This window comes from Plectropomus leopardus, chromosome 18 (assembly GCF_026936395.1).
Source record: "Plectropomus leopardus strain MGB_pleo_1.0 chromosome 18, ASM2693639v1, whole genome shotgun sequence".
In the NCBI taxonomy this organism is placed as follows: domain Eukaryota; kingdom Metazoa; phylum Chordata; class Actinopteri; order Perciformes; family Serranidae; genus Plectropomus; species Plectropomus leopardus.
In genome coordinates this window covers 13821195-13965373 of record NC_142193.1, presented here as the reverse complement: position 1 = coordinate 13965373, position 144179 = coordinate 13821195, and the positions used below count along the sequence as shown (strand labels likewise).

Below are 144179 nucleotides of genomic sequence, written 5' to 3'. Positions count from 1 at the left end.
AAAAATGGCTGAAAACCACATAGAATAGCTTGTAGAAACACGTCATGGTATGCAAAGTAGGAATGAGAGCCAAAAAAAGCCCAAAAACTTCATATTTTAGTGTATCCAAAAATCGGACAAAAAGGCAATAGTATAGTATGGCGAAAAATTTCAAAATTTGACTGCTCCTAAAAATGGCTGAAAACCACATAGAATAGCTTGTAGAGACGTGTCATGGTATGCAAAGTGGGAATGAAAGCCAAGAAAATCAATAAACCTCATATTTTAGCATGTCCAAAACTTGGCCAAAAAGGCAATAGTATAGTATGGCGAAAAAAGTCAAAATTTGACCGCTCCTAAAAATGGCTGAAAACGACATAGAATAGCTTGTAGAAACACGTCATGGTATGCAAAGTAGGAATGAGAGCCAAAAAAAGCCCAAAAACTTCATATTTTGGTGTATCCAAAAATCGGACAAAAAGGCAATAGTATAGTATGGCGAAAAAATTCAAAATTTGACTGCTCCTGAAAATGGCTGAAAACCACATAGAATAGCTTGTAGAGACGTGTCATGGTATGCAAAGTAGGAATGAAAGCCAAGAAAATAAATAAACCTCATATTTTAGCATGTCCAAAAATTGGCCAAAAAGGCAATAGTATAGTATGGCGAAAAAAGTCAAAATTTCACCGCTCCTAAAAATGGCTGAAAATGACATAGAATAGCTTGTAGAAACGCGTCATGGTATGCAAAGTGGGAATAAAGGCCAAAAAAACAAATAAACCTCATATTTTAGCATGTCCAAAACTTGGCCAAAAAGGCAATAGTATAGTATGGCGAAAAAAGTCAAAATTTGACTGCTCCTAAAAATGGCTGAAAACCACATAGAATAGCTTGTAGAGACGTGTCATGGTATGAAAAGTGGGAATGAAAGCCAAGAAAATCAATAAACCTCATATTTTAGCATGTCCAAAAATTGGCCAAAAAGGCAATAGTATAGTATGGCGAAAAAAGTCAAAATTTGACCGCTCCTAAAAATGGCTGAAAACGATATAGAATAACTTGTAGAAACGCGTCATGGTATGCAAAGTGAGAATAAAGGTAAAAAAAAAAAACAATAAACCTCATATTTTAGCATGACAAAAAATGGCCAAAAGGCAATAGTATAGTATGGCGAAAAAGTCAAAATTTCACCGCTCCTAAAAATGGCTGAAAACGACATAGAATAGCTTGTAGAAACACGTCATGGTATGCAAAGTAGGAATGAGAGCCAAAAAAAGCCCAAAAACTTCATATTTTGGTGTATCCAAAAATCGGACAAAAAGGCAATAGTATAGTATGGCGAAAAAATTCAAAATTTGACTGCTCCTGAAAATGGCTGAAAACCACATAGAATAGCTTGTAGAGACGTGTCATGGTATGCAAAGTGGGAATGAAAGCCAAGAAAATCAATAAACCTCATATTTTAGCATGTCCAAAAATTGGCCAAAAAGGCAATAGTATAGTATGGCGAAAAAAGTCAAAATTTGACCGCTCCTAAAAATGGCTGAAAATGACATAGAATAGCTTGTAGAAACGCGTCATGGTATGCAAAGTGGGAATTAAGGCCAAGAAAACAAATAAACCTCATATTTTAGCATGTCCAAAACTTGGCCAAAAAGGCAATAGTATAGTATGGCGAAAAAAATCAAAATTTGACCGCTCCTAAAAATGGCTGAAAACGATATAGAATAACTTGTAGAAACGCGTCATGGTATGCAAAGTGAGAATAAAGGTAAAAAAAAAACAATAAACCTCATATTTTAGCATGACAAAAAAATGGCCAAAAAGGCAATAGTATAGTATGGCGAAAAAAGTCAAAATTTCACCGCTCCTAAAAATGGCTGAAAACGACATAGAATAGCTTGTAGAAACACGTCATGGTATGCAAAGTAGGAATGAGGGTCAAAAAAAGCCCAAAAACCTCATATTTTAGCATGTCAAAAAATTGGCCAAAAAGGCAATAGTATAGTATGGCGAAAAAAGTCAAAATTTCACCGCTCCTAAAAATGGCTGAAAACCACATAGAATAGCTTGTAGAAACACGTCATGGTATGCAAAGTAGGAATGAGAGCCAAAAAAAGCCCAAAAACTTCATATTTTAGTGTATCCAAAAATCGGACAAAAAGGCAATAGTATAGTATGGCGAAAAAAGTCAAAATTTGACCGCTCCTAAAAATGGCTGAAAACCACATAGAATAGCTTGTAGAAACACGTCATCGTATGCAATGTAGGAATGAGGGTCAAATAAAGCCCAAAAACCTCATATTTTAGCATGTCAAAAAATTGGCCAAAAAGGCAATAGTATAGTATGGTGAAAAAAATCAAAATTTGACCGCTCCTAAAAATGGCTGAAAACGATAAAGAATAATTTGTAGAAACGAATCATGGTATGCAAAGTGAGAATAAAGGCCAAAAAAAACAATAAACCTCATATTTTAGCATGACAAAAAAATGGCCAAAAAGGCAATAGTATAGTATGGCGAAAAAAGTCAAAATTTCACCGCTCCTAAAAATGGCTGAAAACCACATAGAATAGCTTGTAGAAACACGTCATGGTATGCAAAGTAGGAATGAGAGCCAAAAAAAGCCCAAAAACCTCATATTTTGGTGTATCCAAAAATCGGACAAAAAGGCAATAGTATAGTATGGCGAAAAAATTCAAAATTTGACTGCTCCTGAAAATGGCTGAAAACCACATAGAATAGCTTGTAGAGACGCGTCATGGTGTGCAAAGTGGGAATGAAAGCCAAGAAAATCAATAAACCTCATATTTTAGCATGTCCAAAAATTGGCCAAAAAGGCAATAGTATAGTATGGCGAAAAAAGTCAAAATTTGACCGCTCCTAAAAATGGCTGAAAACGACATAGAATAGCTTGTAGAGACGCGTCATGGTGTGCAAAGTGGGAATAAAGGCCAAAAAAACAAATAAACCTCATATTTTAGCATGTCCAAAAATTGGCCAAAAAGGCAATAGTATAGTATGGCGAAAAAAGTCAAAATTTGACTGCTCCTAAAAATGGCTGAAAACCACATAGAATAGCTTGTAGAGACGTGTCATGGTATGAAAAGTGGGAATGAAAGCCAAGAAAATCAATAAACCTCATATTTTAGCATGTCCAAAAATTGGCCAAAAAGGCAATAGTATAGTATGGCGAAAAAAGTCAAAATTTGACCGCTCCTAAAAATGGCTGAAAACGATATAGAATAACTTGTAGAAACGCGTCATGGTATGCAAAGTGAGAATAAAGGTAAAAAAAAAACAATAAACCTCATATTTTAGCATGACAAAAAAATGGCCAAAAAGGCAATAGTATAGTATGGCGAAAAAAGTCAAAATTTCACCGCTCCTAAAAATGGCTGAAAACGACATAGAATAGCTTGTAGAAACACGTCATGGTATGCAAAGTAGGAATGAGAGCCAAAAAAAGCCCAAAAACTTCATATTTTAGTGTATCCAAAAATCGGACAAAAAGGCAATAGTATAATATGGCGAAAAAATTCAAAATTTGACTGCTCCTAAAAATGGCTGAAAATGACATAGAATAGGTTGTAGAGACGTGTCATGGTATGCAAAGTGGGAATGAAAGCCAAGAAAATCAATAAACCTCATATTTTAGCATGTCCAAAACTTGGCCAAAAAGGCAATAGTATAGTATGGCGAAAAAAGTCAAAATTTGACCGCTCCTAAAAATGGCTGAAAACGACATAGAATAGCTTGTAGAAACACGTCATGGTATGCAAAGTAGGAATGAGAGCCAAAAAAAGCCCAAAAACTTCATATTTTGGTGTATCCAAAAATCGGACAAAAAGGCAATAGTATAGTATGGCGAAAAAATTCAAAATTTGACTGCTCCTGAAAATGGCTGAAAACCACATAGAATAGCTTGTAGAGACGTGTCATGGTATGCAAAGTGGGAATGAAAGCCAAGAAAATCAATAAACCTCATATTTTAGCATGTCCAAAAATTGGCCAAAAAGGCAATAGTATAGTATGGCGAAAAAAGTCAAAATTTGACCGCTCCCAAAAATGGCTGAAAACGACATAGAATAGCTTGTAGAGACGCGTCATGGTATGCAAAGTGGGAATAAAGGCCAAAAAAACAAATAAACCTCATATTTTAGCATGTCCAAAACTTGGCCAAAAAGGCAATAGTATAGTATGGCGAAAAAAGTCAAAATTTGACCGCTCCTAAAAATGGCTGAAAACGACATAGAATAGCTTGTAGAAACACATCATGGTATGCAAAGTGGGAATGAAGGCCAAAGAAGGCCAAAAACCTCATATTTTAGCATGTCAAAAAAGTGGCGAGTAGGGTAATAGTATAGTATGGCAAAAACTTGAAAAATTTTGACCGCTCCTAAAAAAGGCTGAAAACCACATAGAATAGCTTGTAGAGACGGGTCATGGTATGCAAAGTGGGAATAAAGGCCAAAAAAACAAATAAACCTCATATTTTAGCATGTCAAAAAATTGGCCAAAAAGGCAATAGTATAGTATGGCAAAAAAAGTCAAAATATGGCCGCTCCTAAAAATGGCTGAAAATGACATATTACAGCTTGTAGTGTCTGTCAGTGTATACAAAGCGGAAGTGAAGGCCAAATAAGGCCAAAAACGTCATAACATAGCATGTCAAAAAAATTACTGAAAACGAAAATCATCAAATTTTTACGTCCAAAAAATGGCTGAAAATGACATATTATAGCCGGCAGAGTAACGTCATAGTCTAGCCTGTCGAAAAAACGGTATAATATACGGTAAAACAGTAAAATACGGTATTTTAGGCATCAGACTTGGATTTTAACTTGTTTTATGGATCTGCCTCTCCTGACCAATCACAGAAGAGAGCGCACCCCGGAGGGAGCCTTTTGTGGCCCAGTGTCAAATAAAACTTGTTTCTTTTTAACGATCACTGGATTACTTTTATAATTTCCTTTTTAACGATGTGGTTGTTCTATGTGTTATTTTCAGCCTGTATTCAACTACAATGGCAGTCTGTCAAAAACTTCAGTTGCATTTTTTTTTTGAGCAATACATTTAATTAGCCTTTGATTATGTTCTGGCCCGCCATCTAATTGCTAAGAAAAAAACTGTCCCGAGGCCAAACTTACTTGCCGACCCCCGCTTTACGCGCTTCCACAACAGCATATTCATGCAAAATTCAGCGTGCAACTGCTTTGCACAAATGTTCACACTGAAACCAAGTTGAGAAGTTCTTCTTAAAAACTTTTTTAGACTCTACAGACACAGTAATGTATTCATTTACTTGTACTGGAATATGTGTATATAGTATTGCTACTTTTACTTGAGTAGAAGATCTGAATGCTTTGTCCACTACTGGTTGCAGATATGTATTAAATCAAACACACAGCAGTATAAACACTTATTTAAAAAAGAAGCTTTATTTTTTGTGGTGCCCATTACACTGGTAACACTATTAGATAAATGGAAAGTGAAAATGACCTATGCTGACAGATTAAAATAAGAGAATGTCAACTCAATTTATTTTAGACTCAACATATTGAAGGGTAAAGGTCATTAACATATACAAACTGCTTATGAAAAGAAATTACTTTAAGGTCAACTGTATCTGAACACGTCTCTGATCAAGGGTTACACATGCCATTTTCAGCACCGTTTTCAGATATTCTAGTGAATGGTGCATAGCAAAGCGTCAAGTGTCTTCCACTCAGTATTTGCTGTTAACGATAACACTCCTGCAGTTCAGATCAGAGTACACCGGCCACCAATCAGAGGGCCGGTCCTGAACGCCCTCTTTAAAATTATGCTGTCAGGCCGTTTCCTGTGCACCTCAGAGGCTCTCAAGGATCACCTGACTCAAGACTTTTTGAATACTGAACTCATTGCAACAGAGCATGAATATTGTCATCACATCATTATATAATGTCTTTAAGCAGAAAACTGTATTTTCCAAAGTCATTGTCATTTGGTGCTATAAGATGGTCTTTTCTGGCTTTGGCAAGTTTCATCAAAAGGAATTCCCTGCGCTCCATCCACTCTTTTAGTTCCTGCTCCCCGTGTGCCAGCTTACACAAGTCCTCCTCTGTGCACGTGCCTTTGAGGTACCTGTCAAAATACAAGATCAAAGGTCAACCATCAAAAACAGCTGGAATCAAACTGGTAACCAAAGACATACAGCAGGGGTCGGCAAGTAAGTTTGGCGTCGGGACAATTTTTTTCTAAACAATTAGATAGTGGGCCAGAACAGAATCAAAGGCTAATTCAATAAATTGATTGATTAAAAAAAAAAAAAAAAAAAAAGCAACTGAAATTTGCAACAGACTGCCTTATAGGACACACATTTGTGGGATATGTAGAGAATGGTTAAAAATAACTCAAGAAATAACATGACATGGATAGGCCCATTATGAAATTAAATCAGGAATTTCATACATAGAATCTAGTCATGAAATGCTCTTAATGAGCTTGGTTCTATTTCCCCTTTTCATATTGTGATTAATAAACATGTAGCCTGTCATTTTAATTTTGAAAATGACTGCTTCTTTTTTTTATACACACAAAACATCACCACTTGGACTGACCATGTACCAGAGCCTAACTTATTCTAATAATTATTTTATATCATTTTACTCTATTATTTCTTGGTATCGATGACCGCACTCCTCACATACAACGTAGCATTTTTTTAAATAAGGTTTGCGTGCTGGAGTTTACGTTGTGTGCAGAGTGAAGTTAGCTAAACATTTAGCCTGCTAGCTAGCAAGAGAAAATGTCACTATCAAAAAGTCTAAAGAGGAAAGTTGACAGCGAAAATAGGGCGTTCATTGAAGAATGGAAAGACAAGTATGCGTTCACCCTACCTGGTTTTTGTGAATGCAAAGCCGATGTGTCTCATCTGCAAGTGAAGCTGTCGCTACGTGCAAAGATTATAATACTGGACGGCAAGTCAAAGGATGGTATCATGGCCTCCGTGAAACAGGTGAGCCTTTCTGCGAGGTCCGCTACTCGCCGCATAGACGCGCAATTATTTTCCCAATTATTTTTCCATAGCTGGTGCATGACTCAGGGTAATCTATGTAGTTTGTATTTTTACAGTAACAGGCTATTCGTCAGATAGTTGCATCACTGTGTCATTTACCTCAGATTCTCCATTTTTTATTCGCTGCTTTTTGTGTCAGTGTTATTTCATAAATTTAAACTAAATTACCTTTGTTCCTGTTCACACGTGTGGTGCCGTGGCCCACAGTCACATAAGTAAAATAACATGTGAATGATTTACTGAACTTGTGCTATTTTTTTCATACCACCATGTCACTACTTTAGCACCGGGAGCTGTCTACTACAGTGCAGCCCACTGTGTCCGTCTCTGTCATTCACTCCCACTCTCAACATAGATATCAGCATTGTTCACACAGGGGTAGACTCTCTATTTGGACATTATAACCTATTTGTGGGACTGTCAGTCCAATATTGTAAAAAAAAAAATAAAAAAAATATGAGTTTATCAAAATAATCTGGTGGGCCAGATATTATTGTTGGAGGGCTAATGTTGGCCCGCGGGCCGGGCGTTGCCGATCACAGACATACAGTGTACTGTGGCTGGTAATCTCACCTCTCACAAACTTTGAAAGTGCCTGTGGGAAACCGATACTGCCAGCAGTTCTGATCATCCTCAGAGTTGAAAACTCTGTCTTTGTGTTTTTCTGAAGTGATATGCTGCTGCCACTGCTTCTCACTGTTGCAGTTTTTCCCACACAGCCAACAGTGATTGCCAGCCTGCGAAAAACAAACGAAGCAATCTCATTCACACAAACAACTAATTACCATCTATTTCGTTCAAATGTCTCGCTGTTTATTTCAAGAACTTAGCAAATAAATAAAACAAGATGTTATGAAAATGTTCACACAGTTTAACCATAAGGCACAAATTGCTTTTAAAGCATCAACACAATTCTGCCAACTCAATGCTTATTTAGCAAAAGGGAGCAATACAGCACCGCTGCTGGCAAGTTTGTGTGTACAGATAGACATGATAACCCCAAAATGAAAAACACATAGTTTATCTCTTACCTCTATTTTTCAATCTAGACTGTAATTCATGGAACTAGATGGTATTGGCTTGTGGTGCTTTTGAAAAACCAAAACAGAAATCTTGACTTGGTTACTCAAGATAATCCTCAGACTTTGCTGTGAGCAGTTTCATGTAGTAACTATTTTCTTTCCGCATCACTGTGCATAAGGAAGCGTGCATCTCTTGCTGGCTCGCCTAGCACCACTAAGCTGGCTAACGTTAACAGTTTCAGCCAAGCAGAACGCACACTTCCTTCCACACAGTGTTACGAAGAGAAGAGAGAAAATAGTTCCTTCATGAAACTGCTTATAGCAACATCTGTTGATTATCTTGAGTCACCGGGTCATTATTTCTGGAGAGAGACATTGTTGTTGGGTTTTCGATGTATTTTCTTGGTACTTAAAGCACCACAAGCCGAGGGCCATCTCGTTCTGTTATATTTGAGAGAAGGCAGACATCTCTGCGGCTGATCTCCAACACTCTGCAACTCACACCAAAACAATATAGATTGATAGACATCTCTACAGTTAAGAGGGAACATGTGTATTATGATTTTGGGGTGAACTGTCCCATTAAGATTCCAAATGGCAAACCAGAAAGGGAATCAACTTCTTAAAGCTGCAGGGTTTCACTAAAACTTGGCTCTTAGAGATACAGTATAAACTGAACACCACTGGCCAGTTTATACACTTCCTTAACATCAGAAGATAACAATGTGTCATATCTGCTGTGCTTTTAAACTCACCACTTCTTCAGCGTAGTCTGTTGGCATGTGGATCTGTTTGCCATTCTCCCTGACAGAGTTATTGGAGGTCTCATCACCCCAGCCAGGCTTCTGAGACTGCAGCCACTGCTCATAAAGCTGATCCATATCTGGAACTTAACAAGAGGATAAAATGAGTGATTACTTTTGGTGCATCACATACTAATTAAATTCCACTAATTAGAATTCTACCAAGTAAGAGAGCCCATCTCCTTGACATAACTCACTGTTGTTTTCCTTCATGTAGGTCCAAAGGTCTCTTTCTTCTACACTGTGCGCAAATGTGCAATTCCCAATGTACTGACACTTCTTGCCAGCTGTCACATGCATGCAAATCTAAGAAAGGGAAAATAACATTTGGTGACCATTCCAGGAGATTTGTTTTAATGAGACGCAACGAGCAAACAACCTTGGGGTTGAAAAATGTTTGGCACGCACCTCGAATTGAGATGGGATGGGTTTTTTGGTTGGAAGTGGTCTAACTGTTGTCCACTTTTTCCTTTCATGGGAACTTACAAGCACAACCCGCCTGTCTTTTGCCCACCTGAAAAAGACAGAATCTGAGTTAGTGGTGATGTATTGGATTGCTTCGCTTATCAATTCACATCCTGTCCACGAGACACGTGTTCAAGAATTTGTGATACTCACGTGTGTCTCGCCTTAGCTGAGCAATACTTCTTGTTTTTGTCAGCTTCGCTTAGTTGGCCGTTTCTCCAGCACTGGCTGCAAACAAACATCATCTTCAGATTTGGAGGCCCGAATCTTCTCTGTGGGTTGGAAAGCTGCTGATAAAATGTGAAGGACTGGTTAAATCTTTGTGACTATCACAAATCAAGAGTGATTAAGCTAAAAGATTTAGCCAAAATGTACACAAATCAAGTGACTTTACTTTACTTGGCTTTGATTTTGCTTTGAGCAAAATCAAAGCCAAGGAACAGCCATCAGAAATGGACTCATGGTTACATTTCTACAAATGACATTATAGCTAGATATACCACCACATATGCCTCTGCGCACCAGCCAAGGGGCACTTCATCCATTTCTTTACATCCATGTTGTTAAAAGCATGGATGCTTGACACACAGAAGATCGATATAATCAGCAATTTCAAGGTGGGTCTTATAGATTCTTGAGCTATGGCCAAAAACATGTTGTATGACCATGACATTTGATTTTCATCCACCAGATTTTAAACAGTTCATTCTTGAGTCCAAGTTTGTGCCGCATTTGAGAAAACTCCCTCAAGGCTATCTTTATATAGTATGTTCACTAAAATGAGACGGAGGCAGGTTATGGTGACCTTGACCTTCGACCACCAGATTCTATACTCAGTTCATTCTTGCATCCAAGTGGACGTCTGTGCCAAATCTGAGAAAACTCCCTCAAGACCATCTTTTAGAAATATTGTGTTCATGAAAATGAGACAGATGCAAGTTCATGGTGACCTTGACCTTTGACCACCAAATTCTAATCAGCTCATTGTTGAATCCAAGTAAATGTTTGTGTCAAATTTAAAGAAATTCCCTTAAGGTGTCTTGAGATATCGCTTTCACAACAATGAGAGGAATGTACAAATAAATCCATGCTGTCACAGCCCTAATTTGTAATCACATTTTCAAAACTCAAAGCACAATTAGCACCACATCTGTCTGTTGTGGTCCCTACCATTAACAATAATCATGTCATTTATACAGACTTTACAGTCAATCAACATGTTTTCTAAATTCTTAAACAAACGTATCCACTACAAAGGTTATGGCTCTCTTGTCTTATTTACAAATGTTTGAACACAGCATACCAGAAATTAAAACCTGATGCTCAAAACCTAAAATATGGTATGAAGACTCTACTTCTGAAACAACAGCAGCTCAAATGCTATTTAAATTGTTGATAAGCATTTTTTAATCAACAGATCACTGAAAAATTGAAAAATAACTGATTTCAGTTGTGTTACATAAATCAACAGCCGATTCTAATCTCATTCAGAGACACTACCAGATACAATTGGATAACAAATACAGTAAAAAGGAAAGGGGAGTTTTTGGATTGATTTTGTCCAATGTGGATACAGAGCCGAAAGAGAAAATAATGTCTGGATAAAGGAGAAGAATAGTTGGACCTACAATATTTGTGTATTTTTTCTTTTCACACATTTGGCATGGAAGGCCTGTATGTTGGATATTTGCTGATTACTGGCAGCAATTCCATGTTGCCATCTAAGCTTTATGTGCAGAAATCACAATTTTTTGTACCGTATGTTAAAGTCAAGATAACTCACTCACTTTTTGATAGCATGTTATCAAAAATGCACACACTGGATATTCCAACAAAAAGTAGTGATTTAAAATAAAAAGAAACTAAATTGTATAAGGAGACGGATATGATAGTGTCTACTTTATGCAGGTAAAACGGAAACATGAAAAGTAGGGATGCATGATAAACTGGCACAGCATCGGTATCGAGAGATATTGGCTTCAAAATGAAATATCAGTATCAGCCAACAAGCCGATTTCTGCCAATATCACAAACCTATTTTTTATTTGTTTATTTAACAAAGTAAACATGTAACATGTTTTTTTTTATCTTGCATAATTAATGGATATTACATGCATAGAAAAGCACAGTATTTATGTCTCCACTTGCTGGTTGGCCATCACAATGATAGTATGCATAATATGATGTTAATTTTGCACTACAGAAGAGACTTGATGATCACTAAAATTAGACGGAGAAAAAAGCGGACATATCAATATTGGTATGTGTTTCTCAGCAAAATTAATTGTTACATATTGGCGTATCAGATATTCCAGTATCATGTATCCTTAATAAAAAGTAACGCTTTTTTGTAATGTGATCAACTGTTTGCATTTTGACTATAGGATTACTGTTCTTCGATAGAAAACATGTCTGTGTTGTCAAATACTGCTTTGATATTGAGTTGGGTTTGCCACATTTTGAAAATATAAAATTGCTTTTTGAAAAATATAGCTGGTATGCAATGAAGAAAATGTGGTTTTGAACAGTAAACTATTTGTGTGATGTAAGTGTTTTGCTGTTTTAAGAATTTCGAAAAAAGCATTAGCAATCAGTGAAAAGAGTCCATATATTGGGCTTACCTGGGCTCCCTGCAACGAAGCTGTTGCATTCCAAAACTTCTTTGCCTCTTGGACAATACTTTCATGAGTGATACCTATATGATGCAAATATATATAACACAAAAAAATGAAATATTCACTCTAGCAGTTGGAAATAAAATAATATTTTAGAACTGTATTCGAGGTAAAACACCACATAACCCTAGGAGGAATGTTTGAAGGTTTCTTACCGAGCTCGTGCTGCATCATCCAGACCTTCAGCTCAATGAGGCTGTGAGCGTAGAAGCACTCGTCCTCTCTCACACAGCCATAGCGGACTTCATGACGACAAAGATCCAGCTGACACTGATGACTCAACGGTCTGATTTTGGAATAACGGACCGTATTCTCCTTCAAAATGTGGACCAGGCACCTAAAAGATTAAAAGGATTTTCCACAGGTTGACCTTTTGTGCTATGGTAGATTTAATTATAAATCCATAAGCTATGTGATGGTTTCAGAGCTGTAAAATATGAAATGACTTACTTATGATCCTCAAAGTCATGCTTTGTCACTGGATGAGAGCAAAGCGAAGGATCATCTTTGTTGGTTTTGCTGATTATTCTGGGTTTATGGTCAAAGCACACCTGCAAATTAAACAACATGCATTTGGAAAATTTTATTAGTCTATAAAAACGCAGCAGACTGCAGCCGCTGCACAATGAGCACAAGACAAACATCACACAGAAGCAAAAAATTAAGAAAGCGCAGCATCACATTCATTATATTAACGTTTGTATTTAATGGCCTTATTTCTTAGTTTTGCTGTTATAAGCAATATGTGTGCTGTATGTATATGGTAATGTATATGCATAAATGTACAAAATATCTTTGAGGTGAATATCCATTTATAATAAGACAAGCATATTTTCGAAATAAAAAGCAATGCTGTGAATGGGTGTCATGACCACATCGACCTCCAGCAGCACTGTACAACTGCAGTGAGTGTCTCTTAAATTCACACTCTAAGGTCATACTCATTTCTAGAAATCAAATAAACACTCACTCCACAGAGAAACATGAATATCCCATGATGCTCCTGTAAGATCTTGGGGACAGTCAACCTGACGTTGGAGTTGGGCCCATAAGGATCGAAGAGGAGCTCTCTGGAGATAAACCCTTTCCGCTCCAGAGTCCAAACATCAATCTCTTCCTGGCAGTATGCAAATGTGCAGTGGCCAGGATACAGGCAGTCTTTTCCAACAGCCACCTCTGAAACAACAGTTACCATTTAGTATTTGCTGTCACATCTCAGGCTGTACGACTCCTAACCTCATCCTCCTTACTCCACCATGATTTTTTTGTTTGTGTTCCCTTGTGTAGCATGAAGAGACTTCAACTTGTATTTCATTGTGTTGTAAAATGACAATAAATGTATGTCGACATGACTTGTCAGGAACTGCACAAAAGCTGCTACAAATGCTCCTCAAATAATGTCATTATTTATGCGAAAATACATGCCATAGGATTGGTGACACCAAATGGCAAACCTACACCAAGTGATGGTTCTATCCTGACACATGAACAATTACTGATTGTTACTAAATAATAACCCCCTCCTTTTTATAAAAGTGATGCTTTTTTTTAAATTAAAAAATCTGTCTTGTTTCATATAACTTAAATTGTGAGTTCATTGTGCTAGAAATAATTTCATTTATAGTACAGATGGCCATTTTTTTTCTGTTCAAGTGCTGTACAAGTTCAACGTCTGTATTAAAAAATTGACAATAAATAATATATAACAATATAAATATAATAATAATAATACATTTTATCTATAAAGTGCTTTTCACACACTCAAAGACACTGTACAATAGTTAAAACATTTCAAACAACAACAAAAAAAAACATAGCACAAGCATATCAATAACATGTTTAAATAAACAAACAGCATATCAACAGCATATAAAACACGCATCACAGTCACACTATTTTTGTTTTATAGATGTAGGGGAAAGTTATATGACACAATTTAGACATTCTTTGAATTTCAATTGACTACCCCTGCCTGCAACTCATTATTTATTTATTTTAACAATAATGGTAATATGAAGGTAAATGAGACAAATTTCTGAGTAAGGAAAGAAATGTTACCTTTGCAAATGTAATAGGGTCCAACATATTGTGTTTTTGTTGGTCTGGGCCGAATGAGCTTCCACGTTTTGTCTGGTGAATGTTTGATTCTGCCGAGTAAAGCATCCTTTTTGCATTTATGCTCTTCTGTATGAAGTGTGTAATCCAACACACCAGGCCCTGTGGACATCAAAATTCAAAAAATAACATTCATTAGAACAAACAGTACCTCCCTCTTTTTACAAAATCCTACCACCCAACCTTACAAACACACACACACACACACACACACACAAACACAGACTTTAACAAACAATTCCTCACCAGTTTTGACGTAGCAGATTGAGCATGCTTGTTTGAATTCATGTGTTTCAGCTAAGGGATTCTTTGCTAAATCCACAGCAGCAGGAAGACCCTTCACTTCAGGCATACCCACAGCCATTCCCATTGGGGTGTCATTATTGTTTAGCTGAAAAAAAAAAAGAAATGTAAATTCCGACTAAATATAAGCCCATATATCTAGGCTGGCAACTGTTGTAATAATAATTACCTGTGGAATGAATGGACTCGGAACATAATCTGAAATTTCAATAGAGGGGAGAAAAATAATATTGTATTCATCAGCTGATATTTTTCTATACTAATTGACATTTTCATTTGAACCAAAGTCAAACTCCATGATTAAGCAGGCCAGAAAGAGTACCTGTTTTATAGTCTGTTATGGAGAGACTATCCAGAGAGTCCAGTGGTGGGGGGAGGGCATCAAAAGTGTCCATCCCAAAATACGCACTTGACCCCGACTTGTGATACAGCGGGGGCAGAGTAACGGTGCACTGCTGGGCACTGCTGTAGGGAAATGGGCTGATGTGAGATGGCATCAGGAATGGACTCGACAAGGAACTGCCCGAGGCAATACTGGTTGGCAGAGGAAGAGGACCCTTCACTGTGGGAATAACCTGAAGGAAGAGACAAACCAGAGTCACACTTCTGCTTAGAAATCAACATGTTGTCACATTTTATTCATCAATGAGACCTTATGGTCATATTTGCTGACTAACCAAGGCTGATTCGGGGCCAGCTTGGTCCAGCAGATCATCTAGGTCGTCCCCAATGATGTCTGCGTCAAAATCTCGACTGGTTTCGAGCATCGTGCAAGGCTTACTGGTTCTGCATCCATTTACAAATGTGGGCACGGGCAGAGGGACTGACGTAGGGACAGACAGGGGGACAGACACAGGCAGGGAGACGGACTCGAAGCCCGGCGGCTCAGACAGGGTTACAGATGAGATGCTGTTGCTTGGAGGAAGTTCATCCACCGCTGCTTCATTTAGAGGCGGGTGCGCTGCCACCGGAGGCTGGATTGGAGCTGGGACTGGAGCCAAAATGCTGCTATCCTGGGTCAGCTGAGGCACTTCTAAAGCACATCAGGGGAAATCAGGGTGAGTGACTTTTGTCCTGCCCCCTTAAAATTAACTGTATAAAGCTGTATTACGTATTTTAACTTACCAATTTCTATATCTTCAACTGAAGACGAGCCATGAGAGAACTGTATAAACACAGAAGAAATTCATTCAACACGTAATTCTTGGGAGAGTATAGATATGCATTTTAGATAGTTATGTTGCTTACCTTGTCACATGATGCATCTTGATAACTTGATCCGCGCAAAACATTCAAGGCAGGCTGTTCAAACAGAAAATGACACAATTAGCTCAATTAAATTATGACTGTTCATTATACAGAAGGGCAGCATTTTGATGTCTGTGCAAACTCAATTTTTAAAAGCCACAAAGCTGCAAGTCAGATTCAAATTTATGATATTTGCTACAACATGAAGAAAAAAAGTTTACAGGGACACAAAATAAGCCAAGTGCTGTGACGTTTAAAAATAGTTCCCGACACACTTACCTTACTCCTTACATAAGCTTTACGGATTTTCAATCCCAAAATTTTGGCAAGGTCCTGAGTCAGCTGTGTGACACTGGTATCCTGAAGAAACAACATAAATTATCAATCACTGCTTTGATCTTTGTTCATTTTCATTAACCAATAATTTCATGACTCCCTTTCCTTAAAACAAATTGTATCAAAAGTGTTTTTTTTTTTTTTAATTTTTGTTAAAGTTGCTTTTATCAATCACGAAAGGTCCATATGGTATGTATTTCAGTAAATCTAAAGGTAAGACACCACTGAGATTGCCCTTAAACTTAAGTGATTTATCATACTAGAGATGAAGAGAGGTTGTCAACATCTTGTCAAAACGTTTCTGCCACAACATATCCTGATACTGATACCACATATACAGTCTTATACATCACTCACATGTGATGGAGTGAGTGTATTTGTAGGAAAAACATTGGGATGCATGTACGTATAAGCCGTACATCAGTATTGGCCAGTAATCATGTAGCTGACTGCCTTGGACCACCGGCAAATAAGCAATGCAATTGGCTGATGGTAGTGACCGATGTTTTTTTTTTTGTTTTTTTGTAATTACTAAAACTGACTTATCAAACAAGTTTGTAATTAATTAAATAGTTAACACCCAAATCAGTTAAAGGTTTAGCTCCAGAACTAACAAAATGTCCAAAGAGAACATTTGATTATTCCTTCTAAGACAACAAAACAAAACAAAAACAAAAAAAAACAGTTGAAAACAATTCAAATAGCTATTTTTGTGCATTATTTCCATAATAGGGCAAAGCAATACAATGAGAGACAAAGCTACTTGTATAGGCGGGTGAAGCTTAGCCCAGAACATGTGCTTTCGCTCCTCTATTTGTAACAGGTCCCCTTCTTTCAGTCAATTCCTTAAAAGCTACCTGACAGATCAGTGACCTCAGTCTAAGTGGTGGTAATGCACCTTAACACTGATTGTCACTGGCCTTAAAACGGAAAAACAAGAGGAAGCAAACTCTGTGGGTTCGTCAGTCACTCATGAAAGTGGGCTGGTGGCGGGCGGCAGCACGGCTCTAACCTGTGTAAAGGTAGCAACAGAGAGTTTGCTGATCCGGCGGTGAGTCGGGTCATTCCAATATCAGAACCCTCCCTCGGATTGATGTGAGAGTGAGCGAGATCAAAAGGAGTGATTCATAATTGACGTTATTTGATAACCTATTTTTTTTTATACATGTTAGGTAAAACTTATAATGGTTTGAATAAACAATCTTCCTGCCTTGCGACAGCTACTTTAGAGCTCCTTTTGTTTTAAATTATTATCATTTACCATCAAATATTAATTAATTATGATTTCTTTTTTACAATTACAAAAAATTAAATTAAATTAAACAACTGAGCAACAGGCAACACGCCTGAAACATCATGACTCCACTGGGTGTGCTGTTCCCGCAAGCAGCATGGGCAGAATTTCATTTCGCTTTATTTTTGTCATATTTGCTGAGATGAAAAAGTCAGTGGATCTCCTGCACATTTGGATAAATCAACACAAAACACGCACATGCTACATCTTACCTGAGGCACTGCTAGAGAGCATTTGGCAACAGCCTCATAGGCCTCTTGATGTCTCCCCAACTCCTTCAAGGATTTTGCTTTTCTGTACAGCGCTTTGTAGTTCCCCTCGTTCAACTGGAGAGCCTTTTCACAGTCTTCTAACGCTTGATCATACAGTCCCTAAAAAAACAGATATGTTACAGAGTTACAAAAGCTATACTTAAACATTGTGCTTTTGTGAACTCAGAACAAAGAGGCTGCTGTTTGATCATAAATTGACTTTATGTGTTCAGTGAGTTGACTCAGGTATGGGTGGGGTTTCCCTGAAGATAGTGCTTTTACTGCCATGTAACATGATTCAATAAAAATGGACACCAACATCAAAAGAGGAACTGACTGTTTCTCTGAAAGCATCAATTTTTCCCAAATGACGTCTTCTTACTGGCTCCTAAGTTTCTCAACTGATTTTCAGATTTAAGTATTTAAGCAACATGAAAAATACTTCAAAAATACTTGAATCAGAGTTTATCACTATAACATATGAGGTGGTATGATTTTTTTTGTTTGTTTGTATAGTACTTGAACATGATACTTGGTAATAAAATGTCTCAGATATTACATGTTTTGCCTGGAAAAGTCATTCAGCCAGGCTTGGAAGCTGCCACTGTGCATACTGAATGTTTTCATACTGCAAGTATTATGAATGTAGTTTATAGTATTAGTCATTTCATTGTGCATGGAGCTGACACCTTTCAGATGGATAATTATTTGACATATTTATAATAATCAATTCATAAACTTCCCACTAATAGATGCATTTCTTTATTGATCCATATTTGCATGACAGCCAAATCATTGTAATTCGTATGGAACCTCAAACTGTTTCAAGTTGTCAAACTAAGGTTAAATTTCAAATTATTAGTCCAAATGTTGTGAAAAAAGATGCTAGTAAACAAATAAGTTTAGCAACAAAGTCGTTTTATGAACTTGCCAAGAGGTAAGTGAGAAGACTGAGTGTATCTTTGACTAGGGATGTAAACTCGATTAATGTTGCTTTTGAAAGCGCGACACCCATTAACTGGTAACTAATCGCTTATTTTTTCAGAAAAAAATCCATTTCAAATATAGCACACATTTTAACAGAATTTTTCAGAGAATGTACAATTTATGTGCTTTTCTATCCTCTTCTTTCACGCAAATATTTGGGAGTCAAAACTTAGCAAGGAACTTATAATAACAGCGAAAGCACCATGTTGGACACTGAGAAGGGAAACAAGACATTTCTGAACAACTAATGTTACAGCTCTGTTCTATTGGAAGAGGTCTGGTAACAGCCCTGCATGCATACATAAGCACATTAAAACAGCCATCCAGACAGCTTACCGTGGCCTTTACAATAACAACATGTCATGACCATGCATCATCATTTATTCACTAAATCTCTTTCCATTGCACTTGATCACATTTACTTTTCCAATACATCAACTTTTCCACCTACCCGTAGTTTAAAAGCTTATTATTGTTATTGTTATTTCTGTTGGCGTTTACTTTTGGGGGGTTTTATGCGCAAACTGAAAATGTGCATGAAAACAGACAGATGAAGACGCACCTGTTGCTGAGTGAGATGAGTGTAATGAGAGGTCAACAACAAAAGATTGGCAGTCAGCAGCTGAACTGTGTAATGTACATGAATAGCAAAATATGCTGAGGACATGTACCAACAAAACCAGGTAATGGTTAACACTGCCTAATGGGCCAGATGCAGAGGTGCCTTCCTAAAAAGATGCTTACAAAACCAAGGACATTAAGGTGTTACAAAACAGGCCTTTTCTTTTGACGCTGCAGTGACATCAACAACCCACTTCCTACTGTTTTCTGGCATTCTGTGAATTTTGTTTTGATATAGGTGATATGTAGAGCAAGGAATCTCTAAACTTGTGAGAAACATTTAACCAAATGTGCAGAGTTCTATTAAACCACAATTAAAGGAACAATTTCATGAGACCAAAACAGTTTGTTGCATTTGGACTTTACATATACTATTTAAGAGAGAGGCAATTCAAAGTCATTGGGACTGAAACTGAACAGTGTGATGGTCACCACCCACTTACCGGAACAATGTTTAGGTAGGCAGCAGCTCGATTTGCATACAGCTTTTCCAGTAAACCTGTTTGAACACAGATGTCTTCCGAGTCAGCGTACTCCGCTATACTCAAGGCTTCGGTGTACATCTCAATGGATTTTGTCCAATCCCCTTCTTTAAAGACATCGTTTCCTTCTCCATAAAGATTCCACACAAGATCCTTAATGAACACCTGAAAATCACAGAGAAGCAAATCAAGATTAAAGAAACATACTGCACCTGATTTGTCCTTCCATCTTCACACTTTTATTTTGGAAAACGAAAAATTACAGGTTGCCTTTGGTGTGCCCCTGTCATCATCATGCTTGAATCGGTTTATCTCAACACAAGTGCTAATACAAGATGAAAGCTGGAAAACCCACAGTGAAATTTACATGGCTTACCTCATACTGCTCTTGACTTCCAGGAAATGGAAGGGTTGATCTGGGAAAAAAAAAGGTTACATTACAAATCTCCAAAGTGTCATCAGAAAAAAAATAAGTGACAGTATTACTAGAGTTCATTAGCTTCCAGGGCTCATAACCTTTAATTTAGTACAAAGTACAGCTGTGACTAATGCTACTATCATTTGGTCATCCTTTACATCTTATTTTTCATGTTTATCACAATAAATTGAGTGAAGCAGCTTGTATATGTATATGAACTGACACTGTAATAAATTTTACTATGATGCATCAGTTGACATCTAGGGTATATTCTGTTTTGCATTGTCCAAAAGAAAACCACATCTATACTTGAGACAGCAGAATATAAAGACAGGAAGGTGTGTTTCTGTTTGTGTCAGTAGGTTTGACAGGTTGCTGTGTTTACAGTTGATGACGACATTGACTGCTGAATGGAAACACATCAGCAAAAGCAGCAACATTCTGTAAACAAACCTTTACTTTCTTTTTTTTATTATTTCTTACACTGCAGCTGTATTTACATGGTTGCTGTTTACCCTAAAAACTGGGTAAATAGGCCATATATATTGTAGATGTCTCATCATGGTTCAAATGGGGACAAATACTAAAAACCAAGCCAAGACATACAGATCTGTTGTGATTTGGTTAAACGGTATGATAACACACATTTGCATGATAACTAATTAACTAAACTGAAGTTACGGTCAAGATTAACGTCAGCAACAGAGATTAATCACTTGGTGAATTGTGAAATTGGGCAGATTATTAATTTTTTTTGGAGACAGGCTACATGATCGAAGGCTGTATCATAACACATCAGGAAGAAAAATTGCGCAATAATTACTGTGAATTTGTTTTTTTATACTGGTTTCTTGTTCAGCGGCTGCCAGGCATTTAAAGTTTTCTTTCCTTTTTGGCACACTGAACTGTGGAGGGTAACGAGGTTTTAGATTATCATCAGTCTTCCACTGAGGCACACTGAGCTCTTTAGCAGATTCAAAGTAATGAAGAAAACAGCCACTACACAAATGTCTTAACTGTTATTAGTCCTTAGAGTTTAAGATGGTATATTGCAAATGACAAACTACTTTCTAAAATAATATGGCTCATTATAGTGCCATTACTTTTTGTGCATCAGACTTAGACAGTGTTGGAAGTAACTGAACACGTTTACCCAATACACTTTTGAGGTGCTTGTGCTTTATTGAATATTTCCATTTTATGCTACTTTCTGCTTCTACAAAACTACATTTTAAAAATGTATTTATAACATTTTTTTATTCAAAAGTTTTTGCTAATAGTTACTTTGTAGATTTAGATTATTAATAGAAAATGTGAATCAATTAATTTGTTATTATGTATTAAGCTGCCTATACAAAGTACAAGGTAGACTTATTTGTCATTTATTAAACATAGTTTAAAAAATGAAATTAAAATGTACCCATCCAAGCAATGGTTAAGTTAAAATAACTTCATTTAGGCCCACCTATACCTGCTGCATTATTAGAATGGTGCGCATATTAATGCTTCACTAGTTATAATCCAGTATTGTATTATTCTGAAATTGGCCATACTGCATAATGAGAACTTCTGTTTTTGGTACTTCAAGTATATTTTGATACTGATACTTTTGTTCATTTATTTAAGTAAAAGTCTGAATGCAGAGCTTTTGTTTGAAACAGAGTATTTTTTCAAATGTATTACAGAAAACTTCTTCCACCAGTGATCTTTGACAAGATATCACATCATTACATCAGTGAAGTTTCAAGTTGACTACACAACAATGACGTACAGAGCAGTAATTTATCTATCACTTTTGTTTTACAAATAAAGGTCCTGTCAGATGAGATGAAATCAACACTGCAGTGCCTGGCACTGCTCTAAAAAAATATGTGGACAATATGTGGCCATAGTAGTGCGTGTCTGCCTGATGCATGAATACAAAGCTCAGATCAGATCAGATGAGGAGAATATCCCACATTAAAAACAAAACATAAAGCCACTAATCAACTGAAACCTAGCTGATCTGAACAACAATGCATGATGGTATGCTGACAAATCATTCCAGCATCACGCTGTGTGGAGGTAGCCAGGCCTTTTAATTAAAAAAAAAAAAAGACAAAAAAGTGACCGGCAAACACAGACAGGCAAATACTTGTAGCCAGTAAGAGCCATCTAGTTATCCTTTGCAATATTTCCAAAACAGAATGGCAGGAAGGACTAGTGGGCATGGCAACATTATGAAATGGCAAACAGAGGATCATAACCATAAATAAGAACACTTTACATACGTCTGCTTACGTTTTAAGGCTCCAAATATGAGTTAAATTCTGTTAAGCGCCTGACTTTAACAAAAAGTGATCTCAACCATGAAACTTACTGGATGAACTGCAAGCCTTTCTGAATCTCCTGCCAGCGACTCCTTCTGTCCTGACACGCTCCGGACATGTTTGCATTAATATCCACTCCTCTGTCAGCACCTGAAATTAAGACATGTACATTACTGTATTACCCAATGACATTCCCAGAAAAAAATGTAACAATGACAGCATAAAAGCACTCCTTGCTCAGCAGGCTGCCTAACTGGTTTTCTGACAACTTTAACCCTCAGTGTTCACAGTCATTATATTACCAACAAAAAGTCCTCTTGCCTTCAGTGTTATAGCTTCCGCATTTAGCAATGACGACACACGTGTAGTTCCGGAAATTGGGGCTTAACATTTTTGATAGCGTGCGAGTCGACAACGTTAACAAAACAGTTTGGCATAGTCATAATTTAACTGAAAACCAAATTACATAAGGTTGTGGACAACAAAGGGGACACTTTATAGGCCCAGGAAAATGGTTTAAACATAGCATTTGATAGCAGGTCTGTTATCCGACATCATTTAGATGGCACTGACTAATATGCCCGCTTTTTAAGTCTAAATTGTAAGAAAATCAAGTGTATAACAAGATACAAATTTTCAGATCTACGTAGCTTTTAACGTATTTAGCGTGTAACATTATGCCATGATATCATGTCTAGATATGAAGGCTATGTCGCAGAACAGAAAACCGCCAAGTCAAACTGTCAACCCAGTTCCGTCAAAGCTAACATTTACTACCTGTTATTGTTTTTTACTTTACATTTCTTCAACATTATTTTGTAATCAAACGAGGATCTGGGTCACACGAAGAGGCAGGAAGATGGTGATAGTATTAGCTTTGAAAGGGTGTGCCTGTCTTGCCAAAATTAACTTTATTCCAGGAAGATTCCAGAGTATAGAAGGTCCAATTGCTAAACAGTCGTACCTATGTGAAAGCTACGGGCTGACTGTGGAGAAAGACAACCTTAAAGTTAAGTTTTATGAATCAGGAAGCACCTTGTACAAGAAGTGTCCGATAACGGATGCATGGCATTTAGCGCACGTGTGCTACCCGCGGCCGGGGTAACAGCCGAGAGTAACGCTACACTTCTAGTTAGCAATCATCAACTGCTAGCAAAGGTTAGCAGTCGGTAGCTCATATAGTATAACCGCTGCTGAGAGACAACACCTGTTAACCGATAAGACACAACACTGTCCTCCGGTGCTGGAAACTCAGTGGCCTAACCAGCCTCATGACGTTACCCGACTAAGTTTCTAGGAAGTACAGTGAACCTAACAAAGCATAGGCATGCCCAAGTTAAACTAGTTCCCCTACGCAAACAATAGCGAGCAGTAGATGTTTAGCTCCCGCCTGAGACCTGGTAAATAATCACGTAAAAGATCTAAAAATGGCCGATGTACATACTTACATGAATGTATCTTTATTCCAAACAACCCTTACGTCGGTTATCTAAAAGGAGGGAAAGTGATTTTTCGTTTAAGCTAAAATAACTGCTGTACCGCTGAAGGCCGCCTTTGCTTCTTCTTCTTCTTCGTTGATGTCAGGCAAACAAACTAAGACTCCAGCGCAGTGCTGCCCTCAACAGAGAGTGAGGGAGATTACAACATTTCACATATAAAATGACAATGCAACTTTAATAAGCATAGATCAATTAACAGCTGAGTCTGTAATAAATTCACCCCTCTGAAACAGCTAGTTAAACCATTAGAGGCTACCAAAGTTGGCCTCTCGCTGACCCACAATGAACTATTATTTTTTACAGTTTTGCGGCAGCAGTGACTGTAAATATCCCCCTGTAAACCCATCTACTGTGGGATATTTTTAAAGCCGGAGCATTTGCAGTTGTCTCTTTTTCTTGTGACATCGTTTCCTTTAAAAATATTTTATCTTTGATTAAATATATTACTACTACAACTACTACTACTACTACTACTACTACTAATAATAATAATAATAATAATAATAATACTAATAATAATAATAATAATAACAATACCAAGTGTATATTATATATTATTGTTGTTGTTGATGTTACATTTTTTTAATTGGATGGATGAATATGTATAGTAAAGACACTTACTACTACTACTACTTGTAAGAATTAATCACATTAATTACCCTTAATTCCTTTAACTTTGGGACTTGACTCTACACTTTTAAAAGAATAAACACCAAATAAATATGTCATGTTAGTATGTCTATGATTGAAAAGTTGCACTACAGTCATGTGTATTATTAAATACTTCATTTGTCATCACAGAGTTTTCCTTTGTGCCATGTAGCCTTGAAATTTAAGTGTGACAAGAATGTGTTTTTTCTATTTTTTCTAGGGTTAAATGTTGGCCATCCAAAGAAAATAATTATGTCTTAAGAAGCTGAAGAGCTCAAGGAAAGGCAGGTTTATAAATAGTTTTGGCAAAGATATGTATTATAATATTTGGTAACATAATAAAAAGAAAAATATTAATTTGAATAAAATTATGACTCTACCCCTATAAAATAATAAATACCCAACAAAAGACCAGTTTGTCAGTGCATGTAAATGATGGAAATAAGAGTATTTAAAGGTATGATAAAGAGGATATACCTGCAGAGAAAGTATGAGTCAAAGAAGTGAGAAAAAGGACTTAAGATCGAGGAACAGAAACACTTTTCTACATTAAACACAAATTGAAGAAATTGCTTGAAATTTCATCAGCCTCAAACCTGAATCATTTGAAGTAGGTCAATCTTCAGTTTACTTTTTTCCCAATAGTAATCAATATATTGCAAATTTAAACTAGGGATGTCAGTTTCAGTTCATTTTGCTTTCAATAGATTAACATTATTGATTATTTTCAAGAAATACAAAAAACACAAAATGACATGGACAGAAGAGGCCTTTCCTTTTAGTCTGACACTCCATGATCTCAAAGAGCTTTAGCATTGCATTTCATAGCACAATCTAGTCAGAGGTGGTGACATTTTCATGCTTTATTGAAGTGTCCGTTCAAAACATGCCTGCTCAGTGTTTCCATCCCCTCAGCCAATTCTACAAAGCACGTCACAGTTCAGACTGTTAAGCCCGAGGCAATGAAAACTCTCACAATCAACTCTCCTTCCAGCAAATCTCCCTCTGACAGTGAGTTTCCTGGTGGTTTCATCTTGAAATTAATCAACACATTAAGCCTTTCAGATCCTGCGCGCATGTAAATGTGGAACTAAGGCTCACAAAATAGAGACTAAGAACAAAACACAAGGATGGCTGATTTATGAGTGCATTGAGAAATTCACCATTACAATATTTTTTTTTTGGTTTGGAACATAATTGGTTTCTGAATGGGTTTGAGGAGCAAATGCATATCCATAGATAGTGTGGAGCCAGATAGCCAACCACTTGCCACTGCCTATTTTCTGACATAGTTTATTTCCCCAAATTAGGTCTGAGTTAATGTCTAAGTCTTAATCAGGAAGAATTCATGCACAGACTCCCAGCTGGACTGATAACTAACACTTTCTTCCTCTCAGTTTGTTCTTATATCAAAATAATTCTCTGGTTGTTCCTGAAACTCAGCTCGTTTCTCATTTAATCTGAAAAGTATATTTCTGGATCATTTGTTTGTGTTTATCTCAATCTCATACAAATATTATCTCATCCTCTGCCTCCTGGGAGGCCAATGTCAAGAAAACAAGTATCGGACACCATAAATTGTCTGGGATTTTTTTTTTGCTCATTATATATTGCACTTTTGTATCTTGTTCAGGCTTTTGCATCAGGTGCATTTGGCTCGATATGATCTAACTGTCGGCCAGATGTTTTGTGGCGATGCATAGGTTGAGCTGAAAATAATCAGATACAGGGGGATACACAGTGTCTCCTCTCATGAAGCGCAGTCATCATGACAGCTACAATAACTGCCAGGAGGAGGCGCTTATCTCACATTGTGCAGAAGCATCACAGAGGAACTGAATCACAAAAACACTGTGAATATGTCCCCTGTTATCAAAACCCCACAGCCTGTGTCTTTTATGATTTAGTTGCCCTGCTGCCCTGACATTAACACAATATGAATGACAACAGAGCCCAGTGTAACAGAGGTAAAAAAAATATACTTTCAGAGAACATAATAAAAAGATGAAACCCAAAGATATGACACAATTTATGCCATTTCCAGATCAGGTCTACAATTTGTCAAATAAACAATCTCAGCTGCTGAAATGAGACACTTGAAGTGCTGCTCAGTAAATCAAACAGACAATAATGATAGCCACAGTTTGTTTTATGGAGAGAGGGTCTGTTCTGTTCACACCACTGACAAGTTTATTTACAAGGGGAAGGAGATGAATGGAGTCTTCATGATTATAGAGGGGGGAGTATATTATTAGGGTGTAATTACCATAATCTGAAAGTCTAGGTGCATTTGTTGAGTGGAAGTGGAGCCACAAATTGTGTTGCATAGAGTAACTAAAAATGTGCAGCGTGAGCAACAGGTAAAGCTCATTGAAACCTTCTACCTTAATTCATCTAGCATTTTCCATACTCAAAGATTTTTAAAATTTGTTTAATTAAGCTTTTATAAGTCTTTCAACAGGCGGTTGCTACCAAGCGGCTAAATGAAACTATAGAATGTCATCAAGCCAAACCATGGAGAACATGGCTTTACTGCCTCATAGTGGTGACGACCAGTGTGTGGTTCGTTTATAGATTAACATTAACTTTTTACTTTTGGTAATTGCATTTGGGCTTCAAAAATCCTGACAGTGATTTTCATTTGTGGATATTAAATTGCTGTACAAAATATGTAAATATTATGAATGTTTGTTTGCCGATGATCTTATTTTCTGCAGTGATCCAAAATCCGCTGGAAAAATCCCATTGGCTTCAAGCCGATGGAAGCAGGGCAACGCTAACTACCACATTAGCCTAAAAACATCATCCCTGGGGCACTCTATGTCTTCATGTGGCCCTGGAGAAAATGGCCAAGCTCGCATTATGATATCTACCAGCTGCAGGAGCATTTATTGGTTTAGTGCTGCGCAGTTCTGATAGTTGCAGACAAAGTGAATGCCACAGCCTTTTTCCTCAGTTGTCTCAGGTCATGTAGCAGCAATTTCCAAAATATTTGTGTCCTTCTTTTGCATGGGCAGCCCTTTTTTGTGTAAACAATAAATTTCGTTAGAAATGATCACCCTGAGTGACTCCGGTCTGTGGAATTTGTTTGAACTGTGTTCTGTCTTCCTGCCTGTTATGTAACATGCTGTTCAATAAGTGAGTCAGAAACTTTATCTTCTTTAATATTGCGGTGCACGATCAGTCCAAGAATAAGACAAAAAGAATATTTCATCTAAAATGACAGACAAATATATTTCCATTTCTACCTGTATTTATTTGATTTCCATAAAGTTTCCAAATGTAGAAAAGTTTTTTAAAAAATCATCAGGTATATACATGGCGCACATTATTGAAGCATAAATTCTGGAGATGCAAACACAAACACTCCCCCGACAGAGCTCAGAGGAAGAACCTTCAGGCTGTTTCCTCTAGGGGGCGTACAGTTTGACAAACACTGGATTAGCCTTTGGCCAATGGTGATGCTCAAAGGATTATTCAAACAGCATCTAAAAAAAGCTTCCCACTCACTTCTGCACTCACAGAGTGTAAGTGAACACTTGGTGTGGAGTTCAGCTGCCTATTGCATGCCATGACTGCGTTTTACCGGATACTTCTCCTGTTATCTGGTAAGGCTATTATTTACTTTGTAGTGGAGCTCCAACTAATGATAAAATGCCATAGACTTTAAAAGTTATTTTAAGGGCACATGGGGAGTGCAGGTTCGAGGCTTGAGGGGAAACTACTTGTGTTTACATATGCAGAGTGATTCAGTGAAAGTGTTATTCTAAGGCAGCAAGAGCAGACAAACTAAACTTATTTTTCTCTCTAACATTTTCTACTTTCACATCATTTCAAGTTTAAACCCAGCTGAGGTGTTCAGGCCAAAGCTTTCTGGTGTTCATGAGGTGTGAGATGTGAGTAAGTGTAAAGTCAGTCCTGTCAGTCCTATTTACTGTCATACTGGGGCTCTGTGTGGAAACATGGGCATATGAAGAAACAGACTGAAAATGTTCATGTCGGCTGCTTTCCCAGATTTCTTAAATTATGTAGCCACTAAGAAATGGAACTTTATAGATATACTAAGTTGCCAGTTTATTAGTGAGTTTATTTAGCCTGCTTCATGGATATTAATAGGCTGGGCAAAATAATGGAAACACATGTCAATGTGTATAATGCAACAAAGGTCAACAACATCAAACTGCCTTCTAAAAGATTTCACTGCTTTCACCTGGTTATACTAACAATAAAGTAATTTATTAACCACTAAATAATTTAAACAAGTCAAACAAATAAATGGGAGGAATCCATAAAGTCAACAATGTAGGGAGTGGATGAGGGAAAGCGTGCTGCCTGGGTGTAAAATCAGGATAAAGGAACCAAAAGCCACACTGTAAACATGTTTGGTGTGAGGAGATCTGCTGACTAAGGAGTGGCTGCTGCTCTGGTTTATGCACGGGGCACGCCGGGCCTATGTGTGTCCCATACCGCTGAATAACTGAACCTAACCTCAACAGGTCTGCAGCCCTGGAAAGAGAGAGAGCATAGTTAGACTCTATTGCAGGATTTGTTATATCAGGGTGCATTATTTTCAGTGAAGTGTACATAATAAACTGGCATTGAGTATATAGAGGGCAGAGGTGTGGACTCAAGTCACATGACTTGGACTAGAGTTAGACTGGAGTCACAAATTTGATGACTTTAGACTGGACTTGTCAAATTTAGAAAAGACCTGCGACTGAGCTTTGACTTTAACTGCAGTGACTCGTGACCTTACTTCATCGTGAGCCTTTTGATTTGAAAACATGCGATACCTTCCTGAAAACCCATCGATTAAAAAGTATTTTATTTCAAAAGTATGCAACAAATCAGTTCATTTCTTTAAACCACTAAAATAAACACTACCATATCCAGCAAGTCAACTCTCAACTCCCCACTTTGTTTGAACCAATACAAAAGCATCCTGTCAAAATGCAGGAGAGAGCGATGTAGAAGTAATCCTATGTTACTGAGTGTCAGTCGGCAAAAATCATACCAAAGATATTTTTCTTCTTGCACAAAAGTGGCACAAATTGCAGAATGCAAAGAAGGAGATGCAACAACTTCCAACTTCGTTCATGATTTGAATTAACACAAAGAACAGTAAGCCAAGGCAAATGAGCTGATACTTAAAGTTAGCTTAGTTACATCTGAACTGAATTTTAACATATTTTTTCTCTGTTGAGTTCATTGTGGCCAAGCGACAAACCTCTGAGGCTGAAAATAAGTTATTTGAATTGCCACTTGAGGCTGGTCCCAGAAGCCAGTCCCCATAGACACCGTTGTTACAATGCCCAGGTATTATGTAACTTATATATATATTACTTATATAACTCACCTGCTAACACTTTATTTATGCTAAAGCTATACGTATAATTAAGGACCTGCATCTTTGAGTGACAGGCTGTCTGCCGATTGGCTTCTCAGTCACATCCACCCCTCCCTCTTCCACAGCTCCAACCTCTCACCCAAATATGGCTACTTCTGGTTTCAAAAAAACCAACATGGCAATGGCATAAATACTGACCTCTAGAGTTCAAAATGCATTCTATAAACCAGTGGGTAACTTCACCAGCTACGTATCTACGTCCATTATTTTTACAGTCTATGATTTTGACTTGTTTAGGACTCAAAACTCAAAGTTTAAGACTTGGGGCATAACTTGTGACATGTCAGTCTTGACTTGGGACTTAAGTGCAAAAATTTGAGACTTTCTTATGACGTGCAAAACTAATGGACAAAAGCAAATGAACAATCTAACACAAGACCATAAAATAAATATGGCCACCCCTGAGTGTCATCATAACAACAACAACAGGACAGTGATACTACACAATAGTATGGTTATAAAGAAACTGAGACGTGGTTACAAGATGAGAGATGAGTTTGTTTTCCCTCTTTAGTTCTTTATTTCTCTTTGCAGTGGCCGTGGCGTCTGCGGCGACACGCAGGTCCCAGCGGACAAAAAGAGGGTTACTGGAGTTGGCGGGAGCTATTAAATGCAGCACAGGGAGATCTGCCTTGGCGTACATGATGTACGGATGCTACTGTGGACTGGGTGGTCAAGGCTGGCCCAGAGACAGGGCCGACTGGTGAGGAAGCAGCTTTAATCACACTTTTCTTGAGAAAATACGACACTGCCAAGCCTGTTTTTATTTTCACAAGGATTTGGACACCTGATGATAGTGTGGGCGAAAATGTAAACATTGAGCTGACACTCTATATGGTCCACCTAAACATTATGTGATGCAAAGATATAATCTAGCATGCAATGGTGATGTTTAGCCCTCCTCCCCATGGATCATGTGCACACATTATGTCATCTCAGTCACCCTCCATCCTGCAAGTGTAGACACAGTTTCCGTTTCTGAATGAGTCGACTGAACCACAAATGCTGTGCGATGGGACGGAAGGAGGGGATGATGATTTCCAAATTCAGCAGACTCACATGCTCCAATGGGTACTTCCAAATAGGTCCAAAAATTCCACACCCAAATCCTAATTGCCGTCTCCTTCTCTTCCTTCTTCACCACAAGACATTGAACCCCCTCAAACCAGTTAACTGCTAACTATCTGTTGTGAAAACTCATGTGGCGATCCTGCCCTGCCTTTAAAATAGTCGTGGTGTGATTTAAACCACGCTGCTGGGACTGAACCCACCTAATGCTTTCTGTCTTGACCCTGCCTTGTCTAGAGTTCAGCCTTCAAAATAAAACATTTATCATGCCGTTAATCTCTCTGTATGTAGGTGTTGCCACAGACATGATTGCTGTTATGGAGATGCAGAACGCCTTGGCTGCTATACCAAAACAGCCCAGTATCATTGGACGTGTGAGGACAGGAAAGCGGAGTGTGGTACTGCATATTTTTATCACTTATGCATACATAATATTTTGTTGTACTGAATGTAAAAAAGCTGCTTCTTTCTTCTTTTACTGGTATATATTATGCTTTGTGTAGGGGAGAGCAAGGTTGATTCGAACATTTTTGTAACATTTTGTTTTTAAATGTACAAGAAGTGCATTTTCCCAAAATTCAGCCTCCCAGAGATGGTTGGGACAGCAGGTTGGGTTGGTTGAAACACATTGTTCTGGGCTAAAAAGTAAAAAATTTGAACACCTTTACAATGTCTCTTGTTCACAAGTTTCTTTCAGAAAAAAGGAAAACATTTATAAAATTATTATATTTTCATAAATGACTGAGATATGGAATTTGGCTGATTTTTTTGAGTCTGTTCAGTGAAATCTATCAACTCAATGTAGTTATCATAGGCTATATGTAGTTTATAGGTTTACTTTGACTATTGAGTTTGTTTCATTTTGCAGAATAAAATTTGGGGGATAACAACTTGAGTTAAAAAGGTTTGAACCTTTCATATTCAAAATATGTTTAGGGGTATAATTGTAGGCCTATATGTAGTTCTTACAGTAAATACTCCCACAGTGACTTCACTGTAGGTCTTATTCAATTAGGAAATGCCTCTCTGTTAATTTTGTCCAAATTTACAACACTTTCACAACCACCTAACTTTCCTAACCGTTCCAGGGATAGCATACACATATTGGACTCTTGTGCTGGCTACCAGCTAAAATTAGCATTAACTGATAGGCCAGAAAATTAGCTTTCCAAAGATATGTTTTTACAAAACAGCCCAAAAACTTACTAACATGCTGTAGACTATAAAACTCTTAGTAAAATTTGAGGAATAGTCAAAAGGTCACCAAATTAAAGTTGAGAGCGAAGAAGGTGTGGCAGAATAGTTCCTTCAAACTTGCTAAAAAGGCCCTGTGCCTACTGTCCACCCGTTCCAACCGACCCCACTCTCCCCCACTCTGTAACACATTATCATAGGAAAATAAAAAGTAAGACAGATCGGGCTGTGTGTGATTTAGAAATATCCATGAAAATAGTTAGCATGTACTTAATTGGAGGGTAAGGGTGGGATGTTTATAACATATACTTAGTGGTATTTTAAGCCCCCATAAACCACATTCATTTCTGTACAGAAATAGCAACAGACTTAAGGTGGGTCACACATTTAGGTACCAAAGAAGTGGCTTGTTTATGATATTTTTTTAATAAATCAGTGTAAAAAATATTTCATTATATCTATAACTACTGTTCAGTAGCCCAATGTCTCTCATTTGCAAAGAAACTGCACCAAATTGACCATTAGGAGGCAAAATAAATAAAAACCTTGCTAACAACCGAGAAGCAAGCAGTAGGAAAAGTAATCACGATCATTTAACATCTGACAAAAAAACATGCATATGTAAGATCCTCTTTTCAGCTTGTAACTAAAACAAGACATTTATTTTCTCCTCTTTATAGATAATTTGAAGGACAAGTGTGAAAAGCTGCTGTGCAAGTGTGACAGAGACGCTGCCAAATGTTTGCGAAAAGCACCTTTCATCCAGAAATATGCCCTATGGCCAGATTTCCTCTGTGGTCACAACCATCCAATGTGTAATATTTACTGACACGATAAATGTATGTCCTGTGCGCCTTTTGTAAATATAACATGCTGCAGTAATAATGGTGATGGCATTGCTGTAAAATAGTCAAACTATTTGGCTTATATTGGATTTTTTTTATTAATGATACAAAATGTTTATATCAAATATGCTGTTTTAATAAAAGACAAATGAACACCAACATTCTGACACATGATGATTGCCTGGAAAGTAAAAAGGATTAAAGTTGTGTGAGATTCAAAAATTTAAAACCAATTGTTGAAAGTCAGTCAAGGCTCAGGCGGAAGGTCAAATGTGAATCAGCGAGGGAAAGATCAAATGGCTGGGCTTTGTTTTTTTAAAACATGTACAGGACATTTATAACTCTGATGTTGACCCTCTGTGTTTTGGGTTTGTTTCTGACTTTTCTTTGAGGTTTAAAAAAAGCTTTTTGAAGTTTAGTGAGCTAATAGGGAAACTGACGTTTTTCTGCTTTTCCATCTTCAAGTCTACTGTGACATTTTCTTTCCTTTTCCTAGTATGAAATATTCAGCTAGCATTGTGTGTGTTTTTAGGGACATACCAGATGAAAATGTAATTGCTATTGTAGAACATATATAGAAGTTTTACGTGTTGATTTCCTTTTAAGGCCTTAATAGTATCATTACATAATTGTTTTGTTTTAAAGAACTTCCCAGTAAAATCAGCAGAATAAGATTGAAGTCAGACTTGAGCAACTGATTTGATAAGTTACACTTAAGCCCTTTGACTTGAAAATACTTGATTCCTTCCTGTACGCCCCATGATAAAAAAAAGTATTTATTTAAATATTGTGCCACAAATCAATTCATTTCCTGAATCAGCTAACATTAATGCTATCCATTCCCAGGAAGTCGACACTTATTTAATCACATCCATTTTGTTTGAACCAAACCAACTGTGTCCAAGTCAAGTTGCAGGAGAGAATTATAAAGAGTAACATTACATCACTGAGTGCCAGTGGGAAAAAAATTATACTAAAGATCATTATGTTTCCATACAGGAACTATGTTTCGGTCAACAAAAAGAACAGTAGCATGCAAAATGTGCAGGTCAAAAATAATAGATGGAGACACAACAATTTCCAACTAACTTGTTTTAACAAATAAGTCCAAATTTTAATAGAGATTTGTGATTTTTGGAAATTTTGTAGAAAGGTTAAGGGCTTGGAACTTGCCTGTCTTGACTTTAGACTTGACTTGAAACTTAGTTTGCAAAGACTTGAAACTTGCAAAAAATGACTTGCAAAAAATGTCCCACATCTGCTAAATAGCTATTAAGTGATCTAATGTACCCATAATATTATGACCATGTGTGATCTCTTTGCCAGTCTTTCCCTTTTAAACCAAGAGAAGCATTTCACATCTACAATATTTGCAATATGGGATGCTTCTACAGCAAAAGAAAATTCCATCACGCCAGCAGGATGTTCCCTTGTTTGTAATATGTGAATACTAGATATTGGCCTGCAGATGGTACCAAAGTCACAAATACTAACCTAGAAATACACTGACATTAGAGGTACCAAGCATTTATGGAAAACGCCTAAACTATGACAGTTCATGATATAGATTTGTAAAAAAAAAAATAAATAAATAATGCATTGAAGTTCCTTGCAACCTGTTATTTACTCTGGTTTATATGTTTTACATGCAGTAAAAGACTCTATTTTGTTCCACCGCAGTTGGTTTTGGGTTTGGCTTGGGAACCTCCTTTGGATCGAACTGATGAAAGTCCCACTGTTGAGCCAAAGCCTTCATTTCCTCTCTGACACCCAGTAAACAGTATCACCACCACGGCTGTAATCAGAGTAAACACTGCCCTCCCAGATGTTCACTGCTCAAGTGAGCTTTCTCGCTGCTGAGCACCGTCCGTGAGCTCACACAGGAAACACAGCTTCTTTGTTGAATGAGTGCCTCGCTCGTGAGTGTGGACTGAAATGGGAGATGATGCCGTGGTGGCGGTGCAGTGTCCAAAGTCCAGGACTGGAAATAAGTATCTGGGTCACGGCCCACAAACACTTGCCCGATTGTGTCCAACCTTCAGTGGGTATGAGCTCTGAAGTTATGGAAGTCATACGCCATCTGAGAGGAAGGCTCAAAGTTCCACTCTCCTGTTTGTTGCTCTACATCTAATCCCTTCAAAATAAAAGAAAAATGTATGGTACTGCAATAAAGGCTGTGATATGTGTGCTTGTGATATGTGTTCTTTAAAGTATTTACATGTAAACACCCAATGTTATATATGCATTAAGTATCTTGTTTTTGTGGTGCTAGTGTTAAAATTTGCTATTTATGTATTTATTTGATGTAGTACAGGATGAATCAGTACAGTGGCTGTTTGAGTTCAGGAAACTGAAAAATTGCTTCACATTTGCAGTACCCTGATCTATTTAGTATTCATGATGGTGTAACACAGGCTGTACTCTCTCTTGCACGAATATTTTGATCCTTAAAGTAGCTGTATGTGAATCAGAATATTAATGACATGGCAAACCACTATTTACTATGTAATGGTGTCCTTAACAGAGAATGAAGTTACACTACCTCTGTGTATGTCGTAATCTGAATCTTTCTGTTCTTCATTGAGGTAGACATGCCAGCCGCGCATGCATATCCTCTGAATGTTTACCAGCTCACGTCAGGCCTTTGGGACACTTGGATTACTTTGGACAAGCAGTATGGAGACATTTTGTGGTTTTATTATGTATTTTTTTAATATTTGAATCCTGGTCACCATTTGCTTCAGCTGTTTTGGGAGATGAGTGCAACACCTTTCCCTTTGAACCTCCAGTGTTTCGTGGACTGACTGAATGACTGAATTTTCATTTTTGGATGAACTATCCCTTTAAACCAACCTACACAGATGTGGCAAAAATTGCAGTGCCTTAAACAGCGTTTTGAGGCTGGCTCCAAAACACAGTCAAAGTAAATCCCTATAGACTGCCATGTTGAAATTCTTAGCTTTTCACCCCCTCATCTCTTCTGGCTCTAAAAACCAACATGGCAATGGCTGAAATGCCAAACGGCCAAATACGAGGCTTCGGGACATGAGTCCATTAACCAATGGGTAACTTCACGACTGCTACGTGCATTATTTTTGCAGTATATGCTTTAATATAACATAAGTATCATTGCAGATTTGCAGAGGAGACAGTTAGAGTCATAATTAATGAAGATGGTAAATCTCTGAATGTGTCTTTGCATCACACGGTTTGAATTTAATTTCTGCCTAGGAAGGTGCCTCATGAACCAATGAAACTCTTTATGAAAGCAGCCTGATTCCTGCTCCTTTCTTTTTTCCGCCGCCTGTGAAGGTTAATGAAGATTTTCTTCAGAGTGGCTCTCTGGCAGCAAACTTATTTCTGCTAATGGGCCCCTCAAGGATCTCAGCTCTTTTTTTGGGGGGGGATCATTCTCTTATGTACTTTTGCCAACTGCCACCATCACACAGTCTGTGTCTGCGTCTTAAGGATCTTGACTGCACGTTCATGTGACCTGACTCTCTATCATTGCATTCACACTGGCTGCAGCTGACATACAATTCCTGCTTAAAATCTGACCATATATTAACATTTGTAATTGTAAGTGAAGGAACGTCTGTCCCACGTATGCATGACAGCGTGGTCGTCACAATGAATGAGTGCATTCTTTAATCCCCGCCGAGTGAGCTGACAGAGCCTGTTCCATGCTAATTGCATTCTTTAATCAACTGTTTGGCTCCCCAGCCGAGGGCCAGATGGCCTACAATGAAGTCTTGGCTTAAACAGCTCACAACATAAACAATAACAACCATGTGCAGAACAAAGTATGACTTCTTACCAGCAGAAGATCTGTGTGCCTGTTTTGACTGTTGTTCGAGCAAATTTGAGTATGGTGTCGGAGTCTGTTTCACATTTCAGATTCATAAATAACAACCTGAATGTTTGTGCATACATGAGTTTGTTTTGCCACAATCCCTTACACTTACTGTGTAAAAATCTATCTTGAGTTCAGAGTACCACTGCCCACACAAACAAGGAAATCAATGTGTGCAGCCAACAGCAGACTCGGACATGCTGCCAATTTATACTGCATGTTACAGAATCTTTTGTCCTCCTCCTCCTCCTATTTTAGTCTCCTTTATGTATTTTTCTTTGAAGGCTCTTTTCATTTCCAGGTGGCAGAGGAGACATTGCAAAAGAAATAACAAGGAAAGACAATCCCAAAGGTAGAAATATGTGTATAAATGCTCAGGACTGAAGGTCATTAAATGTGCATAGTTTTAAAAGTTCTGTACAAATAAATGATGGTGTAATTTTATCTATAAATATTCTATGAACATGTAATAACAGAGTGATTTTTGAAAGCATACTAATACTTGATCAAGTTTAAGAAGGGTATGCTGCACAAACTTACCTATATACAGGTCATGATCTTATCATTAAGGCAATTACTCTGCTATATTTCAATTCACACCACTTGTATTTCACGTACAACAGTGCAGGTACAAAGTAATTATGGTGTACCCTGTCAAAGGTTATTGCTTTAGCGAGTGAAAAAACTTCACCTCTATTTCAGAAAGCTGGCCTCAATGAAAAGTAACACCCAACTCATTTATGGGGTGAACCACGAACTAACACAAATATAACATTAACCAGCATAAACCACCATGTTCAGAACAAACACATTACAAATATTGATATTCTCCACGACCTGTGCCGTGAGAATGAACATAAAATTCGGACATAGGACATCTTGCAGTTCTGTGGCTAAATGCTCCTGGCTGTAAGGAGCTAGGACATTTTGAACTAAAGCCTCACTTTTTGTTCTTCCACATGACATTTTTGTGGCAATAGTAGAATCATTAAAGATCTTCAAACTTACTTTATTGCCACAATCCGTTGATAAGTAGCTGTGGCCGTGTTTCACTCCATGGTACACACTGGTTAGCTCTGCCGCTGCAATCTTGTCTTCTTCTGGGGAACCTTTTTTGGTCTTCCAAGTTGCAATGGCTGCCTGTTTTTGTTTGTTTGATACCACAGCTTGATGCTTTTTTGTTTTTGTGTGGATTTCCAATGTGTTTTTCCCTTCATATTTTACAGAGATTTTCACCGGACACAAAACACGTGGCGGAAAAATTGTCTCCCTGGGTCGGCTGTACACATTCAAACTCTGACAGTGTTGGCCAGTCAGGTTTGTAACTAGTATAGCGTTTTTTTCGTGGTGGCTTGCATGTATTTGCTCTATTTACTTCCTCGTCAGTCGTCTCTCCTCCCATTTCAAATGGAGACGCCAAAAGTTGGTGAAAAGAAGAACTCAGCACGGACGTCAGTCAATTCAGCTTGCTGTCTCTCTTAGGTCAAGTTTCCCTCCCTGCTTGAGCCGTTTTGAGCGCTAGGGTGCACGCGTGTGACGTACGCATAGACTAGGAAAGAAAACAGACAATTTTAAATAGAAGCAGCACGGGGAGCATTGCTAGACTACAGAACGAAGGAAATCAAATGAGGTTTCTGAAATTTCCCCAAAAAATGGGACAAATTGTTACCCAGGAGAGATTTTTATTTTCCCAGGACAGCTGGTGAAAAAAGAGAACAATTCTGGGAAAAACGGGATGGGTGGCAACTCTAGCACGGACACGGAGCTACCAGCTTAAAAACACAGGAAAAGTTTGTGGATTTTTTAGCTAAATTTGTGTTATATAAAATTATTTTTTGTTAGCAGATATCTTAGTCGTGACAAGAGTGAGTAAGCTAAGCATTTCTGTGCTTATATCTGGTGTATTTATCTAGTTTGGGATACCCCACGATGTCACGAGCTAAAGAAATTGCTAGGTCGTTACTTGGGTTAGACCTACTTGTTGGAGTTGTAAGCTAGGTTCATAGCCTATGGGATTCCACTGACTTTCATAGTAATTAGTCAGAACCGGCGTATTTCAAAGGAAACGGAGATAACGGTCGCTGAAAGCCTTTTTATTTTGAGAGCTAACTGTCCCAAAACATAAACAGATTTTTTTTATACATTTTTATTTTGTTGGCATATTTGCAATATTACACTCAAGGGTCTGCTTTAACGTTATTTGAGCACTGTGGTGATGCGGTCAGGACCGAGACGCTTGTTTCATTCCCTGCAGATTCCATGTGAGGCTGAGTTTACACTATTTTATATTGTGCAAAAATAGAGGCAGCCAAAAAAGGTTGAGGAACATGAGAACTTTGGTCAAACAATGTAAAATACTTCCAGAATGATGATTAAGGTAAAGAAGTCAAACTTTAGCTTTTAGTGACCCCATCTGGCCAATTAGCTCCTTCTTTGGGGTTTATCTTGTTTTGCTTAGTGCTGCATATTTCCTGCATTGTGCTTGTTTCCTAATTAGGAGGGCAGCTCTAACTCTGCTCTTTTTAAAGAGCTAAGAGAGAATATGCACCACTCAGCCCCCACCTACGCCATAAAACAGACAAAAAAGTAAAGTTTGATTATTGAAACATAAGGGATGCAGACACATACTCTGTTTCTATGTCTGGAGTTTAAACAGCAGCTGTGAAATACAAAACTATTTCGAAGGGTCTCGATAATTGCTTTCCTAATCTTGTTTGGGGAGAAGGTATGAAACATACTCATTTCCACTAATGTGTCATATGCTTACGTACATGTACTTTTATGGTAAACTTACTTTTGAGATGACATTTTTCTCCAATTTACTGCCTCTGAATCTGTTTGATCAGCTATAACTGAAAAATAATATTGGCTAAAGTTGATGGGTTTTTAAAATGTTTTACCTTATTTTTACTCTCACCATCTGTCATCTATGAAAAGCTCAAATTCTCCAGGGGGATTTTTTTCAAGTACTTAGATTTTCCCATATTACTTTCATGGATCATGGGCTCAGTATTTTCAATATCATTGACACTATTCGCAAGAAATCATACAGGTTACCATAGAAATGAGCTGCTGGCACTGCAGTTTGAGCTTACTAATATACGTCAATCATCAAGGCCTGACTGCACAATGCATATGAGCCATTGTTTTGTGCTCTTGGAAAAAAGAGAACAGAGTTTGTTTACATGGTTAGAGCTAGTGTTGTAAAGGACAATATCCTTTTGTACCAATAAACTCCAGAAGTAGCAATTTTTCCATCTGGATCTTATTTTCAAGGTACTGATTTGTGTGCTAAATGCAGAATTTCGCCTCACAGTGATGACAGTTGGAGGTTATCCACCAGTGAAGTGCTGTGAATGTTGCTGACAAAGATTTTTGCAAACCACCGCAGCAGCTTCCACTTGTTTCCCATCATCATGCATCAGTTTACAAAAGGTGACTTCATCAGATGGGATGTAATGATATGCTGCAGCGTGAACCAGATATGAATCATTGATACTGCAACATGGAGTGTTACCAGGGAAACTGCACTAGTTTGTTAGATGAGTGTAAACTGAGGACACATGGTTATACTCACAATTATCACAATGTGAAAATTTTTTTCCAATCATTTTTGAACAGCATCTTTAATCTTTTTGAGCTAAAGACAAACCCACTTACAAGTGCTAAAACCATAAATGAAGACACTTCAACTTGTTAAAGAAAATGGAGGCAATGCATATGTCCAAAAACCCATTTTAAACTATCTAACTCCAGTATGAAGCTTTTGTCCATTTGTAGGATATGACTTAATTTGTTTGGGTGCTGTCATAACTATTTAAAATTTTGTTCTGATTGAAATGGCCAAAATCCTATTCTCAGTCCAGCAAATAGTAAGAATTATGTCTCATTTTGGGTTAACTGACTGCATTTGGCCTTTCTATGCATCAGAATTATCCTGAGTGTGTTAGGCCCACAGTGCCTCCTGTGGAGCTACTGTTGCACTACAGCTGACTTTCTTGTTTTTACTATACTGTATCTATTTGATATGGATATGAATGCTTGGGTGACTACAGACCATACAGACCCTGTCATCAAGTAAAACATGAATTTAAATAAAATTTCCCCATAAAATCAAGGAAAATCAATCTAAACAGAAATGCCTGCAGGTAATCCCTTTTCAATGTGTAGTTCTGAATTTGTCACAAATCCATAATGCCGAAGATATAGCACTTATAGTTTAGATCAGGGATACTCAACTTGTCTTGCCTGGGAAGCACACATTTGAGTATCCCCACGTATAAATGGGCATTGGTGTTGGTTGTGGCCGGGTGCTCAAAAGGCACGGACGGGGTTCGAACCCGCGATCTTCGGTTTACGAGACCGACGCCTTACCACTTGGCCACCGCGCCTGCGCTGAAATGTTGGTTTTGATACTTTTTGTAGGAGTATCAAGCGCGGTCATTGTTCAATTGATGAAATATATTTAATATGGTTTCGGTGTTCTACAGAAATGTGTTCCCCATAGAATAGTGCCTCTGCCCATAATGCGTAGCGCCCTCCTATGGTGTTTAGGCTTAGGGACTAATGTGTGGTTCGGGTTCAGAGAAAAGGCAAACATATTGTTGGGGAAACAGTCTTCGACCAACCTGTTAATCAGACGGCTAGACTAACTGTTGTCCTTTACATGCTGCCGAGACTCACCCTCCTCCCTCCAACATATGCTGCACCTATAAATGTATCGCTGTAATTTGTCCACAAGGGGAGGCTGTTATCATCCGTGTGTGTACAACATGTCTGTCCTTTGCAGATTTCCGCAAGTAGAGGTCTCTGCTCTCAAAGTTTTACTGTCAACAACAAAGAGCCACGAAGAAGGTGAGAGCTCGTTCTTCACAGTCTTCATTCTTGATCCTTTTGTTAAAACTTAGCTAACAGAGGTGTCCAGGGTACAACAGCAAAAATGCACAACCTACATTTAACCTATTGAGAAACAGCAGTTCAGGGAAAGCTACATATTGGATGCAACGATTACAGCCACAATACCTGAAGGATGGGCTGGACAGACTATGTTTGTGCTATTCTTGAAATCTCTGAGGTTGGTAGTTGGATAAAGGTAAAGACACTGTTATAATGCTCAGTAATTTCACTGCATGTGCTACAAAACAGGACTTGCAAAGTTTATTCATTTTATTTATTTAAAAGGGACTCTTTAGTGCATCAGAAGTGAATGTTTTTCAAAGTAAAAACAAGTTGTGAAGTGCAGATTTCAAAGTGAGTATGTACAGAGCTGAGCAGTTTTTAACCGTCTTTTCAAGACTGAGAATTTGGTCAAAAGTTTATATTTTGGGAACTTGAATTCACATCATTCTACCCATCAGATTTCTCTATGTCTAAGCTGATAGTGGAAGGAAAAGTTACAGGATTCATCCACTGAACTGATATCATTATTTTTTTGAGATACCTCAATAATGTATGACGATAATGGAAAAACAATACATTACATGTTGGTGTTTGGTCAGAGGGAATTTTGGCCCAACAGTAGTCCGACAGAAAAGGTCAGGAGGTCACCAAAATCACCAGGAATCTTCTGGGAACCATTAAACTAAATTTAATGGCAGTCTGTGCAGTACTGTTAAGATATTTTGCTCTGAATCGTATTGAACAGACTGAGATTGATCCTGCATAGCTAATAACTATGAGAACCACTAAGCCTGCTGCTTGTAATTCTTCTCTAAGCAATACAATATGCATGAAGCACAGACTGCAGCTTTTCACTGTCTTTCTTTTCAAAACATCAAAGATGAATGCTGCCTGAGGGGCTTTTTTTCTCCTCTTTTTTTTGGATCAGATATCCTGGAGGCTGTTTGAAAAATGAATAAGACTCATTTCCATTGGGAATGAGTTAGCAGTGAAAATCACAGATGTGGAGTTCTCACCTTGACCTGCTTATAGCAAATCGTCAGCAAAAGGCTTCTCTTGAATAAACCACAGAGGCAGGTTTAATTCAGAGCACCTTGAAATGTGACAGTTTCTCAAAAGTTCAGCCATGCTTTCTTGTTCCATCTGTCTGAAACATTTACTTAAAATAACAGATTTTAGATAGCATTTATGCTTATTGCACCCAGCCATGACAATTTGCAGAATATGCTACAAACAAAGTCTTGAGGTTTTTTGTGGAAGTGTGAATGCTGACTGTTGAGATATAATCCTACTAAGGGATAAATATCATTTTTTTTCTCAGTTATTTAGGATTTATGCTCTTGATGCCCTTAAGATGCAGCTTTATTTAGCAAATGTAGTTGTCTTACTGCACCAACGATGAGAAAAACGGATAAGCATCCTTGAGTGATTTTAAATCGCTGCAGGTGCTTATAGTTTATTTTATAATGTTGCATGGAATTGATTATTTTTAGCAGCTCTGCTTATTTATCATAAACCCTTGCAACATCGCAACCTGAGAGATACGATATGTTCCAGTCAGAGATCACATGGGGGATTTTTTTGTTCATGTGGGGAACACCAAGCAACTCACTTCCTGAGAGAATAAGAAGTATTACTGTAGCAATCTATTTAATTATTTATTGGTCTATTGCTTTGAAAAATCATCTTGTTTTTCTGTGCTTGTGCTGGAATACCCCAGTGTCCTGAATGTGTGATGATATTTATACGGATATTTTTGTGCAGGCTTGCTCTTTCCTTATGTAAACAAGACTGAGATGCTGTTTCTATGCATTTTCTATGTATTAATTCTGATAACTGGCCAGCAAAATGATACCCTCTCCACTAATGTAGCAGAACTCATGTTAGTGTTGTCAATTTAGCATTAAAAATGCCAAAGTACCATAGAGAACAACACAAATATTCAATAGCAGCTAATGAGGCAGCTAACTGTGTCATAACATGACATTTTCAGCTACGCCCAAACTGGTCCACCTGAACAACGACCATATTCTGAACAAAGTGGCTCTAAATCGGATACATTTTTTTTAGATTTACTGAGTCTACTTTCATTGCAAATTGAAGCAATTGTTGTCTTAATTTAGTTGTAAGAAAAGACAACACAAGTTTTAAATTCAACTTAAATTCAACCTCAAGTTACCTTTACCTTTAGTACTTTTATTGTCTAAACCTAACTGCAGACCCCTTAGGTGAGTCGTCTCATGTTATTAACGTCAACCACAACCTTTACCAACCATAACCAAGTCCTCTCTTACCGCTAAGCCCTTCTGTGCCAAGATACAATACAAAAGTCGCCCCCAGTGTCAGTTTTGCAACACCCTGGGCTTCTGCAGAAGCAGCAAAATATGACAAGTAGGAATGAGATCACATTGCTTAGCCCTTACAGCCTTACCGGCACACGAGCACACAAACTAATAGCAAATGCAGAACTTGTTTTGGAGGACTATGTTACAGAGTTAAAAGACTGATTAAGTGCTCAGTAGTGAAAGAATGATAACACTAATGTTACCCAAATGCCCATGTTAGCATTTATCTTGAGATGTTGAACCAGTTCTTTGACCATCCATCCTGTGGCAAAAGAATAGCACCTCATCTTATACTTTCTGATGGGAACATTATCTATTTAAATAGACTGGGATTCAGTTCTTTGGAAAGTTTTGCTTGCATGATGCCAAAACTTTTGAGCATATTTTGTGTTCATTGTAATTAGCCCACGAGTTTAACTAAATTAAGGACTTATGAACTAAAAGAAAAAAAATGGATAAAAACTTGCAGAGTCATGAAGGAATGAGTCTTGAAACCAGAGATGAGTTTGCGATTTAGCTCCCTTGTCTTGAAGATTATGGATTTTAGGTTAGATGCCTTAAATAAGGTCTGCGGTAAACACATGCTTAGGAGACTTTCACATATTGTTCTACAGTGTAAAATGTGTTGGTAAATATCCTACTCTGGATTTGCAAAGCTTTTTGTTGTCTTTAAAGAGGAAGTATGAGACGACCAAACGTCATCACACCGAACACATTTACAGCCTTGTTGTGTTGGCGAAGTCATCAAACTTCAGGGCAGTTTTTTATAGCCTACTGTTAGCTTTGTCCTTCTGATAATTGCATTTGCACTTGACAGTGGTGTTAATTTGTGAAGATTATTTTGCTGAACAAAACGCATAAGTATCATAAACTTTAGTCGCAACAGAGCTTATTTTCTGCAATAACCACAAATCCAAGGGAAAAATACTATTGTCATCACTGCAGCACTCTTAGAAATATTTGCAATGCCACTTTACAGAAGCCTACAACACATTCTTGCTATCCTCTTGAATTACATAACAGACATCCTTAGTTTTTTCAGCTCGTTCAAGTTATAAGAAGTTTTGAAGATCTCATTCCTTTAGTATCTTGCTGTTCATCTTCTGTTATGATCTCACTCCTGCCAGTCCTTTGCAACATGTTTTATTTTGTACAAATATATTAACTCATCTACATATTTGCATAGAGCACTGACAAGTTAAAATCTGGAAATAAATTTGTTTTGAATGCATCAAAATCCAGACAAATGCAAGTTGCAGCCGACACTGTGGCTCTCTGTCGGTGCAGTGTGAGGAGAAGATTGGTCATTGTGGGAGGGGTGTGCTGAATCTGACCCTGGCTACAATCAGACATGCAAGTGTGAAATCCAGTTGAAAGCTAAGCAGCTGATGAAGCTACATAACAAAGGCAATATCATCTCTCCCCCTCTCTCCAAAATTTCTTTTCATCCATCTTTCTCCCCCTCTCTTTGTATTCATCTCCTTGGCCACTGCTTTATTTTCACAACTTCATACAGAAGATAGACATAAGTTTTAATAAAATATGACTGCGATGCAGTTCATTGAAGAGCCTTTGGGGCTGAAATGTATAAAGTCTAAGTATTTGATTTGACACATCACTGCTTAATTTATGTTTCTCTTTTTTCTGTTGCTTAACATGTACGGAGCAATTAGGTGCACATCACTCATGCCTGTTGGGTCTGTTACCATAGCTACAATACGATTGTGCAGACAATCATCTGGTCCTTGTTTCCTCCAATAGGGTCGCACGGCTGAAGCTGCAATATAAAGTAAAGATGCTCATCTTTCAGCAACACACGAGTAAGAATCAGAAACAGGTTCATGAGTACCAGAAAGTATTGCAGAGTGGCAGGCAGGGGACTGCGCCCAGTCATGGCGGACCACAGAAACAAGATCCGACGAGCCACACAGCAGGAGAGGAAGGTGAGAGCATCTACCATTTTGAAATTCAACTCCTCTTATTGTTCAGTGAAAGAGTTTGGCGGAACAAAACAGTGACAGTAAACAAGATACGCCTTGCATGCAGGCTTTGAATGCAAAAAGGGAGCAGGAGGAACAAAAAGGAAGTGTCACTTTAAATTAAATGCATTAGTTGGATGAATGCAGGCAGACATGCTGCTTATACTTATAAATGTAGTCTGAGAGGCTGCTGAGGTCACATTTAGCTTCAGTTGGTGAGATCAAAGAATTCCAGCTGAGCTTTGCGTTAAAGGAAGATCTCATTTTTTACATTACATATGATGGACTGCTGGAAATGGGGGGAAAAAATGTCAACACAGTGTTTTAGTTAAAATTGTCAGAATCTGACGGAAATGAATATTTGTAAGTAGTTATGCAGATGTGGCCTCAATCAAAGAGAGCTCCAAATCTCATCAATCAGAACATCTGAGGAAAAAGATGCGTTCAGGGACAATCATGGAGGAGCTTTGAGGCCAGGCTTGTTGAAATCAAAGGCCTGAGAGCTGAAATAATTTTTTGCAGGCTATCTGTATCCTTCTGAGAAAAATAAATGTGGTCAGTTAATCTGCGGCTTGGAAAAGGACAACAGCCAATGCAGCATGTTCACGCTGCCCCCCTACTGGGCGGCCCATGAGCCTGTCGATATGGTGGTTTGATGTTGGATGGAAAATAAGAACCCCCCACAACAAACAGAGAGGGCTGGAACAGAGAGACTGGAACAGAGAAAGAGAGGGTAGAAAGGGAAGAACCATCGACAGATGGACTCTGTTGTGATTAAAGATGGCGGCAGCCTTTACTGCAGACTACGAAGGACTATACTCGATCCATAGAAAAGCGGTGGGAGTAGTCTGCGATTCAACACAACAAAACCAAGAACCCCACAGTAAGGTAAACCAGCAGGTATGATGTCTGCTTTTGAATCTCTGAGGATGAAAACTACATTCAGCAGTAACTTTCCATTGTATTGTTTATCGCTCTATTATGTGTTATCGTTTTTCATGTCAGTGCCATACTGTTTTTGTTCTGTCCTCTCATCAAAACCGAAGCACATCATTTGATTTGACCAGTGAATGTGCATCCCATGACCAGACTACTGAAGAACCCGATAGACTGAACGCTGGGATTAATTTGAATTTTTTTCAAGCCAGCAGATGTCTGACAATGTACTTTCGCTATTTGGTACATGGTTACGGATGTATGTCTTTGGTATTATATCACCATAGGAAATGTGGGCCTTTTTAATAAGATTGTTCCCTTCTTGTGGGAATATGGTGAGCTATAATATCCAGCAAAATAAACTCAAGTCTGAAAATTGCTCAATCCTCTGTGCCTAATCCACTCCAAGGCTTGTTAGTCATGATATATTCAGCCAGGACAAAGGACATCAGCGGGACTCCAGAATACATTTTCTGACAGTCTTTTGATATTACTCTTTCATTTCAGAACTAAAAACAGACACTGAACAACTTTATTACGTCTCGCACATTTTTGTTAAAGTTGTCCATAATAACTTGGTTAATCTTATCAACGGAATCAAGTGTGTCAGTTTAGTCTGTGTATGTTTTCTATTTTTTTTGTTTTGAGGGCTTTGAAAGAGGTCTTGTCTTGTTTGTTGTTTCTTTTTGTTCCTCTTAACTTTAATTGAATTCTTTGAAGAATTAAAAAAAATAGAAATCTGTATTGTGTGCACTCAGAATGGGAGCATTCATTTACACATCTTAATGGGCTTTTGTTCATCAGAGGGTTCTTCAACAGAGATAAGCCTATTTCAGCCAAGGCCTACTAGGGAGTCTAAATCCACACTGACAGGTGGAACAAAAGACAACTGAAAGGACTAAACTGGGAAACATGAAGTTGTCCTCTGCTAACACTTAACTGCATCAGGACGTTTGAAAACTCAGAAATATATTAAAACATCAGCATAATTCTTAAAATGGAAATTATGCACACAGCTTTCTTTAGATGTCATGATTATAATACCTTTTTGACAAGCTACTTAATCAGCATTTTTCAGTAATCGATACCTCTTATCAATAAACACATGAAAAAGATTTACAAATAGGTCTCCGTAACTCCAGTTAAAGGCTCTGTACAGCTACTTTACTCCAGAAATCCTGACACAGAGTACCACTTTTACATAAACTCAGCTGATTTCATAAATAGCCAGGTCTGGTTCATATAGTCACATCTCAGAGTTGAACACAGACATCTTCTATTGTTTCTCTGCCTGCTGAGCAGCTCCACTGGGCCAGTTGCTTAAGGGCTTCTTGTTTGTAGTTGCTGAGGAAACGAAGAGTATCTTTCATTCACCCTCCACACCCAGACGATTTTAGCTGTTGAAGGGATTCAATTTACAAACCTCCTGGTCACACGACCCCTTGTGCTACTGAAATCTTTTATCACTACAGTTTGCTGTAAAAGTGGTGGTGAAGGTAGTTTTTAAATAGGATGCCAAAACACATCAAAATGCATTTTCATTTTATATGGTAATGGAAGGGAAATAAAAGTCTCAAACTTGTGAGTTTTGATCCATATATTTGTCTTTAGTTTCGTATTGTAAATAAAGCTTTATAGAATAGACTATCGGCCCAGTCCCCAGAATAAAATGTTGGCTTTGATATGTCACATTTGTATGTTTCATAAGTGTCATATCAACATTTGTTCAGAGTGCATGTATATGAGCTGAGTTTCTGATCAGGAGGAGGAGGAGGGATGGTTGATGGCATTACATCTGGTAAAGCCAACTGCTGAGCAACAGACAGCAGCAGACAACTGTTCAAGACCATCAAACAACAAAAGCGGATATTTTTTATCAACATGACGAAACGCACCCAGCCATGTTTGTTGCAACAAAACCATGTGTTTTTTTTAACAAGACATTTCCAGCTGTTTGTTGCAATGAAAGCAGGTATTTTTAACAAAACATAGGGACATTTCCTTCCACTTTCGTCGCGACCAAAGTGTGCATTTTATAACAAGATGTTGGGACATTTGTAACCATGTTTGTTGTGACAAAACTGTGTATTTTTTGACAAGACATCTGAACATTTCCAGTCATGTTTGTTACGACTAAACTGGGTTTTTTAAGCCAAAACATAAACTTTTACTAACTCTAACCAAGAGGTTATTGTGCTTAAACTTAACCACACGCTGACAACAGCATTGTCACAACAGAATATTATAACGTAAAGGTTTTCAACATATCCGCTCCAAATGAAATGTACAAATGTATCATATCTGTGGTTTGCAGAAGCATACAATGCCAACATTTATTCAGGCAATTGAGTTGGGATTACTGCACTGTCAATGCTGTTATTGTAATTCAATGCTGTGTACTCACAGCTGTCTCTGGAAAGATATTTATGATAATCCTTGTTGACCAGCGATGTAAAATGTATGCTATGGACAGGATCCACAATATCCTTGGTTTGACATGGGTAGGGACCTGTATGGATAGCAATCCTCTCATGGTTAATGATGTAAAAGCCTTAAAGTAATCTGTTAAAAAAGCTGGTGCAGCTTATGAATAGTAGTCCAAGGTGTTTCATCCATCAGTAGATGCCCAGTGGGCCACGGAAAAAAAAACATTACAAGAGATAAAAGATAACACATGGAGTGCTTTAAAACCCAACCCGATGTGCACATTTTTCTGTTGTGCTTGACTATATCATTAGTGATGTAACCTTGAACCTTGTGTGTGAAAACTCTTATCAACATCAGACACAGCTGTGGTTGATAAGGGCTGTTATGTTGTCACATTGGGCCTCTTGTCCTCAATACTGCCCTTCATTTGATTGTGCCAGGTTCTGACCACTGTTTTGATGCTTAAAAAAGCACTGCTGATAATTCAGTCTTTCTCTAGCTAGCAGAAAGGCTGGGATAGACTAGAGAGTGTGCTATGTAACCCTTAGTTTGCTATGCTCTTTAATAGGCTGTATATTAAAGGTTCTATGTATGAGATTTTTGCTATATAAAGATTTATGTATATATATATAGGTATAGGTATAAGTAAATAAATGTATCCTGAGCAGAGAATTAAATCACACTCCTTATGAGTGTGTTGTAATCTGAGTTTCTCTCCTCTTTGTTTTGGTAGCTTGGGCAGGTGCACGTTAGTGCATGTGAGTCTCTTGTTTTAATTGCACAGTGGCTGGCTAATTGCTATCCCTAAGCACTGCTCATGTATGGCACTCACATGGTGGTAAACACTAATAAGGCTGTCCTGACCATGGTGGCTGGACTGCAGCATTAGGTGGAAGCATTAGCCTACTTTCTGGTCTACCGCCCAGGTTAACACTGTAACCTTTGTCAGCACTGTTGCTATTGTTAGTGCTGTTAGCACTGCTAGCACAGCCACCATTTTGGCTCAGCCACTTCCATGTTTGCTTTTGTTATCAGAGATGAAAGTAAAGTACAGGCAACCCCAGCCCAGACTCTGAAAGTCATGTTTAGAACTTTTAAGTCATTATAGGTCCACAAAATTATTTTCTCCTAATAGCAAAGGCATGACCTGCCCTATTCTCCCTCTTATTGGCTAGTGCTTGTTGCCTTTGTTGGTTGGGTTGGTTAGGTTTAGGCAAGAGGAGTGAGATTTGTTAGGGTTAGGGTAGGATGTCAGGTTAAGCCAACCAGAGGCAGAGTAAGCCGGGTCATGCATTTACCTTACCCATTGCAATACTTTTGCGATGGGTCCAAACAACGGGAAGCAATTGACGAAAATTCAAAGCTCTAAACTGTGAACAGTAGAACTTATTTTTGCATTAACATATGTTATGTCAGTAAGCAGTGATATTAAGCACTATATTTTGTTTCCATCAGTATGCCTTCTGTGTTGCTAAATAGAAAACGTACTCTATGCAATAACATCATACTGGGTGATCATACAGGTTTGATTATATCCAGATTTGTGTGCTTTTAAGAACAACAGCGTTGCATGCTGTTGCGAAAGGGGTAAAGAAAAGCAAACATTTTAAAACCAGTAAATCATTATGTTCAGAAACCCTCTGTTGGGAAAACACTGTTTCACTAGAGAGCACCATGTAGCCTGAAAATTTGTTGCAAATTTCCCCATCGCTGAAAATTTCCCCATTGTGGGACTAATAAAGACTTATCTAGAGAGAGAATATATATTTAAACGACTGTATATATCAATGTTGGTATCTGACAATTGCTTGAAAAATGTTTTGTACGAGAATTGTCTTAAACATTGCAGAAATTAGGGCTGTACCCAACTCAAAATTATACTGCTTGAATCAGATTTGACTGCTCAATACAAATATTTGACAATTCATGTTTTCCCCATATAAGGATTTAAAGTTTCAACAGGCTCACCAGGATGTTAAATGTGAGAGTGGCATTCATGTAATACAGTAAATAAGCTAACTTGTTTACTGGGGGGTTCTTAATGTGCAACAACATATTTGCCGACACTAGATATCAAACAAAAGCTAGAGACTGTGTCATATCAAGTTGCTGTGAGCTGTAAATTTACAACTTCTCAGCAGAAGAGAGGAGACGTTTACACTCTCCTCTCCTCCTCTGTGCCACTGTCTGCTTGTCTACAGCTGCCTGTACCAAAGATAAGCATGAAAGTCAAGAGCACTCCCAGAACTAATAAACATTTCCTCTTCTTCAGAAACAAATGGATGGCAAAAACAAACTATGGCGACATTCTGCTTTGGCCAGGCCTTCTCATGTCAAGGTGATGGGAGGGATGTTACCGTTACTGCAGCCCAATGTGTTTAATAATCGTGCAATGGAATCCTCAGGAAATGGATGTACTGCTGGAGGATGTGTGCAGAAGACACTCAAACTCAAGGTAAAAAATGTTGATTTGCATGCATTTTCTCTATCCGCTTCATGTGATAAGTCTCAGAGGGCCATTGCATCTTCATTCTGAGGTTCTCATTTTTTATTTTTATTTTTTTCAGATGTACTAGTGGTAGAAATCCTTTGACATCTACAGTATGATGTGAGAACATTGAAATACTGTTGAAAATGACAACAATGAGCTCCTAGAGCTGTTAAATGTGCGAGTATCAGGATGTTTAAATTATTGCTGCCCAAAATCAATTTTGCCTCGAGAAAGCTGAAATGTGTAGTGTCTTTCATGTTTTATCTTGCTGGCAGAAATATTGTAAGCACTGTATACTGCACACTTGAACAGGTTTCTAGGTTTGAGCAGGCAATTTAGGTGATGTGATGAGACAGGCTGAGAAATATATAGTCTGTCTCTTTGGCATGCTCCCCAATGGTGTGCTGTAATTACATAATCAAATGTGTTGATGTTTTTATGGTGTTTCCCATCAGACTTTCATCTTACACTCAGTAAAACAGTGTGACTGCTCAATGATCGCCTGGCATGAAAGCATAGGAACTGAAAACCTTTATTGTTACGTTTGGTCTATCCTTTAGTCTTTGTGCTGTAAAGTCAGAAAGTAATGACATGATCGATTGTACCAAACACTACTGTGTGTTGTTGACTAAAACATCGTTGCACTGAATGCCTGTCTCAAAGCGTCAGCACTACTTGTTACAACACAGTAAGGCACATGATTGCAGTTCTGTTTGCCAGCTGTGATATATGCTCAGCAATAACAGTCAAATAAAGTTTTTAATTTTCTCTAGTGGTGCAAAATGGCATGTTGATGGCTTTTTTTTAGAACTGCAGTGTTTATAAAGAGGACGTTCATCACTGCTTTGTTTGGTTTTAGCTGTAGATGTATTAGTTTCATTCATAAACACACCCAGACAGAAACAAATATATCTCTAGAGGACCTGCAAAACTCTGGGCAATATTAGGAGGTAGAAGACATATAATGCAAACAGAGGAAGGTTACAAGTCATTGCAAATGAATGTTCCCATTAAATGAATCTCAACTGTTTGTGTTTGAGTGTTTATGTCAAAAGGTCACTGCAATATGTTAATACTGGAAATCAAAACGAAATTCCTTGTTTGCATATTGGAAGCCTGAAATGGTTGAAATTTACTGTTTTTCTTGTGGTGATAGAGACTGGTAGTGACATTCATGGCTAGTTATCCATTATGTGTTGATATAAAATATCATAACTCAGAAACTTAGGTATCGTGGAGTTTACCAAAGTTGACAGCTTGTATTTAGTGTTTGTCAGCTGCTCTGCTGAAACTTCCTGGTAAAAATGTTTGACAAAGGCTGCCTGAAATCACCACTTAACAGGAAAGGTAAAAGTTGTGCCATATACTCATGGATTTGAGGTTCCTACTCATGATAGCGTGAATTGCAAACATTAATGGCATCCTCCTCAGTTGAGCTGCAATGTAAACTAGCTCAGGTGAACAATTATGCTGTGTCTGTTTGCATTCTTCCATACTTACAGTTGGGTGTGTGTTTTCACAATGACAAGTATGGCAGTATGTGGTGTACTATGAGTACCTGGATGGTGTACTTATTACGGTCAAAAAATGAGTGTGGAACGCTGGACACTTCTTATGCTCAATGATTGCCATCTTGGCTATGTAGCAAAAAGGATGGACCACTAACCTTGTGAAATGGGGCTGAGGACACTGCAATGGTTTTGGTTGCTCTGGTGAACAAGCTAGCAAGTCAGCAGATGTTTTTGGGGTGACAATCATAGTGTAATGTTGGAAGTAATACTTTGCCCAGTTGCAATTTGTCATTAAAAGAGTAAGAGCCAAATGTTGCAGTTGTTATTTACAGTAAGCATACGGCAGCCATGGTCAATTTTGGACAACACTACCCAGTTGAAAAACACAGAATTAGTTAGAATAATATTACTGTCACAAGCATGAGCCTCTTGTCCATGAGTAGATGCACACTTCCTCCTGCACAGTGATATACTAAGTGATTTTGGATTGAATGCGCCCTTTAAGTTTAGTCTACCAGTCACATGGAGCACAGCCTAGCCTGTTAATAATTTTACAATTTTGTTCTGTGGCTCTAGAGGAAAGTTTCTTAAGTCTGAAAAAAAACTAATGATAACGTGTTTATCAAATGAAAGGTATTGGTGAGTTGCATGGAAAATGTAGGGCCTAGCATTTTTGGAGCTTGAGCTATACTAGGGATTATTAAAGAAAGATCAACTGTGTGTCTGATGAATGAATTTTGTCCTGCCAGTCCAACACGTTTATGGAAAAGCAGTACAAAATAACTGGAGTTAACCTTTATTATTAGACAGGATCTAGAGCTGACATGATCAATAATCAAATTTGTTTAGTACACACAACCTCAGCATATATAGGCCTTTACAGCGTATTTATAGGCCTATACAGCATATAAACAATATAGGTACAAGAATGCCTATACTTGCTTTCCTGTGATCCATATTTTAATGCTTATAATGGAGATTAATATGTTGAATGTATTGATGTCTGCCCCAAATAGAGAAATTAAAATGAAGTTAATGAAAAATCAGCCAATATGACATAGGGCCATTTTCTCTTCTGATATTAAGATATCTGGTTTGTTTGTTTGTTTGTTTGTTTTAATGTTTTGAGCCATATTTTGGAGGATTGAGTCAAAGAGCAAAAAGAAAATGCTTCAATCATTTATTTAAATGCTCGAGAGAGAGAGGGAGACAAAAAAAAATCAGTGTACCACATGTAGCAAAACTAAACAGTGGTAATGTGTGTAGTGAACGGGCGAGGCGCTGTGCATCATCTGCCGTGTAGCCTCAGCTCCGCACAGACAGTGAGAGACAGTCATGGAGAGGTGGAGAGCGGACTGTTTTCTTTGTTATTTTTAAAGTCGTGCACTTCGCAACTATGACACTGTTGGCGGCGACTTGTGCCGGTCCAAACGCCCGATGCACTCGAAAGCAGCAAGAAGATTTTCACCGGTTAAGTATATGTCACTTTTTTTTCTCTCCCCCTGCTCAGAGATTGGGATTGCGGTTGTCGGGAGATATGTGCCATCGCTTTTTGCTGGTTGTAAATCTATTCGGAATTTGGTGTGGGATTCTCTCTGTGTCCTCTGACGGTAGGGGAAATGCTTGCGGTCGGCCTGTTGTTCGTTTAGTTTAGCAGCTGTTAGCGGAGACAGGACAGATATTAATAGGTGAATAGTGTGACAAAGTTGTGCACTTGTCGGTCGGCTGCTGAAAGGCCTGGCTGTATGTGTGTGTGTGTGTGTGTATATGTGTGTGTGTGTGTGTGTGTGTGTACGGAGTTTGTTTCTGGCTCCCCTCCCCCACTCGCTGCTGCTGTTCTGCTCATTCTGGAGAGGCCAAGACATGAATGTGATGAGAGGCTCACTTCAAAAGGAACAAACGGATACAGTTTCAGGAAAAAGGGACGTTTCTGCACGCGGCTGTGACCGGCTGAGTAAACGCATAGACCTTACTTAATATCCCTACACACCTGTGACCGCAGAACCGTTCATTTCAATATCAATGCGCTGACCGAACATCCCTCGCGCGCGATGCATCATGACATACAGGAAGCAAAGATGAATGCTGGTTTGACCAGAAGAGTAATTTCTTAGCAAACAAGGCATTAAATGTGCTTGTATTAAAACAGCCCACATTTTATCCCTGGTTATCATTTTCAGCCCTGCACACCTGGCCTTATGCACAGTGCACGTGCTGCGCACACTTCAGGATTGTGCAGAGAAATAGCACTGTTGCCAATTTTGTCTTTGTTCAATCAGGAAAATGATTTGTATCTGTATTGGAAAAGACAGAGAGTGGGTGTGCCCTAAAGGGAACATGATGGCAACCATTAGACAAAAAAAACAACACAATATTTATTTTGAAATCACAGCTCAGCTGTCAGCTGCTTTTGAAATCTACTTTTTGCAAGATATATTATCAATCCCCAAACCATTACAGTTAACAAGTGCACCGAGCTATAAATATGATTTTGATTGGTCAGAGCTGTTGGTGGTTAACATGATTTCCTCCTGGCCTCATCTGTCAAGAAATATTGGCAGCTGCACGAAAGTGTTAATTTAAACAGTGAGAGAAAATTAGCTCTTTTTTCAACGCTGTGGCTGCATTTGGGAATCGACACTAAAATGGTTACTGGAACTGTATCTGGAAAGCTTGAGCTGTAAGTACAGTTCGTAGAGGTAGCGATGTATGCACTACTGTGTCCTCCCAGCAAGGAAGCTCACGGACAATACACAAGGACCAGGACATGTCCTTGAACAAGACATTCAATCCCAAAAATCATTCTCTCTGCAGCTGACCCTGCACTATAATAGCAGAAGCATGAAATAAAGAATGAATATGATATAAGGATCAATAAAGTAACATTTACACTACTGCGCATATCAGCTAATAGTCTATTGGAGAGAATAAGACTGCTACATTATTGAGTTCATACTGTAAACCTCAAGTGATCTGATTATACACCAATACTAATTTGAATGTAACCAGAGTAGATGTGTAAAGTAATGATATTCTTATGCATATAAATCAGAGGATATTATTACTGCAAACTACATTAACACTACAACATATTCATACTAGTGCCTTCAGGGCCAGACAGCGCTGAAGCCACGACTCTTGGCTTGGATTACCACAACACTCCCACATAACTCTGACTGTGACTCAGTACGGCACAATTATAGACTATCAAACCACATTATAGACTATCAAAACCACATAATGAGCTAAATGACTCCAGCTTCCGGTTTCTGCTTAGGTTTGCAGATGTGGTGCAGAAAACGCGGTCATACAGTAGATCAGGGGCAGGAAATTCTTTTTCAGTGTATTTTTGTGTTATCGCTTTTTGAGTTGATTTCATCACTAATTTCCACAGTTGTTCTGTTAAACTGATTTCCAAATTCAAATGGAAGTTCACTGTATTGTAGTTTCCAAAGATTGTAATAATGTTGGAATGTAAATAACTGCTGTACAGCATGTGCTGCAAAGGTGAATCAGCACGGTTTTAGAGCTTTTTAGTGGCTTGTCTAACATTTAGAAATCCTCTGGATTTCTGCACAATTTGCATTAATTTTAATGCTCAGTTGGAAACCGGCCACATGATGAGTTTTTTTATGAAAACCTGATGAAAATGCAAACTGTGCAAAAGTCCCTAAGGAGGTAATAGTCCGTTTTTAACCAGGCGTATGGTGATTATGGCACATAATCAATCACCTGATTGCAGAGCTAGGTCTGTTGATATGAATTCTTTGTATTAATAAATTGCTGCAATTTTATTTTACCTTTTAATCTGAGAATAATTATTAAAATATCTTTTATAGTAGTGCCCTGTCAAGGCTAGCACTACTCTACCTTTCAATGATGTGATGAAGCTGCGTCTCATTGTATATTTTTCCTCCTTGCAGGAGTTTTTTTGCAGTGGCATAAGTAGAGGTCTGGATCTGATAGTTGTGCAGTGTGGGCTCTACGGGGACGTGGTTTATGGATGCTGGGACTATGAGCATAAGCGACAAAAGGGACTACTTAGCAGACCTGGGAGGCAGCTTCACTGAGGATGCTCCTAGACCTCCAGTGCCAGGGGAAGAAGGTGAGCTGGTTTGCAGTGATGGACGCCAGTACAGCAGCCTCGGCTTTCCTGCAAAGAACGAGAAATGCGAGGCGTCTGTGGCGACGCCCAGGCGACCTGACTTGGACCTGGGTTATGAGCCGGAGGGAAGCGCCTCCCCTACACCACCGTACCTAAAGTGGGCAGAATCTCTTTACTCCCTCCTGGATGACCAAGATGGCATCCATCTGTTTAGGACGTTCCTCAAGCAGGAGGAGTGTGCAGATATGTTGGACTTCTGGTTTGCCTGCAGTGGCTTCCGCAAACTTGAAGCGAATGAGGGTAATGAGGAGAAGAAGGTCAAACTGGCGAAAGCTATCTATAAGAAATACATCCTGGACAACAATGGGATTGTTTCCCGACAGATTAAACCAGCTACTAAATCCTTCATCAAAGACTGCGTCACGAAGCTTCACATCGACCCTGCAATGTTTGATCAGGCTCAGACTGAGATACAGACTATGATGGAGGAAAACACGTATCCCTTATTTCTCAAGTCTGACATTTATTTGGAATATACGCGGACAGGAGGTGAGAGCCCTAAACTGTACAGCGACCAGAGTTCTGTTTCCGGGAATGGAAAGGAGCTGCCGGGTTATTTACCGACTTTAATCGAAGACGAGGAATGGAGATGTGACCAGGAACCAGAGGAGCAGCCCAAGTGTGACCCAGCACCAAGCAGCCGGCTCACTCAGAAGCTTCTAATGGAGACGACACCGCAACGTGTTGCCAACAGCCCCAGATTCCAGGACAGTCACGAGTACAGGTAAATCCTCCCAGCAATCACGAAAGCTTCACTTCAGCTTTAACTACACAGCCTTTCTCTGCAAGCTGCTGAATTAGAAATAAACCTGAAACCCCACAATACCACGAACGCTGCTTGAAGTTTGAGATGAAAACAGAGTCTGAGTGTAGCTCAGGAGACAGCTGAGATAAGAGGAAGACGGTGTATTTACACCTGTGGTGTTGAGGAAATGTCAGAGGCTGCAGAAGTTAACTTGTTGTTAGAAGGTTGAAGTAGTGCTCTGTGTTTTTCTTGTACAGGTACTTGGGGAATTGTGTTTTCCCATTGGACCGGGCTTTATAGGGAAAGAGTTCAACATGATATTGTTTCCAACATCATTTAGTCTAGAAACTGACATTTTTGCGTTCCTTCTCTTTTTGTTAGTATTAAGTCTGTGTTTATAGGAAAACAGTCTCTTTTTACTGGCCATGGATGTCAACTTGATTTGATAGCTTTTGCTCTGATACCTCATCCGAAAGCAATGACAAAAACTCTGATGACAATCTTGTCAAATATGCTTTAAAGAAGAAAAACATTGCACTATTGAAACACTAGTTAGCCATCAAGTACACCCTCCTCTTAAAATGATCCTTTTACATTAATGTGCATATCTGTAATGAACTTGCTTTTTTTTAACTTAAGATCAAAGCTGGAAATGTGTCATATTTATTAACTTCAGAATCAAGACAGAAGTAATATTTCATTCTTTCTAATTCTCAACCTGATACCCAGGGTTAGTTCAGCAAGTAGTTCAGCCAATACGGTTGGTCCTGCAGAAAGGTTGTCATTTTTCGTCACCACCAATTTCCAGGCCACCACCACTTAAAATAGTCCATGTTGGCAAGAACTAATGCAATATAATCATTCCACATGTTCATCAGTTTTGTTTTTTGGTTTTTTTTTATGCAATGACTGCAGCTGTCCATCACGGTGCTGCCGCGGTGCCTTACTGTCCACATCACAGACTGGAAGCAGAGGAACAAAGTAAACTTGACCTCTTCCTACAATCTAGGAAACTGAATTTTTTTTCTCTGAGAAACTTCCTGCAGTCCGAAGAGCGTCGGAGGCATATTGCCATCTTTTTGAGTTGTTATAAACTTGACTGATTAACCTAAAGTATCTGAAATTGTGGTTAATTGGCATGGAATTTAAATGTTAATATAAAAAAAAATGTCCGTAGCACCTACCACCACCACCCTAGTTGGTGCCAGGAAAATCCCTGGTAAAGGATGACTGTGTTGGACAGCTACTGTTTGTTTGTGTGTAACAGCAGCATGAAAATAATGGCCTAGCATCTTTGAGATGCTTTCTATGCTCACGTGAGGTCAAATGTTATAATCTGTGAAATGCCAAATCTGCTGATGGGCAGCTGATTAATTCTAAGAAACATCAGCATTTAGTCAGTTTGTTGTATTTGGACACACACGGAGAGGGTTGTATTTAGATTTAAATTCAATGTACAGTTGTTGTTTTTTTTTAATTTGGTGTAAACCTGTGGCTGCTAAACACAATTTCCAGCATCAAGCCCGCCCGTCTGTTTCCTCACTCTTTTGATGACTAACTTATCTGCATTTTGTAGCTGCATTTGAGTCTTGCAGAAATAGTTAGTCCTTTCTGCATATTTTTTCAGATTTTCTGACTTGTCATGACAAACTATTTAAAGTTATAAGTTGTTTGGCCTGAACGCACCCTTCTTTTTACTCTTAGGTACTCAGTACATTGTGCACATAAAACAGATTTGAATGTCTCTACTGATTATTGCTTTGGACAAGAAGGAGCAGAAAACTTTGCTTTTGTCTTTTGAGTCTATTCAAATGCCTGAAACTTCTTTATGGAAGACACTCGGATATGTCAGTAGGAAAAGAACAGGTGTAAATGATAACATTAGTGATGGTTTAATTACCTTTAAGTTAAGTACAGTTCAAGGGGTTAATGTAAAGCTCGGACTGTTCAAGCTGTTATTTGCTTTGACCCTCTTAGTCATCATATCCACATTACTGATGATTATTTCTCAAAAATCTCATTTTGCAAATATTTTGTGAAAGCACCAGAGTTAACTCTACAATATCATCGCTAAGCAATATCAAAGTATTTGGTCAAACAATAAATTGATTTTCCTCATACTGCCCAGCCCTAGCTTAATGTATAGATAACAGTACTGGATGTTTTTTTTGGATTGTTTTGGTCATTTGATTTGAAACTGTCTAAATCTGAGCCGTCACTGTACTTTTTGTTGATCTTCGAAATTTTGTTAACTCCTTCCACACGTTTTTAATCTTACAAAACCTGCAACTTAGTATATACTCATTCTTAGGACTGCAACTAGTTATTGTTTTATTGTCGATTAATGTCAATTATTTTCTCAATTAATTAACCAACTATGTGGTCTGTTAAACACCAGACAGTGGTGAATAATGTCAGTTAGTGTTTCCCAAAGCCAAAGATGACACACTCAATTGTGGTGATTATTTCTACATTTGCCAACTAATCGATAAATTGATCAGCTGTTGCAGCTCCACTCACACTGTACAAATCAATTGACTGGCCTCGACATGGCTGCCGGCACTAAATGTAATCACTTAACCGCTGGTCATTCTTGTCCAATGACAGTTGTGACAAAGTTTATTAAAACAAGACAGTTGTGTCCTCAACTGTGTTTCCTGCAAGAAGAGAAAGTCATCATTGCTTTGTGCAACACTACACACACAAACACAGAAAAAATATGGAGCTGCCGATTATGGTCTGTGAGCAGTGTCAAGACTACAGTTTTATCCACAACATGTAGAATTGTACTCTGATAACATTTAAACATGTTTACTGTAGTTTAGAACAAATCTTTTGACAAATCCGACAGCCGACCAAAATTTCTGACATGCCAGAAATCCATCCGATCAGAGAAATTAATCAGGTGTCTCCTCAAATGACACGTTTAACGACAACTGATCCGGCTAAAATTTGCTCTGATTCTAAAATTAGTTTGAGGGGCTAAATTTGAGGCTAAACTGGGCTTAATCCGTACGGTGTCTACCCGGCTTAATACACAGCAGCTGGTAAAATGACAGAGAGAACAGACTCTGATTGACTCTAAAAGGCTCTGTGTAATCAGGCTGTGGATGCTTGTTCACTCTACATACTTGTGATCCTCCTGCATGAGAAATTGTAATCATGTTAAACAAATGAAAAGTGGCTTAGCATTAGTAACATGCTCACAATTAAAATGTCTTACAAACGAGAGCGTAACAGTGAAAGATCAAATAAAAACATTAGTAATTGCTGGTTGCCATAACCTTGCTAATGTACAATTTGTAAAGCTGGTTATGTAATATGGTTACAGTGTCTTCAGTTTAGGATTAAGGCCACTTGCAGTAAAAAAGAAAAAGAAATAAAATACCAAAGACATGTTGAAATGTTGAAAGGAAAAATATACAGACTACTGTCATTGTTGCAAACTGAACCCAAAAGAGGCATCAAGATCTGAATGTGTGCTGTTATTATTTGCAAGAGAGCTGCAGCAGTTTCTGGATTTGTTGAGAACCATTAAATTATTTGCCAAATAATTTGATAAACAATTAATCCGTTGAAGAAATTTTCTGATTTTAGTTTCTTACTTTCTAGTTTCTTTACTGTTTTATGACTGTAATCTGAATGAAAACAAGACATCTGAGGACTCTGGAAAACACTAATGGACATTTTTTTGCCATTTTCCAACATTCTATAGACCAAACAACTAATCGATTAAGGGACTGTTTGTTATTTGTGAGAGAGGCACTTTATATATATATATATATATATATATATATATATATATATATATATATATAGTTTTGCATTGAGGAGGGCCGAACGCTTTTTTAGATTTGGCTTAGAGGAAGGACATTCAAGTTTAAATGTTTTTTTACTGGATTTATTTTAAATATCCTTAGAACCAGTAAGTCGGTTTAAAAGGCACGTTTCTTTAATTATTTACAAAAACACCATTTATCATTTCCATAGGCTGTGACATATAAAATACTAAAAATGACAGCAAATATTTACCCAGAACAACAGTAACAGATAGTAAGTTAAATGCACTTAGATTTATAATTGCACTCTGTTGAATGTTATAATCACATTCCTAGTACTTAACAAAGTTCATATATGGTTCACAGACCCTATTGCTATTTATGATGGAGGAAGCTTTCATGAATTTTCCCCAAGTCAGTCAGGGAGGCTCAAGGAAACAGGTAAGGTCATGATATTAAAAAAAAAAGAATGAATAAAAAATGGCAGCCCGCCACCCTCGTACTCTGATAAAATGCATTCCATAATCGAGAAAATAATCAACAGATTGTTTGACAATGAAAATAATCATTAGCGTCAGTCTATTTTGCAATAATACTGGTCCTCCGTTCAGTAATTTAAAATCTCGTCGCTCTGAAAAGGAACTTCCCCATGTTTGACCTCTACTGCTGCAGCACCAGTGTTATGAGTAGGGACAGGAATTCGCATCAGCTGACAGACAGACAATACCTTTCAGTTAATATCCTCTCTGTGACTAACACACTGCACACAGTGCAGGACGGGCAGTGAGGACAGAACAAAACCTGTTATAGTTTGGCACCTTAAAACTGAACTAAAATCAGACCTGCCATAGAATTGGCAGCCGCAGACTTCTACTCATTTTTCGTCTTGTTTCATCACATTCTCCAGTATTGGCATACAGATTTTCTGGTTGATATCTGCAAGAACGCAAGATGAACTAAATGCTTGTTTGTGTTTGATTTTTTTTTTCTCTGGGAAATAACCAAAGGCAGTTTTCTTGGAGATCAATGTTTGCTTGAAATCTCAAAAATATAAGAGAAGAACACAGTTTTAATTAGAGAGTGAAACCGTTTTGGGCGTATATTCACATCATTATTTCAGCAATCAAGCATTTGGCTGGAATTACAGAAAGACACGCTTCATTTTTAAAAAGCCTTTTAGCAGCACCCGTTGGGTTTTTATGAAACTAAATTTTACATCAGTTGCGTCTGATCTCTTCAGAGACAAGCAACAAAAGACATTAAATAGTCCTTCAGATCAGCTTTTAGAAATCAAATGACTTGAAAGAGAATGACCTATACATTCATTAATGTTTGGGGAGATTTTTGAAATGTGAAGAGCCCAGTTTTGTTCGTGTTCAAGTTAGTCCTGTACTTCAAAGACGAGACTTCATCGTCTTTGTAATTTTAATGAAAGTTTTTTCCTTTGAGTGATCTTTTGAGGGTCCTAACAATGTGTATGCTGGAATGAAGTTGAGACAAACATGGAATAATTATATGGATGAACAACTGTGTCACTGCTAATAATACTCGGTTATAATTTTGTGTTTGGAATTTGAGTTTTTCTTGTAGAAACAGTGAAACAATACCTAAAAGACAGCGAAACAATGTATAAGTTTTTCGGCCTTTGCATGTATTTGACTGTCGACATGAGAGGGAGACAGGCAGGATCGGGGAGAGAGAGAGAGGAATGGCATGTGGAAGTTTTGATTACACATGGAGGGCAACTGAGGACACCATGGCCAGTGTATTTGCAAAAATACTTATAGAAAACATGTTTGACAAAAGACAGCTATTTCTAAAACAGTTGGAAGTAGGGATGGCAATTTCAGTTAATTTTGCTTTCAGTAGCCATACACCCATCAACTGAAAACAACATAACAATGCAAAATGAGTGAAATTCAAGAGGCCTTTTCTTTTAGTCCAGTGCTTCATTGACTTGGGGAGCTTCAGCGGTGGTGACATTTTAATGTTTTGTGATGTAAATATATTGCCTTTTATTTTATCGTCTGATGGCTTTACTGTCAGACAGTTAAAAGATTAAAGTAAATATCAAAGCATGTTACTCCTGATCATTCAGTGGGATTGTTTCTCATTGATAAGCAAGGTAAGGAGGAGCGGCATTGAGATATACTGACAATAATGAGCTTGTCGATTTAACTTTTCCTTTCTGGTAGCTACAAGGTGCTAAAATAATCGTTTGTAATGATGATATCTACTGTTTTTAGATAGCCAAATACATTAGTTTGTGCCTCTGCACACAGTAACATATTGTGGTGCCGCTAGCTTTCCTCCCCAGGTGGGCAGGGCTTTGAGAGTGGGACACTTTGAGCTTTCTGTTTCCCCCATGTTAGCCCTGGTGAATAAGCAGCTTAACAACTATAGCATTGTAAACTATGTTAGCACCTCTAGCTGTGTTAACAGCGCTAACATTGTTAACATAGTTAAAAATACTCAAAATTGAGTTGCTTACTCACTGGGGCGACCTGAGGGTGGCCATAGTGTTTCCACAGCAACACTGTTAGGTTGAGAAAGCATTACTCGCTGTGACCGCCAAATTAGCAGTGCCGCTAATTAGCTCCCACCAGACCTGGGTCGTGTACAGTGCAGTGCAGTAAACTGAGAGCAGGAAAATTAACCTGTAGACTGTATGTGTAACTGGTCAAAAAAATATTCTCAACGGTTAACCATTACAATCCCTAGTTAAAATTATCTTTATTGGAAGTTAATACAATAGTAATGTGTTGTGGCTCTCTTGGTGATGGCTGTCTTTTATATGTTGTGTTAGCACTGTAGCCTATTGTTTTTAAGGTTTCCTTGGATGCAGTATGCAACAATAAGCACTTTTTTTAAATTGACTTCCCAGTGATTTTATATGACACAGAAACTTGACTTTAGCTTTGTTATCATTTATGTGTGGTTAAGATTCAATGTTTCCAAAACGAATTTGCACCTCTGTGAGCAGTGTTGCAGAACGGTTTTGCCCAAGGGCTCACCTCATGTGTCTTTCATCAGCTGACGGATTGCATTAATGTTTGCTTCCCTCCCTTGTCACTTCCTTTCATTTCTCATCATCAGAAATGTTTCCACATATAATCACGACTTCAAACTCATTTTCTGTAGACTTCACTTTTTTTTTATTTGTTCCAGCTCTTCACAAACCTGGCACTGTAATTATTCGCTGTTGTTGAATGTAGATGCTAATGAAAATCAGTTGGTCACAAAGGTTTCATTTTGAACTCTGGGTGCTTCTGCATTCCAAACAGGGAGAAAGCTTCAGGGAATTCCAATTTGAATAAAAAGAGATGATGCCTAACATCTTTAATTCATGTGTACAAAGCCCTGCAAGAAGTGTGTTCAGCAAAGTCAGTAACTGAAAATGTAGAGGGTTGAGACATGAAGCTTTCCCATATATCTGCAGACACTCTTGTAGGTTATGCATCAGAATTGGAGCTGCAGTTGTACTCCACCGTTCAATACTGTGGTATTGAATTTGGTTTGTTCACAAAGGCTGTTGAAACACTATTAAAATCGAGGTTGCTTGCAAACCTGTGCTGTGGCTGTAGATTTGGATTACAACAAACAGAAGTGAGAGGAGTTGCAGGAGCCTGAAAGGTTGACATATAGCAGGCAATGGAGTATCAGGTCCCAGGTAATGAGTTTGTGTGCACATTTTAAATGGTTAGCTGGCCTGGCTGTTATAGCCCGACCAACACTACAACAACAACACTTTGAGGTCCGATGTTGATATTTGTGAGTTTTAAAAATATGATAACCACATAGTGGCTTAAAATATATAACACACAGTTTTTATGCAGATCCTTTGTTATTCTTTTTCTCTTTCATATCCCCAGTACCGTCTGCAGCAGTTGCTACTAACCTTCCATATAAAGTAAAACAAATACTGACAGGACACGCAAACGTAGTCTAGCCCAAAATTATTTAATTAAAATCAAAGCAATGAAATATCAATCACTTAATGTACAGAGGTTATCAAAGAAACAAGTTGGTTGAGATCCCAAAACAAAACATCATAGCAGTGGCATGATTTATATTGTGTTGGTTCTCTCATTAGTTTCCAGTTTGTTTGTTTTTTCAATAAATGTTTGCTTCTGATTTGTTTGTGTGCTGGTAATGAGTTCCACTGTCTGGAAGTTTTTAAGTCGATTTGTATCCTTTAGATCAATTAGATTTTGTTTCGATTTGTAATCAAAGCCCCTTTCCAGCTGGACAAAAAACCCTCTTACATCTTGCTTTTGTCCTTGGCGGGAAAAGTTACAATCAGCCTTCCTGGGATAAATAACTCTAGTACTCTTAGACTCAAGTAGATATTTATAGGCCGCAGCTCTGATTGGCATTGATGGAAATTTGACATGAGTGGACAGATGTTCTGATTTTCGCCCCGTTTTCTAGCATGACTGTCAGTAAGTCTTTGTCCTCTCAGTCACAAATTATGTCCTTCTCTGTCCAAGCAGCTCTTGAACATTGTTCCACATTGGTTGGTACTGAGTTTGACAGAGGGACTGAATAGGTAACAGATATTAAAAAAGAAGCAACCATTTTCACTGGCCTCCATGCTGCTTTTTACTGTTTCTTAATCTTGTTTTCTGGTGCATTCATGACGTTGAGTTTGTTGCATTAGAAGACAAAAAAAAAATACTCATGTACTCGTATTGGGAAAGGACTGTATTGCCTATTTTAACGGGCTTTCCAGCTTTCGAAAAACACGCATTATACATGTTTATTTTTATGAAAAATTGTACAAGGTACCGGGATGATTTTTCAGTTGAAAAATTCACTCCTCAGTGCTCTCTGGAGAACAAACTATGTCCTGGAGACATTTTTTCTAAATGCTCCCGAATGTAGTCTTGCATATCTTTACTGACATTGCATGTTAGTTATTGACCAATTTACATTGAAACAGATAATTCTTCAATTAGCTGATATTGACTGATTTCCCAATCTAAATCTACTACCTACATACCCTGTTTTGATGTGGTTAAATGGAGGACTTATGTGCTACAATATCCGACCACTCATCGTAAAACAATACAATATAACAATGAGTCATGTACATCTTTGTTTACAATGCATTTCTACAAGCACGTCTATCTTGTCATCATCTCTTCCAGTAAATGTTTCTCAGCGTTTCCTGTATTTCTTTGTTTTTTTCCAGGCATGCACCATGTCGGGAGCCCATGAACCCGTACTATGTCAACATTGGTTATGCTGTGGCTCCTGTTACCAGCGCCAACGATAGTGAGCAGCAGAGTATGTCCAGCGACACAGAAACTATTTCTCTTACCGACAGCAGTGTGTATGTATTTCCCCATCTCTCTCGCTCTCACACACACACACACATACACACATATCATGCTTGAAGTCGTTACACCAGGTTATAAAGGCTATGCAAGGCTGCATTTTTAGCCTAAACACAAGATTTATATCATCTAATCAAGATACTGAACCCAATGCTATGTTAAGTATTCCCTGTCGTATTTAAAAGAAAGGCATGTCATATAAATTAGCATTGCTCAGAGACAGAAATAAGAGTTTAATTGGCTTCAAAATTGCAGTCTTTTCTGGTTTTTACTTGTGCTCAAACTTAACAACAGGAGCAGCAGCTTAAGCCCCATCTGCTCGTTAGCCAAACCAGTAAGAGCTGTTAGACTTGAGCTCTGATGCTAATTAGGAGTCCTAAAATCTCACTCTAAGCAGACATAAAACCATGTGTGATAGAATGAACAGAAATTAAAATACTAACCTACTGACCTCTTTTGTAAATGTGCCACACAGAGCGGTTTTAAATGTTTCCAAAGCGATTTTTTAGAGTCACAGTTTTGTATTCGGGGTGAACAAAGCAGAACTTGTCTCCTTTCAGAGGTAACTTTGTTTGGGCACAAGCAGGAGACCAAAGGCAATGTTCTGTACCATCTGGGATCATTTGCAAGCAGGACTTGTACTTCAGAAGCAGACTAGGCAGATGATTTTGAAACTATTTTGTAGGTGCAGAGATTGCACTGGGGACTTGTGCCAAAGAAACTTCAAAGCTTGCACAACTGGACAAAAATGTGTTTGAAGCTGAATGGATTAGAGGCAGTTATCGGCTAATTGGTCCACAGCTTCCAGCACATGAGAGTGTGAAACCCAGCATGACCAATACCACATGGAATTATGGACTGATGGATTTGTTAACATGTAATTGTAATCTGCCAGACCACTTGTGGTGCAGGACGGACACAATAAGCCTGTGAGAATGGCTGTCCCGCTGCACTGATTAATCAAGACTTACAAGGTGTTCGTTTTCGGCAAAAAAAAAAAAATGCGGTGGAAAGCCTTCAACTTCAAAGCTGCCTGTGTTGTTTATTCATGAGGATGTTTTATGAAAATGTCTTTGTTGTTAATTCCAGAGATGGGGTTCCACCCTACAGATACCGCAAACAGCATCGCCGGGAGATGCACGAAAGTGCCAAAGCAAATGGGCGAGTGCCACTACCTCATATTCCAGTGAGTTATTCATGGGTTGTCTCCCTTCCCTCTTACTTTCTGCTTCTACACCTCTCTTTAACTGTCTGTCTTTGCCTTATTTTTCTCTGCTGCACCATTGGAGATGTGCATATTTAAGCTGTGCTGTGTCGCAGGGCCTGTGATGGAGTGTAAGAATAGCTGATGGTGAAAGAGAAGGCTGTCTAAATGTAGCTTGATGCTTTCCTAAGCTGTGAGCAGTGAAGCCTAGCAGACATGAATCCTCCCCTGTGACAGCCTGATGCCTCCCTCTGCAGCTTACGCTGTCTCTCGGTAGGAAAACCCTGGCCCTAATTAGGCCTCGGAGTAAAGAGTCAAATTAAAACTCCACACGTAGCATCCCATTAGGATGCATGAATCAACTGTATAGTAGAGCACAAATCCCCAAAGCGTAACTCTCACGATTCCCTGCCCCAACAAATTAATCATGACTTCACTTCATTGGCAATAAGAAAATTGACAAATCTTGTAGGTCATTTTTTCTAAATGTCACTTTGTTTTCCAGCCTTTTTTAATATATAAACTGGCTCCATATCAGTCATTAGCAGCTTTGAATTATCATGATTACAGTGCAGTAGCTTGTGTTATTAGGAAATGTCAATCATGTCCTCATTAAGGAGATTACATGTGACATTTAAAATTACATTACACTTGTTATCTTCCCAAGTATATATTACCAACATTATTTAGATGTGTAAATTGAAACAGAAAGGTTAGTCACAAATTTAGGTTGAATTCTTTGTGCTGTAGACATGTTTATTAAATTGATATATTTGGTAAAGCTTGCAAAGTGGTGTTTTATTTTTAATGGGAAACGTAGCCAACCTCTTTCACAATCACACTGGAGGAATGGGAGTGTCACACTGGCCTAAAAGAATTCATAATAAATGGTTAATTATACATTGGCATGCAGGAAAATTTAAAAACATCACTATATCAGGAAGGATTCAGTAGTAGTCAGAAGTAAAGTCTTGTGTATGTATGTATGTATTACTCCTTTGGACATGTAATGCTTGACACTGCCTATTTGAATGTTTCCTGCTTATGTTTTATTCCTTTTATATGGTCTTTGGTGGTAAAACCGCCCATATGGTGTTGACAGTAACACAGCAGTGGCAAAATTTCACAGAGTGCTTTACAGGTTGACATTTCTTCCCTCAGCGCACAAACCGGATTCCAAAGGATATACACGTGGAGCCGGAGAGGTTTGCTGCAGAGCTGATCAGCAGACTGGAAGGAGTACTGAGGGAGAGGGAGGCTCAGGAGAAGCTAGAGGAGCGGCTTAAGAGAGTACGACTGGTATGCTCACTTCATGTTGTAAAGTCTTGTCTTCTGTTTAAAGCACATGCAGACTGGTTAATTAAAGTCCCCCTCCACTCAGGTGTCCCAACCTTGACTATACTGATTTGAATCTGTACTAAGTTTGTCACTAGAAAGGTGTTTTTAATTTCCTCTACTGAAGCAGGCTATGCACTTCCCCAAAATCACAGATCAAAACATGCACCAGGCAACATAGATTAGGTATGTCAGTAATACGAAAGCCAATCACTGTCTGATACAGGGAACATGCATTGACAGGGGAACAGACTTTGTCACAGCAGCGGCCAAGAAACCCAAAACCTCCAGCGCAGAGCAGACTTGTCAGTATAGAGAATCGAGTTAGCATTAGCATAGTGAGAGTGTAGAGTGTGCAGTTTTTGGATGTAAACTGGACACTGGAGCTTTCTTCCACTAGCTACCAAAAACTTCATGAGGCAGATATTATTTTATATCTTACAGTCAATAATGCTGTCTTAGCCACTGCCAGCTAGCCAACAAGCTTACTACACTTAGCGTTCTGGTACGCCTGCTAGTTGCTGATTTTAGTTCACAACAGACTCCTCATTTGAATCTGAGTCTGACTGAGGCTCGAAAAAGTATGGCTGAATTTCTCTGATATTTCCTCTAATGCTAGCCATCTTGATGTGCAGTGCTTTCACCTGTCAAACAAGCGTTGTGTCAGCACTGGAGAAGGCAGAAAGCGAAATTAACGCAAGCAGCAGCGGTGGTGGGCAGGGCGAAGGCCAGATCTAGAATTTCTCAATGAGTGAGAAAGGGTAGATCGGCTTCAAAGCAGAGTTTGTGCCTGGAGTGGGATGTTAATTTGGTTTAACACGTGAAGAGCAGTGTCTCTCAGCAGTTGTTGCAGAGGTTGACACTGACTAAAAGACCTCTAACAAACAAACAAACAAACACAGTTTAGGTAGTGCAGGGAAGGAAAAGGTGCCCACATGTTTCACTCAGAGATGATGAGTGGCTTTTTCTCAGCTCAGTTACATCTTCAGGTGACACCGACTGAACAGCATTATTGGCCAGGTGGAAAAGAAAACTGAGGTCTGCTGATTGTTTGCTGGATTATATCATCAATAATATGTCAGAAAATAATGAAAAATGCCTATTTTAATTTCCCAGAGCCCATGGTATCTTTAAATATTTTTTTATGACCCAACAGTCCAAAAACCTAAAGATATTCAGTTTATTATTAAATGTAACAAAGATAAAAGCAGCACATTTTCACATTTGACAAACTTAAATCAGTGAATATTTGGCATTTTGATTGAAAAGTGACTGAAACGATTAATCTATTAGCAAAATACAAGCAGAGATTTTCTGTCAATCAATGAATCAATTAATTCAGTAGTAAATTTGGCTTCAGCGTTTATATTGAATATTAGATTTCAATCCCACTATAGTTTTGGTAGTCTCATCTGCTGGAACACATTTTTTTAATCTTTACTCCACAAATCTTGATTTCAAAGGCCTCTTATTTCACCAGAATAAATTTGATTTACTTTAATAAAAGAATAAATTATGACCATAGACAGTGTATTGCAAAGCAGACCAGTAGTATCACTATCAGTAATGTGTGAGAGATACCACCCAAAGCCCATTCCTGAGCCAGAAAGCAAGATGAGTGTCTGGCCATTGGGCTTAAAGTTTCCAGTAACAAAGGAGACTTAAATCCGTCTGGCCTTAATGAAATTAATGAGGCCAGCCATTTGAATGGAGAATAAAAAAACATTATGAATCACTTGGAGATTTCCATCCTTGGCCTGTCAGCGATCTGGCTTTGTCGATGAATCAGATGGAGCACCTGCATACTCGGCCACTTGTAAGCCTGGAACAGCGTGCAGCCCGTTTGATGTCACTTGAACGGTGATGAAATGGTTGCTGCTACCACAAATGAAATCTCCCTCAGTACACAGACCCCAGTACTTAGTCTCAAGGCAGACAATTTGTGTGGTTTGGCCCTGAAAGGAGAGAAGCTGCCATCACACAGCTCGAGGTTTGCGTTATTAAACCTGGAGGCAAGCATGAAATGACTGCCTTCATCAAGTGATACTCTGAGCATCTAGAAAAGGAAATGTGAGCTTGGCTTTTAGCTTTTTTAACCATAATATCAGAGGTATTAAAACTGATACGGTTATAATGCAGGAAGGATTTCTGGTTAAAAATTGATGTTATCATTTTTATTGCTGTGCGGTTCACATGATTGCATGAGGATGTGAGCAACTTATTGCCACAGCTCCATCACACAGTCTGCTAAGAATGAAATAATGGCTTCACTTAATGTAATTTTTTGGAACAATGGACCATGAGGCTCAGCTATGCACAGAATAATTCACATGCACAAGTAGCAGCATCCCATTCATGGAAGCAAATCAGTGGTGAAATGACTCATGTTAGCAGGATGGTCATTGCTTGTCTGAATTGGATTTTTATTTGGTGTTAACAAGACAGCAGTGTGTGCAATCATGTATACTATTAGTCCTCACAAGGAGAGGCCCGTTGTTGAAAAATGAGGCACTGTAGACAGTTATCAGTAAATCCCCAACCACCACTGGAGCTAACTTGTAGAATCTGCTGTTGTTTGCCAAGGATTTTCATTTTCAAATGAAAAAGAGAGAGCCGCTGGTAAAAATGTGCTCAAATAAAGTTGCCAATAAATAACTTCCAGCTTACACAGATATCTGGATCTGGTGCAGCGATACAAAGATGCATCAATTATTAAAAACATGCCAAAAAATATTTGGTTGTTGGAATAGCAAAAAAGTAAGGCTCTCACATGCAGCGCTGCACAGATATTTAACGTCAGTAAAATATATAAACTCAGAGATACTTCTATCTTGTCTAGTATGTCAAGTTTTTTAATCAGTGCCATTCAGCTTTTGGTGGTGAGACAGACTCGCGAAATGCAGTTTAGCTAGAAAAGTTCCACTTCAGCAATACAGAACACATTTATTTCTCACTTATCTGACAAATAGGTGCGGGGGATACCACAATCTTTGGTTTTAATCTTATATCGAATAACGCAAGGCTGGAATTGCAGATATCAATCATGAAAATCGATGCCTTTATTGGAGTATTGATCCTGTAGACACTAGAATCAATGTTCAAAATGAAATCATAATATCAGAAATCAGTATCGGTATACAGTGCAACACACTTACGTACTGTTGTCTCACTGTACCACTGTATCTCTTTGTTCTGTCTCCTCCCCTCTTTCTCATGTCTATCCCAACGGTTCATGTCTGGATTGGGAGTACTGCTGAAAATGATTTGCACCTGCACATTTTTTTAATCATGCCGTGTGTTACGTGACTGTTTAAAAAACAAATAATTAACGATACAACAAACTTCGTTAAATATGCAGCTCCTGTAAGATATCGTTGGGTGTAAAATTCAAATTATTATTTTTTTTTGTAATATTGGTGGTGTGAGGTCCTTGTGCCATAAAGATAGACTATTACCAGTTTTAGATGACTGAATTCCTCCATCCACTGCTGTGTTTCATTTCATTGCTGCACATCCTCCTCTCTCCACAATGCCTGCTTATCAAAAGCTATTGTGAACGCCTGCAGCACCCCACCCCTTGATTCCCACTGGAGCAGATTCAGTCAGAGCGGGATTTAGTCCCAGTCACTCAGAGCTGAAGCTCTATGGGCTGCACTTGTCCTTACACGAAACAACATAAATGTGTTGCGTGCACACATAGCATCCCCAAATCCAACTGATAATGCTGTATTTCTTGGTTTGTCTCCAAACCTCTGCATCAAGAATGAGAAGACAGAAATTAGCATGTGGTAAAAATCTGCCATCTGCAGGTTGAAATGAATACAGCACATGCACTCTCGTTGGCTCAGTTAATCAAAGTGTTATAGGTCCAGCCTTTATAACCTGGATTTGTTATCTTCCACATTGTTATTCAAGATGACATTTTCCCTCTAAATTATGTTTTGTGTGTTTGTCTTTGTTTCGAAAGGAAGAGGAAGGTGATGAGGTCATGTCCACAGCCACAGCATTGTCCAGTCACAGGTTACCCCCTGGTGCTTATCTGCAGAATTACAGCTCCCGCTATGCTGACAACACCTACAGTGGTCCTCTCCTGAGAGATGCTCATGAGGAGAACCCTGAGAGCATCCTGGACGACCATGTCCAGCGGGTCATGAAGACTCCCGGCTGCCAGTCACCAGGCACAGGCCGTCACTCTCCCAAGTCCCGCTCACCAGACGGCGTCCCAGGGGGGAAATGGACAGGACTTGGAATGCCACAGGGTAAACATCCATCCAGGCATGGTCTCAAAGCAGACACCAGCCACCTGTACCACCACAAACACATGCACCACATTCACCACCAAGGCACTGGGAAGCCCAAAGAGCAGGTGGAGGCAGAGGCGACCATGCGTGTGCACGGCAGCTCTCCCTGGAGCACAGAGGCGAGTCATTATGGGTCAAAGTGCCGCAGCTACGCGGATGGAATGGGATCTAACCCCATGGAGCACACAGGGTACAGGTATGCACCAAACTCAAGTATTAGTTTCTTCTTTTTCAATAATGCAGCCAAAATGCTTTTTTGTTTTTTTGTATTTACCAGTTGTTTTCTAACATTATTCAGTAGCAAAGGTGGCACACAGTGTAAAAGAGCATTTAAAAAAGGTGAAGAAGTGCGGCCTTATGACATGCCAGCACCTGCAGAGGAGATGGAGAAAAACCAGAAGATCCTTTTGTGGCTGATGGAAGGACAAAAAGAAATGGTTCAACACAAGAGGAGCCCATACGGGTCAGTGATGACAGTTAACTCGGTGCAAGCATTTTTGTTAAAGAGACAGTTCACTCCAAAATCAAAAAAGATATATTTTTCCTTTTTCCTGCAGTGATATATATCCATCTAGATTGTTGTGGTGTGAGTTGCCAAGTATTGGAGATATCAGCCATAGAAAAGTCTGACTTCGCTGGTATGTAATAGAACTAGACGGCACTTGGCTTGTGGTGCTCAAAGCCTTAAAAATAAATGGGCAAAACTCAACAGCAATATGTCTTTACAGAAGACATGACTCATTACATTGTTAGAAATTCCATGCAGGAACTATTTTCTTTCTAACGAGCTACGCCTGTTAATCATATCACCGCACAGGAGGAAGTACACATCTACTCATGCAGGAGAGGCTCTTGCTTGTGACATCATAAGATGTAAACATTAATAGCATCCTCCTCAACTGAGCTATAACATTTGCCAGCTGAGTGGTGCTAGGTGAGCTAGCAGTACATACAGGCTTCCTTATGTGGTGATGCGGTTGGCGAGTGTAGTTTGATTGGAAGAACATAGTTCCTACATGAAATTGCTCACTACAAGGTCTGTGGATTATCTTGAGTTAGCGGGTCATGATTTCTGGGGTTTTTTCAAATATAATTTTTTGGCGCTTTTAGCACCACAAGCCGAGTGCCATCTAGTAATATATCTCTTAGGCCAATATCTCCATCACTCAGCAACCCACACCAAAACAATCTAGACTGATAAATAGCACTACAGGTAAGAGGAAAGATATATGTTGTTGATTTTGGGGGTGAATTGTCCTCTAGAGAGATGTTACGAGTAAGCACTAGTGAGGGTTGAAGAAGAACAATGTGCTGTCTTTCAGTACACTTGCTTTGTTTTGTTTGTTGATATTCTAAAAGTCATGATTTGACATTTTAGGAGTACGACCGGGTCCAAGAGGACCACAGGCCACGAGGCCCAACTGCGGAACAACGTGCAACCGTCTCACCCTTTCATCCAGGATCCCACCATGCCCCCAAACCCAGCTCCCAGCCCCCTCATCCAGCTGGAGGAGGTGCGCCGGCGGCTTGAGGAGGAGAAGATAAAGTCTGGAACTGTACAACCTAAGCAAAGGTAGGTGGACGGACATGTTTCATCACCAGTTATCTGTCCAGTTAGTCAGTTTTACAACAGAATCCATTTAACTCAATCACAGGGGAAGAAGCCGGATCTGTCCTTTTTCTTGAGTCAAAATGAAACCTTTTGTTCTCAAGCCTGTGTGCTCCTTAGGGTCGGTGTGTGTCTAACTGCTGGGGTTGTTCGGTCCCTCAGGTATGTGATGGAGGTGATCCAGAGGGGTCGCACCGCAGTCAGGCCTGCACTGTTCCCTCCGCTCAGCGTGGTGCCCGCCGTCTCTGACAGCGAGCTCTCCCAGCCCGAGTATGTCCAGTAACTTTTCCCACCATCTCCATATTCCCCATAAGTCACAGCAACCCAACCTCTCATCACTGGTAGTTTAGTTACCCAGGAATGTGTGTTCTTGTAGAGCTCCTAAAAGAAAGATCTAGAAATCAGTAATGAGTGATTCCCTTCCCTAATTCCCTCCTCTGTGTGCTGTGTCATAAAGTAGTGTCCCACATTTTATTCTTGAGTTTTTCTGGCAGGTTTATTTTGCATATTGATGTTGAACCGTGGTTAAACTGTTGCCCGGGGCCATCTATGATTTTAACAGACACGTGGCAGCCAAGGAGAAAATTCTTTTTTCAGTGTTGTATTATTTTTCTACTGGTCTACTGATAGAAAACATAAGAGATCCCGTGCTGGTTATTTCCCATGAAGACCAAAAACAGGGCCGCAGAGGAAGTGTAAGATCTCTGTGTTCTTGCAGAGGCAGAAGTATTCGGGAGAGGGTCGACTTTTTTATGTTTTGTCAGAAACAGGTTTGTTTGATGTTTGACTGGCCTCTCAGATGAGTTCCTAACTGATGCTGGGGAGCTGCGTAAGAGGCAGATGAAAGGCAGATTGCGTAGCACTGCCAGTGGGTGAAGCCTCTGGTCACACATTTAAGGTCTGAGTTCCAGGATTTGGAGTATGCCTGAACCTTTCAGTGCCTCCAGTGTCCAAGTTCAAAAATGTGTAAAAGATAAACAGGAGTATTTTGGCGAGCCTCAATTGCTTTCCATTTTTTTCTGTTTTCCAAAAGCACTCGACACATTTTTGATCTAGGTCTATGTTTGAGTACGTAGAGCAACAAGTCATCCATTTTTCCTAACTGAAAAATAGACAAAAATTTAAATTTAAAAAGAAAGAAGTACAGTACTGTGCAAAAGTCTTTGGTCACCATAGATTTGTTGTTTTAGCAATGTTGTAATAAGGATATATATATATATATATGTGTGTATCTTTATTGAGATATAAATAAAGAATACAGAGAACATTTAGAATGCATAAAAACAGCAAAAAAGTCAGAACAAAACAGCTTCTTAAGACTAAAGTCAATATTTAGTGTGAAACATGGAATTGTACAACCAGAACAAAAGGTAGTTGCGCAATCAATATCGAGCTTTGGACATGTCTTGAATGCAGGCTGGTGTAAATGCACCAGTAGAGAAATATTGTAAAGCTCATTGAAGTGGAAAGGGAGGTCACACTAAATAACTGGAACTTTAGCCTCTTGAAGTTGTTTTATTTTGAAATATTTGCATTTTAAATACTGTATACATATTTCTTGCATGTTCTGGTTGTATTTTAGTTAAGAGACTACTGAGAAATAAATATTTATGATCATACTATAACTTGCTAAAATAACAAAGTTTAAGGTAGCCAAAGACTTTTGCACTGGGCCATATGTTTAGTCTGAATGAATGTGGTGGTTTAATTTGCATGATCCACAAAAAAAAGAGAATATAGAGTATAACAGGAAAAAGTACAAAGCACTTCTTTCATCCTCCCAAAATAGAGATGTTGGAATTTTAATAGTATGACAAGCAACAAATGCCAGTAAAACAGGGTGATTATATAAATGTAGTAGCAATAAACAATTGGGAAAAAATACATTTTATCTGAAACCTTTAGCAACCTAGTCTCTGTCAAACTGGCCTGTTGAATACCTAGTAATCACAAAAACAGATGTAGTTACTTGTAGTTCAAATTTTGCGACATTGAAGGATAACACAGCACACCCAAAAGCTGCTGGTTACCTCAATATTTCAGGGCCTCTTCCAATCAGAGGAAGTCATGAATACTAGAGTACACCCATTTATTCACACTGCCGGCTGTGTGACTCATACTTAGTCTGCATCAGTGGATATATGCGTAGTTGCAACTTAAAGGTTAAGTTAACCCAAAGTACTTCGAAAAATGTACTGTTTATTCAGCCCTGCAGATATTTCTGGGTAAACAAAAATCTGGTTTTGATATATCTGTCAAAAGCAGACTTTATCTGTTTTTCACAAAGTAAAGAATAACAAAAATGTCTAGTGCATTGTTTTGTTTTGTTTTCCAGCTCCACTTCAGTTCATTTGTGTGTTTTTCACCTGTATTTCCTGCTGAAATTGTGCTCTTCATTTTCCCTGTTTACCATGTTGTTTTTCTGCTCGATCTATACAGACTATCCGTAGAGAGCCTCAGAGTTGTTTCCTCCAGACCTGATTATTGAAAGAAGCTTTTTGTTCAGTGGTTAGCAGTCAGTCAGCATGTGGACCAGAAAACAACAGGATGTTAGCCCATATTGTTACTCTCATTACTCGCTTCCTGTAATTACACATAATGATTAGAGAGGTCAACCCGTGCAGTGTATGAAACAACCTCAGTCATCAGTTTGTCCCTGATGTCTTTGATGTTAAACACCTTTTACAAAGTGCAGTACTTACTATCACTTCAGACATCTGCTTGAACATGTCTGGAAATTATTCGTTTTTTAAAGTGCAGAATCATGACCCATTTTTTAAAAAATCAATTTAAAAGTGAGGGTCCTTTTTATTTGTGAAAATATTCAACAGAACTCTGCAAAATGTTGACTTTAGTAATGGGAAAGTTTCACATTTTCTGTCTTTTTCATCTGCAGACACAAAGCCACTAAAAAGCAGCCATGTGAAAACATTACTGTGGCGTATTACTTCTGTGAGGAGCTGATACCGTACAGGACATCTGTAAAGGGGAGGATCGTCACACTGGGCCAGTTCAAAGAACTGCTAACAAAGAAGGGGAATTACAGGTGAGACTGACAGTGATGTTTGATGTCTAAGGACATATCATGAAAGATGTATCACAACAAAAAATCTGAATTTATTCTTTAGTAATTAGCAGTCAGTGTTGTATTAAGATTGTATTGTTTTATAGTCTCAGTAACAAAGCTTGCGTTATAGAGCAGTAGTTGTCTGGGGGATATATGGGAATGAATATTAGCTCTAAGTACATCAGAATTAATGTTGTCAGGTAGCTTGTATAGAATTGCGTTTTCTTACAACCTTAAAATAATTTTCAAAATCACTCTTAAGTGCAGAAAAGCGCTTCGGAAAATACATAAAGCTGGCTATCGTGAATATAGAATCCAGAACCTTAAAATTTGTAGACATTGGAAAAACATTGGAAATACTTTTTTTTGGTTGTAAACACACGCTTTCCAGTCTGTGGTCTTTTTTTTTTTTTTTATTAAGAAAAGGAAATTATAATTTAAGAGGACTGTAAAGTTAGAATGAATGCAAAATAAAGATGTATTTCAGTTTTAATTTCACTTTCAAATGTAAAATGATTGCAGATTATAATGCAAAATGATTATAGTGTAAAATAATTCAGGATTGATTATAGTGTAAAATAACAATGATTATAATTTAGAGTATAATGGATTTTTCTTATTCATTCACTTGTTTTCTTTCTTTGGTATTGCTGTTATTCTGGGTTATCCAGTGGTTAATATAGGATAGGTACTGAGAAACTTTGTGGGAAATAATCTTTGCTTCTCATGATGCATGTAACCAAAATAAAATTATTAGTTTGTTCAAGTGTTACACTCAAGCTGAGGGGTCATTGGTCCAGGCTGTGTCTCTTAACACTGACTGAAAGGTTTTGAATAGTTCAGATTTTTTAAATTGGGGTTGCATGAGGGACTTGTCAGTAGTCAGTGCATTAGCTGCAGTAGATGCTGGTCAGCACGCCCTCAGTTCAGAGAAACAGGTGGGAGGACCGCCACAGAACTAAGCAAAGCATTGCTGTGTAGGGGAAGCAGCAGCAAAACGATTTCCAACCACCCAAAAAAGTCAGTTTTGTGTATGCTTAATTTCAGGTATTCTCACTGATTTGTATTGTCATCAGACAGCCCTCTCTCAGACGGGGAACTAAAGCCCTTATCTTAAAGCCACCAGACTCCATTGACCGAAAACAGTAATTTTACCTCACAGAAAATGGGAGTTGCTGGCCTAAGCTGCCTTGTTTGGTATTGTCATAATATGTGACTTTGGTGAACTAACCCCTTAAAACACACTAACTGATTGAGGCAGCAGTAGACCAGCAGCTCGTCTGTTATGCAGGGTAAATTAGTCTTGTGGCTTTTTAGGCCCTTAGATGTTAAAATGTTTTACTGCTGCCTCCATCCGTAGGAGTACATTGCTTAGCTCTTGTATTAGTATTCCCGCCTGCTTCTCCAAACTGGGGGCGTGTAGACTTCCATCTACTGAATGTAATCATAAAATGTAATACACTTAATATTGGATAAGTACCTTACACAACCCCGTTTTATGTGATCATCTTTGATGAGAAGCAATTTAGTTTCTAACTCTCAAAGGCCGTAGTTCTACACCACACACATCAAGTTATAGAGGCATGATGAGTTTTAGGATGATGTAATGATCAAAAAGTATGTGCTAAATCGCCTTAGTGAATCTCAAAATTTTAAACTTGATGGTTTCAAACTGTTTTATATATCCCCACTCTTTGGCATAATGCAAGTAAAGGTCATCTTTTAACCTTGAGAATTTAACTTTGTGTTTCGCTTTTTTTAAGGTATTATTTCAAGAAGGTGAGCGACGAGTTTGACTGTGGTGTGGTGTTTGAAGAGGTACGTGAAGATGATGCTATCTTGCCCATCTTTGAAGAGAAGATTATCGGGAAAGTTGAAAAAATTGATTGAATGTCACGTTTAAGAGAAAGGAGTCAAAGGGGCAGCTGTGATTGAGCGAGGAGCAATCGGATGGTGAAGAGGAAGTGTTTAAGGACTGAGACCGGAGAAGAAAGTGATCAGAAGAGGTAGATTTAGAGTTAAGAGCAAAGCAGTGGTCACAGCGGGCTACTTGGGACATTTAAGGCCCGAGCAGCACCACTGCAGTGATGCTGGACTAGAACAAAAAAAGACCTCATTCACTTCTTTGGAGTGTAATGTAGCATTGTAAAGTTTACTAGATAAATGAAGAACAAAAGTGCTACTAAAGCTACATATTTTTGATATGATGTATCAGAGGGTGTCCTTTCTAAAGTAACCACACTTGTAATTTTTATATGTATTGGTACCAGATGTGTACAGTTTGTGTTAAAAGATAACAAATTTTATATCTATTTAAGTATTTAAAATGCTCATTTTCAATCCTATTGGAGCAGGAGTGTTGCCCCTGTTGAAGACGATCGAAATCCATTTTAGGGCTGATTTTTTTTCTTTCTTTTTTTTTAATTCATTGTAAGAGCTCTCTTGACTTTAATGTTTGTGCTCTTCTTCACGCTTTTAATAATTCACTTACCAGTACTTTATTTTATGGCATTCAGTCAGACTGCACTTTCATTGTATTAATACCACTGATTATGTCTCAGTGTAGGCTGCAACATGAATTTATAAAGCACCAAACATGGTGGACAGGAAAATGGATACCCCTGCAGTGTTTTGTAATCCAGCACAACAGCCTGCTGTCTTAAATTAGGGCTTTTAAGAATATTATGATCAATTTTGACACTGCAAGAGATGATTTATGGTCATTTTTTAGGCTCAGCCTTGGTGGTGGAGTTGTGATTCATTTAACTTCTAAATATAATGCAATTCAATACATCAACATAAACTCAAATTTATAAGTAAGCGCTATTTATCAGTAGCTGTGACCAACCGTTAATCAGCTGTCCTTTGGCCTATGACCAGTCTATACATAAAATTCAGGGCAAGTTTGTGAATCCATACAAGGAAGTTATGTGTTTGTTGCAATAGTCCCCTCCTATTGCCACGTGCAAATTAGTGACTTTCTTGCTCGATAAAAGCAATTTTTCAGGCCCACTTAGCAACTGTATTTCTAAAAAGCCGCTAGCAACAAATTTAGCAACCTATTTAGATCATTAGGATAAAAGAAATATACTGTTATTCATTCCCCTGCATGATACACAGAGTCATCGCGGCCCATGGCTCTTTTGCCATCAGTGCGCCCCCCCCCCTTCTCTCCTCTAGTGCTGTTGAGATAAAATGCTGCTCATTGAAATAGCGATAGTTTCTAAGGTTAAATTGACTCTCTCACTCTTTGGATCGGAAGCGCGAGAATCTGGTGCACTACAGTTTAAGCACCGCATTTCTCATGCCATTCAAATACTTTGATGATTTTTCTACTAAATCAAAATCAGCAGAGTTTTTAATGCTTCCATTAACCTATATGCAAATAAATGTTGATATCACCGATGTGCAAACATGAATCTGACGTCTTCTGGCAACTTTTAGGAGTTAGCGCTAACTAATTTTATTAGAACAGACTTACAGAAAATTATCTTCACACCTTGACTCTTAACATTGTCTGCAATGCCAAATTTTCGTCTTCTAGGGTGTAGACAGGAAGGGAAATCCACTGACCAACCAATCAACCGCTAACCAATGCTGAGCTGTGAGCTGTTGGTGGCAGCTAAAAATGACCATCACAAGAAGTCAATTCTTTTTTCACACAATCTCAAACTAAATTAAAACTTGATCGTACACTTTGCAAAGTTGTGTATTATAGGGCTGTCTTATTGGGCTGCATTACTGCATATGCAGGGTGTTTTATTTTTCTGGTTCAATGTTAACTGCATGTGAATGTAGCCGCTGGCTATGTTTATTTACCATCTTCTACTGCATTATTTTTACCCCAACTAGCTGAAGTTTCAAGAAAACTGCCTAAAAATATAACACAGTAGATGCAATAATACTGTATAAAATAGGTGTAATTGGAAAGTGCAAAGCAAATATCTATGCAAGTTGGTTCCCCTAATCCAAAAACTAAATTGGACTGCAGTCATTTAAATGAATGATTCCAATAAATAAATTAGAAAAAGAGGTGACACATTAGAACAATCAGCAAAGCCAATAGAGACAAAGTAGGAGGGCTTCGGCGTTCTGTAGGCAGGTGAAGCATCAAAGCAAAAAAAGGTGCTCTTTGCTTAAAAAAATAGAGATAATAGAAAGAAGAGGAGCTAAACCGAGGCACTCCTTTTATGATAAAAAGCTTTATTGTAAAAGCTAGTTCATGAAGGAACAGAATAAGAAGCCAGCATATTTTGGCCAACACAGGGCCTTCATCAGGGCATAAACAAGAAAGAATTGCAACATCTCTATCTAACCTAAATTGTTTTTAGACAGATTAACCCCAGCTGGTGGAGGAGCAGGCTCGGGCAGCAGGAGAAAACTGGTGAAAGTGCCACAGCTGAATTAATCAACTGCAATGGTCTGCAGTTGATTAATTCAGCTGTGGCACTTTCACCAGTCCAGACCAGCCGGGGTTAATCTGTCCAACTACAAATCGTCAAAGCCTGTTTGAGTAAATATCTCTTAATTTAGGTGTTTAGATAATATAAGGCTGATATTTCAGTTGGGTCGCGGCCAACAAGTTCTCAATTTTGATGATTAATCCTGATTGTGGATAAGTAATGTGACCTTTTTTAAGAAATCTTGCTAATGAAAATTTGCAAAACAGTTCCTCTTGCCAATTTTCTTTTTAATTATTTCCAGTTTTACACTGAATGACACTGTTTGGGGTTCAGTTTCTAAATCAAGCACTGCCTTCAGCTTTAGAGATTAGAGTTTTTTATGAAACAGAAACTCTCCCACCTGTGGACTTACACACTGTTGGTCTTGCTCGTGGTGCAGAGAGGCTCCTTGAATCTGTTCAGCAGAGATAGTATCACAGCATTTTGAATGAGAAGGCCAGTGAATGTCATCAGAATACTATCAAACGTTGATGTTTGTGCAATGAAGATCACATATGATATATTCAGACATACTGTAAGTGCTACCCATTTACAGGCAGTGTAGAAGAGGGCTAACAGACACTTAAAGTGTTGCATTTATATTCATATCTAGCTTTTTTTTCCAGCTTTGAGGACTGTGCATGTTAATCTCTCTGATCCCCCAAGACTTGCCACTTTCAAACACGTCTTAGTGGATCGATCAGTTAAGAAGGGGCTGATCTCTAATCTGTAGCCTTCTCTAGCTTCTCACAGCTTCATCTTGTGCCTGGCAGGAATTAATCATTTAGTGCAAATGATCTACTTTTGATAGATCTCGTTACACCAAAGAGAAAAAGGCTAGATAGTAGGCACATTCTTTAAATACACATTTATATTCCCCTTCATATTGTGGCAGCGCTTATTATTCAGTATCCTTGCTATTAGTTCTTAAATATTCAAATATTGAAGCTTTTGCATGAAAGACCAGAATGTTCTTTGCAATGAACAAGATATTCTACGATTAGCATTTCCTGATGCATCTTGTTATAAACATCAGATCACGTTGAAGTTAAACACTTCATGAAGCTCGCACAACATTTAGACCTTCTCATTATTGCACACTGAAAAAAAAAACTAAAAAAAACATCTCAGAAAGTTTGTATTTCCCATCAGCTTCATTTTGGCAGTGTAAATGAAACTTTTGCACAGGAATAGCACAACTGAAAAGAAACTAAATCATGCTGGGGAAGCAGCGAGACATCAAGATTTAAAGCCACCATGATTTTTCTCGTCATTGTGCTGGAGTCCATAGTAAAGAATGTGCTGTAATAAAAGCCTTTTTTTGTGACTGAATAGGCAGAAGGATCTGTTGACCTTGAAACCAGAGTGCTGTACCGTATGTGACGTTGCATAGAAACACAGATGCTGTTTTTCAATGCTGCCTTTTTTTTAGATTCCTAACTTAAATTGTTTTAATATATTTACTGTCTCCAGTGTCTATTAAATTAAACATGTTTGAGTGCATGATCAAGTAAAATACTATAAGTATTAGCTTGATTTTCATTGTTTATTTCATATGAAATATAGTGTCAAATCAGTTATGATTCTTGAAAGCCCCGAAAGTAAGCCTCCCTTATTTAAGATCAATGAAATGTATATAATAAACATCAGAGTGCCTTTATTACTATGCTAATGATGTCTGCTGTTTGACTTTCAGACAGATGCGGGGATATAAATACCAGGGATATGCTTTATATATATTTTTTGTTGTTGTTGTTTAGACTTTTTTTTGTTTGTTCGTCATTCTACCTTTTCTATGTAAATATGTACAACTTAAATTTGTCATCAACCAGCAGCCCAGTCAGCACATTCAGAACCCTGGACCTGTTTCTGTCACTAACTAGCATGGTTACCATTTGAAGGTACCTGGACAATAAATACATGCAATAAACCAACACTTGAGCTCTGAGTTTTATTAACCTAAACTTCATCATTTGCTGCACATAAACAAGAGTTTGCATGTTTGCAGACAACCCACCTTTGTTGTAAAGTAAAACTTGCAGCATCCTGTGATTTTAACTCCGACATGTTAAAATCACAGGATGCTGCACCTGTTTTGAGCATAACTGCAGTGCTATGTCACAGACTGAGGAGGGCACTCTGAGTTAACTGGCATTATTTTATTGACTGTGTTCATCTTGCATTGATTCCTCCACCAAAACTGTCTGGACAAGCATATCGGATGCTGAACAAGGAATGAATTGTGGATTAATGTGCACGCTAAATGCAGAAATGAACAGCTTTTCCTTTTGGATATGAAGACAAGTGTTTCACGGTAAAAATCTTGCTGAATAACCAGCAAAAAATCAATACTACAAACACTGCTGTCTCTCTCTGGCTGTTTGCATATTGGTTTATATATTGGATTACTACTGATAATAAGTTTCCTGCAGAGATTACCAAGAATTGTGCTGTTTTTATCTGGACTCTGGAAATAAATCAACACCTCATAATCAAGGGGGAGCTGTATAAATCAACAGGATGCTCAGATTAAATGAGGCTGCTGCTGCCATGCTGTGCTAGTTGTGCTCCTTCATATTCATACCAGTGGAGCTCTTGGACTGATGATTGATTAACTGGCTCTGATCAGAAAAAATAAATGACTTTTTTGATGGATATCAGCAGGCTGTTAAGTCAGTACTTTAAAATACCTTGTGGAGTTAAAGCAAAGAAATAACCATTCATTCATTTTTCAAGCTAAATTTAAATCCTTTTTTATTCAAGTCTTAGTAGCGCGTGTGTGTAGTGGTCACAGCTGTACAGCTGCACTCTAGGTGTTTTGATTCAGTTTTCACACCTCTGAAAAACATACTGTATGGCTTCATCCTGCTTCCTGATGTTTCCTAACAATACTGTTGATGAGATTTCTCTGCAACATGCTGACCTCCCCAACATTCATTTCACTCATCTCTTCCTTTGAGTCATAGGAGCATGTGTTCGTGCAACTCAGTCTCCAGAAAAAAATGTTGGCATTGTACGTTTCCGCAAACCATGGATATGTTGGATTTATATGTTTCATATGTCTAATATCAGTGTTTCTAGAGTGGTTTAGTTCTGATTACATGTTGAGGTGGTAGATGGCATCAGATCTTGGTGAGATGGCTGCCATACTGCAGATCACTGTTCAACTCCAACAAAACGGGTTGATTTTTAGCAGTGCATTGGTAGAATTTCCAGCCCAATTGAAACACTAAAATCAGTAGTTATTTTGGCAAGACATAGGTAACATTTCCCACCTATTTGTGACAACAAACAGGTTGTTTTTTAAATGAGGTATTGGCAGCATTTCCAGCAATGTTTGTGCCAACAAACACGAGTGGTTTTTTGCAAGCCATTGCTGCATTTCCAGCTGCATTTATGCCACTGAAAGTGGGTGTTATTTAGTGAGTCATTGCTGCATTTCCTGCAGCAACTGAGCCACATAATGTTGGGGTTTTTTAGTAAGTCGTCGCTGTGTTTGCAGCAGTGATTTTGCCACCAAACAGTGGTTTTTAGCAAGCTATCACTGTTTGTGCCACCATTTATGAGTGGTTATTAACGAGCCATCCCTGCATTTCCAGCAACATTTGTGCCACCAAACACAAATGGTTATTAGAAAGCTGTCCCTGCTTTTGTGGTGGCTTTTGTGCCGATTGTGGGTGGTTTTTTGGCGAGCAGCCACTGCATTTTAAGCCACAATTGTGGCCCCAAACATAGGTATTTCAAGCCAAAACATGATCTTTTGCTAATCATAACCTTGTGGTTTTTATGCCTAAATATACACACACATTGTTGAAACATAAAGAGGCTGAAAGTTTCGACAAATCTTCTCCATAGTGTAATATTAGAAAGGTTATATCTATGGTTCACAGATATGTAAAATGCCAACATTTTTTTCTGGTGACTGGATTGGGTTTGTAATGTCAATCCACCAAGAATTCAGGCTGGATATGAAGGAAATGTGTGCCTTTTGGTTTGCAATAGATATACTGGTTTATACAATATAACAAAAAAAAAAGATACTGATCCAGTGACCTACACAGAAATGTTAGAGTTTCTGGTCAGTTTCCTGTTGATGTTGTCATATTCTATACACAGCACACAGAATGCCAAGATAAACTCACCTTTAAATCACACATTGATGCAGCATTCCTCTAACAGCGTTGTATAGTACAGTAAATGTGTGATGGCAAAAAACTGAACCAGGTTGTATTCATTTCTTTTATGAGCGTGTACAAAGGAGATGTGTTGTGTCATCAAATGGGGTGAAACAAACACAAAAATGTCAGGTACTGGCTGAGTGCGCCGAAGTACTTCATATTATGCATTTAACTCTCACAGTCAATAATTGTCTGAACAAACAGACTTTACAAACAGGAGTGTTTTCCTACATTGATGCTATTGTTGATGTCAGAAATGTATGTATCTTAGATAATATCACTATGTGATTAAGGTAACCCTTTGAACCCTCTTGTGCTGCTCTTAAACACTGTTTACATGTATTTAAAACCTTTGAAACCTGAGCAAATTGGTTTGTTTTTGTCCCCCAAATTGCAAGAAATTAGGGGGAAGAAAATGACCTGATTTCTTTTAAGGGAGAGAGAGAGAGAAATTATAAGTAGATAATAATAACAAAAAAGGGGGAAATATTAGAAAAAATATATATATTTATATTTGTATTGTATTTGTATTTTATTATTATTAACTATTTAATTATTTTATTTTATAAATAATAGCTTTTGTTTGTTTATATTTTACTTGCCAAGTAGTTTTCTTGCAACTTGTCCCTTTTGAAAAAAAAAAAAATCAAGCCGTTTTGCTCAGTTTTTTAAAGGGTTTTAACTCAACTAGAATAATTAATGCTCAAACCATACACTTCTCGCTGAAGCATGATACTGCAAATATTTTTCGTCAGAAGTTTTCATGCAATCATTAAATGAACTGCTGATGCATGAAGAACAAAACCGAAATACTGAGGACACAAACACTTCTCTTTTAGATATTAAAAATATCTCTTTCTTCATGTTATGCAGATACACACAGGAAAAAAAGTGGACATTGTTTTTTTGAAAAACCTATAGAGAATATTGTGAATCAATTGTATCTCCATGACTGACCGCTGTCACATAAAACAAAGTTGTCAATGACGTGCTTGGGGAGTGGTGATTGCTTCCTCCAAGGTTTCTATTACCATTGGCCTGAGCTTTGATTATTTGTTTCCCTTTGTGTCTATGCTGCTGTAGCTTCACTGTTTTTCATCACTACACTGCTAAATGCAATGAAGTTGCAGCCTATTTCAATAACAAGGGATTCAAATTAGATAGAAAAATCAGCCAAATGTAACCAAACAGAAATCTCATTTCACTTTGGCACCTTGGAGGTAGTGTTGTTGTTTTTTTAAATTGTAAAATCTAAGAAGCTCAATTAATTCTCCATTAATTCACCAACCCCTCTTTCCGTTTGGTAGATGGTGTGTCTGTGTTGCATCATCATCTAATGTAAAACATCTACAAAAAAGTTGCTCTGACAAATCTGTCAGGGCAGCTGTTGCACCGACATACACTCTGTCAAGGTTGTCAGTTACGCAAGTATGAATTCCCTACAATCACCGCCAACCCAACAGTCTATCTCCACAGCTATTCATCACACAAGGCATTCGCATTCACAGAAAGAACACCCACTCTGACCCCACTTAAGTCATCTAGAAGTGCAATGTGTGTTTCAGTAAAAGCTGTGTTACCTCACAGTACTACATAACGTCTCTGATAATGGAGATGTTGGTACAGATCATTGTGTCTTTGTGTCATCTGCTTTCTAAACTATAGAGGGTCAAATAGGCCATAAATGCAGATTAGTTCAAGTTTTTCTTGTGCACAGTTGTATGTATATCCACAAAAAGTGCAACACAATTTGCATATAACCCATGTTATCCTGAAGTAATTTGTATATAACTCACATAACTGGGAAGGCTGTCATCATGTGACCAATGCGCTTCACTGGAGTCAAGAAGAGAGTAGTAGTAGTAGCATAAAGACAGATGTTTGGGAGGTGGAAGGGTAAAACAACTCAGGAGTTTCCTCCAGGAGACCATTGTTTGGAACTGTGTGAATTCAAGTGAACTTTGAGTTATTTTAAGGTACCCCATTACTATGTCTTGTTATCTTAAACCTAACCTATGTATATTTACCTACTGCCTAACTAAGTAGCCTACGTAACTTGACATTCAGCACGCAGCATGATGACACCATTCATGAGTTGCTAAATCATTGGGAAGCATACAAATCAACATATACTCATACAACTGTTAATATGAGATCCTACAAAAATACACACACAACAGTTTGTATGATATGCGTTCCATGTATGACATTATGTCCTAAACCGGACACACCAAAGCGACATTTGATAACTAGCTTCAATTTTATTTATTTACTTTTTTCACTCTTGTAGCATGTGCTGCTATGAAGAGCATTGTTGCAAGAGGGTTACTCAGCAAGACTCTGACTCGATCTTTAGTTTGTCTGTGGGTAAAATCAAGTAAAATGTATAAAGTATATTTCTAGACCAAACATCATAAAGTATTTCACAGCAAGAAACACAAGAAAGGCATGAGATAGAGACACAATATAAAATTAATAAATACAAATAAACAAAATACAGATAAAAAAAAAATAAATAAAATCATCAGAAGCTTTGACTACATTTCTTAAATTAAAACAATAATTCTCAGAACTCTGTGTGCAAATTTCACAGTTTATCTTCTCAAGGCAACAGTATAAGCATTCTTGTCACTTTTATATAAAAATAAAACATAAAAGTACAAATATCTTCAAATGACCCAGTGATGCATTGAGTTTATTTCTTACACTGCTTCTCTGTCAATTTCAGAGACACCAGACCAGGACAACTGGTCACTCATAAAGAGGGAAAATGTGAGAGTATAAAATTAAATGATGTGGTGATTGCTCTTAATGTTTTGTGAACTGCGATTAAGTTTCATAAAATGTGTTTAAGAGACTGAAAAGCACTGTTACTCATTCATTTATTAAAAAAAATGTAATTATTTCAGTGGTACAATCCAGACTCCACAGGCTAGTGGACACACTGATGGTGATGTGTGAGAGACAGAGCCCCATATTTTGTCCTGCTGCACACACTGAAATCCAATATAAAGAGGAATCAAAAGTTTTATCATTATGTAATCTTAATTAAGTGTCTTAAGTGTTTATGATAACATTAGCTTGAGTCACTCATTAGTTACTTCTTTGTAAGTGCTGCCTCAAATGCCTGCGGCTCTGCCCTCACCTCCCAGAGAAGCAGCGATCTCCTGGGGATTCGCTCTGCTGTGCTTGTTAATCTCATCTCTTACTCCTGCAGCAGAAAACAGCAGCTAAAAGCAGATTGAAGCAGTACGGGCTACTGTATAGTTTGACGCAAACTGATGTTTTTGTGATATTCCTGTTTTTCCAGAACAGATATAGACAACTGTCCTGATTTTTCCAAACAGAGTCACTGTATATTTGGCTTCTATACCCCCAGAATTGCATTTATTACACCTTCTAATATATAGTCTTCTACTCTATGTGTTGGCAGTGTGACCATTTAACCATGTAATGTACAACATGATGAGCCAATAAATCCAAACCCAGGAATTCCTGAAAAATGAAGAAGCACGTCAAGAAATCATTGTAACTGTCAGCATACAAAACAACATTTGCTTGGAGCAAACTATGAGATAAGAAATGTTATGTTGCAAAGCATCAGATAACCAATGATAGATTGCAACCAACACCAGGATGGCAACAAAGCCACATGGTTACGTTCAGAAAAAACACCATGGTTTGGCTCTACATTAATTTGGATGGGTCATTGGTGACATATCATACAAACTGTGTATGAGGATATGTGCAAATCTATGCACATTTTGAATTAAAAAAAAAAACTTTCAAAAACATCTCACAGCAGAAAATACTTTATTTGTTAATTGAAGTTTGTACTACATCTGGTTCTAGAACATAATGATAAATATCTATTCAAATATATATATTCAAAAAATCTACAGGTTGTCACATTCGAAAAGTCTACATGGTGAAACAGAACAAACAGATATTTTTAGAATACGCCAAAAGAAGCAAAATCACAGGAAAAAAACTGGAGGAGAATTGATCAGTGCAAAGGAGAGTGTTCTGCCTGAAAATTAGTCTTTCAAGAGGAAAATTGCATCTTACACAATCTGAGCAGAACAGTTAAAAGACAAAGGTTATTTTTTTCTTTTTACAGCTCTGAGGTAGGACACAAGCTTACAGAGAAAGAGAGAGAGAGATACTGAGGATCCGCTCTCATATTGAGAAAGAAACAATGTAAGTGACGATAATCATTTCACAGCTTTTAAATACACAAAAAAACACACCTTTTAAAATACACACAAATCTTAAATGCTTAAGTGCACTCATTGATAAACATATACCTTTAAATATATAATATTTTACACCAAAGAGAACATGCCATGAATACAATCATTGCAAAATACAAGTAAAGCAAGAGGATGGGGTCCAGAAAGACTCCAGTGTCCCAAGAAATGTTTAAGAATGATCAAATATATTAATAAACTTTTTGCTAAATGTGTACCTTTTGACACCTGTTTCTTGAACTTCTTATACCAGAATGTATCCTAATGAAATTTCTGAGAGTTTAAATGCTGGTATGAAATTTGAATATAACTGAATATAGATTTTCTTGAAGTTGTAACATACTGTAAATGATTCAGAAATACCAGTAATATCTTGACAAGACAGAACAGCATCTGCATGCAAAATACACAAGAAATGCTTTAAATAATGTCCTGCTGCAGTGAAAAAACTACAATCTTGATAAGAGACTTCCAAAAATAGTCAAAATCAGACCGAAGATTACAGTTGCACTTGAGCTTGTGTGAGAAAAAGACCAAGTACATTCTTTTTTTGTAACAGAACATTAAAGTAACAATTGAACATTGCATTGATTATACTGTAGTGTCGTGATGGCTGGCTTGTTAACTAACCAGAAGAAACATCAGTTTTCAAAGGGATGCCCTCCCCGTGGACTTCATAAGCAGGACAATAAGCCTAAACTTTCATCAAACCCTGCTTGAAGTCAAGCAAAGAGCAAATGATACTGACTTACCTGAATTCTCCTCCTGCAGTTGCTAACTTTTGAACATCTTTGGGCCCGTTTGAAAAGTGTAACATTATGTGACACATTCTGTGCTGCTCTTAAAAAGTGCTGGAGTGATGTGGATTCTCAAATACTGACAAACTTGAATCAATACCAAAATACAGGACGTGGTTAAGGCATATGGTGGAAACAGGAAATACTGAGAATTTTTCAGTTTTAGTAAATACGTTTTTGATTGAGTGCACATCTGTTAGTGGGACATTATTGGGACAAAAATAAGGAAACAAACACATTTTGAGTTGTGGACTCACCTTATACACCTGAAAGGGCTAGTGTTTAGCAAGATCTATTGGCAGAAAGGGAATATATCAAATATTTGTAAGTGTGTTTTTATGGAGTATAATCACCTGAAACTAAGAATTGTTGTGTTTTGTAAAAATGAGCCCTTTATATCAACATAGGGAATGAGTCATCTTCTATCAAGGCCACAATCGGGGGATTTAGTGTTTAATAGCAGAGAGGATTGCATATTGCCCAGCTGAAACTTCTCCCAGTTAGGGTTACTTCAATGTTGATTGTTCAGGAATATCTACAGAGGTTTCTTCCTCTCCACAACTATCAGACAAATGGTGGTTTAGATCAGTAAAAACAGTAAAAAAAAAAAAAAAATGGTGTTAGGGCCCAATAGCTCACCTGGAGCAGGCGCCCCATGTGCTAAGGCTGTATTCTTGCCGCAGCATTGCCTTTGCTGCATGTCATCCCCTCTCTCGCCCCCATTCACACTTAACCTGTCCTGTAGAAAATAAAGGCATTAGCACAAAAATAAACAAATAAATAAATACATAATGGTGTTTCGCAATGCTGCTGTGGGGGCTGCTTACTGTGGTAGCCGATGTGAAACACCAAAACATGACTTATTAGAGTTTTAGAGGGGCCTATCCAGAGCCAGTTTTTGGTTTATCCACTCTGGGCTACTACTGAAATTTTGCGGTGCAACATGGCGATTTCTGTGGATGAGGACCTGCTCCCTGTGTAAATATAAAAGGCTCATTCTAAGGTAAGGAAAACATGATGACTTGTATTTTCAGATAATTATACACTAAAGAAAATGTACTTATTATATATATTTATATATATATCCATACAATGGACCTCTCAAACTATATGTGTAAGTATGTTTCATTTTGTATCATCTCCTGTTTGCCACCAAAACTGTGAAAGTCATGCTGAGAAGTTAGCACTTTTCTTTCAAACATTAGTTGCAGTGTCTAAGGCAATCTGTTCTGAGACTGTCAGCAAAGCTGAATCTGATGTCAAGTCTGCCGCTGAAAGGGCATATTGAGTGTCACTGTGGCTTCTCTTGGCTCTGCGATAGGCCTGTTAATCATCTCACATTCATTCTGTCGCATGTTCTCCTCGTTCATCTGAGACACTTCTGTGGAGCCCGCCTCAAACCCGGGCACAGTGTTGGCGACATGAACCACATGGACCTTATTTCTTCCATTTTTACTGAGGATGCAGCTGAACACTTTCTTGAAGCCTTTGCGAAAGTGCTTGGACACCAAAGCATACACGATGGGGTTGACACAAGAGTTGGCGTAAGCCATGCAGTGAGAGAGAAGCCTGAAGGCGTACGTTGTCTGATTAAAGGGGAAGTCTCCATACAGGTAGCACAGGATCACCACGTGGTACGGCAGCCAGCAGATGCAGAAAAGCACGGTGACGATGATGATCATTTTGGTGACCTTGCGTTTGGCCCTCTTAGATTCTGACATGCCGTCCAGAGGGTCAACGGCCGTCCAAAGGTACTTGATGGTTCGAGTGTATGACAGACTCACAATCAGCACGGGGATGACGTAGCCAAACAGGAAGGTGCACGTGTCCAGCACTTTCCGGTTCTGCTCCTCCCAGCCCGGGATACACACAGTGCTGTTGGCGTAATCGATCAGGTCGTAGTAGCTGAGATAAGGACCCGCAAAGACCAGAGAAAGACCCCAGATGATCACCATGGCAACAACTGCATTACACGGGGTCCGGAGCTCTCTGGAGCGCAGCGGGTATCGAATGGCCAGATACCTACAAAGAGGAAAAAATATAGCCCATATTTACAGGTGATCCGAACCACATTAACTCGGTAATTAGTGAACATGCTGGGCCAGTGTGGTACAGTGTGATAATTATAGGCTGCGAGAATGTAAACCTTCATCATTAAAGCTTCATATTTAAACTTGGGAAAGAAAAATCTGTATTTACATAACATCTTAAATACTATGACAAAAGCTTTGAAGTAGGATGGTTTAATAATTAAGCAACCAGTGACTGCTATTGTTGAAATTCCTTTGAAGCCTTAAGAAAATTAAATTCATTATTTTTAATGTGAAAATGTATTGAAATTGGGAAATCAAAATCAAAATAAAAATCTTTGTGAGTTTATTCAATATTTTTGGTTTTGTTTATTATGTTTTGTTTTACTTCATCTTGGGTTTTCAGAAAATTATTGGGCCTTTTTACATCTCATAATTCAACCCAATGAAATTACATATAAATACATAAATAAATTACATATTTAAAGTTATGCTACAGAAATTTTCTAATATGTTTAAGCTATTCCAAGTCTTGTTTGCCTTTATTGTTTTTGATTTGATTTTCTATTTTATTTTCTATTTAAAAAGGATTAATTTATTGGTTTTACTAATCATGAGGTAATATTCCTGTGCTTGTTGCTAGTTTCTTGCTGATTTTGGGGTAATTTCTTCTTTTGTTGCTCATTGCCTTCTTCCCATGCTTCTGAAAGAAATTTGCTCAGGTTTAAAAAGGTTAATAAGCTTGATTCTTTAAACATTGTCAGTAATTTTGAATACCCATGGTTGGCCAACTTTTGGAACTACTTCTTCCTCTTGAAGACTTAAAGAATAAAGCTCTGAAGCTTTATTTTACATTTGTATGCTGCCACTCTGCTGTATTGTGTTAGGTCCGCCCATTCTCCAGAAGAAAATGTTGGCATTTTATGTTTCTTCATACCACAGATAACTTAGATCTGTCACTGTCATACGCATCATATCAACCTTTTGTAAATAATGCAGTTCTGACCATAAATATATGAGCTGACTTTTGGCATCAGGAGATGAAGAACCTGTGAGACACTTGGAGATGGATGATAAGCTTCAGATCACTGCAGCCTGCTATTGGAGACCCACAAAGTGGCTGTTTTTTTAGCAGGCCGTGCCTGTATATCTAGCAGTGTTTGTGCTACAAAACATGGATGATTTTTAGCAAAGTCATTGCTGTGTTTCCTGGGCAACCAAACGTGAGTATTTTTCACTCAGCCATCACTGTGTTTCCAGCAGTGTTTGTGCCACTGAACATGGATGAAGTTTTAGCAAACCATTATGACGTTTTTAGTACCAAATCCACTACCAAAAATGGGTGTGGTATCACTCCTTCAAACACTGTTGCCGTGTGGAAATGACACCAGCTGAGTGTAATAATCAATCAGGGATATTTTTAACAGCCAGTTCACCCAAGGCTGGAGAGAGCAGCTGAGGCTAATCAACAATATGGACCTAATGGATAAAGAGCAGAGCCGGAGCAGCAGGAAGAGAAACCATGGAGGCAAAAGGACCCCAAGGAAGTTAATCAAGGCTCCTAATGAAGAGTACAAAGCTTCTCTGATGTCTCTCTCACTCTGTTTCTCCAGGATGACTGGTTTCTACTCCATTTATCACAGTGGGTCTTTTAATGAGACACCACTGCTTCTCTGGCAGCAATTGTGTCAACAAACATGGGTATGAAAACCAAAACATGATATTTTCTTAAACATGTGCTTCAGCACTGTGGAAACATAAAGAGACATATAATTTCAATATATCACCCAAATTATAACACACAAATGTGTAAATATCCGTGATGTGCAGAAATGTACAACGCCAACATTTATTCTGGTGACTGACTTGGATTGGTAGCTCTATTTATCTTTTCAGTTTTAAACACAGAACTGTAAAAAATGAATTAAAGTACATAGAAGTAGTGGAGACAAAAATGTCAAATGTCACCCCTGTCAGTGCCCCACTAAAAAGCATGGATATGCCACTGCTTTACATGCTTTGATTAACAGAGATTATTCAGTGCTTCCACTCTCAGAACTAATTTATTTTGAGATACATAAAGCTGAGGCTGACTTTAATCCAGCACATGTCAGTTGTGTATCACAAATTAAATAAATGTCAGTGGTTCGCCTGACATATTAAACATTTTATTTACAGCCAGATAAGGAGAGCATTGCCTGAGTAAAAGGGACATGACATGGTTTTGTTTTGCTTCACCATTGTATGACTCCAGTAAGGATAAGGCTGCCACCTCCACACTCACACTGAGGCTTCTTTGTTGGATGATCATCATTCACATCACAGCCATTTGTGGGTTTTATTGGATAAAAAACACCTCAGGGAAATATGACAAATTTGCTGTTATGTCCACAGAGAGTTTTTTTTTTTTGGTAGGATTTTCAATAGGAGCTGATCGTGCAGGCTTCACCTGGTAAAACCATAACCACAGTGCAGAACATGACTGCGCCTTGTGCTGTGCTTTTGATGTTGCTGAGTAGGTAGGCAATAAAGAAGCAAATCCCATCACACATCATTACAAATAAAGAACCAAGTGTTTTTACGGCACAGCTCTTTCAATAATCTGACACCATGCTGCTTTTCATTCATTGTTGCTGAAGTTATTGCCTCATCGTCACCTGGTGTGTTCCTCTTTGAACATGTAAAGCAATATTTGCCATATTCAGCAAGCTGCTCTATGAGCTCATGTTCTCTGAGGGACATGGAGTATTTGAGGTATCGCAGCTTCTTTTTCCTCAAGGCAGAGGTTCTGGGTAAAGCTGCAAATCCATGTCCTCCCCAGATGCATTTACTGATTCACTTCAGCCAGTTCTCAGGAACCAGAGGCAGCAGCCTCCTTGGTCTGAAATCGTCACTGAAATAGGGCCAAAAACATCTATGTTTAACATGAGAAGAAAAAAGGCAGATACCTTGAACCTACTTGTCACATATAGTGGCTGAGTGTCTTGGGCCTCACTTTGCAAAACATGAGTCTGTTAATATCTGGCACGATGCTTTGCTTTTCATGTTTTTAATGTGTGTTGCTAAATCTGAGTCCAACTAAAATGTAAGAATTAAGAAGAGCAGACTCCAAAACATCTGCTAAAAAAGAATCATTTCGTTTTCTGTGAAATGGAACAGTGGCTGAATTTCAGAGTATCCCTTCCCTCAAGATGTATGATTCTCCCAAATGTGAAACACCGATAATATTGGATTTTTGCCCAAATATCCACATGAAATTTTGTATATATTATGTATCACTGCAGCTGGAACAGATGTTATTTAAACACTGAGGTAAAAAAAAAATCTCTGTATAGATTTTTCCACATTTTTGAGGCGCTGAAAGCTTGAATAACTCTGCTTCATAATATCTTGAGCTGCTTTTGTTACATACTGAAGTGTTTGCACAAATGAATTCCCTGATTAGAAGCAGTAATGCTAAAAGGTTTTGTTTTTTTATTGAATTACTTTCACATGGGATTTTTCTCTGGCATCAAATCACAGTCAGCGTAAGATCAGCCTGTGGGCGGCTCACTGCAGCAGCAAATACTTAACAGTGTGTGCTGCTGTTCATTCAGGCTGAACTGTGATTGAATTCCTGCTGGGGATTCCTGGTTTAAAGTGTAACTGTAAGCTGCTGCCTTTTCTCTATGTGTTACACAGGAACTGAGGAATAAAAACAGCAGAAATCCATTAACATCCCTACTCGGATGTCCCTGCTCTTTTCCAGACTGTGGAGGAAGCGTCTGGCTGAAAAATCTATTGAATCCTCTAAAGTGTAAACACAGCCAATGTGAGCACAGGGTGTCTGCTGCAGAGGGCAGCTGCACACCGGCTCTGTCTTTATTGACTGAGCTGACAATGTTGCCCCACAATTATAATGAGGCTTAGATGGCTTTTCAGCCAGGGATAATGCATGATTCTCTCATAAGACGGCCAATTACAGATGCTTTGACATCTTATGGGTCTTTGACTTATTCCATTAACCTGCACCTCTGGGCTCTCACTGTTCTTGGTGCTCCTGAAGTTGTTTTCTTATCTTCAGTTGAGAAAAATAACCTTTGCAATGAAATAAATGCACTTAAAGAATTCATAGCAGGAATAGACAAAGTGTGGACTGGAATAAAATCTTCCTCACAGCCTTCCTTAACAATTTTTTTAGGCTTGATATTCTTTTATCATATATTAACAATAAATTCCTGACAAGGCCTGCATTGATGCATACATTAAATCATTATGAGTCACGCATCAGTTAAGCAGTACTCCAGTATATGTTTTGTACCCTTATCATGAGGTGCATCATTTAAAATTCCTGCTGTACTTTAATGTTTTTAACGTTGTGCATCCACTATAATCTCTTTGATTCTTTTATGACAAAACAAGAAAGTGGCATTTACAAATCTCAGTATATTTCCTCCATTTACTAATTCGTGCCCTTGAAGGTCTTCTCCCCTTTGAATTAGTAATATGTGTAATATGTGCCCTTGAATTACTGAATTTTTCATGAATCTGTTCTCTCTTGGCACTTGTTGAGAGAGAAATATACCTTCACTGCACCAGAACCTTGAGACTGTATCATATTTCTCACTGTTAAAAACACGCTGCTATCTTGTAAATATGATTTGATTTCAGAGATATTGCCAAAGCACAAATGAAATAGTTTAATAACTAACGCTATTAATCTGGAGGAATAAATTAAGCAATTTGATTGGGCAATAGATTGCTGCAGGGATGACGACGGAAGAAAGCATCGTCCTGGTTCCCTTGTCAAAAAGCCAGTGGGATTTTTCCAATGGATTTTGGAGGACAATCGGAACAAATGAACACCCCTTCATGAAATCTGAAGCGTAAATGACATCACTGTTATAAAAAGCTAACACAAAGGCTGAAGAAGAACTTCAACATGGTTGTATGATTTAGCATCGGCACCACAGCAAGGCTGTAGCATTGTCTTTGGTGTAACGATGTGCTGTAGTCTCATTGAGCCACCTGTTAGCAACTGATTTTTTAAGACACCCAAAACCTTCAAAATTCACAAGTGGGGTATTTACTGACATATTTTATGTTGTAAAGAAAACATAAAAGTCGTCTTAAGCTTCTGTTAGACCTTGTTTCAGGCTTCTAACCAAAAACTCATTCAGAAAAACACTTGATTTGGAGACGAGGGAACTGGGAGTGCTAAAATGCTAACCCATTTCTGTGTTATTGGACTCATTCCTGCACCACTCCATGAAATATTTATGGAAGAAAAGAAAGCAGGTGTACGAGTGCATGAATTAGTGACCTTGAATTGCTGCCATGAGGAATTCATCACAGACATTCCCCCATGACGCTTGACACCTACCATACCGTGTATACCACTGATGGCAAATGATGAAAGCAAACCAGACAATGAATGATGATAATTGATTAATAGTTTATAGCATTCATTTAGTGAGAATGTCAACAGTCCTCTGGGCCTAGATTTGCTGTTTTATGTCATTGTTAATTTGAGTTTTGGTTTGTTGGACAAACAAACTAATTTGGAGGTCTCACCTTGGGCTCTGAGAATTTGTGATAGTGTGACATTTTAAAAGACTAAACAATTCATTGGCTAATTACAACCCAGCCAGCATTTGCACATGGGACCCATGTGTGTAGTAAATGGGCCCTATTAAATGGGATTGTCCACAGGCTCCATTGTGGCCAAATATGCCAACTGCTAAACATGGTTGGCTTAACCCAAGTAAGCCCCAGATAAGATGCCCATTTTGGGCACATATGCACTTGGTACCCAGGCACCCCTAGAATAACCCATGTGGGGCCCACTTGGGTAAACCCTCCCATGTGGGCAATTGACATGGGGTCATTACGAAATATGTAGACAATCCCATATAATAGGGCCCATTTTTTAAGCCCATTTACTACACACATGGGCCCCACCTACAAATGTTGGCTGTGAAAAATGATTGACAGTTTAATTAATAATGAAAATAATACCCACTGTAGTTGCAGCCCTAGTAGCAACAATATTATGCAACAGGAAGCAAAAGGCTTTTTTGGGAAATGAGACCTTCAATGTGAAAAGCAGCGCTAACAACGCTAACAATCATCCTCTCTGTTCTCTCATTTGTTTACAATAATTATTTCAAGGTAATTTGAAAAGTGTTTATGGATGTTTTAAATGTCACACGTGAGCCTGGGCATTAGGTGGAAATTATGTTTAAAAACAAAGCATTTGCAGTATTGTGTAATATACAGTAGTGTTTAAATGTCACTTTGGGATGGTCCGCTAATTATTAACATACCTGTCAACAGAGACGGCAGCGAGTGTAAAGCTGCTGGCGTACATGGTGAGGTTGATGAAGAAGTGCACCACTTTACACATGAAGGAGCCAAACACCCAGCCCTCCAGAGAGTATATGGTGGCTTGGAAAGGGACGCAGAAGATGATGAAGAAGAAGTCGGCCACGCTCAAGTTGAGTATAAACAGATTGGTTGTGTTGTATCCCACCTGCCCGCTCCGCAGAAGCACGGCGAGCACCAGGCTGTTGCCAATGGTGCCCAGCAGAAAGATGAGGGAGAAGACGACCGACACGATCACACTGGTGGGGTTCAGCTGGTAGCTTTCAGATACGTTTGCCTGGCCTCCTAGCTTGCTGAGATCTTCAAAGTCAGACATTTTGCAAGTCTAAATAAGGGAAGAGAGAAGATGCTTGTGTCAAGCAAATGATCATACTACAGCTTTTGATCGTTTATGTCATCTGAGTGTAAATATTACATCGAACTGGTGCTCAGTATTAATAGAGTGACAAAGGATTTGATTCAAAGGGGAATTTAATGATGAGTTACTTTTTGCAACTTCTGAAATTATACCAGAAAGGTTGACAAGCCTGCATGCACCAGAAGATTTCTTTATCCAATTAATCCCAAGTCGCATCATGTCACACATATTAATGAGACAAGAATCAGAGGCTGTTTTTTAATTGGTTGGTGATGTATTGTCAGATGTGCCCAGGGAATATTTTCACAGTTTAATTACAAGTAAGTGTGCAATGCAGCTCAATTTAAATTGAGATGACACAAGATTAATTAAAATGGTCATACTAAAGTCACACTTTACATTACATCCTTTATTTATTTCTGTTGCATATTTCACAGTCACAGACCAACACATCCTCATACAATGATTTGTATGATAGTTTAGGAATTTCCACCTCTCAGCTGTGTTACATTGCAAAGTTATATGATGAAGGGACGTAGTCTCATGTGGAAAGATCTGTGTTGTGTCAGCGCCAGAGAAACTTCATTATCTGCTTGTTTGTATTTCTTTACACCAATCACTATGGGGACTGTCGGTCTTGTCACTACGTGCCCTGCTTTCTCCTTTGCTTATACGATGGATGGTGCATTGCTTTTCATAGGTATAAGAATTGATTTGTTGGATTTGTTGGCGTCAGATATGAAGTTGAATATAGGCTTTGCAGGTAAGTGGACGGAGCCACTTACAGCCAACAATTCACCAGCTCAATTCTCCTCTCTAATCCCAAGAACTGTGCCTTAAACCAACAGCAGTTTGTGTGCTGTCATATTTTCAATTCACTCTCTGAAGAGACGAACAGTCTTTTCAGAGCAGTAATTTAATTTTTGACCGGTAATAACGCCACATCAGAGCTTGTGACGTGTTGCAGTTTCACAAAATGATGTCTCCAATGACGTCAGTATGCACTCTCAGACTGACAAGTGGTGCAAAATAGAGGCTTGAAAGTGAAGAGGCGCTCTTGATGGTGAAGCTGATAAGCCACAATGAAGAGTATCCCACTCAAGCGCCATATCTCCATCTTAATTAAATCCCATCTGTCTGCCATAGAGTTTGATTCAGGATAAAATGTTTAATTACGTTAAATGAGCAGCTGAGACTGCAAAGCGTGTTTGGTTATATTCCACATTGTTCAGTGCCACAGTGTGTTGTTTATTAAGAATTAGTTTACCATTCAATTAGGCCATTACATGGTAAAATCATTTTGTGGTATGTAAGTGCAATATCTAGGAGACACGGTTGATCAATTGGATTCAACGTCAAGAGTTGACTTTCATATCTCATGTTATACTGTATTATATTTTCACACCTTTCAAAAGACTTTTCTTGGAATTTGAACTGGTAATTACTTAAAATTAACTGAGGTCGTCACTACTAGGTTCTTGCACACCTGAAACTCCATTCAGATGCTTTGTCAGTAATAATGGGCAGCTGGAAGCGGATGCACCATATCTGCTTTAAGTGCATATTAATCATTTTAATCGTCATGCTGATTTCTGCGAGTAAAAAACACTTCACTGACAACTGTATCATCTCCTATATTGAAAGCACTTCATGCTATACATCACCTTCAAATGGTGCATATAGATATGACTCTTTTGTTGTTGTTGTTGTTGTCTCTTCATGTGGAAATAAAACCCCGACTGAGTGGAAGAAAAGCAAGGCAGCTTTCTTCATATGGCACATCTCGTTACAAAGAATCCCAGCAGTAGAGAAAATGTGAATCAAAACCATATAATTTCATCCAATTTTGTTATGGTCTTCATAACCACATCACCTCAGAATTTGTGTTTTGCAATATCCTGACATAATAAGAATGAAAAATCCCACCTATTTGATAACACCATGCAATGCCAAGCTCAGGCTACAAACATCACAGATTTTTTACAAAAGCAGAAGCAAAAATGTTTTTTTCAGGAAATCACCCTAAAGCAAGAACTTAACCTAATCTGAATTTAACTGAAGAGGCATAAATAAAGCTTGCTAATTATCCCTAAATGAACATAATTGCATTTTATTTGAAAGGCATGCCACATAATTAATTAACGTCCTGTGACATATCTATGGCAGCATGGAGTGTTTATTTAGATTTTATTTTGCTAGCTGTCTTGCCAAAAATGAAGAAGAAATCAATCACAGAAGTGTTGTCATTTTACGATAGTAAAGTGAAACCACAGGAAATTAAAATTCTGAAAATACAGGCATACAAAATTGATATGTTGTTACAGTATTTTAAGTCATTCTCAGGCTTCCATTCCTCAAATCTCAGCAATAACCAGGCCAAAATGAATTATTAAATATTATTAAACTTTTAGCTGCCTTTGAGATAAAACTGCTGCCAGTCTATCTGCATAATCAGAATCGTGACTGAGGGCAAAATGACACTCTAAAGTGGTGGTAGTAAGAATGTATTCTTATTATTAACCTTATAAAGAAGCAAGGTTGTAGCATCGGCTGAACAGTGCTGCAGAGGAATTTTCCTCACAGCTCTGTCGATGCCTGACATCAGATGTCTCTTTCATGGTATGGCTGATTCCCAGTTCTTCCCACTGGAGAAAACAATCTGGACTGATATTAAATTTCCGACCACAGTGGGATTTCGGGGCTATGACTCCAGCTAGAACATGTGTGAGAGTCTCAGGGGGGATCCAACAGAGATAGACATACAGGAGCTTTATGAGGTGGTAATAGACGTGGGACCTGACAGGTTGTGGAATTTAAAGACTTTGGCAGAGCTCAGTGTGCTGTTTGTCACAGCTTGATTAGAGCTTTTGGAAATGAAACAATGACTAATGAAAACAGCTGAACCAGAGAGGAGGAGTACGAGGATGACAGCCGTAATCAGACAGTGGGAAAACATCTTTATTTTCACAGGAGTCTTCAGTGTTAAAAAATGATTTGCAGGCACAGATAAGACAACAGCCATGAGCATATTTTTCAGTTGTTAACCAAACTTTACATATCAGCCCAACAGCTTTGATATTTTGTATTCAAATTATTTAAAAGAAAAATGATCATTGTGTGTCATTAATTTGAATTTCAAATGTCCATTCCAACATTTCTATTTCACACAAGCAGAATCAGCATGCAGATCAGGCAGATGCAGTGGGATAAACCTACCAGGCTGATGATGGGGTGGACAGTATCCAAAGCTTCCACTCAGATTAAGACTCCCAACAGACCTTCTCCGATAAGATGCTCATACTCTTCACACTGAAGCCTCTGTTCTCCCGCTGTACATCGCTATCTGCCTGTGTTGCTGGTATCCCACTCTTTCCCCTTCTTTCCTCTCCCTCCCTCTCCTCAACCCCCACCTCCCCGTTGAGGACTCCTCCTCCACATTCACTTTAATGTTCACTCTTCACTGCAGAAAACGGATTGCAGAGCGAAGGTATGGGGAGGGAGGCTGCAGCGCCTGTTCACAATCAGTGCATAATCAGGAGCTTCCCTGACTGATCCCTGCACGACAACCCAAATCAGCTTGTCTTCAAATGAGGCAGCTGACCTTTGCATTTGCATGAATTCTTTACCATGGCTTCTTATGTAGTGAGTGATGTCAGCTGAGAAAGAGCATAATTCAATTCAGGAGGAACACCAGAATAATAACTGCTGTTTGGGGTTTAATTTGTGGGCAATATATTGGTGGCATTCCCACTCACGTTTTCTTACATAAACCCCAACTAACTTCAGAGAATCGTTTCAAGAATCATTTCAGGAATCTGATGCATGTATTAAAACTAAGTTTGATATTTAAATGCAAGATGTCAACATTAAAGGGGAGCTATCGTACTTTTCCTTACTTTCTGTCTATAATGTTACAGTGTTGTATGTTCATATGAAATGTGGCCAAAATCTGAAATAATGATGTAAGTGTATATAAAACCAAATCCTGCGAGTAAAACACTCAGGCTTCAGACCATTGTTTAATTTCCATGTTTTTTTTCTACTTTCAAGTCAAGCTGACATGAAGTCGTGACAGATTTCTGTGGTCATCTGCTCCAGGCACACTACTGCAGGCATTTACAGTATGTAAAATACTCTGCTATGTGTATCTACTGCTAATGTCACAAAAACATTTCATCTTTGTTGACAATGTTTTTAATTTAGCCCTGATTTTGGATCATGTTGAGGTGGATGGGTTCAACAAACCAACTTTTGTGCAGGAGTCTAGAGTTCATGTTCTGTGTGGATGTGGACGTGCGTTTTTTTTCTACACCTTACCTTACCTGTGCCTCTTTTGCCTAAACCTAACCATTGTGACAGTCCATGCTGTTGTTACATCACCGTAACAGCATGCAATAGCGTAAACAGCTGACACACAAGGATACCTTAAACATCATAGGTTGACGCTGACTGAACATCACCAAGTTTGGAGTGAGAATTTGTTGAACACACTGAGGCACCCTGTAGCGGCATATGAGATGCACAGAGCAGCAGCACTTTTTGACACTCCGAGCAACTGCCGTAGTATATAGGGCAAGAAAGTCTGCATAGAGCAGGCAGGAAGATGGATTGGTTAAAAAGAAAAACTTCACCTGGGTGACCATTGACCTGTCCCTTAGCATCCAAAACTAACGCTGATGGGGTTAGCACCCAAGGAAAAATATGAGCCTGAAAAAAAGCCGTTAATAGGTCCCCTTTAATACTTACTCTACATGACTATTGGTCCAGGGATGTCAGTGCTTATAGCTTTAGGTGGTTTAGATACTCTTAAATGCATAAAAGTCTCTCTTTGCTTGGTGATTTTACAAGCTTCATGCACATTCATTACTTTTTTTATCAGAAATATCATGATCATAAAAGACCCAACATATACTCGTAAATATTTCTGTAGACGTCACAACACTGGAATCATAAGGTTCTGAGCAGTTTTGAGATATTGAGCTTCAAAGTTGTTTAATTCTAACCAGCAGAAATGATAGGAAACTTTTTGCTTTCTAAATAAAAAGTCCAAAAATGTTAAGAAGTTGCCACAGAATTAGAATATATGAATCACTCAATTTTGACAACTGTTAGATAGAATCTTATTATTCTAAGATGATGATGAGCCAAAAAAGTGATGTAAATCCCCCAAACAGCGTACTGTCTAAAACAAGCATGTGCAGTATGAACGGAATTTTCTCCTTCAAAGAATTACTCATAGTGTCCTGTTTTAAACCATTATTGAAACAGCATCCTCTGAAAAGTGGGTTATTTTTATATGGACCCCAGGGAGAATAACTGCCCAGATACATCAGCCAGTGAGGTTTCTGATAAACAAACAACCAACCAACCAACCAAAATCCGCAGAATGAAAATCACAGCAAGTCAGAGCTAAATGAAAAGGTTAAAAGACTCAGTAAATGGTCAGGTTGACTTTTTGTCAATTCAAAAGCAAGCATGGGACAAGAATGATTCAGACAGCAACAGAGAGTAGGGAAGCAGGATCAATCGATACTAATTTTGTGCCATGAATCATGAAGTCATCATAACATGAAAACAATATAAGTAAAAAAAAAAAAAGACTTGATTTTTGTAGGTTTATGAAACAAATGCATGAAATAGTGGGTGTATTTGTTAATCTAAAGCAGTACAATGCAAATTTTTTTTAATCTTTATTCATTTAACTCCTCCTGACACTTTGTAGATTAAGCTTTATTTGTATTTTTTTTCAATTGATGTATTGAGAATTTAATGCCTATGTGCCACACGCTGTCTACTGCTCTTTTTTACCCAATCATTGATTCTCCAGCCACCCACCGACCCATCACACTGTTTGCACACAATGCCAGCCAATGGTTTCTTCCACCTCTAATAAGGGATCCATGTGTAGAGGAGAGAAGGGGCCAAGTTCTTGTTATTGCGGGACTCTAACTCAACTCAACTTAAACCACTGTCTTTCACCTCATTTATTTTACTCACTGGTTCAGTTGCAAACACAGATGAGTCATTCAAGCTCTCGAGCATCATCGTCATCTCCAGCACGCTTCAGTGTGAGTAAACTGCCAAATCAACATGATTCAGCGTGGGCTGGTCTCCCTGAAGTGGCTGAGCTGGCTCGGGATCCTGAATCCTGATTCAAGTTACAATCAGATGCAACCTCACAACCTTCAGTCTGACAGGCTGCTGCCTCCTCCAAACACAAGCTCTGACATGCTGTCTGCGCTGCTGTCAGCCATCATCCATCAACAACACCGGGTCAGACAAAGCAGCAGGACGGAGCATCATGTCCACAATGAGAAACAACCTGTGGAAGACAAAAACATGATTTTTCATCCATTACTTTTCATTAGTATGATTTATATGGCTGTCATACTGTCATTTGTTATTGCTGTTTTTTCAGTGTTTTTGCCCTAGTTTTACAATAGTTAACAGTAGCATGGCAAATTTAAATTTCTTCTTACCTTTTAAGCACACAAACAAAATTATTAACGACTAAATTTCATTGGATGCATCTTCTCCACAGTACTTATATTTACTATTGAATTACAAAGTCACCAGGCTAATTGCAATTGAGACAAAATCCATCTGTCTGCTGATTCCTTATGTAACAGGACCACCCCTTTTCAAAAAGGAGGGAGGGATTTGGCCAATGTAAACAGCTCGTTTCGGACAATGATAGATCCTGGCCCCACTGTAAGGCAAATTAACATTCAGAAATACCTCCGGGTGTTGTTTCATGTGAGCGTTTCCATAGCAACTGCAGATAGATCACTTTGAAAAGGAGTGGCAAAAACACAGGATTGATTTCCGCCCAGAACACAAGGAAGAGCATGACATTTTACAGAGTGGTCTACATAGAATTGCAGGGAATTGGTGAATTATTAAAAAGGAGCTTCAGGCCAACAGCACCAATAATATTTTTCTGCCAACTTCAAACCTCAAAGATTTCTTTGTAAAATTCAACACAATGATTGGTATAACGAGTAGTATTCTTTTATTGTTTGGAAATGTTAATAAAACTGATCAATCCAAATTCACCTAATGGGTAAAGATTCTTGGGTGGATGTAGGGGAAATACACTTGCATTTCACTCACCAATAAAAACATGAAAATAGTAGAGGACTTTTGTTTTGACAAATTTAAGATAACTACACTACAAAAAATGCAGAAAGGGTACAAACTGGTGCATAGTAATCACCAGAATTCAGAAAATTAACTGTTTGATGCTCAAGATTTCCTGGCGGAGGATGTCCAGGCCCCCCTTTCATATGTGTTGCCCCAAATGTTCAAACAAAACCTAAGCCCTTGAATTCAGGCATAAGACGACACTTTTGTTTGTCTCCACTTATTAAAGTCTGGGTAAAGTGAGGTCAGTGGTTTCTTTCTAAACACATTAGAAATGTTAGAAAATACTTGTTGAAAACGTGTGGAAATTTGAAAACCGGGTACTGTGTAGCACTGAATTGTAGAGTTGTACTATTTTTCACCATTTCAGTGCTCAGGATTTATTGGAAAGGTCTGAAATTATTGCTTGATTATGCACTGGAGCCATCCTAAACATAGTTCCTCCCCCAGTAAAAATGAAGAACGAGCCACAGTGAAGCAACAGTCTCTCGTTAGCAGCTAACTCAGTAACACAAAGCACACACATCCCCCAAGACGATGAGGGAGCTGATGCGCAGCTAAAGACTGTCATTGCAGATTAACCAGACAGTTCCAAAATTGTAAAATAGCGCTGTTTTGTGGTGTAAGTGCACAACACCAAAAGGCATCTTTCACATACACATAAAAAGCAGCTGGACGGTGTTTGGTAGAAACACTGCTGGCAACTTTGATACGAGAGTTTGGTGTTCACTTCCCATGTAATTGAGATGTATTTTTCTACCCCTATACATGTGCCTCCTTGCTCAAAACCTAATCCTCTGAAACTGTATAAACCTAACCATCCGTGCCAGCATGTGTGGAGTTGACATCCTGGTAGTGGTTGCCATGTACTGTTGTGGCTGAAAACACAACACACGTGCCATGTCATCTCACCATGTGCATTTGTTGATATCATGGTAGCAGCATCCTGGAGCGTAAACAACAGATGCAGAAGGATACCTAACTTGTAATATGTAGTCATGGAAGTCCACCAACAAAGCTGCAACATGTGATGAGCTGGGATGAGAACGTGTTGACACACTCCAAGCCAAAGCTTATGAGCTGCTGCCAAGTGACAGACTCTCATTCAGCAGCTAATAGCAGTTAAGGTTAGCAGAAAGCAAACACCAAAAGTGGTGAGCAATGTAACTGCTGAAAGCCTGGGCTACCAAGTTGGGTGAAAACCACTGACAGGGACATTACTGAAGGATGTTCTGATTGTGTTTCATGTTTTTATTCAACACAGGAGAATGCAGTGAACCAATGTCGGCCTAATGCTACAAGCTCTAATGTTAGTCATAACCGTAATATAGTTTCACCTTCACTAGGCCGCCAGTGATTCAGAGCAAAGAATACTACTTCTTTTTTCATGATTTCGAAAGGTATTTTTTTCCATGGTGTGACAAACTCATTACATACTTACTTTTACTTAGCCCAGACTTTAATATCCTTTTAACATAAGGAAAGACCATGTGACAAGACATCCCTCTACACTTTTGTTTTGCAAACATTTTATTCATTCTATCTAATGTAGGTTCATTGTTTCCTGAGATGAATACAGAGTATTCTGCAGTGTTGCAGTGGCATGCTGTGACAGTGTTCCTGAGCTGATGAAAGCAGAGTGAGGTGACACCATTGTACACGTGGCCTGTGTGAGTAACAACCTCAGAGTCGACAAGCAATTACAAAGCTCCCAGAATAAAGGTGTGACAAAAATGCTGATGGGATCATTAACTTCAAGATGAAGCTTCTATAAAAGAATTACAAGTACGCAACTCAATTACTTTGGACAGGTCATCTTGTTAATAAGTCTTCTGCCAAGGTGTGAAAGCAAGCATTACATACTGACATTATACAGCACAAATCCATTACATTGTGAGTGAATGGTTCATACGCTGAAATGCAAAGGAACACAGAACAATCAGGGATAAAATAAATAGCATTTTCTCTTATGGTCTTTTATCTTTTTGCTTTCTTTTTGAGAAATATTCATGTGAACTCCATTGTTTTTTTTAAGGTATCACAAGCCTCTTTCTCTCTATCTCTCTCTTTGCAGCTAGTATGGATAAAACAACAGTTATTAATATGCACACAGAGTAGAACAGGCAGTTAGTGTATTCAGTAAATGGTGGGCTGTGTCACTCACTTCTGGCCTGGGTCTCCACTGGGAAAAGACAAACTGACCTCCACTGTCCTGCCAGCACAAACCTCAGGAGTTTAGGCCGTATACACCACTCTGAATCAAACTGGCTCATCTCCACACTGGGTGTGTTTCTGCAGAGGTCAGTAGTAGCTAACCCTAATCCTTGTAGTCTTACTGCACGATTCGTAACTATTATTTTTGAAAAAGCACCACTTTTAATGAAATATTATGTTAAACAGATAAAATGAAAATGAGCATAGGTCATGAAAGGTTGTTTAAAAAAACTTTGAAGATCTTTCTGTATTCATACACCTTTGTTGAAAATATGTGCAAAGCCTTCAAGGCTGCCTACACTGGTTGACTCGTTACTCAACTCTCTCATCTTTCACAGATTAGGTGATGTTACATTGAAAAGAAGTTAAGAGGTGATGCTGAGACAGTTACTCATGGAAACAGATGACTGTGGGAGAAATATGAAAATGGGAAGAAAAGGGGTGATTGCATGCTAGCTGAGGTAATGCGAGAGTGAATAAAAGTGATTGTGGTTCAGAAAGATATTTGTAAAAGTACTGTATATGCCTTGTATGGATTTCAATGAAATTTGGTACTTACAGTAAATTCATGACCTAAAAAAAACTTGAATTTGAACCTAAATTTTCCTCTCAGCGTCACCATGAGGTTCACATTAGTGGTTTCCAGTGAAATGCCTAAACATCTATGGGATGCATTTCCATTAAAATTGGTAAAAACATCCATAATACTTCTGGATAAACTGTAACAACTTTGGTGATCCCATTAATCAAGTCAAGATTTTGACTTCCTCAACCATGTGGTTTAAAAGCAAATTCAGCTGTATTTTGTTCTTCAGTGCAAGTCAACAAATGTTTGCATGCTAACACACTTAACTAGAATGGTTAACACTGTAGATATTTTAGACTGAATCACATTGTTTGTCACATTGTCAAACTTTTGGGTAGAAAACCTCTGCATACAAACAAAATGAAACAGCTCTGAGCAAATGCTGCACAATTGGTTAGTTTCTAGCCACCTATAAAAATCCATATTTGGAGTATTGCCATGGCTTTATCTTTCTGACGGGGAAACTGGAACTATTATCAAAAGCCCCCAGACTCCATTGATGATAAAAGTAATTTTATGCCGGAGAACATGGGAATTGCTGGTTTACCGATGCCTCGATGAGCAAGCAAAATATTCCAAATATTGCACGCACTGAAACAGATTTTTTTGGTGGTCTTTTTTTTAGATGGCTAAAATATGTTTTGCTGTGGCTCCCATCCACAGCAGTACATAGTTTAGCTTCTGTGCCAGTAGATTTGATTTATCAAAGATGCTGGCAAAACAACAAAGTAAACCATAAGCATAGCAGAAAAGTCAGATAGGTCATTACACCAGGTCTCACGATATATCTTTAAATTTTACAGCTAAAAATAACACAGAAATAAACAAGTTGACTGATTTCACATATCTCCGCAATTGAAATCTTTGACCAGTTGTCTACCTGAAAGTGATTGTTGTTATTGCTGCAATGTCACAGTGATTCGGCCTACTAAATAGCCTGCTGTACTCTTTTAGACTTCTTATAATGGTGCAGCTTGCACTTTTGTGTGAAAACTGAAGTAAAAAGAAGGGATTTCAGTTTTGAAATGAACATTGGCGCAAATCTTTCAGTAAGCAGTCTATTTTATGTCGTAGGTGCACAATCACTGGAAGCTGTTTCACCAGTTTTGCAGTGAGCTCTGGCACTGAGCCAGAGGAGCATCTGATGAGAAATCTAACGCAACACACTGATTCATCCCTATCCGCGGACTCATCACAGCAGCAAAATGAGGTCTGATTGCACACACTGAAAATACTATTGCATCGCAAACCATGGATCAGTCCAGGTCACAGCTACTGTATATCATTATCCCCTTGTTGTCATAGAAACCCATGCAGATAATGTGGTGGCTGCACTCTATACTTTATGTATGAGTATATTCATCTTGGGGCATGCTTCCATGGGGAATGCTTTTCAGTGTGCCAGCACATTTTTTTAGTCGTACACAAAAACAGAAGCATGTGGGCTGACAAAGCCGCAGTAAGCAGACATCTTCTTCAAAGCGCTCTGTGCTGTTTTTGTGCAGCTTCTGAAGGAGCCTGAAGATGATATTAAGCCAAGTTGCACTCACTGCATGGTGAACAGACTGAGCAGTGATGACAGAGAGATGCCACAGTCGACCCCATGTACGGACAGCATCAGGACAACAGGATTAACGGGGAGTGTACAAACTGTATTACAGAGTATTTTGTCCTCTCACTGCAATAAAGCACTAACTTCCAGCACTTTCTACTTCCCCTAGGAGCTTCCCTCTTCCTACTGCAAACCTGATTACTGTTATTTGTTCAAGCATCCAGCTCCACATTCATGGCTACCTTGTGTGATTCAGACTTGGTTTGATATAATTACACTAAAGTCACAAATACATGTATTTGTCGGCAGTGCCTTTTAAACAGTGTTTATTTGAAAGCAGGCAGTAGTGGGTTGTAAAAGCCTGCTGTCAGTTCATGTTTGAATGAGTTTGTTTTGAGCCCAATCTATAATGTCACGGTCATATTGAAAATAACAACGCTCGGCTTCAATTTGTCAGCAAATCCCACAGGCTGACTGGCATAATTGATTGTCAGTAAAAGGAAGCGCTCATTAGCCTCAGAAACAACCACTTCAAACAAAACATCATCAAAACAACAGATGGACAGTGCCATGAAAAAAATTTACTACTTCTGCATAATTAACAGACTGGAATAAAACAAGAACAAACTAAGGAAAGTTAAAGGGAAATGTACGCAGGAGGATTAAACTTTGTTTGGGCAGGATTTAAAGCTCTCATCATCAGAGAGGAGCCAATGTGATAGCTAAATCCTGTTCATGTTAACCATGGATTTAAGGCTACTTTTTAGAAAGTATTTTATTGATTTTTCTTACATAAATGAGAACTTTGCAGCCTCAGAGCTGCTCTCCCTGGTAGCTTGCGGATAAGGACATCATGAACTTGCTGACAGCTCTAAAACCTTTGAAGTCTGATCTTGGAGTCAGACAGATGAACACCATGATCCTAATGTTTTATGATACTGCATATGTTCACACATGGGAAATGCTCCAACGCAAAACACCACAGCCTGAGCTGTGTACTTGAAAACAAACATTTTATTCACCACACCTGAAGAAATGCTGCTTACTTTACTGTTAAATAAAATGCTGAATGAATGAAATGGGTTACTGTGTGTACAAATGCAAGCCAAACTCGTAATGAGCAAAACATTTCTTCCATCAAATGACCAGTAGCTTTTTATTTACCACAGTTTCACCAGTAATAGTTAAGCATCACATATGCAGTTATTATGTGTGAAAGATTTAAGCCATTGCTTCTGAGTTGCAAAAAATACTACACATATAGTGAACCTGATATATTTACATATAGGAATATGGTTATTCTGCAATCATGTGGTGTCAGACTATCATGAAAATAACTTCATTTTTCGACAAACGTCAGTGCGTGCACAGCTCACACATCCGACACAAGCACAACATACCACATACACAAATCATGGAGCAAACAACAAGTATGGGTCTGCATAGCAAAAATAAATAATATGTGATGAACAATCCATAAATAGATGTTTGAATGTGCTTAAAAAAACAGTGTTAAAAAGACTACTAAAAAACTACTAATAACAGAGGGGTTCCCCACAAACAAAGCTCAATAACTGTTATTTGCTAAATAATACTAAATAATACTAAATAGATAAATAATATTATTTTGATAAATAATCTTATATTATAATTGCACAATAATGCATATTTTCAGCAAACCATGATTATTAAGACAAAAAGCAAAAATTAGACTACTTAATGCCATTGTCAGTGGGGTTGGGGTTTGCTGCAACATCTGACTACTTCCATTCAGATTAATATTTTGAACGATTTATTATAGGTAATCACGTTAAAATACTACGGGAAATTAGCAGACAGATGTAGCTACAGATGTAAGCTACAAAAGTGTGGTTGGTGTAGTGCAAATAACTGAGAGAAAAGCAAGTGATGCAACCGTCCCCAGTCTCCCCTATAAAGCTTCAAACTGTTGTCAGAAGATCATTTAAATGCTCTGAGCAACAAAATATAACACATCTTCTATGTGGCGTCCGTGCTGATTTGTCATTACGACTTAAAGCTCATGAACGCACCAAAGTTGAAAGAACGACTTCTCATCTCTTAAAATGGGTTCATCCGAGGAGCACATGAATGCAGCATCAGCTGGGACATAGCATTGTAGTCGCGCTCCTATTGCCGGCTTTGCGCCAGTTTTTTTGCAATATGCTCAACAGTGATTGGCTCAGCCACAGCTGAAGGCAGGGGACATCCAATCATATCCACGCAGGTGTGCAGCGCGGAAGTTTAAACCTGTCCTAATCACAGTGAGCTGCTGCAGTCTGTGCTTCTCAGGTTGGACGATTTGGTAAAACGCGCGCGTGTTCAGCTTGTTGGAGAGAAAAAGCTCTTCTTCCTGCGGAACTTTGGATGGCTAAATTCCAGAGCAAGATCCCGGTTAACCTCTACAGAGGAGCAACAGAAAGCATACTGACTGGAAACATCACAAACTGGCATGGTTCGTGCACGGCCCCGGACAGACGTATCCGCTGCAGAACCTCCAGACTGTGGAGCAGCTTCTTTCCCCAGACTCCTCAACTCCTCCTTCCACGCCAAAAAGATGTAGCAGGATTTAGGATCAACTTTTATTTCATTTTTTTTCTTAAACCACGTTTAATGAAAATGACATTGCACCTTGTGAAACAGTCGTGGGTTCAGATGTGAGGACAGAAGCCGAACTGACTGTGTTTGCTGTCGGAGCTCAGCCACTGTTCAGGGCCTTGTCACCAGGATTTGACTCGCCATTGCACCGGGGACTAAGGTAGGTCAAAGTTTGTTCTGTTGCGCTGCTTGTGCTTTCATACAGTGACCCTACATTTTGGCAGGTATAGCTCTGTTTGCACTGTGTTTCTCTTCGCTGCTGTGCTGTTGCTGTCCGAGATTCATATTGTGATGAGCATGAATTATATTGTAATTTGTGGCTTCTGCAAGCTTGCTGGTGATGCTGTGCTGCTGGGTGTTAAGTTTGCTGTGTTGCTGAATCAGTTAATATTAATTTGAATCTCTGTGTATTCATTTGCATTGGTAATAACAAAAGAATTGAGTTCATGCAGCAGTTGAGCTCATTTCTTATGATGTTGTCTGGTGACTGAAAATGCTGTCTGAAAGAATTGCTGGGAAAGAAGGAACTTCTCCATATTTATTAAGGTTATTAGGCATGGTCTGGAGTGTATATATACTAATTAAAACACTTGATGGTGGAGCAGAGACTGTGATATATCAAGGGGATTACACAGGACTGGGCATTACAATATTAAGCTTATTGATATTGTGATATGAGACTAGATATTGTCTTAGATTTCAGATATTGTAATAAGTTAAGTATTGTCTTTCCCTTGTTTTAAAGGCTGCGTCACAGCAAAGTGATGTACTTTTCTGAACTTAGGAAACTACTAACTGTTCTTTTATTTGCCTTTACCCATTTAGTCACTATATCCACATTACTTCTAATTCATTATCGAAAAATCTCATTGTGTGGCCTAAATATTTTATAAAAGCACCAAAATGCAACCTAACAATTTTGTCGCAATACCAGTATTGAGGTAGGTCAAATATATTGTGATATTTGATTTTCTCCACATCGCTCACTCCAAGGATTAGCCTGTACATTAGAAGACTGCATGTCCAGCCTGGTAGGAAAGTACTTTAATTTCTCGCAATGTATTATTATCATGACTATGATTATGATTAAAACAATATTCAAGGGTAGACTATCATTTGCAATAGAGATGGAGATCACAGGAACAAAATGTTTACAGTGCTGCATTAAGTGTAATGTACATTTCGAGTCAAGTAGCCTAGATGTATTTCAGGCTGGCAATGTATTAAACAGAGTAACTTTAGAATGGCACCGGCAAGTGCTTGCCTTGTTGCCATAATGTTCAACATAGTCACTACGTTATGGGCTGTATTGGTCCCATTTGCAGTTTGATGTAGTTTTGATGGCTTTCTTCAACCTCATGCTCTTTGGTGGGTTACTTGGGAATACTTTCAGTTTGTCATATCATAATGAAATCTACAAGTTTCAGCAAAAAGGAAGTGTTCCAACTCTATTATTTTCTCTGTCAGCATCAGAAGTGGGAATATGTTGCATTGTGTGATCACCCGGTGCTTATATTTTAGCAAATATCTGACCTCTTTTTTTATTTATTACAATGTACAACATGAAGGACTGCTAGAGCTGAGTGAAAATTCAGCTTTTTGTTCTGCAGCAGTCTGACGAACCTCAACCTACTAATTAGATCAATTCCCTGCCTACACAGCACAGAGATCATTGGGTCATTTTTCTGTTAACATAGACATGGTAATTGCTCAGTGTGTTGGTGTTTGTTTTATTATGTGTTTATGGTAATATGACAGAAGAAAAAGGTTGCCTCTTTCAGCGTTGAGAGCTCCTTTAAACAGCAGAGCCAATTCTTGAACATAAGTGTCTGACTGAAATGGGTTCCTCTTTCTAGAGAGCTAGTTTTGTTCACTTGTCTTGATGCTTGTGATGGTTTATTGATGAATGATTCAATGGAGCACCCCAAAATAAATGATAACAGCCTTTTAAGATTTTCTGAACTGACTGTCAGTGCATCAGGAAAAAAGGACTTGGATAAAATGGAGAATAAATTCTTTAAGTAATACATCAGCCCTAAAACTTTTGTTTTAGGGCTGATGTAGGTCCATATATTAACAACTATCAAATGCATTGCTATAGAATTTTGTAATGGACATTCGTGGTTCCCAGAGGAGGATGTATCCTAACGACATTGTTGATCCCTTTGTTTTTGTTCTGATGGCAACATGGCAATAGTATTTTTGAGTGAAATGTCTGAACTATTGGATGGACTACTGTGAATTTCTTGGTAAATTCATGTCCACTCAGGATGATTTTTTTGTCCCTTTTACCATTTGTCTAGTGCCATTGGGTTGGAATTTTTCTGTGAGAAGTTTAGGGAATCTTTTGCACAATTTCAGTATAAAAATCTTAACTTGGTTTGTCTCTATCAGCGTATGACATAGTGAATCCAGCCTGAGCAAATAACCATGATTTTATTAACATTATTTCTCATGACTTCATGTTAATTCCAACTGGGATTGGGTGATGACATTGTTGGATTGGGAGCGGGGTTATTTAACCATCCCAACCCACAAACTGGAGGGACAAAGCTCAACCCAGTTTCCACCTTGAATATTCCTGGAATTTTGCAACCCACAATAAGCATGCCTTATGCTGAACTAAGATGGTGATCAAAGCAAATATTACACTTCAGCATCAGCATGTTAGTATTTGTCACTGTGTACATGCTGATAGTGTTTAGCTCAGAGCACCACATGTAGGCCTATGTCCTGCAGAATCACTATCGTTGCTGCTCTTAGTCTTTCTGACTGAGCTCAGCCTCTTCTTTGACTTCGCAGTTGTGCATTTAACACGACAGTTTAGTTTTGCTCTCTGACACCTGTGAGTTGGAATGGTTATTATAGCTGGACAGAGGTCTTAATGCTCGGCTGCACCCTCTGTGGATGAATGCTTCACCTCTGGGTGCCACACCATTGCTTCAACACATCCATGTCGATTAATCCACTGTGGGGCTAAACGGCAGAAACTCAGAAAATAAGTTCTGTTAGCTAGCTGTTTCTTTGTGATTGTTGTACATTTACTTCTTATAGGTCTGTAGAAACGTTACTGATGAACACGCATGACTTGCTGAAATAATCTACCCTGTGATATAAATCTGATCGTGCCCACACAGCGCCTCCTCCCTGACTGAACAGACTTCTTATCGATCACGGTGCAGACACTCCCCTGTGTCCTTGGGCTCGTTGAAGTATGAATCTTGTGTTGGAGAAATGAGAAGCAGAGATAATTACAAGCAGGAACACAGAGCCACATACTAAAGAATGACATTTTCATTTATGGAGGCAAGAGTGGGAACAACAGGTAGCACTCAGAAATGCCATCACAGTCTTTCAGTCTTGTCCTTGTCCTGTATTCTCAGATGTGACAAGTATCAGGAACATTATATGACCCACTTGGAAAATAAAATGACCTCAGACAAAATAATTCAATTTATCACAATCTCGTATTACAAAATAATCCAACCCATCAGATGTGTTTTCTTTTTTGATGTAGCATCAAATTAGGTATACTGCATATTTTATGTAACTTGATTTCATTTTAATAATGAAACCTCATAACTTATTTTTTAAAATGCAATTCTTACTAAATATTGGTATGTTTTCCATCAATGAAAGACATTTATAATTTCACTACAATAATCAGAAGCAATTGTGAAACATAGCATTTTTTGTGACTTTTACCATCTTACAGCGAAAATGTCTACAAGAGAGAATGAGAATTTCCTATTTAAGTACCAACCAGTGGCAGACTGAATGTAGGTTGCATTACTCTCTTTTTACCATAATGGATGTATCATTTGTAGTTTTTGCAATTAGTATAGAAGAGATAATTCTTTGTTTTTAATGTGAATGCAGCACAGGCAAAACTAAAAAGTTATTTTTATCCCTCAGTTTTGGCATAGATAAATGAACAGTTAATCTGTCAGAGCTTATCAGATCTATAGATGAAAAGAGAAGCTGCTGCAGAATAAATGAAAGTAAACTTTTAGTCTCAGCAGAATGAATAGTTAAGTTTCACTCTCACTTTACCTGACATTCTGCTGCTCCGACTGTCACAACAGTATGCGCTGCACTCCAAGAGTGTGGTGCAATGCATAACTGAACGTTATACATATTGCGCTCCTAATGAATGACGACCAACGGCGACCATTGTTTTGATTGTGGCGGCCCGCTACAAATAAATGAATGTGTGGGAAATCCTGTCATTATTACACGGAATATTAGCAAATTTTAGTGGTTTACTTTCTGTAGGCAAACATATGAACAGTAATTGAGAACAGCCTGATTAGGTTGTAAAGCTATCTTAGGTGTGTGAAATCAGTTGGCTATGTGTCTGTTTTTTTGTCTACATGTTTTCTGTTATTAAGGAGTGATTATCTAAAAAAAAATACTGAAATACTGGAAATATTAAGTGGTATATGTCAATGTAAATTGCATATGTGCTGTGCAGGTACAGATGACAAATGTAGCAACAGTAATTAAGGGGGCTGAGCAAATGGTGGGCTGCGTAAGCTGTCAGTCAGAAACTGTTTAAATGAGTGGCTGCACTGACTTGTTTAATAAAGTGTGAAAACTACCCACATTACCTGATTTGGGAAGAAGTGCAGTTTCACAGATTGTGCCACATTGGCAACAGTGTCAGGCAGCTGTCATCACACACAGCTGTGCCTATTTGTAGTGCCCCGCCACCAATAAATCACATTTCTGCAAGCCATTATCGCAGTAAAATCTCACCTATTATTATTATTATTATTATTATTATTATTATTATTATCAAATATCAGAATGATGATCAATGATTCATTTGTATTGTGCTCATGTTGAAACTGACCTTACAAAGTGCTTCACCGAGTAAAATTAAACGATCGCTAAGAGGGAGATGATATAATGACAAAATTATTATATAATGATGAAATAATTACAAATTAAGCATTTTATAATTCAAAATGAAGTTTATAAATGGACCTTTTGTCATGTTACAGAATGCTATGCAGCCTGTAAAAAAATAAGAACACAATCAGTGAAACTGGCAAATAAATCTAAAAACTGCGTCATCCATTTCTCATATGATTTTTATTCTGCTCCTTAACTTTTCACATACAGCTTTCTCAGCTGTACGCTGGGCCTGAAGAATTAGCGAGGTCAACACATTCTCACCACACCTTCCACTGTTATTAATACAAGTTAATGTGTGGAGGGAAAGGCGTACACATGGTTTTTGTGCATGCACATATTGCATCTGGCCTCAGTTTGGGGAAAACGTAATTTCTTTTTTTGACACTTACATTTTATTTTTCCCCTTTTTTTCCAAGACAACAAGAAAACAGACCATAGAGAACATTGCCAGGCATTATGACAGTCATCATATGTGTGGAAACTGGCAGGAGTTAAGCAGAGCAGAGTGAGGATGAAGTCGACCTTGGTTCCTTCTACTCAACTCTATACCTCTACTCACTCTATACTCACTCTGGGGGAACATAATAAATCCATCGGCTCAATCTCAAGGCCTATTTACATGAGCACGATGTACTCATGTTTTGTGCACCTTTTACTGTGTCCCGTACTCTGACCTACTTTATGCTTGTACACCACTTGTCTCTTCAACAACTGAACGTTTTACAATGGAAAAAAAGAAGAATTACACTTAGCCAGAGCTCTTCCGATCTAGATTGTCCCACTTTCAAACCCAAATGATGGTCAAGTATCGAATGAAATCATACCCACTGAGTTCAAGAGCTCTTACTGTGCCGCTGGCTTCCTGTTTCTAAATGGCTGTAATTAATGTCATTTTCGACTGTGCTGTTATCAAGTTTTCATCCATAATAATATCCAAAGGCAAAAATGGCACTATCAGTAGAATGAGATAATAAATATTTGAAATTCACCTTATACAGTACAGCATGTGGAGCTGCATTGTACAATAAAATCATTGTTTTCTGTTTGCTGCCGATAATACAGCCATGCTTTTTGTCTTTTCTGTTCTGTAGCAGGAAAATAATGAACAACTAACAGTGCTGCCAGCAGTGTCAGCTGTGTGGGGTATATGGCCTATTTGTGCCAAACCAGTAGCTCAGGTGATGATGCTGCTGGTTCATCTCAAGTAAGGATGCTGCACATTTTGGCTGATGAAAGGCTGACTCCATATTCACTCACCATCTGGTCTGCTGAAGTGAAATCCTCACTTGAGCACTCTGCATTGGTGAATTTGTATCATACAAACACACAAATTGTTGTTACCATAGCAATCAATTCTGTAAAAAAATCCCCTCAAAATCTACTGTGCAAAATGTGCATTTTAGTCATGGATGTATTTTTATCTGAAAAAACCTTTTCAGCAGAAGGTTACTTTCTGCCATGCACAACTTTTCCGTTAGCGCTGACACAACAAGGGCACGTTGTGGTCCCCTCTCCTGTTTTCCTGCTGTGATGTGAAATGACATTTGTGACAACAGGAAGTTGGGGCTGTTTTAGAGCTCTGTGTTTTCCCCCGCAGCCTGCAGGTCATAAACCTCCAGCTGTGAAACACATCTGCACCTGTGACACTGACACCTGTTGCATGCGTGTGCAGTCACTTTGCAGTTTTTACCAGAAATGCAGGAAATAAATTAAGTGTGTAACCATTTAGACCTCTAAACTTTACATAATGTGCTGTGTCTCGAATCAGATACATCTGTACTTACACTTGATATTGCGTTCACACTGAGTACTAAGTATGGCAAAATGCAGTGCACTATAATCACCCAGATGGTGCAAGCTTTCAAAAAGTTGAGTGTGCGACGTTTGACACTTCTCACCGTAAATGGTCACCGTGTTGTGGACATGTAGTGGAAGGACGTAGACTGTGTAAATATTGGTTTGTGGTCTGTCGTTTTGAAGCCTTGAGTTTGGCATTTGATTGTCGCTGTCTTGGTTTTTTGGAGCCACAAGTGACTTTAGTTGAAGCACAGGGTGGAGCTGGATGAGTGAGGGGTGCATCTGACTTGAACAGTACAGGGTTCCCATGTCATGGAGGTCATGGAATTTCACAATCACATTTTCCAGGCCAAGAGAAGTCATGGAATCAGTAATCAATAACAGTCAGTGGAAGTTCTGGAAAAATCATTGAATTTTGTTGTGTATAATGAAACTGTTGCAATAATCTTACATGGATAACCTTCCACATAATACAGTATAACAGGAATTTAATTATCTGTAGCTCTCGACGTAACGTAACTCAAATATGTGTAGATGTGCGACAACGTTTTGTTTACTACTACTGTGTCTTATCATTTTCTCCCTCGGTTTGTCCCTCCCTTCTTGTAAGCCAGCCAGCTGAAATTATGCTTGAACAGAGTTTGAATCTGATGTGTTTTAAAAAAATGCAAGCCGAGTGGGTCAAGGAAAAAAAAAAAAGCTTTATTATGGGTCCTTGAAAAGTCATGGAAAAGTGATTAGTTTATTTTTTTCAGGAAGATGTGTGAGGACCCTGATTGTGGGAATATCTCACAGTCAGCCTGTCACTTTAGCAGGCCCACCCTTAAATATGTGTATGTGACAATATGTGTACCAGGCTGTAAAGTTTTTTATTTCTGCTGTGAGCAGAAGTGAGCTGTAAATTGGGATTTTAGCATGGATTTCTTCAACATCCATGGTTTGGTTTGTTGACAGCTGTGGTGAAACTTTTAGCACTATTAACAAAAGACATACAAGGACGTATGTTCACCTAATATTTACTGTGAAGGCATTCACTGGATTCATGAGCACATTTCATGGCCAGCAGGACCAAGTCATTTCCCCCCCGAGCAAGAGAGTCATTGTGGCTCATTCAGAAACAAATTTCTTTTCTTTTGACAAAGCAGCAGCCAGTCAGAAAGCCTTCGAGCGCACTCAAACAAATTCAGAATAATACAAAGGCGATTGTGTATCCATTTAGCACTGCACATTATATAAGATACTTGTTTGGGTCACTGAGTGGATGTGTCACTGGGATCAGGTGCAAACTTATGCCTCAACAAGCTTTACCACCATTGTCACCACCTGGACTAAACTCTTTGGAGACAAGAAGCAACACTGAAAAGCACTGATCTTAAACATGTCAGAGGCTGACTGTTTACTACACCCAGAGAAATGACCTTTTCAACAACCAGGGCGTGAATTTCTATTTTTAAATGTACTTTTCTGTCTTGATCCGCAGCCTTTATAAAGCCCTTTTCACTTAGAATTTCACTCAGCTTGAGAGCACAGAATGGTCTACTTGCTTATTATTTAAGTATTGGGTCTAATGTTAGAGCTCTGCGTGATGCATTTGGCACAGTTTTAATAATCTAACTTTGGAAATGTCACAACAACCAGCCAATTTTGAGCAGAATTAGTATTTCTCTGCCTTTCAAACACTATTTGTAATACTGAAAGCGGCAGGTTTCTTTCTTTTCATAATTGCGAAATCTGTTTTACATAAGAGGCAGCATCCTTACCAGGAGAAAGATGTTTGACAGTGTTTGCAGACATCCAGATTCTACCTTTAACTTGGAGTAATTGGTGCTCTTCTCTTTAGTGAGTGCAGACACTCAGAAAGAAGTAACTCAAGAGAGGCACTAAGTGTTTTCTCGATGTCTGCATTACAGTGCAGCGTAATGAACAATCTTCACTCTGAAAACTGTTATTGCAATGAAATGAAAAACGCATAAAATAAAATGAACGAGAGACCACTTTGTGATGGAATCACACCAGCTGCGATACAGCGATCAGACTGTGGTTCAGGGGCATGAAATTAGCATTTGCATTTATGTGTGTTAGTGAAGTCTGTTACTTCACTGCACTTTACTTGTCACAATTATTTGCAGTTATTTAGGCTATGTGGGTTTTTTTTTGTGGCCTTCATGGCCAAAAGCAAAAAGAGAACAGGGTGGCAGCTTCTTCTGTAACCGTGTATACTGTGTATAATGGCCATATGATTTCTTCTGATAATGAGCGCAGGACCGTAAGTTGAATTGAATCAAAATTATATTGTGGCAGATTTTGTGATTTGAGCAAGCTCGTGATTGACGCCCCTTGGCCCCATCGGCCCCATCAGCCCCTTCCTTTTTCCCTAACCTCCCTACTTCTGGCACCCTTGCTGGGACCACACCCATCCTCAAACGTGGCCTTCATTATGATCTCAGCTACACATCTGTAAAGGTTCAGGCCTGCATGGTTGTGATGTTAATGCGCTGACAAACTCTGTCCACAGACAGAAAGACAGAGAGAGAGACAGACAGACAGACAGACAGACACCTGATGAAGTACTCAACACCGCTTTTGTGGTAGTTGCGGCTACAATAGCTGTCTGGTTAACACTTTTATCAGCAAAGCTATCATATATCAAAATCTTTCATAATCACAGTGATAAACATGAGCAGGTTATTCACATATTGATGATACGTTTTCACTTTGTACATAATGTATAAATATGAGCTCCAAATGCCACGCTAAATCAAGTTACCTCTCCCATTATTATGCGTATTAATACAGCAACATGCTGAAATTAATCTGATTATTTACTTCGAATGCATTTTGTGTATACAGAAAACTTAAGAACCAACTGTCATTTTACAGAAATGGTGATAAATACTTGGATTTGATCTGACTAAGTGTGCTTTAATGATTATCACAGAGGTAGCTGCATCACCGGCATCTTTTAATGGCAACTGGATATTTAGTTATATATTTATATTTAATTGGATATTTACACGTGCTACCTGCAGCTTGTTGAAGAGGTCTTCACCAGCAGCTGCACGCCCTTCAGTCGTGCTTCGTAAATATTATTATGTAAATGGATTTGGTCAGTTTGTCACAACACTCCACTTTCCAATCCAGCTTCTCAACTGCTGCCATTGTTGGTCACATCAGACACCTTGGTAAACCTCGGCAGTGTCTCCCCTCATGTAAACGGTAGTAAAGGCAAAAATACTGGGACAAAAAGTCACCTGATTTTACATGACAATTTAATAACCGTAAGTACAATAAGTGGAAATACACACACCTGTAAACATTCAAGCCTGCTATGACGGATTATATATCATAAGGTCTTGCTGCCCTCTGCTGTACAAAACCTGAATGACTTATACTGCAACAAGTAGGTCAACATTTTCAATTAAGAAGAAAAATAAAAAAATTAAATTAAATTAAAATCCCCAAGGGAAATTCATTTTGTTAAACTACCTGCTTATTTCTTTAAATACACACACATGTTCAAACAGGACCTATGCACATGCATTAAAGGGACACGTCAAAGTGACGGGGCTGAGAAAAGTTCAAGAAGCAGGCACATCCAAAAGTAATAAAAACTAGGTGCTGGACCACGCACACATAGATATGAAAGAATACATAAAGTCTGCATACTAGTGAATGCTCGCATTAAAATTTATTAGATAACCTCCACACGTGTAGAGTTGTTAACTTATTGGTATCACATGTGTCAAAGTGACGGGGCAGCTCATGAACAGGCACCCCGAGCAGGTGGGCCCTGCTAAAGGGCACCTCGGACCTGCACGTCTCCCGCTACCAGTCCACATTCTATACTTGGTCCTTGAACTGTTGACTCTCCAGTTCCCAAGCCAGACCTATGGGTTGAGCCCTTAATCTATCAGTTTTTCGTTTTTTTTTTTAGCCCCAAATATTACATTTCATTAATATTCCAACTGCTTGTTCTGTCAAATCAACAGTCAAAAACTCAGTATTTGGTTTATGTTACTAAAAAACATAGTTAAAAAAAAAAAAAAAAACCTCTACTAAACTATGTTTGCCATTTTTCTTGACATACCCATATAACTTGTATAATTAGATTGATAATCTTAATTGTGGCAGACGTTTAAGCTCCAGTTTTTTTTTTTATGAAAAAAAACAAAACATTACGAATTTGCATCTAGTTTCCTAAAACTGTCAAAGTTGCTCTGACTCCTTTAATGTTCTTACGTCAAATATATAGAAATCCATATAACATCTTTAAAGGCTACTGTGTTACGTCTTAATGCAGAGCAATCCTGATATAAATCCAGGACAGGTTTATTACTTTATTAGTGAAAATACATTACTCCTCTGATCATTTGTAATGTCTTCATTTTCAGTGTTTTAGCCCTGAGACTTTCCCAGTGAGGTTTACCAAAGATGCTCTGAGAGCCAAAACTGAGTTATCAATGTGTGCAAGCAATAATGGTTCAGCATTCTCACTCTCAGCTTCATGTTATCACTCACAAATGCTGTATTTTGTAAAATATGACTGGCCCTAGTTTATTAGAAAGCGCCTGCAGATTGTGTCATCTGTAAACAAACCCCTCTGCTAAACAGCTGAATAAATTGTAATTATTCCACTTTATGACACTGATGGACTTGTGGATTTAACTAAATAACAGGCCTCTGTGTTCAGTGTGTCTTCAAATCAGAATCAATTGAGCGAGTCACAATGCAGGATGCATCTTTTGAAATAATTTATTCAATATTCATATATGGTAATATAATGGTTTAATCATGATTTGCATATAAAATATGTACAGAGCAAAGCATTAGTAAAAATGACAGATCCTGCTGGGAAAGTATGTGCTTATATTGTAGAAGGCGGTAATATCTCAGCAATTTCCAAGAGGATTTCTTCATTTAACAATCATTGATCCTGGATATGGATATTCCAGATGTGCAGGTTCTAGTAGATAAGTAGCACAGCTTGAAGTCTAAATGGTGGTCCGAGATTAAGAAAGGCTGCAGTTGGACTGTTTGGACTCCCTCACCTGAACAAAGAGAATACGAATAGTTAGAAACAGACTCATTAATCCTCACACACGTCATATAATTAATAATGCATGAGCAAATAAGTCTTTCTTCTGCCAATAAAGAAAGTTCAAAGAGGATGGGGTTGCCATGACAACAGTGTACCTACATGTGTTCCTGTAAGCATGCTACTGACGGCTAAGCTTTCCGGGTACCTGTTGTCTCTGCTGCTGACGTCTGTATTCTTCTTCGCTGGCAGCGAGAGCCTGAGCGAGAGCCAGATCCTCCTGCTCCTGAGGACTGAGACACAAACATAAAGAATACGTCAGACTCGCACACTTCACACGGTGAAGACCTTTGACATCTGGATTTATTTATGTACTGCCACCCAGTTATTTGTAGAGTAGATTTGATGACGGTGTGTTTGATTCATATTGTGCGATTGTATTGGTGTTTTCTATCTAATGTGTTACTTACTATTTTACTTGGTTAGTGTTTTATTGTTTTGCGCTTACTTGAGCAACACCTTTTAAACTAATTAGCACTACATAGATGAAGATTAATATTTTGGATTTGACCTCCAAGTTTGCTTCGTTTAGTGTATTAAAATCATCGTTAGCTACAGCCCTGCAGCAGCTGTTCTCCCTCTAGTCCACAAAATAGATACGATGCCATCATAACAACTTACATCATAATGCAACATTACAAAATAAACAAGACTAAAGCACACACACTCGGACAAGACGAGCTCTTTCCTGACAGTTCAGTAATCACAATATATAAATTGGTCTCTTACACCCCAACACATTGCAAAACATAATACAGTCCCTTTCACTTAAATATAATAATCCAAATATGAAAATAGTTTGTTTCTGTTTGATGAACAAAACCTGTCCCTCTATTACTTTAGATGTTTTACTGTCAATAATTATTGAAATAATATGAGAAAATATGGATCTCCATAGCATCACCAGCATTAAAGAACAGTTTCGTCTTTACTAAATCAGATTCATTTAACATTAGTTACACTCTGAATTTTCTCCTCTGTGCTTTAATACCTCAGTGCTCCTCAGTAAGGAAACCATTGTTTTTAGCTAAAGGTCAGAGAGATAAACACATTCCCGTCAAAAGTTGTGCTGTCCAAAATACAATTTTTGGGCTTCGGAGCTTTTGTAGAAATCAATAGTAAATATTCAAAGCTTTGACCGGAGCAGATACAGCGTGCTAGGTTCAACAAATTCAAGATTTAAAACTCATATTCATAAGATTCAGTCACCAACTGTCCCTGTCTTGGAGGGGCTGAGAAAATCAAGACACGGCACACAGCTGTACAGTTAAATACATTTTCCCCATTTTGAATATCAAAAAATAAAAACAGAGAATATCAATCTGTGATGTTCAAAGTTGATAGTTTGACAGGCTGTCCCAAAATATCAATGTAAAGGAAACACTGAGATTTATAATTTAAAAAAAAAATTGGAATCTCAAATTTACCAAATGCCTACCCAGTGAAAAGATATCCAAATAGTTAAACATGTAGGACCAGCCCTACTCAACAAGCAGGGTGTTGACATCAGTGTGTCATGAGTGTTAACAGGATGTGTCTGGGTTTTGATGAAATTTACTCACGTAAGGGCTGGCTGAACTGTCGGCCTGGAATCAGCCAGAGACATCTCCAGAGCCCTTTGTAAAGCCTGCTCCTCCGTCTGCAGTGACAGCACCAGAGAAGCACACTCATCTTCACATTTTCCTCACATATGGGAATTATTTAATTGAGTGATGTCATGTAAATAATGTCCATACCAGTCCGGCCTGAAATGATGCTGATGGTGGTATTACGTTTTGCGCCGAAACTGAAGTCGGCATCCGCTGGGTAGAGCTACGAAAAAAAACCCCCAACAATAGTGAATTGTCATTTTAGGCGTCTTCTTTAAAAAAAGATTACGTTGCCTATGACTGACACATTTAGTAGCAATACTAAGTAAAACTGTTTACCCAGTGCTGTGGCCTCTGTTGTTTGCACTCACACCGTTGGAAACAGGTCTAGAGTATCCTGAACTGGAAGAACTAGCACCAGAGGCAGAGGTGGAGGAAGCAGCCTGGGCCCTCATTACAGCAGCATTTCTGAAAAAAAAAAAAAACAGACAAAAAAAAAAACAACAACAAAATAACAAAATAAGTCAGGAATTCTTACTGCAACACTCTTGACAGCATTATCTGAAGATACAGTGCGACTGTACTCACCCTGATTTCGACAGAGGTTTCCCATCAGTCTTACAATCATGGTCTAATGGGTGCCGGTGTTTAAGACAGTAATTTAAATGACACTGGTCACAGGTCACTCGCATCATTTCCTTCTGCTTGCAGCCTCCTTTAGAACATTTATTTGTGAAAATCTGAAAGGAAAAAAAATACTATTATTGTTTAGATTCTACATCATTGTAAGGTGAAACATCTCCGTGTTATATTAACCTTTCTCTTTCTCTGCGCAGGGTCCGATTTGCAATCACGATCAATGTGTTCTCCGACTTTAATGTCAGGCATTTCTCCTCTCTTGGTGGGAATGGGGGTGTTGCACAAAGGACATACTGGGACCTGAATGTCCTACGAGAAAGATACAATCAAAGACATTAAACAAACAGGTTAAGTGATCCTTAAAACAGGACGATACAACTACTGCTGTCAAGTCGAAACGGAACAATATGAGGTTAATATAAGGACAGGATAGCAACAACGATTAATTTGCAAAGACCTAAGTTGGTGACTAAAGTAGAATTATTTGTTTAATGCATCCTGATGTCATCATTAGATAGATGGAGGATGAACAAAACCTTTTATGTGTAAATAATGTTGATGTAAATATTACATCATGAAAACTACCTCAGTAAATGGCTTACAATTTGCAGCCTTTCAATGTGACTTAACTATACTATTGTAAACATAGCAAAAACAGCTGCACCGTGCTGCAAAGAGTAAACTTACCTTTTTGTAAGACGACATGCATTTGTGATTTGCATAGGTTATGTGGTCCTTGCAGAAAATCTCCTGACAGGCGTCACATCTCATAGGAAGAAAATCTGTAACATCAAGTAAAGTTTTAAATTTCAGCTTTAAATAAAACTTAATAAAACTTTTTAAGAAGAATAAACGAGCAGGGCATTGTCGTCTTTCACCAAACAGCGCTCACCTAAACGTTTACAGGTTTTCTCAGAGCAGTGCTCTCCCAAATCTGGAAACTCCATCTCACAGAGATACCTCTACAGCAGAGGTGAAATCTCAACAACCTGAAGGAGGAGGACAGAAAATGTAAAGTGTTATTACAGATAAAGTTGTGTCTATATGAACCCTGATAAGAGTCTCAGTGAATGCTACTAAACCACAGAAATATCCATGTAGCAAACATTACCTACGGAATTAGCTGTGTCATTCATAAGTCAATGCAGGTAGCTGATCGTATCTTATCAGTATGGATTATCTTTTAACACTGACAACACATTTCGAAAAAACAAATAAAAATAAAAACGTAAAAGGGATGCTGTTGTTTTTCGCTTTCAGAGGTTATCTTATAAACAATGTTTTTAGTACATACAAAGAGGCTGCTAACTTGCTAGCTAGCTAGGCCAGGCTAACTTATACGATTAGGATGGTTACATAACTGGCTCCAGCTCATATTATATCTCAGCTGTACGATCATAACCAGCGTAAAATAAAAACACATGACTGTAGTGTGGCCAAATCATGATAGTAAAATGTTTTCAAAACGCCATCAGAAATACTCATTTGACTATTAGCTAATCACACAAATGCTAACGGCTAACTTTAGCCTGTGTTGTTAAGCAATAAGCCAGCGATGTATCGTTTTAAAAGCATTATTGCAGCAGGTGAAGGCAGCCAAATGCGCTTCACTTTCTCCCCCAATTGACAACAACCCTCCAGAATAAACACAGCAAACATAATTAGCCGACATGCAGTTGTTTTTCAATGTCAATCAAACTGTACTTTTAGCTGAAAAAGCTAGCCACTTGAATGTAACAGCTAATTGTAGCACTCGTTTAATTTTCACTCACCGAAGCCCGTTTTCTTGTCGGTCTGTTGTTACAGTAGGAGGCAGCGATGCTATCTCTAATAGTCCAAGTTAGTTCAGATTCACTCGTGTCTTTCTGACAGCTGTGTAGCCACAGATCCCTGAGCACCGCTGCCTGGTTGAGACTGAGCTGTCTGTTTTCATCAAGTTTTGATGTGTCACGCGCGCTCCTCCCACGAGGATGGCGTAAGCTGACGTCAGGACAACAGTCTCAGGTGTGGCTTTAAAAGCGGCCAGTGTAAATAACAGGAAAGATCCAGAATATTAGTCATTTTTGAAAGATCTAGAAAGATCCAGACTTTACTACTGTGATTTTCTTCATGTACAAACTACAATGACTGATATTATTTTATTTGAAAACGTTGCTGCCCACGTCTCTTCCCGTGTTTTCTGCATTACATTTTGCGAGTCATGTTAACATTATAAAAATAGTTATTTATTTTGTTTTTATTTTGAAAGCTCATATCGGAAGTGTTGTAACAGGGTAAAGAGTGTTTGCTGCCTCCGAGTGGTGTAAATGGATAACTGCAACACATTAAATTAGTCAAACCAGCATTAAATAGTTTAGGAAGTGCTGAGCATACACCTAGATAAATAAGACTTGGATTATATTGTATGAATTGTGCGAGTTTGTATACAGATGTTTTTTATAAAGTTTTGCTGTTAAAGGTGGTCCCCAGTTAGTCAGTAAATATAATTGCCATTTTCTGTGGAGGCATGCCAGAAAAAACAAAGTTTCACTTCCAAATTCCATGTGACATGATGTGATTAACTGATTTACAAATGATCATTTTATGGGTGAAGTATTCTTTAAGCTCAAAAATATGAGCCAAACCAATATTACTCTTGCTATAAGTCAAATATTTTATCAGTAATCAAATAATGTGAGATTGTAAACTTCAACTGTGGCCCTACAAACTGTTAATTTGGCACTGGGGAGCGACTTATGTTTTGTATTTAGCTTGGGGGAGCGACATACATATGGTTGCATTTTGTCTTTATATTAACACCAATTTTGAAAGAAAACCTGCTCTCCAAACTTGCCAAAATAATGCAGTTTATCACAGCCAGAAACTGTAAAAACAGTAATTAACATTGGATCACTTTATTCTACATGTCTTGTTTAAAAATTTGCCCAAAATAAACTGTTTGCACTAACAGCACGACAAGAGTGAAAATGCAAGACTTTCTTACACTCCAGGATTTCACCTTCAGTTTTTCACTTTCAAACTTCAAAGGGTAGAATACAGTTTTAAAAACCTATAACAACTAATTTATGGTGGAGGAAAGTCATGCATTTTCTCGAAGTCACTTGAGGAAAAATGTTTGTAGCTTCAGGGAGGGAAAGAAAAAAAGTAAGAAGTAACACCTCAGCCACCCCTTCCCCTTCTAAATAGAGAACCGTCACTTTGTATCAGTATGCTATCATGCTATCAAAAACACAGGTAGAAGACAACGAGTAATTTAGGAGAAATGACCCAGAAATTAGCAAGAAATTATTTTTTTTAAAAAGTACAAAAACCCTAAAAATTAGCATAAAACAAACAAACAAACAAAAAGGAAAGTAAAAAGCAAACAAAAAAAAACAAGAAGAAAATAACCTTTCCTTTATTCAAAATTATAATAATTCTGTAAGGATGTTTTAAATTAGTAACTATGATTTACTGGAAAGTGTGATGCATTGTGGGAGACACATAACATTTTGCACTGACAGTATTACACTGGAGATAGACTGAGGGAGTTCAGGAATGTCCTTTAAAATTTCCTTTAACCATAGAAAACACCACACTTTGACTTTGCTGTGTTTCATTGCTTTTTTATCTGTTTGATACGAGGTGTCCTTTGTCCCCTAAACAGTAAAAGTGATAGATTGAGGAAAGTATTGGCTTCCAGTAAATGTCCTCCCTAAGCCGTAATGCCCTGATCCCTGTTTAGATACCAGATGTCCAGAGTACTCCACAGTAGATTGTAAGCTGCTGTGCAAATTCTTATGGTATTAGTTGAATCAAACTGCAAATTTGAGGGAGGCCTTTTATTGTGACCATCCCAAGGCACTCCTGTGTAGTGATTCTTATTTTAATTAATGTATTTTTGAGCCTTAATTTAGCAAAAAAAAAACAACCTTTGAGATTAAAAATCTCTGTTTCAGTAGTTTCTGCTTATCAGCATCTTGATATGCCACACCAGTCATGTGGATGGATCACCTTAGAGCAGTGCTCACAAACATGGATTTTTAACAAATTTGGGACCAAAACTGAGGGAAATATATCTATTAAGTGCATACAAAAGTCATAGATCTTTAATTTAAACAGGAGCAAAAAAAAGTCCTGCCTTTTAAGTTTTTGTTCAGTATATTTTGTTGTGTCATAGTATATATGGAGCCAATACATACTACATTATCTTTCATATATTTTTCACTCTAATGTCAATTTAACTTGAAACAACAACTAGTAAGAGGTAGTAAGTATAGCAGTGATGAATTCTACCTCAAAGAGGTCTGCAGAGACGCAACACTTTACTCTTTACTATGCATATATATATATATATATATATATATATATATATATAGATAGATAGATAGATAGATAGATAGATAGATAGATAGATAGATAGATAGATAGATAGATAGATTTGCACAGCTCTCTACATAATGCTGAAGTCATGCCATGCATTTGGCTTGAGTATCATTCTGTATATTATAGCTTTTGAATGTCTTTTGTGTTGTTTTCTTATTTTGCTTTATTTATTATTTTCAGCAGCTTTGCCTGTTCTTACCTGTTCATCTTACTTGTATCACTGTTGCATTAAAATTTCCCCACAGGGGATCAGTAATATAATACCTTATCTTAAATATGCACACCAGTATCTTTATTTTACTTTTTTTTAGGATTAGCCAACTTGAGGGTTGATTTAGACTTAATAGGAGTCAGAATAAATTCAATCTTGTAAGCCTGGAAATATAAGGTTCTCTCCAGTGGGTCGACAGCAGCTCTGATAAACTGATTGGTGAAGATTTGCTGAGCCAGATAGAAAAATAGTTATGTGCTTTCTATCTTTTTAAATATTAAACCCCAAAAGAGTCTTTGAAAAAGCCTCAAGTAATATTCAGCCCTCATGAAAATGTGTGTAACTGAGTTTTATTAAAAAGTGAGATAGAGCCATATAATTCCAATATCACAATTTGACATCAAATTTTTAAACTCAAGTCCAATCATCCAATCTTTTGACAATTTACAGAGAACGGATCTTAAAGTATGCTCTTGACTTTGAGTTTGGACTGTTCTCTCAGTTGAGTAAGTGTAATGGAGTGAAATCGACCCCGACATTGTTTTAGATGGCACACGGGCTAAATCTCTTGCAAACTAATGGCTTAAAATGTGAATTTATCCGAGCAGAGAACCTCTTGGTTTAGTGCTACCAGGCTGAGTGGTGTCTTTGCAGGTTTTACCAGCTGATGGCAGCAGGATTCCTCTGCAAACCACTGAGCTGAGGAAGAATTGTCAATAGAGAGGGATCCCAAAGGATTTAGTGCTACATTTTGTAACACAACTTGTGTATTTGTGTATAAATTGTCACTTAATATGAAATATCTTTTAATTATTGCATTTAATTGTGACTATAACATAAAATGCACAACATTGCCAACAATTGAAACAGCAGTCTATATTTACTTTCTTGAATGTATCTTCCATCCTTAATAATTGATGGATTTGGTATTAAGGAAGGATTGCTGTGTCTTTTTCTGTGTGTTGCTATTATTCTCCTGAATATTTCAGCTACTGAGGAACCAAAGTTATAAGAAAAGATCAATACAGTAGCTGATTGAAAAAACATTAATAGAACATATTCCTCCTCTGAGATGTTAAATATAATGTACGAGTGTGGGAACATACAGAGGCAGTTACAGAGAGCATAAATTTCTCTCCTGTTCTGCGGCACCTGCCTCATAAGCTGCTAACGCTGCGTCCAGATGGCACCACTCTGAAAACACCTGGCCCTCCACACACACACACACACGCACACACACACACACACACACACAAACACACATCCTTACAGCTCTCTCACATGCCGCAGACCCACACCTCTTCTTCCGTTGCTGTTAGGGATGCAATTACAGATTATCAGTCATATTAGAGGATAACAGAATCTCTCAGCAGAGCAGTTGAATAATGTCTAGAGCTCTGGTTCCCAAGCTTTTTTTGTATGGGATGCCTGGGAGTAAAATGACAACCCCTGACTAAATGACATATTTTATGTCTAAAACGGTACAATTAACCCAAACAGTAAACACAATGACTGCAGGAAGTTCGTGTAAAACAAGTGTTTTGGGTGAATTTAAAGCAGATTATTTCCTATGAATAATACATTAGAAATTAATATTCCTGATATTTTTAGGAATTAGTTAATACAATTCTCTGTTTGTCAGACTAACTTACTTAATACTCCTGTTTTATTTTATTTTATTTTATTTTTTTACAATTTCAGTGTTTTCTTTCCTCTGAAAAACTGGCCATTTTTCTATCAGATTTTTTTTTAACCATGCGGGTCACCTTTGTGCTTTTATCCTGTGAGTTTTTTTTTTTAAAGTTTCTATTTTAAATAGTCTCACCTTAAAAAAATAATAATTATAATTTCTTCTGGTTTTCTTCACAGAAATTAATGCAATGCTGAGACAGACATACTATATATATATATGTATATATATATATATATTTTTTATACCCTTTAAAATCAAGAAAGCCTCACAACCCCCCATGAGGCTTTGGGGACCCGCAGGTTGGGAACCACTGGTCTACAGTATATTAATTCCAGTCACTTGTGTTCTTTACCGAAGGTTGGAAGGTGCTGTCAAAAGAACCACTTAGTGCATTTTTTTCCCTCTTGACCAACGATAAACTGAGGAGTCATCTTCACTTTAAAACAAAGAAGGAACTATATAAACCTCAAATGCAAGCCACATACCAAAGTATTAGTTCTATTTAAGACATATCTGTCTTGTCAAGCTTTTGTGCATTTTTTACACTTTGCGTGACATCTTTACCCAGTCCCAGTATAGTGCAAAAAGTAGTTTTAAAAGGATTTTTTTTCCCAACTCAACTTGCTTTGCCTTGGGGGCCACTTTAGCAAAATGACAGGAGGCCAGGGGCCAGTAAATGAACAGACATTAATAATTAATTGATAAAAACATTAGCCTGGACCTCAGTTGTGGGGTCCGGAGGATCCCACCATGCTACATTTTGATAAACATGCTCTATTTTAATGTTTTATTATGCACTCTAATACCTTATTTGTGTTCAAAGTACAAAAAAAGTATTCACAGTGAAAATCAGTGAAGAGGGTTGAGATTATTGGCAGGCCACTCAGCACGATTATGGACCAGATTTGGCCTTCTGGCCATAAGTTGAATATCCTAATACATGAAGGCTCAGTCAGTATTAAACAACATTCAAATGTTTGCTAACAAACTTTTGCTATAACATCTGGTAGTTAAATGCTTAATTGATTGCTGTAGGTCAATGACAGAGGTCAGAGGTCAGCCCTTGCTCAGGAACATTTTGGCAAACTGGATGTTTTGGTCACAAAAACATGGTTTGTCCTCACCACACTAGCCACATATTATTGGTCCACGTGTAGTAAACCCTCAAGACATTTGTTTGTTATGTTTGTGTCAACAGTTTTGTTTGTGTCACAGAATGAACACTAGAAAGCAAACGGCCACTAGAGGGCACAACAGGTCTTTTTATGCACACTGAAGCAGGTCTTCTGAGACTTTGGGTTGGATGTAGAGGTCAAAGAGGCCTAAAGGTCTGTAGGTAAACTAGTGCCTTCATATTTATAAAGTCAGAGTGAGTTGTTCACAAGAAAATGCAGGATGCAGAATGAGAGAGCGACTCTGTTTCTCCAGAATGTGAACGTGAACTCAGCCTCATCATCAGACAGCAACTAAAAGTCAAAAACACATATTTTTTGCAGCATCATTTTCTGTTGGTAAAGAACAGCAGTAGCAGCAGTGAAACATAAGCCTCGAGTTTGTCGAGCATGCATCTCTAAAGTTCACATTAAGCTTCAATCTGTCTTTTTGTGTTCAAACACGCTGTCTTGTTTTTGCTGCAGTGTAGCTCTACAGTAAATATCTCTGGGGTTTTTGGTATTTTCTGTACAGCAGCAGATGGCTGGGCTGCAGAGTACAGTCACCGCTCTCTCTAAGCAGATCTTTTGTAATGTGAGGAAACAGCGAGGGACTGCTAGCTATCCTGCCATCACTTCCAATTTGGCTGCAATCAAAATAAACTAGAGCAACTGGTTAGTATCTGATGATTAGAATAAATAAATGCATTTCTCAGGCTTTGTCTCAACTTTGTCTACAATTTTTGTACTTGCATTCAAAGTTTAGGAATGTAAGTCTTGTATTGCATCACAGCAAAATACACCTGCATAAAGGTGACATGCATAAGAGGAGTTTATTTATTACATAGCTCTCTTAGGAAACGGCATTGGAGTTTTGGGGCATTTGATGCTGTCGAAAGTGCTTAAAATCAAACAGACCCATAATTTGCAGTTACTTATATACACATGCACAGAAGCTATATGAGGTATGATAACAGGCAGCCACAGTGACAGGCAGACTATATGCACTTATTCATTTTTCCACCCATCCAAAACCATTTGGGATTATATGGAGGATGGCTTAAAAATTCGGATAGGCTACACTTTTTTATATTCCTGTAGAGTTGAATTATTATATTGAAGTTGAATAATAAGCACTGAGTCAAACAGCACACCCTTCATCTGCGGAGCTGTAATTAACGGGGGCAAAATGCAGGCGGTGGCGAAGGAAAAAAAATGCAAATTATTCTGCACAAAGGCTCCTCACAAATTGGCGTCACCATTTCTCAAATTATATCATTACTATATTTTGAAAATGTTAATCTGTTGAGCGGATTTCCCGGGGGAGTTGAGTAAATTAGTTCTATTTCCGAGACTGCCTCTCTGCAAAGGCACGGCAGCGACAAGCACCTCTGATTTGCTGATTACAATTAGACTCCCCAGTTTGGGCTCCTTCAAGCATTGATAATTTTCGGCATATTAAGCACGTTTTAGCAAAGGTGATAAGTCAGTTTTAATTGAAATGAAATTATTATTCTAATGGAAGTTTGGTTATTATTATTAGGAGGCACTAGTCATTCTAGCTTCATTTTTAATATATAAATGCTGGGGAGTAAAAAAAAAAGATTTTGAAGGGCATTAGGGTGTCAGGATTGAATGAGGTAATTTGAAGGGAATTACTTTCTCTTCTATCAGAAATGAACTGAATTAAAAGTCCAAATCAATCGCTTTCACTTCTCCATTCTACTTTGACAGCGGCACAATTACAGATAATTAGATGGGAGGAAACTTTTAATTGTGGGATTAGAGGGAGAGAGAATTTGTAGGATCAGAGGGAAATTTTCGAGGCAGAGTTTCTTGCTTAAAATCGAATCAAAGGATTTGCGAGCTTAAAATGGCACCCAGCTCCTTTTTTCTCCACTGTTTAATTGGAATTGCATCTAGTTCATCCAAATCATCCAAAACAATTAATTTAGATTTAATTCTATAATTATCATCAAATCGAATAATGTGCAACCTAATTTAGATAGTTAAAAATTAACGTGCGTGAAGTTAATTGAGTAATTAAACTCCTAAACTGCTGCCTATTAATTTGCCTGCCTAATTAAAAATGAATTTGATTCTGTGCTGCTAAAGTAAGCATCAGTGTTGGATGGGCGTCTTGATAAGATCTGTGTCTTTTTTTGGGGGGGCTGGGCTGTATCATTTGAACACCTTTATTAAGTATCATATGAATTTCAGTTATCTGGTTATCTGGAGTCAGGTGAGCTCCAAAATCCTCTTAGGGGACTCAGACAAACAGACAAACAACACCTAAAGGTGGCATTCAAGAGACTTTGGGAGGGAAAGTGCAACTGAAGGTGGCTGACTTCTATTTATTTAGTCCCAAAAAGAAACATTCAAGGGTACAAACGGTCCAAGAAAACATGTGTTTGAAGTATTGTACTAGCTTGATTATAAGTCAATGGGTGAGTGTGTGTGTGTGTGTGTGTGTGTGTGTGTGTGTGTGTGTTAGGGGGACTTTTCTATGTGCTCCATCAGTGCCACTGCTGTTTTTCTTCACTTCATTCATCACTGTGCTGAGTAGTGGACTTAAGAGCACCTCTAAGGGATTATAGCAACATTTAACCCTCCTAAATGATAAAAATAAACATTTAGCATGAAGAAACAATAGCAGAACACAATAACATGTTCCTGGCTATAAGTGTGAAGTGGCTTTAAGTGAAAAGCATCATCTCATATATATGATATATTCTGCAATCTTTGGGGTTGTTATTGGCCACTGTATCTTGAAGTCACTCTTAAGAAAGCATTTCAATGTTATAATTGCAGATTTGTTGTTTGGTTAAGATGAAGGGGTCACAGTTGCATTGAGGTGACAGTGATGTGCATAAAATATTGAGCATTTAGGTTTAGAAAGATGTTTTCCACAATAGTCTTTGGAAATGCCCCACATTTAGGCTTTTATATTAACATATGCTCCCCCATTGTCCATGTAAAGCAATATAACACGTTGATAAAAAAATTCAAAAATTAAAGTAACTATTTTTTTTTTAGGTTAAAAAGTTACAGGCTGCCTTAAAATTTTACATTACCTCAATTTGAGAAGACAAGTTGAATAATTATAAAATTAGCCTAACCTAAAACTTTGAGGCAGCCTGGACACTAGTTTTTTTCTTGTGATTTACACCCAACACTTATGGAGAAAAAAGTGTGCAGATGTGTATCTGTCATGATCTCCCAGCCTTCCTGATTTATCTCCTTGGATGGAAACTTTAATCAATTAGTCTATAGGCCCCTGTGCTTTTATTGATTCAGATCAACAATACATAAATGCAATAAAGACAGCTGCAGCAGACGATTCTCAATGAGAAGGAAAAAAAAACACATTTTTATTATTATTATTTTTTCCTTCTGAACAGCTGCCAAAAGGACCAGTTATAAAAAGGTAACAAGGCAGGGCAACAGCGCGACTGAATGCTGGCCTTGTTCGCCTTATTATCGGGTTAATTAAAGCTAGAATCTGACAATGTCACCCGGTTGTAGAAAAACGGATTTAAATGCAATGTCTCTGGAGACTGTGTCAAGGGCTGCCTTTCATTGAGCTCCTGTGTGCTCGCCCGAGTTGGGAGGACAGCACAGTGTGCTTGGAAATAAACGAAAAGCAATTATTGAATTTTAGATGTTCAAAAAAAAAAAAAAAAAAAAAAAGACAGAAGTGAATGGGGAGGAATTATTCATAAGATCTTGTCCATGTGCGTTAAAATTAAAGTTAAAATACAAAGAAGGGGGGAAACGCTTCAAAGAGAAGTCTGCTAAAAAGGAAGATGGATAAATAGGCGAGATCATTTCTGAGGAGTTCATTAAAATGTAAGGCTACACACTGAAATACAGAGGGTTGTTATTTGGGCTTGGGGGTCAAGTGACGAGCGGATTATATACTTCCTCATAATAATATTAATTAAACAATTTGCATGCTAATAGGGTAACAATTATCGCAGCTTCTGTTGAGAGATTCAGGTTATTACAACATGCCAATCCGGGTGCCAAGGGTCAGGGAATGAGTGGGGTGCGAAATTTCAACTCTGATTAACATTATGACAGCGCCAGACTTGGGATAAATAAAGTCGAATTAATTATTTGAAAACCTAATGAGCAGATAGGATTTAGGCGAGTCACATATTGAGTGCAGGGGGTTGCACAAGTGGAGGAGCTTTCCAATTTTGTTTCCTGACAGGAAATGTTGCCTGTAATGCAAATATTTAGTTGCTATTTTTTTTATTCTATTGTTCTTTTAGTAGTGGAAGCCTTTTTTCTTTATTTGGTCATATATGTTGTTGAAAACACAATGAAGCTTTTGCCTTGTAACAGTAAAATATTATAGTTTCGCTTTGTACCTTTAGCAATATCTCAACTCCTCTTTTAAACGCGCCAATATTTCAACAATCACTCTATTTTTTTACGCCTTGCACGTGAACCTCTAAAGGTTTAATGTATTTAAATGATGATCCATAAATAATATGGGGTGTATTTTTACACAGTGCACATTCAAAGTGGAGCCCATAGTCTAAAAACAGGTTGTAGACATCCTTTGAAAAAAGTAAATAAAAAAAACAATAATAATAATAATTCAACATTATATTATCAGTTATTATTGATCAGCTTGCACTTTTTTTCTGCTATCTCCACAACAGATGTGCCAATATCCAAGAATAAAGAAAATTAACAATACACAAAAAAAGAAACAAAATAATGATAAACAGCTATTGCTTTAACTTGGATAAAGCAGCTTTTTGTTTCCAAATTGGTGTAATATTCAGCTTTTTGCAGCACCTCCACTGAACAAAAAGTCCGGCAGCCTCTGGCCTAACCCATCCGCCTGTAGCCCTTTCTTCCCGGGATTCAGTGAGCCCTTCCTCCCGGTGGGTCCCCCGTGTAGTTGCGATGTAGTTCTTATCAAAGCCCTCCTGTCTTGTTGTGACAGCTCTGATATTGTTTATTGAGGTGGATGTCAGCTTTAATTAGCAATCGATACGGGGAGCGTTTGCAGAGCGCGTCTCTGACGTCAGAGTCCATTACCGCTTCTCATTGGGTCTCATATTCCCAGAGCCTGGGCTAATTATTGGGAGGTTCATGTGGATAAAGTACAGCTCATCCCTCCCTTCACATCATGTCCCCTACTCGTTGGCCACACTCACTGCATGCTTTTTAAATTCCCATCACCGGCCTCCAGACGTCGTTTCCTTTTGCCTGCGGGATGATGGACAGCAGGATACTGGATCCACCTCACGCCCAGTTCGGAGGCTCTCTCGGCGGGATGGTGGGCTTCCCGTACCATCTGAGCCACCATCACGTTTACGAATTAGCCGGGCATCAACTTCAATCTGCGTCCGCGGTTCCCTTCTCAATAGACGGATTACTTAATGGTTCCTGCACGGCTTCAGTGGGTAATTCCAACCCCCTCTTGTCTTCAGGCTGCGGGATGAATGGAGATAATCAGCAGTACAAACTGACAGGTAAGCCACATTATATACTACACAATAACCTCTCCTCTAGGTCGGCTGCTTGCACAAAGAACAGAAAGAAACAAAGACAGGATATTGCGATACAAGTTATCCTCGTGGTTGTTGTGTTTTTAAAGGGCAAGCCTAGAGCGCGCACACACAGACAGGCAGAGTCTTCGCCTCCCACTTCATTTCCATCTGCGAAAGCTGAAGATGCACCCAAGCAAAAAACAATGTTCCTGTCAGTCAGGAAATACTAGAGCAAGGAAAGGCTCGTGTTAACATCTGAAGGTTTCCTGTGAACTCAGTAAAGGCGACAGATTAGATAGAAGCTGCAGGCAGCATGTGCACATTGCAAAAATCTTAAATGCTTTCACCTTCTCCAGCTGTAAAGTTTGCAGAATTCCTCTTATGTGCGTGAAAACAGTCTTGTTAGAATTGTTTTAAAATGTGGTAATTTAAAAATAATAATTCATCTTTTGTTTACATTCCTTCCTGCTGTCAGACTCGGGGGACCCAGACAAAGATAGTCCTGGTTGCAAGAGACGAAGAACTCGCACAAATTTCACTGGTTGGCAGCTGGAGGAATTAGAAAAGGCTTTTAATGAGAGTCACTATCCCGACGTTTTCATGAGGGAAGCACTGGCTCTTCGGCTGGACTTGATAGAATCAAGGGTTCAGGTAAATATTTATTTTATTCCGTGTGTGTGTGTGTGTGTGTGTATATATATATATATATATATAATGTATATTTTCGTTATCTCTTTGTTTATTATTCATTCATGGATAAAAGCTCAGTTTTTCAATACCATGGACCACACTGCTGAAAAAAAATGCACAATAAACCTTCAGCTAACACAGGTTAATTTGGGTTCATAATATACACCTTGTAATATATTTTTTAATTATTTTTTTTTATAAATAATTAAAATGACTCACTAGATGGATGTGTGTTGTTTGACCTTTCATGGCTTATGTTAGTCCAATAAATCAATTTTACTCACACCTTTATTTTGAAAAATAATGATGCCTTTGGTGCCGGCTGATATTTTTTTATCTTTATGTTTTTATTAAATTATTTATCAGATATCTTGATGCTGTAATTGTCAAAAATATTGGCAGTATTATTTAAAAAAAACCAAAAAATGTTCATTGTATATCAGCCTCAGATAGTTTGATTGCAGAAGTGTTTTTTTTTCGTCATATACTTTTTTCCATACGATATTTTGTTGAGGAAAACAATGAAGTGAACGCAAAATTTAATTGCAGAGTTTGCATAGTAATAATAAATAATAAAAATGAAATATTACGCCTGACCTTAACCTCCCTTTAAATGTAAAACTTCATTTGTTAAGCTTCAGTCTAACTTTTTGCAGCCTTGTCTGTGCACAGATTTTTTTTCAATCAGGCCTAATTAAAAGCCTGCATATAACAGCAAGAGCAAAGTGTAACCTCACTGTTTGTTTAATTACCATATTGTTAAAAACACTGACAATTTTTGCCCTAATTAATTTCCCCCCTCTTGCAATGACAGATTATTACACATGTTTTCACTTCCTCCTCTGCAGGTATGGTTTCAAAATCGCAGAGCCAAATGGAGGAAAAAGGAGAACACAAAGAAAGGTCCGGGTCGACCTGCTCACAACGCCCACCCCACCACCTGCAGCGGGGAGCCCATGGACCCAGAGGA

General features: G+C 38.3%; 6 protein-coding genes and 1 non-coding gene across 16 annotated transcripts in view; 3 read left to right on the top strand and 4 right to left on the bottom strand.

Annotated features, from left to right (window-relative positions):
* Window positions 1-5401: 5401 nt before the first annotated feature.
* On the bottom strand, window positions 5402-23972 carry zc3h7a (zinc finger CCCH-type containing 7A). Of its 4 annotated transcripts, none has more exons than XM_042504757.2 (23): window positions 23817-23972; window positions 22419-22518; window positions 20018-20057; window positions 19603-19806; window positions 17513-17671; window positions 15950-16030; window positions 15671-15724; window positions 15548-15587; window positions 15100-15455; window positions 14745-14997; window positions 14592-14620; window positions 14366-14510; window positions 14063-14221; window positions 12975-13180; window positions 12455-12555; window positions 12160-12341; window positions 11951-12024; window positions 9483-9619; window positions 9273-9378; window positions 9062-9170; window positions 8817-8950; window positions 7613-7776; window positions 5402-6105 (listed from the first exon to the last, which is right to left on the bottom strand). In XM_042504757.2, exons 2-23 carry the CDS (start codon window positions 22484-22486, stop codon window positions 5916-5918), a joined length of 2991 nt encoding a protein of 996 aa, XP_042360691.2. In that variant the 5' UTR covers window positions 22487-22518; window positions 23817-23972; the 3' UTR covers window positions 5402-5915. The 4 variants fall into 4 exon arrangements, with proteins under 4 accessions (XP_042360691.2, XP_042360692.2, XP_087925236.1 ...); XM_042504758.2 differs by having other exon boundaries at window positions 23813-23953; XM_088069110.1 differs by lacking the exon at window positions 23817-23972 and adding an exon at window positions 23404-23421.
* A 4046-nt stretch (window positions 23973-28018) lies between these two features.
* On the top strand, window positions 28019-34640 carry pla2g10 (phospholipase A2 group X). Its single transcript, XM_042504761.2, has 4 exons — window positions 28019-28126; window positions 30460-30628; window positions 31285-31391; window positions 32868-34640. Exons 1-4 carry the CDS (start codon window positions 28090-28092, stop codon window positions 33014-33016), a joined length of 462 nt encoding a protein of 153 aa, XP_042360695.1. The 5' UTR covers window positions 28019-28089; the 3' UTR covers window positions 33017-34640.
* A 6564-nt stretch (window positions 34641-41204) lies between these two features.
* trnat-cgu (transfer RNA threonine (anticodon CGU)) lies at window positions 41205-41276 on the bottom strand. The gene has a single exon. It is a non-coding gene; the product is annotated as a tRNA-Thr (tRNA).
* Window positions 41277-45886: 4610 nt separating this feature from the next.
* Window positions 45887-85393, top strand: axin1 (axin 1). 6 transcript variants are annotated; one of them, XM_088069117.1, is made up of 12 exons: window positions 45887-46072; window positions 51744-51926; window positions 57397-58362; window positions 67357-67497; window positions 68591-68687; window positions 69867-70004; window positions 74008-74537; window positions 74640-74804; window positions 75720-75914; window positions 76113-76220; window positions 78847-78996; window positions 80781-85393. In XM_088069117.1, exons 3-12 carry the CDS (start codon window positions 57473-57475, stop codon window positions 80905-80907), a joined length of 2541 nt encoding a protein of 846 aa, XP_087925243.1. In that variant the 5' UTR covers window positions 45887-46072; window positions 51744-51926; window positions 57397-57472; the 3' UTR covers window positions 80908-85393. The 6 variants fall into 6 exon arrangements, with proteins under 6 accessions (XP_087925243.1, XP_087925245.1, XP_087925244.1 ...); XM_088069119.1 differs by lacking the exon at window positions 45887-46072 and adding an exon at window positions 46661-46996; XM_088069118.1 differs by lacking the exon at window positions 45887-46072 and adding an exon at window positions 46661-47008.
* Window positions 85394-91439: 6046 nt separating this feature from the next.
* galr2b (galanin receptor 2b) lies at window positions 91440-105105 on the bottom strand. Its single transcript, XM_042505774.2, has 3 exons — window positions 104652-105105; window positions 101020-101402; window positions 91440-94706 (listed from the first exon to the last, which is right to left on the bottom strand). The coding sequence occupies exons 2-3, from the start codon at window positions 101391-101393 to the stop codon at window positions 93944-93946; spliced, it is 1137 nt and encodes a 378-aa protein (XP_042361708.1). The 5' UTR covers window positions 101394-101402; window positions 104652-105105; the 3' UTR covers window positions 91440-93943.
* A 21894-nt stretch (window positions 105106-126999) lies between these two features.
* zfand2a (zinc finger, AN1-type domain 2A) lies at window positions 127000-131538 on the bottom strand. 2 transcript variants are annotated; one of them, XM_042505844.2, is made up of 10 exons: window positions 131359-131538; window positions 130479-130575; window positions 130274-130368; window positions 129764-129895; window positions 129536-129687; window positions 129287-129415; window positions 129095-129170; window positions 128921-128997; window positions 127461-127591; window positions 127000-127311 (listed from the first exon to the last, which is right to left on the bottom strand). In XM_042505844.2, exons 2-9 carry the CDS (start codon window positions 130531-130533, stop codon window positions 127480-127482), a joined length of 828 nt encoding a protein of 275 aa, XP_042361778.2. In that variant the 5' UTR covers window positions 130534-130575; window positions 131359-131538; the 3' UTR covers window positions 127000-127311; window positions 127461-127479. The 2 variants fall into 2 exon arrangements, with proteins under 2 accessions (XP_042361778.2, XP_042361777.2); XM_042505843.2 differs by having other exon boundaries at window positions 127507-127591; window positions 131359-131537.
* Window positions 131539-141886: 10348 nt separating this feature from the next.
* Window positions 141887-144179, top strand: part of uncx (UNC homeobox) — a 4367-nt gene continuing 2074 nt past the window's right edge. The window contains exons 1-3 of the mRNA XM_042505904.2: window positions 141887-142501; window positions 142995-143170; window positions 144058-144179. The exon at window positions 144058-144179 is cut by the window's right edge and continues 2074 nt beyond it. Of these exons, the coding sequence (XP_042361838.1) occupies window positions 142243-142501; window positions 142995-143170; window positions 144058-144179 (557 nt within the window). The 5' untranslated portion in view covers window positions 141887-142242. The remainder of the gene's footprint in view (window positions 142502-142994; window positions 143171-144057) is intronic.

What these genes read in the sequence shown, in the direction of transcription:
- zc3h7a (XM_042504757.2), bottom strand. Translation starts at nt 22,486, where the DNA reads ATGTCCGGAGCGTGTCAGGACAGAAGGAGTCGCTGGCAGGAGATTCAG. An exon ending in CGAGTCCATTCATTCCACAG is followed by an intron (nt 14,511 to 14,591) that starts GTAATTATTATT and finishes TTTTTTTTTCAG; the next exon opens with CTAAACAATAATGACACCCC. An exon ending in ACTTTCAAAGTTTGTGAGAG is followed by an intron (nt 6,106 to 7,612) that starts GTGAGATTACCA and finishes GTATTTTGACAG; the next exon opens with GTACCTCAAAGGCACGTGCA.
- pla2g10 (XM_042504761.2), top strand. Translation starts at nt 28,090, where the DNA reads ATGACTGCGTTTTACCGGATACTTCTCCTGTTATCTG. An exon ending in GATACTTCTCCTGTTATCTG is followed by an intron (nt 28,127 to 30,459) that starts GTAAGGCTATTA and finishes TTCTCTTTGCAG; the next exon opens with TGGCCGTGGCGTCTGCGGCG. An exon ending in CCCAGAGACAGGGCCGACTG is followed by an intron (nt 30,629 to 31,284) that starts GTGAGGAAGCAG and finishes CTCTGTATGTAG; the next exon opens with GTGTTGCCACAGACATGATT.
- axin1 (XM_088069117.1), top strand. Translation starts at nt 57,473, where the DNA reads ATGGATGCTGGGACTATGAGCATAAGCGACAAAAGGGACTACTTAGCA. An exon ending in CAGGACAGTCACGAGTACAG is followed by an intron (nt 58,363 to 67,356) that starts GTAAATCCTCCC and finishes GTTTTTTTCCAG; the next exon opens with GCATGCACCATGTCGGGAGC. An exon ending in ACTGTACAACCTAAGCAAAG is followed by an intron (nt 75,915 to 76,112) that starts GTAGGTGGACGG and finishes TCGGTCCCTCAG; the next exon opens with GTATGTGATGGAGGTGATCC.
- galr2b (XM_042505774.2), bottom strand. Translation starts at nt 101,393, where the DNA reads ATGTCTGACTTTGAAGATCTCAGCAAGCTAGGAGGCCAGGCAAACGTA. An exon ending in GCTGCCGTCTCTGTTGACAG is followed by an intron (nt 94,707 to 101,019) that starts GTATGTTAATAA and finishes TCCTCTTTGTAG; the next exon opens with GTATCTGGCCATTCGATACC.
- zfand2a (XM_042505843.2), bottom strand. Translation starts at nt 130,533, where the DNA reads ATGGAGTTTCCAGATTTGGGAGAGCACTGCTCTGAGAAAACCTGTAAA. An exon ending in GCATGTCGTCTTACAAAAAG is followed by an intron (nt 129,896 to 130,273) that starts GTAAGTTTACTC and finishes TCTTTCTCGTAG; the next exon opens with GACATTCAGGTCCCAGTATG. An exon ending in CTGCGCAGAGAAAGAGAAAG is followed by an intron (nt 129,688 to 129,763) that starts GTTAATATAACA and finishes TTTTCCTTTCAG; the next exon opens with ATTTTCACAAATAAATGTTC.